Source organism: Leucopleurus acutus (assembly GCF_964270905.1).
Source record: "Leucopleurus acutus genome assembly, chromosome: 2".
NCBI lineage: Eukaryota > Metazoa > Chordata > Mammalia > Artiodactyla > Delphinidae > Leucopleurus > Leucopleurus acutus.
Window position 1 is genome coordinate 181,084,597 of NC_139143.1, and position 143,048 is coordinate 181,227,644.

Consider the following 143,048-nt stretch of genomic DNA (forward strand, 5'->3'; position numbering starts at 1 on the left):
TGGTGTAAGCCACCCACTGTTGGTGACTCCCAAAGTTGATTTACAGCCCTGAATTGACCTGGTGTTTCCGATTCATATAGCTAGGCTTCTTATTGGCACTTCACATGGCTATTCCACTAGCAGCTCAAATACTCTATTCTAAAATATCACTAATACCGTTAACGGCCTGACCAACTTCAAAGATGAAAGATTTTGTCTTGGGCTTCCCTGGTGGCGCAGTGGTTAAGAATTTGAGCCTGTGCTCTAGAGCCCGTGAACCATAACTACTGAGGCTGCATGCTACAACTACTGAAGCCCGCGTGCCTAGAGCCCATGCTCTGCAACAAGAGAAGCCACTGCAATGAGAAGACCGTTGCACTGACCACGCTCACCGCAACTAGAGAAAGCCCGCACGCAGCAACAAAGACCCAATGCAGCCAAAAATAAATAAATAAATTAATTTAAAAAAAAGATTTTGTCCTGTTCACTCTCTGGAACTATATTTACTTTGAATACATCCTCCTGTGAACTCATTCTTTTAAGTAAATTATCCTAACTGAGCCTTGGCAGCAGAAAGGTGGATGAGACCATCAATCAGTCATCACCTACGTCTAGTTTTCCTTAATTGCAAGTCATGAAGTCGTTTTAGGCTTTGTAGTTGCAGTATGTTACCAGCAGAGGGAGACAGTTTCTTACAATTGTGTTACATTTGGCAATGAGCCTTACTTAACAAAGGAATTTGCTGGGCATTTTTTTTTAATTGTTTCTGATATTCTCCAATTATCTTTTTAAAAATTAATTTATTTATTTATTTTTGGCTCCGTTGGGTCTTCGTTGCTGCTCGTGGGCTTTCTCTAGCTATGGCAAGCGGGGTCTACTCTTCATTGTGATGTGCAGGCTTCTCACTGTGGTGGCTTCTCTTGGTGCAGAGCACGGGTTCTAGGCACGTGGGCTTCAGTAGCTGTGGCACGCGGGCTCAGTAGTTGTGGCTCGTGGGCTCTAGAGCACAGGCTCAGTAGTCGTGGCACACGGGCTTAGGTGCTCCATGGCATGTGAGATCTTCCCAGACGAGGGATTGAACCTGTGTCCCCTGCATTGGCAGGTGGACTCTTAACCACTTCACCACCAGGGAAGTCCCATGTTGGGCATTCTTAAGACTGAATCTACTAAGAGACCAGAAAGATAGATATCTTGGAGCTCGTTTGAGCTCGTTTCCTTTGCAAAGGAAATAGCTTTTCTTCCACTAAATGGATAATCAAGAGGCCAGCCCTAGTTAATCACATAGGCCTCCTGGGCAAGTCCCTTCCTCATCTGTAAAATGAGGGGATGGAGCCAAGTAAGGTCTAAAATTGAGGAAGTGGTGGAAGTTTCTTCCTCCAGGGGGAGAGCCCCAAAAGTTGAGGCAGTGGCATAAACAGGCACTGGCAGAGACCCTAAAGCATGAGCTTCTCTTTCTTGTGAAATATGTTTGTTATACCCTTCATGTTTGGGGCTTAGTGATTTGCACTCAGACCTGCAGGTACCTTTGATCTATCACGTGAAACACTCTGGTATGTGATAGGAATATAAGAGCAAAGCCCATAGTGAGAAAACTTTCCATCTGATTTCCAAGGTGGGACTATGTAGACAGTTAAATAAATGGCAAAACCTACCAGTATTTAAAATGTACATGCCCGTTGAGCCAGCAATTGCATTTCTAGGAAATTTCCCTGTAGATACATTGGCTCATATGCAAATAAAATTATGAGGCTATTCATTGCTGCTTTGTTTATAATCACAAAAGACTGGAAACAAATGTCCATCCCTAGAGGATTCATTTTAAAACTATATGGTCCAGCCATGCAAAGGAATAGAATGAATTGTTAACTTAGATGGTTCTAAATAAACTGACATTAAATGATCTCAAAGAACTATAGTTAAGTTTAAACAAAAAGCAAGATCCAGAGCAGTGTGTATAGTCGGCTGCTGTTTGTAGGCTTATCTATTTATATGTGTATGTGTGTAATTGTATATGCATCTCTGGAAAGATACAAGGGACTTGTAACCGTGGTCACTTGGGTGGAGAGGCAAGGTTTACCAGGTAGCTGGGGGGACTGGTAGGATGGACTTAATATTTATTATATGTCCTTTTGACTTTTGTTTTATGTACATATATTATTTATTCTAAATAAGTAAGAGCATAAGAAATGAATTTCAGTAATGGATTGTGGGGATAAACTCTGCATGATACTTATGAGAGAGACCATAGCCACTCCTCTCATCCTAGCCTTATATCTTGTCCCCGTACCTCCAGCCATGTCCCAATCTGTCTTCACACTGCAGAGAGATTGTGCTAAAACACCATTTCATCACATATCCTCTTTGCCCCCCAATCTCCATGACCTAGGAGGTAATACCCAGTTTTCTTCCTGATATTCCAGGCCATATATAAACTGACCTCAATCTTATGTCCTCTTGTTTGTCAGAAGCAACATTGTGTAGAGTTCAATAGCAAAGGCTTTGAGGTGAGACCACCTGCGTTCAAACCCTACCCATGACCATGAGTTGAGTCACTTAATCCCTGGGTGCTTCAGGTTCATCATCTGTAAAATAAGCTCAACAATGGCACTTACTTAGCAGTATTTGGTACATAATGAGAGTATACAATATACATCGACTGTGATTATTATTAAAGACTTTGCTTTAATAATAATACTTTTGTGCTTATCACAATTGATAATTTTATATTGGCTTATTTATTTGTTTATTGTCTGTCTCTCCCAGTAAACTGTTGGGCTCTCCATGAGGGCAGGGACTTTGTTGTTTTATTTAAAAGTACATTGCTGTACATACCACATGGCTTGGCACATATTAGGTGCTCACTAAATATTTGACTGAATGCCCTCTTAGTTTTCAAATTCCCAGTTCATTCATTCTTTCATCCATTTAACAAATATTTAGCGAGTCCCTACAGGGTGCCAGTCTCTATAATTATGTGATAAAGCATTGAACAAAACAGACAAAAATCCCTGCCGTCCTTGAGCTAGGAGATTCAGGGTGGAGTGGTTTCCGTATTTGAACCTGTTCTAACATAATCTAGCAGTTCCAAACCTAACTGGACATCAGAATCCCTGGGGAGCTTTAGAAGAAGTCTGAGTCAGTGTCTAAAGTGAGCCCTGCAACCTGCATTTTTTTATACAAGTAAGATTTTATTTTTGTCACTGTTAAGAGTCTGAATTTTAAACAGATTCTTGGACTCATGACTCATATCAGTTGGCTCATTCAACTTTAGGACCTATCTCACCCCCAGTAGCTTTTCCAGAACTACTACCTTCATCATGAAACTCCATGAGTTTTCCCAATTCAAACTTGAACTTCTTCAGCATTTTTACTTTATTGTCTATTTATTTTTATTAAAATTTTTTTTATTGAAATATAGTTGATTTACAATGTTGTGTTAGTTTCAGGTGTACAGCAAAGTGATTCTACTATACATATATATATATATATATCTGCATTTTTACTTTTCTAACAAAGACATCATGGAGTGGATAATTAGACTGGTGAGCCTCATGTCTTTTCCAATGCTGTCTGGAATCAACTTATTGACAATTTCTATCTAGTCATTTGTCTGCATCATCTTCTGGATTTGTCAGACCCGTTGGTGCTGAGCGTAAGAGGTCTTCTGAATTTGATTGTTGCATTTTTTTAGTAAAGCCAAGAGAGAATAGACAAGCAAATAACCATTGGTAGTCTTGACATCAACGTGAGTTTCAATCACGATCTGCTGTTTTTTTGACCATGGAGCTCATTTTGTCACAGGTATGATCCATGCCATGGAAATTAAGCAGTTTTTCCCCTGAACATCTTCAGTAATCAGCTTGAATTTTTTTAATGCAACTTCATCATTCTGCAGATCAGGAAGGCTCACTTCAAAAACAACAACCCCTGAGGCCATCAGATGGGATTTTGGTTCCCAGAGGTTTTTTTTTTTTTTTAAGATTTTTTTGATGCGTACTATTTTTAAAGTCTTTATTGAATTTGTTACAATATTGCTTCTGTTTTATGTTTTGTTTTTTTGGCCATGAGGCATGTGGGATCTTAGCTCCCCAACCAGGGATCAAACCCCCACACCCTGCATTGGAAGGCAAAGTCTTAACCACTGGACCGCCAGGGAAGTCCCCCTGGAGTTCTTATGACTAGTGTTTTTCCAATATTTCTTATATTGAACATAGCTGGTGCTTTCACAACATACCAATCTTTCTTAGAAAACAGATCAACCACTTTCTTCTTGGTACCCTTTTTGCTGCTATTCATAAGGTGCTTGTTCTTGCTGACCTCCATGGTACTGTTCAGAGAGCCAAAAGGTGGAGCCTGCATTTTTAAAAGGAAGTGCTCAAAAGCTGGTCCAGTGTTTCTAACATTGAGTCTACAGGGTACTTGGGGGTCGGGGTGGTGGGGTTCACAAGTTCTATGACAATTTTTAAGCTTGGGATTTTTAATGATACAATTTTAATATTTATTTATGTTTATAATTGCCAAGTTTCTCTTTTGCAGTGATATTTCCTAACTGAAAGACTTGAGTTTCTTAAATCAGTGTTTCTCATACTGGGATTCCATGAGTGTTTACCCAGGGGTCTTTGCATTATTCAAGTTTGTGGAACACTGATCTAGTGCTTTCTAGTGTGAGATTGACCCAAGTTTGTTCAATAGCATCTTGCCTTCCCAACTTGAGAGCAGACCTGGGTTCTGGCCCAGCCCTATGTCCTAAGAGATGTCCCAGAAGGTCCACTTTACCCAGGGTGGTGGGCTGGCAGCTCAAGGTTGCTTCATTTTTAGGTGCGAGGGATGAAGACTGAAGCCCTTGGGCTCTGTATCTCTGGCATTTCCTTAGACCACATGCTGTGCAGGTAATTCACGGAGGTTCTCACCTACACACCAGGCTGCTCCCTTGGAAGGGGGATTTTGCTGGAACCAGTGATAGTGATACTGGAAAGTACAAGAGCTTGGGAACCAGAAGCGCCTGAGTTCAAATCCTACCTTCCCACCCCAACTCCCCAGATATGTGGCTTTGGGAAAATAACTGATATATCCCGTGCCTCAGTTTCCTCATCTGAAACATGGAGCTAGTAACAAGTCACACAATGGTTGGTACACAATTATGGGAGGCTTCGGTTGCATAACCAAGGCACTGAGTTTCTCTCCTTCAGTTGATATCAAGAGCGCTTGTGCTCATCGGGCCCTCGGGGTACACATGAATTAATTCCTGGTCTAACATCTATCATAGACTCAAGCCGTTGGGAAAACTGCTCAGTTGTCCCTAGCAGCGCAGAGGAGGGTGAGTGCAGTTCTAATGCCGTTTGTAGGCACCCGAAGAAAGCGGGCGCAGAAGCGCGAGGTTTCCTCACTCCAGCTTGGCTCCCCCAGGCGGCGTTCCAACCTCGGAGAATCTCCGGGGACCAGGGGGGTGGGGGGTGGGGGCGGCGGGCCGCGGCGTGTACCTTCCCAACATGGCGCCGCCCATAGGCCGCCTGCCGCGGTCCCGCCGCACTGACGTGTGTGCGCGCGCGTGTGTCCTGTGTGCCGGTCCCCGGCGCATGCGCGCTCCGTGTGGTCTTCTCCCGGCCAGAGCAGCAGGAGCGGCGGCGGCGGCGGTGACGGCGGCGGAGGCGGCTGCGGCGTTAGAGCGGAGGAAGATGGCGGCTCGGAGCGGCTGGGTGTCCCGCCAGCTGTGAGGAATCCCGAGTGCGGCAAGCGCGGCCTGGGGTGGAGCGCCTCTGCTCAGATCCTATCCCCGGCTCCCTCACCTTCTTCGCCAGCGGAGCGTACCCGAGAGCGTGGCGCTGGCTGGGCCAGGTGAGGCCTCTTCCTCTCCCGGGGCCGCGGCGGGGAGCTGGCGGCTTATGCCCTTTATGCCACGGGTCCGGCGCAGGCCCTGCACCCCGCGCGGGGGTCGGTGCCGGCTGGCCTGGGGGCCTTGCTGTAGTCATTCTCGGCCTCCCCGGGTGAGGCAGGGCGGAGGAGAACCCCTTTCCAGGCAGCCCTTGGGATGGGGGCGAACCCGGCCTCTCCCCTCTAGCACGGCGGTTTTCGTCCCCGCACCGGAGCCACGAAAGGGTGTGTGACCAGTGTAAGGATGGCTTTGGGGTGTCAAATTATCTTCCACCCCACCCCCAAATCTTTAACGCCTTTTGAGAGGAGCCGGAGTTCGGTGCCCTCCAAAATTGGGGCTGCGGCGAGGGGCCGGCATCTCTGAAGCTGCAAAAGGAAGATTTTGGAATTGGCTTAAAAAATGAAACACAAGCAGCCTTTCCTACCCCTTAGTTTTTTGAGTGTTCCCCCAGTGAGGTAGGAACTGCGGATCTCCTTGATTGAGACAGCAGCCCACGTTGTGACCGTGGAAGGCTTCTGGTGAGAATTGGTGCAAAGGGAACCGTGGAGGGTGGGAACCAATTTGTAAACGAAGAAAAAACCAGTCGTAAGATCTTGATAGTGTCTGGAAAGTAACTTCGGGGCTAATGAAGTCCTCTCGATCCTTTGAAACCTTTCGATTGTTGAGATTCGGAATACCCAATTACTTTTGTCTGTTAATCTCCCGAATTTTATTAGGAAAATAAAAGCTTCATTTCTCAATTGCCAAAGTCTTTGGACTTTTCTGTGGTGGGATTCCTACTGCTCAGCGTGAAGATTCAGACACATTACCAGTTCTCGCTTGCTGGCAGGGACATTGTACTATACTTACCCTTTTTGAGAACAACTTTTGTTGTTGTTGTTCAAATGCTAATTTGGAGACTTTGTTTCTTTCAAGTAGGGAAGTCGGTTTGAAGCCTTGTGGTCTCTTCCTTGAGGAATGAAGGCTTCAGTTGCAGTTGTGCTACGGGGAATTGTTGAGGAGATAGCATTGGCTTGGGCACACCAAATACCTTTTATAACTTAAATTTGTGTTTAAGAATGATGACGTCATGGATTTAAAGGGACAAGGAAAATTTGAGAGGAAATAGCATCAGTTAGAATTGAACATTTAAGATTCAGTCTATAGCTTTTACAGTGAATAGTGGTGCTCTGTTTCAGATCCCTAATTTTGAGCGTATTCATGTGTATAATCTGATTGGTTTCCTTTCTGTTGTATGTTGTCATTTTATATCCTGTAACTGTTTGCTTTTGACAAGCCCAGTATGAATATATTACTTTATCTACATTGACCCATGGGTGTTTTGTCTGTTTCAAAAAGCTTTTAATTGTTAAAATGACAACTGTTTAGTTTAATAGTAGCTAATTTTTTGACCATTTTTTTCTTTTCTTAAAGCCTTTTCCATAGAGATTTGTACATTTTCTTAGTGCCTTTGCTAAGGACATAAACCTAAACCAACAACTTCTCCATTTTAGACAATTGGAGAGCCACTCTCCATTTCAATTTGCTAATAAAGAGTCATGAAATTAATGCAGTGAAACATCCTGGTGGTTTGACATTATACTTCTTGGCATAATGTGTTGCATTGTTGTGCTAAATCATCATCAGATATTGATGCACCTTCATGACATCCATGACATCATTCACTCTCCAGCATTTTGCCTTTTGCAATTTCTTGCCTTCTCAGAGTCCCAAAGAAAGAGGATCAGGAAAAATAGCTTAGGATGCTTCTTAAATGTCTGATTTCTAGAAGAGCCTTCTCTAACACCGCTTTATATAGTTAAAACCCTTCTGTAGGACTCAGAGCTGTGTAATTGCTACCCATTGTGAAAATGCTAGCAAAACCTCTAGGTTTTACAAAAATATTGAGGTCCCAAGGAGAAGTTACCTCAAAGATGAACAAATACGTGATTATCTTTGTGATTTCAGGGTTGTTTTAGTCTATATAAAACTGGAAGCCATTTGTTTAAATATTGCCCTTCCCACTTCACAAGATTGTTAATGTGAAGCAAAAGAGTAATGTTTGTGAAAGTGCTTTGTAAAATAGAAGGTGAATGTAAGATTGATTATTCAATAACCAGTTTGATGAAAATACCTATTGAGAGCCCTCTGTGTGTTGGACATTTTGGGAAGTAGGTACTGATGATTCTAACCGCTTTTGGTCTCAAGTTGCCTGCAGTCTGGTCAGGGAGCCAGACTGAGAAACTAGTTAAATACATTGTAGTGTAAGAAATGCACTGAATGCAACCAAGGGAGTCAAGGAAGGCTTCTCAGAGCCAGGATGTCTTTCCCCAACCTTTCCTGTTATTCTGCAGAAAAATATGCCTTTTGTGAGCAACCTGCTTTTTATAAAAACTTAAAAATTTTCTGTCACAAGTTCTTTTCCTCTTTTATTCATTCATTGTCATGACACTTCCCACACAGTATGCCCCAGTTATGGTTTCTGCATTCTCAAAAATCCACCAGAGTCTTGGGAGAACCTTTTTGAGAGTGAGTCATATGCACAGGCAATAAACACAAACATTGCAGCTGCAGTTTCAAATATCTCCGATTACTAAGTGGTGACAGCTCTAGAGTGGTGATGCTTTTATTTTTGTTTTGTAAACTGGCACAAGAAGTACTGTATGATTTGAATTTGATCACATTCAGTTAATAAGTGTTTAGTTGTCAGTCCCTTAGAATGTTGACTGTAAGTGATTATTAGTACTGTCTCCGGTCTCCCAATAATAAATAAAACAAGAAGGTCCTTCTCCTTTTGAGGTGAAGCTGACAGTTTAAGCCAGAAGTATACTAAACTATTTTATAGAATCTATTTATGTAGATCGAGGCTGCTTAGCATCTCTGATATTAAACTTCTGTTCAATGCAAGTTCCTCATCTTAGTGCTGTGGTATTTTATGATTCATTTAGCATGTTGTCACCTACCTTGCAGAAATTTTATGGATTTTTGGATTGAGTGGAATCTGTAAGTGGTGCAGTATTGAACTCATACCATCTGTATCTTAACTGAACATGAGTGCTTTAAGGTGGTGGTTGACAAGGAAGTGAAGGTGATGTGTTTGTTCATTCTTCTATATTGTGGCAGTTTGTCACATGTAGAAAGATATGACCTACAGACAAGTCATTTTAAAATTGCCCAGTATGAAGCTCATAACACTACAGCTTATTTTTAAAATTGTTTCTTATGACATTCTTCTAAATATCTTGTAAAATTAGTGGTACTCCTGTATAGCTTAATTTTGTGCTTACTTACTCATGCATGTATTGGAAAGCAAATTTGCTTTGAATTCTGATTCTTCCTTTATTAAGTTTCTACTTTTTAATTTCTAAAGTTTTCTCCTAGGCTTTTTATTTAATTTTTTCTAGTGTTGCTTTTCTGTTTTGCTTCAAAGGTGGCTGTTTTGCTTCAAAGGTGGAAGTATCTTGTGGTACTTTGATGCTTGTTTATATATATAAATCTGATAAATGTACAGATATTCTATAAAGCAATAGTTACTTGTAAAATTTTAACTACTCTGGACAGTAACTTAGCTTAAATAGTAACATATTTTCTCTTGTCTCCTAGTAATACATAGATTTCAGGTAGTTCATTTAATTTCTTTCTTTTTTTTTTCCTGGCTGTGTTGGGTCTTCGTTGCTGCGCCCCGGCTTTCTCTAGTTGCGGCGAGCAGGGGCTACTCTTCGTTGTGGTGTGCGGGCTTCTCATTGCAGTGGCTTCTCTTTGTTGCGGAGCACGGGCTCTAGGTGCGTGGGCTTCAGTAGTTGTGGCACGGGTGCTCAGTAGTTGTGGCTCGTGGGCTCTAGAGGGCAGGCTCAGTAGTTGTGGCACATGGGCTTAGTTGCTCCACGGCATGTGGGATCTTCCCGGACCAGGGCTCGAACCCGTGTGCCCTGCATTGTCAGACGGATTCTTAACCCCTGCACCACCAGGGAAGTCCCAGTTCATTTAATTTCTATAAAGGCAAGCAAGTTCCAGTTTTAGCTACTAATATTCCCTTAGAATATTTAACATTTAGGTTACTTTTATTTCAGCTATTTTAAGGAATTCACTGGTATGGCATACTCTTCCAAATTTGTGTTTCCTTTATTATTCTCATTTTAAATGTTTGATTCATGTTACTATCTAGAGAACAAGAAATTTTTTTTCCAGAATGAACCTCTTGGTGCATTGTTTGGAGAAAGATTGATGTTAATTATAAATTGATCAATACAGTTTTACTAAATGTTGCCTCTCCCATCTGCTGGTTTTTCAGATGCAAATCAAGGGAAAATGGAATTTATCCTTCTGTTTCAGTATTTATTTTTAAAGCTTTTTTGCTTACTAGTCTTGCTGTGTTTTGCCAAAAAGCGACAGTGTCTTGTCTTTTCTTGGTTGATCCAGCAGTGTTATGTTTGCAGTCTGTTCTGCAGGACTGCTTTCTTAGCTTTTGCTTTGAGATACTTAGATAGATCCTTCCGTCTAGTCAAAAGCGAGCAAGCTGCTGTCTTCCTTATTACTGAATCTGAAGTTTTACTTTCCTGTGGGTCCTTCAAATTTTGATTTGTCTGTCTTCCTTACGTCCCCCCACCTTTTTTTTTTTCCAGTAAATGCAGTTCTCTCTTCCAAGTGTGTTTCATAAATCATAATGGAATTTTGGAATATAATTCCCCATAGAGCTGCATAATGATGTGTGCGTTAGAATTTCACATTTTATTTAACTTATAAGTAACTTAATGGTAATGAATCTTGAAGACATTATGGTAGGTGAAATAAGCCACAAAAGAACAAATATTGTATGATTACACTTGAATGAGAATAGTCTAATTCATAGAGAAAGTAGAATGGTAGTTGCCAGGGGCTGAGGAGAGGAGGGAAAGGGGAGTTACCTTTAATGGATATGGAGTTTTCGTTTGGGATCAAAGTTCTGAAGATGGATGGTGGTGATGGTTGCACAACAATGTGCATGTACTTGATGCCACTGAACTGCATATTTGAAAATGGTTAAAATGGCAGTTTTTATGTCAAGGTATATATTACACACACACACAGGAAGCTTAATGGTTTACGTGTGCTCTGTGGGCTGGCTTGATAATTATTTATTTCAGTATAGTAATTAAGATCATAGGCTTTGGCCCCAGGTAGACCCAGGCCTCTACCCTAGTTCTGCTGCTTTGCTTGGGTATGCACCTTAGGTTCTCTAAGCCTCAGTTTTTTCATCTATAAAATGAGGATGATGCCCCCACGTTTTGGGACAATTAAATGCGGGAATACGTGTGAACTTTCTCAGCACATTGCCTAGCATATAGTAAACACTTAAATCTTACACATTATTATTACAATGTTTTATGGAACATTAAAACTGGGACAAGGGGAACTTGTCTCCTAGCTTCCTCATAGCATAGTCCAATGGCATACTTGTCCTGTATGCAGACATACCTGTAGCAGGAATACATGTTTTCTGGTTTCTCCTGTGCTTCCCTTTCTGTATTTGATTGGAGAACTGGGCTTATTCATGTCTTCATTTGATATCACTGCCCTTATGTCTCTTAAATCCATCTAGATGTGATCTTTCTTTTATGCCTCTTGGTTTTCCAGGGACTTTATAGAGCATATCCTCTAACTCAGCTGTCCATGTGTTCACAACTGAGTCCATTGTTTCACCTCTTACCTCCCTTAACATAAAAACCTTTACTAACCAAGTTCCCTTCTTAATATTCCCATCTCTGTAGATAGAATACGTTTATTCTGGTCTGATAGACCATGAAACTGGGAGTCATTTGTTAATACCCTTTTTTTAAAAAAAATCTTTTGTATCCTGCCATGTAGATCTGTATTATCTTCCTCAGTATCCCTTAGGTTTCCCTGCTCCTCGTTATACTTGCTGACATGACTCTAGACCAGGCTTTTATGAGCTGAGGGCAGACTGAAGTACTGCAGTAGTTCTTAACTAGTCTTGTTGCCAGGACTCTGCTACTTACTAGTTGTATGATCTCAGCCTCCCTCATCTTCAGAATGGGAGTTACAATTCCTACTGCATGACATACGTGTGCAATATTTAACTAAGTGTCTAACACATGGTGAACACTGCATAAGAAGTATTTGCTGTTACTTGAGTTTTTCTTCTTGGTAATTTTTGGAAATGGTTAAGATTGAAGTGACAGTACTGCAACAGACCAATCTTAAGGACTGCGATCTGAATGTTTCCCCTCTGATCGGGAACCTATGGTAACTCATTATTGCCTACTCCCTTACTGATCTTTGAAGCTCTCCATTTGGCCCTCATTGTACCTTTCCAGCCTTATTTTACATGATACCCATCATGCGGTCTGTTCAAGCCAGACTAGTCTCACTGCCTCTCATGTATATCATGTTCACTTTTATAACTGGAATATTCATTTTCCTAGGTAGGAGGCATATTTTTCATTAACTACTCTATCCAGCTCTGTAGAGTATCTCCTGTATGCTCCACCACTTAACCACTGTTGCCCTGTGCTAATGAATTCCTGCCAAATAATTAAAAGGGATATATCATGCAGTATAATTCACCTGTAATATTTTTAGTGTCTTCTGTGCACATTTAGTACTTACATATTAGGCACTCAAATATTCATTCAGTGTATGCGTTTGATTCTTATGGGCTGATGTTCTTCGTGAGCTTTCTGAGGCATTGCATGATCCTAAGTGTCTGTTGAGTCTTTTTTGCCTTTTTGTTCATTGGTCCATTCATTCAGAAAACATTTATTAAATGCTGTGTGCTAGGCATGGTTCAAGATATTAGGGTTACAGTGGACAAAATAGGCAAGGGCTCTGATTTCTAGGATCTTACATTCGAGAATGAAGAAAGCAGTTAATGAATGAACAAAACTTCAGACAGTAATAAATACTTCAAAGAAAATAAAAGAGAGTTAGCTAAAAGGGAAGACTGAGATTGGTTTAGAGAAAGCCTCAGTGAGAAGGTGATATTCAGGCTGAAAGACACAAGGCAGAATGTTTAATGCTAAGTTGTGGGGACATAAGGAACAGCTAGCGCAAAGGCCTAAAGTACAAACCAGGATCTAGTTGGGACTCTCAAGTTGCATTTGGCTGTTGTTTAGTTTTTGCTTCATAATCTAAAATAGCCTCCTCCCCTTCCCATTTTTTTTTCTTTTGCTCAGTGACACTGCCTTTTTTTTTTTTTTTGCTGTACGCGGGCCTCTCACTGTTGTGGTCTCTCCCGTTGCGGAGCACAGGCTCCGGACGCGCAGACCCAGCGGCCATGGCTCACGGGCCCAGCCTCTCCGCGGCATGTGGGATCTTCCCAGACCGGGGCACGAACCCGCGTCCCCCGCATCGGCAGGCGGACTCTCAACCACTGCGCCACCAGGGAAGCCCGACACTGCCTTTTTTGAAGAGACCAGTCTGGGTCTCTGGTAGACTCTTCCACATTCATGATTTGTCTTACTATTTCCTTGTGTCAATTAATTCCTTCCTTTATCACCTTTTAAGACAATTGACAATTTGCAATCCTTTGTGATACTGTGTATTCAAGTTGTATCACACTTGATGTCAGCTTTTGCCATTATAATGATGCTGAATTTGATCACTTGGTTAATGTGCAAGTCCTAGATCTTTCCATTAAAGGTTTCCCTTTACATGGATCAAGTAATCTGTAGGTAGCAATTTAATACAACACAATTACTCTATTTCATCTTTCACCTGTTGGTTTTAACGTCCGTCAGAGATCCTTGCCTGAATCAGTTGTTTCATTGGAGGTTGCAAAAGGATGATTGTTATTGTTGTATTCCTTCCACATTTATTAGCTGGCTAATAAATGAGAATCAACTGAGAATTAACTACTAAAAGTCTCTCCTAATAAGGCAGGGTGTTTTGTTTAATTCTTTGCTTTTCATTGTAAATTTTCTTGGTGAAGAACTGGTCACCTCAGTGGTAGCAAATGAGTTTCTTTTCTATTTTCTGTATCATTGTAGGCACGTGAATTTTTATTTATTCATTATTTTACAGTTAGTTACAGCCATTAGTCTCTCTTTTTTTTTTTTTTTTTGGCGGTACACGGGCCTCTCACTGTTGTGGCCTCTCCCGTTGCAGAGCACAGGCTCCGGACGCGCAGGCTCAGCGGCCATGGCTCACGGGCCCAGCCGCTCGCTGCATGTGGGATCTTCCCGGACCGGGGCATGAACCCGCGTCCCCTGCATCGGCAGGCAGAGTCTCAACCACTGCGCCACCAGTGAAGCCCCGTTAGTCTCTTTAACGCAGAACTTTCACCAGTATGAGTGTCTTCAAGCTAGTGTTGTGTCCTTTTGATGTGCCCCGTGTGCCCTTTGGTGTTTGGGTGGTTTTCTCTTGCAAGATCTTCCAGGTGCACCTTGTACTCTCTCTGTTCTTGACCCGAAATCAGTCATTTTTCTAGGAAGACCTAGTTACTTTTACAGAGAATGCCATTAGAAACCAAGATCTGAGTGCTACGAATGCCCATTGCTTACTGGGTCTTCATTATTTCTAGGTCCTTTCAGTGGGCAGAGATAGAAAATATGTTTTTTAGAAATCAGAACTTCATATTGATATTTCCAATTTAATTTGAATCTTTACAGGGTTCTTTTCTTTAGATTTTATATTTGTCTCTCTTTCCTTAAACTGAAAATCTTATTTTTTTAGTACTGTTCACGTTTATTTGTTCTATACTACAGTATACATAACTCTTATTTTTACTAAAAAAAATTTATTTATTTGGCTGTGTTGGGTCTTTGTTGCAGCACGCGGGATTTTCGTTGCTGCGCATGGGATCTCAGTTGCAACATGCGGGATCTAGTTCCCTGACCAGGCATTGAACCTCGGCCCCCGTGCATTGGGAGCGTGGAGTCTTAATCACTGGACTACCAGGGAAGTCCCATACGTAACTTTTAAAAATATAGTCTTCAGGGCTTCCCTGGTGGCACAGTGGTTGGGAGTACGCCTGCCGATGCAGGGGACGTGGGTTTGTGCCCCGGTCCGGGAGGATCCCACGTGCTGTGGAGCGGCTGGGGCCATGGGCCGTGGCCACTGGGCCTGTGCGTCCGGGGCCTGTGCGTCCGGAGCCTGTGCTCCGTAACAGGAGAGGCCACAACAGTGAGAGGCCCACGTACCGCAAAAAAAAAAAAAAAAAAAAAATATATATATATATATATACACACACACGTATATATATATACATATATATACATATACATATATATATATAGTCTTCATGTTGTTACTAACAAAATTACTGAGGTAAATTTAAATTTTATTTGTCATTCTTTTTTTACCCTTAGAACATTCTGTCAACATCCAGTAAGGAAAATGGAAAACATACTAGATAGTTCAAATATAGGAGATTTAATGTAGGTTGCAAGACTGAGAGAGCAAAAAAGAGTAGGGCAGGGTGACTTAGAGATTAATAACTAGGGTGAAATTGAAACTTCCCTGGTGGTCCAGTGGCTAAGATTCCGTGCTCCCAATGCAGGGGGCCCAGGTTCAATCCCTGGTCAGGGAACTAGATCCCACAAGCATGGCACAACTAAGAGTTTGCATGCTGCAACTAAAGATTCTGCCCACTGCAACAAAGATCCTGCATGCCACAACTAAGACCCAACACAACCAAGTAAATAAATAAATATTAAAAAATAAATAAAGTAACTGGGGCGAAACTATTACCTCAAGAGTTGGGAACAAATGGGATAGGTGGTATTATCAAACCTTTTAAAGAAAATGGAGAGGGGGTCACCCACGACCTCAAGCACTGCTGCCACTTTCAGATCTGGGACCAAGAGGGGGAATTGCCAAGATACGCCACATGGCTGGTGCTTGGATCATCCTCTTCCTAATTTTTATTAGTTTCTGGTTTATCCTTACAGTGTTTCTTTTTGCAAAAATAAACAAATATCTACATATATTCTTTTTTATCCGTTCTTACACAAAAGATTGCCATATTATGTACACTGTTCAGCATTTCTTTTCACTTAATATATCCTAGAGATTATGCCTTATTGGAACAGAGGTAATCCCTAATCATATTCACAGCTTCATTGTGTGGATGTGCCAGATTTGTTCAACTAGTCACTTTTTGATGGTAATCAGTAAGTAATGCTTTACTGCTGATCTTTAAAAAATAGATTTTGGTGGGAATTCCCTTGCGGTCCAGTAGTTAGGACTCGGCACTTTCACTGCCGAGGGCCTGGGTTCAGTCCCTGGTTGGGGAACTAAGATCCCACAAGCCATGTGGCGTGGCCGAAAAAAAAAAAACCACCCTACTTTAAAATAGATTTTGGTATGTGTGTTAGAAAGAGCATTGAGCTGATAACAGGTTCTGTTTTGCCACTAAATACATGACCTTAAGGAAGTCACCTAAGTTTTCGGACTTCAGTTTCCTCGTTTGTAGAATAAGGGTTAAATTGCTCCATAATCTCTAAGATCTCCTGCTATAATATTTTATATTTTTCTGAGAGTTGTATTAGCCATATTTTAAACCTATTGCTCAGTAAAGTATGTAAAGCATAGGAAAATTATAAACAAGAACGTAAGGTTAAGTTTTAGAAGTACTACTGAGGGTTATAAACGAGAATGTAGGTTAAGTTTTAGAAGTACTACTGAGGGTTTTCTAAACTTGAATCTGTTCAGGTGCTTGTTAAAAAAATTAAGATTCCTGGGCCCATCCCTGTTTTCTGAAACAGTCTCTAGGAAGTGTACCTACTAGGTGATTTTTTTTTTTTTTTTAAATGATCAAGCTTGTGAAACAAGATTTACTTCATGTGCATATGCCATTGTCCTTTAGGTTTCCTGAGGATAGGGAGTAGTCAGGACATTATTTACCCTTCATGAATTCCTTTTCTCTGACCACCACCAGAAGAAATATAAGTAGAAATGAAAATTTCCATTCTCTTACAGCATCTTGTCAAAATGTACTTGTTCTTTGCAGAATATTTTTGTGTCAGTGAGGTTGCTGGTTCTATATGCAAATTGAGAGATTTGATGGGAATACCGTACAATTGTAGAGTGCTTTGAATTCTGCTTCCTGAAACACTGTTTTCACCATGCTTCTCATTTGCTCACATTTAGTGAATTCCTTCCGAGAGACTTCAGAACATATTGGGTTCCAGTTCTGGTTCCTTTTCTTTTTACAGAGCTGGCTAATTGTGGGCAAATGAATTTATCTGGGTCTCATAATCTTCATCTGTAAAACATAACTGATAATATGTCCCTTATAGAATTGAGGTAGGGTTAAATGAGATAAGGCGCTTGGCACAAACTCTTAATACCTGTTGATTCCCTTTCCTCTCAGCTAGTCTTCACACCAGCTGCCTTTTAATGATTTCTTAAGAAGTTGGTACTCAGAGTCCATGGACTGGCAACGTTGGCATCACCAGGGTTAGAGTGCAGAATGTCAGGTCCCACTCCAGGCCTGCTGAATCTGAATCTGTAGTTTGAGTTGCTCATTAAAATTAGAGAAGCATTGGAACCTTAAGAGATTTTCTTTTTGTCTGAGTTCCTAATGATTTCGTTGTTCTTTTTACCTTTGGCAGGTTGGTTTTGCTGTGCGCTATTAGCTAAAGCTATTTTAGATCAAATATGTGAGCACGTGTTCAGAATAAAAGTTCACCTGCAGAAGTGTTTACGTATTATTATTAAATACTATTAAAAGTTAGGTTTAGGTAGATTTTTTTATAGTGAGAAATTCAGAAGAGTGCATAAAATATGTGCAGTGTAAAGAATAATTATAAGCAAACATCTGTGTAACCGCCATCCAGGTCAAGTGATAGAATATTGCCAGTGCCTCAGAGGTACTTCCAGTGTAGCCCTTTTTGATTACAACCATTTCCTGTCTTAGAAATAACTACTGCTTTGTCTCATGATACTTTCCTTGCTTTTCTTGATAGTTTTATCACCTGTGTATCTAAACAGTAGTTTAGTTTTGCCTGTTTGTCAACTTTACATAAATGGAATCATACTTCGTGTATTTTTTTGTTGTCTTCTTCTGGTCAGTATTAGAGATGTATCCATTTACTGTATAGATTTTCTTTTTAAAGTAGTAGAGCGCAAAAAAATTCCGGCAAGTTTTGAATAATTTTAGCTGTAGTATTAAACCTTGATTTTTTTTAAAGAAAACAGAAACATTAATTCAAAAAGATATATGCACCTCACTGTTCATAGCAGCATTATTTATGACAGCCAGGATATGAAAGCAACCTAAGTGTTCATCAGTGGATGAGTGGATAAAGAAGATGTGGTACACACACACACTGTAATACTACTCAGCCGTAAAAACGAATGAAATTTTGCCATTCGTGACAACGTGGATGGACTTGGAGGGTATTATGCTTAGTGAAATAAGTCAGACAGAGAAAGACAAATACTGTATTATATCACTTATATGTGGAATCTAAAAAATACAGCAAACTAGTGAATATAACAAAAAAGAAACAGACTCATAGATATAGAGAACAAACTAGTGGTTACCAGTGGGAGAGGGGAGGGGCAAGGGTCAAGATAGGGGTAGAGGATTAAGAAGTACATTCTACTGTGTATAAAATATATAAGCTACAAGGGTATATTGTATAACGGAATATAGCTAATATTTTATAATAACCTTTAAAAATTGTGAATCACTGTGTTGTATACCTGAAACTTATATGATATTGTACATCAACTATACCTCAATTAAAAACAAAAACCTTAATGCTTAGTTTTCTTTGGAAAACACCCATTTATACAGTTGGTTTTTTCTCCTCTGCTTAAAGATACATAGCTGTAATATCTAAACCACTGTGCACTTTGTTTCTAAATATTACAAAATTGCTAGTTTTGTTATATTTATTTTTGGCAGGAATATTATACACTCTCCTGGGTGTCTTTTGTTTTAAAATTAGACTGTAGAGGGGACTTCCCTGGTGGTCCAGTGGCTAAGACTCTGGCCTGCCAATGCAGAGAGCCCAGGTTTGATCCCTGGTCAGGGAACTAGATCCTGCATGATCTGGCATGTGGCGGTGAAGATCCCGCATGCTGCAGCTAAGACCTGGTACAGCCAGATAGATAGATAAATATTTTAATAAAATAAAATTACACTGTAGAATAGCCTACTTTTATTTATATTTATTTATTTATTTATTTTTGGCTGCTTTGGGTCTTAGTTGCAGCATGTGGGCTGTTTGTTGCAGCGCACAGGCTTCTCTCTAGTTGTGGTGCGTGGGCTCAGTAGTTTTGGCACGCAGGCTTAGTTGCCCTGCAGCATGTGGGATCTTAGTTCCCTGACCAGGGATCGAACTCATGTCCCCTGCATTGGAAGGCGGATTCTTAACCACCGGACCACCAGGGAAGTCCCTATTCTACTTTTTTTTCTTTCATTTTTATTTTTTATTTTTGGCTGCGTTGGGTCCTTGTTGCTGCGCGTGGACTTTCTTTTTAGTTGCGGTGAGCAGGGGCTACTCTTCATTGCCATGCACGGGCCTCTCATTGTGGTGGCGTCTCTCGTCTTGGAGCACCGGCTCTAGGTGCGCGGGCTCTAGAGCTCAGGCTCAGCAGTTGTGGTGCATGGACCTAGCTGCTCCGCAGCATGTGGGATCCTCCCAAACCAGGGCTCATACCCGTGTCCCCTGCATTGGCAGGTGGATTCCCAACCACTGCGCCACCAGGGAAGCCCCCCTATTCTACTTTTAGATATGTATTTTTACATTTAAAAATCAGAACCAAGTTGAATTTACTGAAAATTTGGGAGATATTTTTACAAATTACAGAATAGATGTTTGTTGTAATCAATTCACATAAGTGAATCCTTTTTTACAAACTACCACAGATAACTACTTTTGACAGTTTGAAATGAAATTTTCTCTGTGGATTAAAAAAAAATTCACTTCTGCATTTTTAGGCAGAAATGGCTTCTTACATTTTGTAATATGTTGTAGAGTATTGTCCACCTCCTTTTAACAGCTACTTAAGATTATGGTTGTGTCATAATATGTTTGTCTACTCCCCTGTGAATGGACACTTGGCTTGTTTCTATTTATTTTTTAAATTTGCTGTTAAAACAGTGCTGCATGGAACACCTTTTTTGCAGTTGTGCCAAGGTTTACTTCAGACATATTTCTAGAACTAGAATGTCTGAGTCATCTGGCCTGTGCATTTAAAATGTTGATAGGTAACACTTTAAAAAAGATTTTAACTGGTATGGTTTAGTTTTCCTTGACAGTCCTCAACTTGATCGGAAATTTTGAATTATTTTTATCTTAAAATTTATCTTTATTCCTTTGTCATTGATCCATTCTATTCATTTACCCATTGTCTACTACTTGCTAGTTGCTGAAGGCAGTATATATATATGAATTAGACATACTTGCTGAGAAAGATGTGTACCTGATTATTATATATGGTAGAAAGTGAGAGGGAAATATAAAGGGAATTCATAAAAAGAGATTCCTTCTAGTTGGAGAAATCAGGGAATGTTTTCCACAGTAGGTGGTGCTTGAGCTAGCCTCGAAGGATGGGTAGATTTGCACTTAGGAAACTGTTTCCCAAACAGAGAGCAGCAAGGAAAAAGGATTTTGGAGGTAGGAAGGAAGAGGCTCTGCTGAGATTCAGTTTGGCTGAATGATAGAGGACTAGACTGCAGTAGGGAGAGATACACAGAAAGAGAGCTTAGACCCAGATTGTGTTGACTTTAAAATGATATACCAGCTGTGGAAGACAGTTCTTCAAAATATTAAACAAGGGACTTCCCTGGTGGCGCAGCGGTTAACGATCCACCTGCTAATGCAGGGGACACGGGTTTGAACATTGGTCTGGGAAGATCCCACATGCCTCGGAGCAGCTGGGCCCGTGCACCACAACTACTGAGCCTGCGTTCTAGAGCCCGCGAGCCACAACTACTGAAGCCTGCGCGCCTAGAGCCCATGCTCTGCAACAAGAGAAGCCACTGCAATGAGAAGCCCACGCACTGCAATGAAGAGTAGCCCCCGCTTGCCACAACTAGAGAAAGCCTGCGCGCAGCCACAAAAACCCAGCGCAGCCAAAAATTAAAAAAAATTAAAGAGTTACCGTATGATCTAGCAGTTCCATTTCTAGGTGTCTATCCAAAAGAATTGAGAGCAAGAACTGAAACAGATATTTGTATATCAGTGTTCATAGTAACATATTCACAGTAGCCAAAAGGTGAAAACAGCAAATGTCCATCAATTGATGAAGGGATGGAATGGAATAACATGTGGTATATACATACAATGAAATATTATTCAGCCTTCAAAAGGAATGAAATTCTGACACATGCTACAACATGGATGAAGCTAGAAGATGTTATGTTAATAAGTAAAATAAACCAGACACAGAAGGACAAATGTTTTATGATTCCACTTACATGAGATACCTAGAGAGTAGTCCAATTCATAGAGACAGAATAGAATAGTAGTTACCGGGAGCTGAGGGGAATTAGTTTTTGTTTTTGTTTTTGTTTTTTGCGGTACGCGGGCCTCTCACTGTTGTGGTCTCTCCCGTTGTGGAGCACAGGCTCCAGACGCGCAGGCTCAGCGGCCACGGCTCACGGGCCCAGCCACTCCATGGCATGTGGGATCCTCCCGGACCGGGGCACAAACCCATGTCCCCTGCATTGGCAGGCGGACTCTCAACCACTGCGCCACCAGGGAAGCCCAGTATTTTTTTTTTAATGTGACTTTATTTGGAAATAGGGTCTTTTAAAAAAATTTTTATTTATTTTTGGCTGTATTGGGTCCTCGTTGCTGCGCGTGGGCTTTCTCCAGTTGCCTCAAGTGGGAGCTACTCTTCCTTGTGGTTCGCGGGCTTCTCATTGTGGTGGCTTCTCTTGTTGTGGAGCACAGGCTCTAGGCGCATGGGCTTCAGTAGTTGTGGCACGCGGGCTCAGTAGTTGTGGCTCATGGGCTTAGTTGCTCCGCAGCATGTGGGATCTTCCTGGACCAGGGCTCGAACCCGTGTCCCCTGCATTAGCAGGTGGATTCTTAACCACTGTGCCACCAGGGAAGCCCGGGAGGTAGTATTTAATGGGTATGGAGTTTCCATTTGGGATGATGAAAAAGTTCTGGAGATGGATAATGCCATTGAAATGTATACTTTAAAATGATTAGAATGTTAAGTTCTATGTGTATTTTACTACAATAAAAATAAACACAAAATAATGCAACGTTAAAGACCTTGAATATTAAAGAATTGGCACTGAGGACTCAATGATCTAGATTTGCACCATGAAGATCAATCCTGAATCGAAATAAAGGATAGATTGGGGAAGGAAGGAGTAAGCAGTGGGAAAACCAGCTAATTCTCTTCATTGCAGTAGTTTAGTTAAGAGATGATTTTGGCCTTTAGAGTAACAGTGAGGTAATTGGAAGGAAGGGATAGTATGAGAGAAATCTGTCAACTATTAGATGTGAGAGGAAAGAGAAAAGGAAAAATAAAAGGGACTTCTAGGTTTTGAGTCAGGTAAATGGAAGGAAGGAAGATAAGCGGGTAGCTGGGAAAATGTTCAATAGGAATTTGGTGGCAGCTGTCTAGAAGGCAATTGAAAATAAGAAGACGCAGAGAGGTAGTTCAGGAATACCAGGCCTAGAATTTTGGAGTGATTAATTTGTCCATCCGTCTGTCCATCCATCCATTTTTTTGAACAAATGTTTCATTGAATTTGCCTTATACCAGGCATAGAACATGGACACATCAGTCTGTATCCTCAAGGATCTCACAGTCTAGCAAGTCGCTCTCTTAGTAGTCATATTTGAAACCATGTGATCCTCTAAGGAGAAAAGGTAGCAAGGGCAAAGAAGGCAAAAATGGAATTTTGGGGTCCACCTCAACATTTGGGGTATCAAAGGAGAAAGGAACCTCAAAATGAGGGGACAGAGAGATAGTAGACACCAAGGGGAACATATATAGTTATCAAGAAGTAAACTGAATTTGAGGAATCAAAATAGTGCTGAGATGAAGTTGGAAAATTTCAGAAATTTCTTTAAAATGAATTTGAAGTTTTGCTATTTTTATTTTGTCCATGGGAGTGATGACAATGTAATCTTGTTTCCTTTTTTCTCTTTGCCATTTTTTATATTTTTTGATCCATAACTGATTGAGATAGAATTACATTAGTGTGCCAGTCAGCTGTGCTTTCAGCTTTGGATTTCTGCTGTCATCAGCAGAAATTCCTACTTGGAACTTTTGTCCTTAGTTTTTACCTATAAATAAAGTATTGTCGGGACTTCCTTGGTGGCGCAGTGGTTAAGAATCCGCCTGCCATTGTAGGGGACACGGGTTCGATCCCTGGTTGGGAAAGATCCCACAAGCCACGGAGCAACAAAGCCTGTGCGCCACAGCTACTGAGCCTGTGTTCTAGAGCCCACGAGCCACAACTACTGAGGTGTGCACACCTAGAGCCCATGCTCTGCAACAAGAGAAGCCACCACAATGAGAAGACCACATGCCGCCACTAAGAGTAGCCTCTGCTCACCACAACTAGAGAAAGCCTGCGTGCAGCAACGAAGACCCAGTGCAGCCAAAAATAAATAATTAATTTTAAAAAAATAATAAAATAAAATAAAATATGGTCTTCCTTCAATCTAAATTGGCCTAGCTCATAATATACTTCTTTTTTATTGTGGTAAAATATACATAACATAAAATTAACCATTTTAGCTGTTTTTAAGTGTATAGCGGCATTAAGTGTATTCACATTTTTAAAAATTTTTTAAAAAATTTATTTATTTATTTTTGGCTGCGTTGGGTCTTTGTTGCTGTGCGCAGGCTTTCTCTAGTTGCGCCTAGTGGGGGCTACTCTTCGTTGCGGTGCGTGGGCTTCTCATTGCTGTGGCTTCTCTTGTTGCAGAGCATGGGCTTTAGGCACGTGGGCTTCAGTAGTTGCAGCATATGGACTCAGTAGTTGCGTCACGTGGGCCCTAGAGCATGTGGGCTTCAGTAGTTGCGGCACATGGGCTCAGTAGTTGTGGTGCATGGGCTCTAGGGCGCACACGCTTCGGTAGTTGTGGCTCACGGGCTCTAGAGTGCAGGCTCAGTATCTGTGGCACATGGGCTTAGTTGCTCTGCAGCATGTGGGATCTTATCAGACCAGGGATCGAACCTGTGTCCCCTGAATTAACAGGCGGATTCTTAACCACTGCGCCACCAGGGAAGGCCCACATTTTTTACGTAATAATAATACTTTTCTTTATTCTTACTGCTTTTTAAATCAAACCTCTTTCCTAACAAGTTTTCATCTTTCCCACATAGAAAGTTGATTCTGTTTATTTAAGTTCACTATAATATTTAACTTATTTAATTTGAAGTGCCTAGTAGGTTGATTCAAGAATGATACTTCATATGTGGTATATATACACAATGGAATACTACTCAGCCATAAAAAGGAATGAAATGTTGCCATTTGTAACAACATGGATGTACTTGGAGGGTATTCTGCTTAGTGAAATAAGTCAGAGAGAGAAAGACAAATACTGTATATGACTTATATGTGGAATCTAAAAAAATAAATCAAACTAGTAAATATAACAAAAAACCAGACTCAGATATTGAGAACAACCTAGTGGTTACCAGGGGGGAGAGAAGGGAGAAGGGGAAAGGGACAAGATAGAGGTAAGGGATTAAGCAGCACAAACTACTATGTATAAAATAAATAATCTACAAGGATATATTGTACAGCAAATTGTACAGGAAATATAGGCAGTATTTTATAATAACTATAAATGGAGTATAACCTTTAAAAAGTGTGAATCACTATGTCGTACATCTGAAACTTATATATTATACATCAACCATACCTCAATAAAATTTTTAAAAATACTTCATTTTCCTTGTTTCTTTGAAAAAAGAAATATAATGTTTTATATTTTATACCATATTATACAGAAAAATAGTTTTGGAGCAATAAATTTTTTTAACCTTTCAACTAGCTTTATCAAGTTTCCTTTTCCCGTATTTGCTTCAGAATTTTATTTTATTTATTTATTTTTGACTACGTTGGGTCTTCATTGCTGCGCATAGACTTTCTCTAGTTGCCGCGAGCAGGGGCTACTCTTTGTTGCGGTGCTCGGGCTTATTGTGGTGGCTTCTCTTGTTGCAGAGCATGGGCGCTAGGCGTGCGGGCTTCAGTAGGTATGGTGCGCAGACTCAGGGGTTGTGGCTCACGGGCTTAGTTCCCCCAAGGCATGTGGTATCTTCCCGGACCAGGGCTCCCGAACCCGTGTCCCCTGCATTGGCAAGCGGATTCTTAACCACTGGGCCACCAGGGAAGCCCCAGAATTTTTTTTTTTTTTTAAGGAAAATGTAAGACACAGGTAGTAGTTGAAACCCTATGTATTCCCCTTCCAATCCCAATTGTCTTTATCTCTCTCTAAAATAACCATAATGAATTAGGTATTTATCATTCCCATGCATGTTTGTATATTTTACTATATATTCATGTATTCACACTATAGTATATAGTGAATGTATTGTTATGCAAGTATAAATATAAATGACAGTCAGTTTTAAGTTTAAAATGAGCAATATTGCACAAATTACATTCTGTTTTTTTTTGCGGGCCTCTCACAGCTGTGGCCTCTCCCGTTGTGGAGCACAGGCTCCGGACGTGCAGGCTCAGCGGCCATGGCTCACGGGCCCAGCCACTCCGCGGCATGTGGGATCTTCCTGGACCGGGGCACAAACCCGTGTCCCCCCGTCGGCAGGCAGACTCTCAACCACTGCGCCACCAGGGAAGCCCTACATTCTGTTTTGTAATTTTTGTGAATGTGAAAAGTGAGTTGGTGGAGCATGTCGTTTGTACTAACATATGTAACTTTTTTTTTTTTTTTACTAACGACTTCCCTTACATTTGAGGTCTAAAGGTAATGTAACTTGCTTTAAACTGAAAGTATGTGTTTTTTTTAGATTAATTTATTTTATTTTTGGCTGCGTTGGGTCTTTGTTGCTGCGTGCAGGCTTTCTCTAGTTGTGGCGAGCGGGGGCTACTCTTCGTTCCGGTATGCGGGCTTCTCATTGTGGTGGTTTCTCTTGTTGCGGAGCACGGGCTCTATGCGCGCGGGCTTCAGTAGTGGCTCGCGGGCTCCAGAGCGCAGGCTCAGTAGTTGTGGTGCACGGGCTTAGTTGCTTCGCAGCCTGTGGGATCTTCCCAGACCAGGGCTCAAACCAGTGTCCCCTGCATTGGCAGACGGATTCTTAACCACTGCGCCACCAGGGAAGTCCTGAAAGTATGTATTTTATGAAATGTATATTTAATGAATGTATTTATTTCAATATATTAACTTTTTAAGTTAATTTAATGAAAAAGTGTATCCATTATTACTTCAAGTAGTTTTTGGACAACCACTGTTGCCAAACCAGCAGAGGGGGCTCAGCAGTGTACAAAACTGCCAGTGTCTATTCTGACTGGGAAAGTTTTGCAAATTTAGTTCAGAATATAGAAGTAGAATAAATAGAAGAGTCTTGATGATTCCATGTCTGCATATAAATGACTACATCTCAGTTATTACAAATTTGATATCAGTATCACTGCAAGTGAATGTTATTAATAGTAAAATTCTTGTGTAACATCTAAATCTTCAATGCTCTTTCTCCTCCCTCCTTACCCCCTGCACCTATATATGTGTGTGTGATTTCACCCCCTGCACCTATATATATGTGTGAGATTTTGCATTTCTTTCTATATTAGATTCTGGTAGGCAGCAAACATTTGTAGAATTTGGTGCAATTGTTTTGTTCGAATTCTGAAAATTAATTTTTTCCTTCAGTTCTTTTAAGTTTACAGATAGCTTCTTGTTCTGGCCATAACACTATGTAAATAGGAAGTAATAACGAAGGTAATTAATTATGCTAATCTGCTGTTTTAGTTAAGAAGGCTTTTCTCTATAAAATTAAAATAAATACTTAGAAATATAACCATAGGCTTCCCTTAAGTACTTTTGCATTTTACAAAAATTGGTATAAACAACTTGTGGGTAAGCTGATTTTAAAGGAAAGTTTTCTTTAAAGTTGTTAGGCTTTCTAAATTGGAATACTTTAGTCTAGAAGTCAACTATGGAGGGAAATAAGAGAGAAGAATATTTTTTTCTCTACTAGTGTAATATAAGCAGATGAGCATTAGTATAAGTAAATTGCATAGGTTTAGTTACTTTATCAGTAAATATAGTTTCTATACTAATTCTCTGTAGAGGATCATAATTAGAAAATTATTTGAAATGTGAAAGAAAATATTTATTTATATACAGTGTTCTGTTCCACTCAGAAGGCAGGAATATTATTTGTACAAAGTAACAGTAACAAACTCTTCTATCAGAATGAAACTAGAGATTATAAAATCATTTGGAAGTCAAGACATAGATACTTTTTACATGATGAAAAATAGTTTCAGGAAATTTTAAGGATAACAGCGTGAGATTTGTAATTGTGGGATGATTACTTGTCATTAAAAAGGTATAAAATATATACATATATAGTATTATTTCTCTGTGTATGCCTTGTGTGTATAAAGACATCTCCAATGTTCTCTGACTAAAGGATTATGCTCATTGGAAACCCAAATCAAGTGAAACTGATCATGAAAGACTATTTTATCTCCCTTTGGACCTGTAGTACGTGGTACTGCTTTCCAGTGGAAATTTCTTTGCTAGGCTTAGAACTGCTGGTATAAGTGATTGTAAATTGCATACTTTTCTTTGAATAATTTTTGCCTCATTGTGTAACAATATAGGGCACACTATTTTGCTTACCAGCTTGAAATAAAGCTAAATATGTTTACATCTTTGTGCTTATTAAAAACATTGATTCGTTCAATTTATTGTTTCAGAATATACAACTGCTTTTCTCAAAGGAAACTTTAATAAGCATGTCTTCTGGTATAAAATTGGTATATATGGTCAAACAAATGTATTTTCACTACTGGCTTGTTTAAAATGTTCTATTAATATTGATACTTTAACCATTAACTTCTGCAAATAGAATGTAAAACAAAATGCAAGGAATATTTACTATATGCCTTACACTTTTCCGAGAGTTTACGTGTGTTAAAGCATTTAATTTTCACAAAGCCTCTATGAGATAGGTATTATTATTACCCACATTTTATAGATAAGGAAACTAAGGCTTTTTAAAGAAACTCTAAAATATTGCTTTTTTTTTTTTTTTTTTTTTTCTGGCCATACCGAGTGGCGTATGGAACTTCCCCGACTAGGGATGGAACCCGTGCCCCCTGAAGTGGAAGCTCAGAGCCCTAACCACTGGACCACCAGGGAATTCCCAGTAGTATCCTTTTAATTAGTGTAGCAGTTTAATTAGTTCAGTAAACTCTTTTTCTTTCTTCCTTTTTTAACTTTATATAATGGAAAATGTCAAATACATGCATAAATACAGAGGATAATATGGTGAATCTCTGTGTACTCATCACTCAGCTTCAAAAATTACCAACATTTTTAACTGTCTTATTTCATTTATCTCCCCACTTTTGGGCAGGGTGGTGGTGGAGTATTTTAAAGCAAGTCAAGATATCCTATTACGTCACTAATAAATACCTAGATATTCATCTTTAACTGATTTTGGGGTCTTGGAGGTGATTTGTTCATGAATTTTGCAGTTCTTATTGAGAGAGTACACATTTAGGATTGCTTTTTCTTCTGCATGAATTGACGCCTTTATCATTGTGAAATGTCTCTCTTTTTTTTCCTAGTAATATTCCTTGTTTTGAAGTCTACAGTGTCAAGTGTTAATATAGACATTGTAGCTTTCTAACGCTTGAAATTTCCCTTATATCTTTCCCATCCTTTGACATTTAGACTCTCTCCACCTTTATATTTAAGGTGCATTTCAGGGAATTCCCTGGCCATCCAGTGGTTAGGACTTGGCGCTTTCACTGCTGAGGGCCCGGGTTCAATCCCCCTGGTCAGGGAACTGAGATCCTGCAAGCCTCTCGGCGTGTCCAAAAAACAAAAAAGTACATTTCTTGTGGACAGCTTGTATTAGGCTTTACTTTTTTAGCCAGTCTGATAGTCTCTGTCTTTTTTTTTTTTTTTTTTTTTTGGTACGCGGCCCTCTCACTGTTGTGGCCTCTCCCGTTGCGGAGCACAGGCTCTGGACGCTCGGGCTCAGCGGCCATGGCTCACAGGCCCAGCCACTCCGCGGCATGTGGGATCTTCCCGGACTGGGGCACGAACCCGTGTCCCCTGCATCAGCAGGCGGATTCCCAACCACTGCGCCACCGGGGAAGCCCAGTCTCTATCTTTTGATTGGAGTGTTTAGACCATATGCTTAGTTTATTTCAATATAGTTAGAGTTTTTATCTATTGATACCATCTTGCTATTTGTTTTCTCTTTGTACCATCTGTGCTTTGTTCCTTTTTGTCTTTTCCTACCTTGTATTAAGTAATTGAGTATTTTTTAGTGTTCCATTTTATCTCCACTATTGGCTTATTAGCTGTACTTCTTCTGGGTGCGTGTGTGGTTCTGGGGTTTACAATATAGATATTAAACTTATCACAGTCTACAATATGCATTTTACTTTTATCTACAGTCTGTTATACAGGGGTATGATGTTATACCTCTTCACATATAAGACCTTGTACTTTCTTTTTTCCCCATTCTTTGTGCTATTGTTGTCATACATTTTATTTCTATGTGTTGTAAACCTCGCAATACAGTATTTTTGCTTTAAACAGTTAGGTACCTTTTAGGGAAATTTTTTAAGTGAGAAAAGAAGTCTCTTATATTTACCCATATATCTATCATTTCCTGTGTTCTTCATTTCTTAGTATATGTATATCCAAATTTCTAACTGATATCATCCTTCCATCTGAAGGACTTCCTTTAACATTTCTTGTCATGCAGGGGTACTAGTGTTATATTTTTTCTACCTTGCTTGTCTGAAAATATTTTTATTTTACTTTTAGGATATTATCATGTATATAGAATTCCAAGTTGGTTTCTTTTTCTTTCAGCACTTTGAAAATGTCATTCCATTGACTTATGGCTTTTGTAGTTTCTGACAGGCATTCCCTATCAGTGGTTTTCAGCAATTTGATTATGATGTGTTTTGGTGTGGTTTTGTCATTATGTATGTGTTTTTATTCTACCTGGTTTGTTTAGATTCTTGGAACTCTGGGTTTATAGTTTACTCTGGGTTTATAGTTTTCATCAAAGTTGGAAAATTTTTCACCTTTTTAAAAAAAATCTTTACCTGGCTCCTTTTTTTCTACCAGGACTCTAATTACATGTGTGTTAGACTGTCTGCTACTGCCACAAAAGTTGCTGAAGCTGTGTTAAATTTTTTCAGTCTTTTTTTTCTCTGTGTGTTTCATTTTGGAAAGTTTGTGTTGCTGTGTCTTAAGTTTCAACGGATTCTTTCCTTCTTCATGCTCTGATCTGTTAATTACCTACAGTGACACTTTCTTGTTGTATATTGTATTTTTCATCTCTGAAAGTTTTTTTTCCTTTTAAATGTCTTCTCTCTCTCTCTATTGTAGTTGTTTCTTTTTAATTCCTTGAGCATAATAGTGGTGTACTTTTTATAGCTCTTTTAATGTCCTTGTCTTCTAGTTCCATCTGCCATTTCAGGGTCTTGGTTTGGGTATCTGGCTTTTGTTGTCTTTCTTTTTTTTATATATAAATTTATTTTATTTATTTATTTTTGGCTGCGTTGGGTCTTCGTTGCTGCATGCGGGCTTTCTCTAGTTGCGGCGAGCGGGGGCTGCTCTTTGTTGTGGTGTGGGGGCTTCTCATTGTGGTGGCTTCTCTTGTTGCAGAGCACAGGCTTTAGGCATGCAGGCTTCAGTAGTTGTAGCGGGTGGGCTCAGTAGTTGCGACATGCAGGCTCAGTGGTTGTGCATGGGCTTAGTTGCTCCACGGCATGTGGAATCTTCCCGGACCGGGGCACGAACCAGTGTCCCCTGCATTGGCAGGTGGACTCTCAACCACTGCGCCACCAGGGAAGCCTTTGTTGTCTTTCTTTTTTTCTTTTTCTTTTTTTTTTTTTTGCGGTACGCGGGCCTCTCACTGTTGTGGCCTCTCCCGTTGCGGAGCACAGGCTCTGGATGCGCAGGCCCCGGACGCGCAGGCCCAGCGGCCATGGCTTACAGGCCCAGCCTCTCCGCGGCACCTGAGATCCTCTCAGACCGGGGCACGAACCCGTGTCCCCTGCATCGGCAGGAAGACATTCAACCACTGCGCCACCAGGGAAGCCCTGTTGTCTTTCTTTAAAGAGTGTTTTGGCAGACAGGTAAGTTGCCTGCTGATCAGTTTCACCTTTTTGAGGTCTGTTTTTAAGTCTTGCTAAGGTGGATCTACAGTAGTCCTCAATTTAGGGACAGTTTAGCTCTATATTAAGGTGAACTCTCTGGGGTCTGCACTGAATATCCTAGGTGATCACCGAAAACTCTCCAGTCTGACTTGATGGAACTTGAATGTCTTCCTGCTTGTGAGCTGTGGGAATTGATCATCTTACAACTTTCTTGTAATTCTTTGCCTGACTTTGTGGAGTTTCACTATGTATGTGTTGCCCAATACTAAGCAAAGATTCAAGAGGTCACTGACCATTTCTGGAGTTCTTTTTCTGTATGGCTTCCTTCCTTTCTGGAATTCTGCCCTCACAAGTTCCAGCCTCCTCAGCCTCCCTGAACTCTGTTATCTGTCTCCTCAACTCAGAGAAGTTGATGGGCTCTTTTGGTTCCCCCTCACTTCATTTAGGTCCAAAAATTGCCTTCAGGCAGAAGGCCTGGGCAATCACTCTTTTTTTTAGCTTGATCTAAAGGCATGATTAAGTTAAAATTTTAGAGCAAGAAAGCTTCACAGGCAGTTCTGCATACTTCCCATTGTATTCCTCATGAGGTGTAATTTCTGTTGGTCTCACAGATTGAGCTCTAGGTTCAGATATCAGCCTGATCTATCTATTTTCCATCAATCTTTTATATAATGCTTTTAGCACCCTTTGTTGATTATAAATTATTAGAGTTTGCAAAATGATAATGTTCTTATTCAGTCATTCCTTCTTCGTCTAAATAGAATTCCTCACAAGGTTCTTTCCCATTTTAGCTATTTGGTTACTCTGTTGGTTAGTATAGGAAAGGCAGGAAGAGGACTGGATTCTTTCCCTTTATTAATGAAGTTTTAGTAATCATGAATTAGTCCCTTAGCAGCCTCTCCTAGTGACCGGTAAATTTTCTTTGGTATCATTTTGAACTTACAAGTTTTTATATATTGGATACATTTGACTCCATAATAGTTTTCTTAGGTTTTTGTGTTTTTTATGCTCAGATTGTTTCCTCTTAGGCCCATGGGAGTGCCTTCAAGTTGGGTCCTATGACCTTTTGACATCACTGCTTTAGTCTTTAATAGCCTCTTTGCTTTTGGGCACAGGAAGATATTCCAGGCTCATCTTGTACCTTTCCTGCCCCAGTTGTAGAAACGGCCATTTCTTTTTTTTTAAGTGATTTTTAAATTATTAATTAATTAATTAATTTTTATTTTTGGCTGCATTGGGTCTTCATTGCTGGGCACAGGCTTTTCTCTAGTTGTGGCGAGTGGGGGCTACTCTTTGTTGTGGTGCGCGGGCTTCTCATCGCGGTGGCATCTCTTGTTGCAGAGCATGGGCTCTAGGCGTGCGGGCTTAGTAGCTGTGGCTCGCGGGCTCTAGAGCGCAGGCTCAGTAGTTGTGGTGCATGGGCTCAGTTGGTCTGCGGCATGTGGGCTCTTCCCAGACCAGGGCTCGAACCCGTGTTCCCTGCATTGGCAGGCGGATTCTTAACCACTGCGCCACCAGGAAAGCCCCTATTTATCTCCTTAATTTTATACTTGTATCTCTTTTATGTTGGGTTTTTGTTTTGTTTTTAATGGAGTAAACGTAATTATTTATTTGCTTTACACTGCACCTGTAGTAGTTTAAAAAAAATAATGACAATATTGTTACAAGTAAGACAACTGAATACAGCTTTATTTTTTTCGTGAATTTTTTTGGTACTTAAAATATAACGCACAGAAGATATGCAGTAAGAAACACTGCTTTTTAAAGCTACTTGAACTAATTTCTCTCTCAGTGGTATTATGCCACCAACTTGTTATACAATTAAGTAATTTTATTTTTTCAAATATCTTCTTCTTGTTAATTTCTCAAGATCACTGCTTTCCTTTCTAAAACTCCATTTAATGGGTGTTTACTTTTGTCCAGAGAATTTCATTGTACAAGAATAAAAGAAGTTGAATGTTTCTGCATACCTGTTTGTCTGTTTGGTTCATCTTCATGTACTCTCCATTTAACATTTCTCTTGTCTGGAGTTTTGACTGTGGTTTGCAGCTTAAAAGAAGTAACAGGGAAGTACATAACTCCTCACAAACCAGGTGTTATCTTTCTTTTGTATGGTAATGTTATTGTGTGGGTGGGAATTATACAAATGTATGTCAGTTTGATTTTAGAATTTGTAAACTGATCTGGAATAGTAAATGTGAAAAAGTGAAATTAGGGGCATTTCGTTTTATAGTGTGTTATTATTTATGGGCTTTTTTTTTTTGCGGTATGCGGGCCTCTCACTGTTGCGGCCTCTCCCGTTGCGGAGCACAGGCTCCGGACGCACAGGCTGAGCGGCCATGGCTCAAGGGCCCAGCCGCTCCGCGGCATGTGGGATCTTCCCGGACCAGGGCACGAACCCGTGTTGCCTGCATCGGCAGGCGGACTCCCAACCACTGCGCCACCAGGGAAGCCCTGTAGGCTTCTTTTAAAGCATATTTAGAAACTAACAAAACATTGTAAATCAACTATATTTCTATGAAATTTTTTAAAAAAGAATATTTAAAGGCAGCTGTTTAGGATAGACCATTCAGTTGACCTTTGGCTCCAAGGACAAAATCTCACCATCACATATTTCTTTCTACCTGGAATTTAATATTATAAACTTTCTTTGAATACATTTGTATTTTGCACAGTCTTCACTTATTTTTATAAAAATGGTACAAAATACTGCATTTTGACATTTCTTGTTTTTTTTTTAAACCAGACAATTGATACAGTATGCAGAATCAGCTTCCCTGAGATTATAGCAAATTTAAAGAAAGTCAAAGATAGAGATTAGTTTCCCTGACTCCACCCTTTTATATGTGGACTCTTAAATTTGAATTAGAGTATTAAAGATTTTCAGCCATCACAGTATCCATCTGAATACAATATGATACAACACATATAAAAGGGCAGGTGGCATTGGCAATTTTCACTTGTTCCTGGACGCTGTATCTTACGGCATATTGTCTGCCTAAAATCAAAGTTCTGGCTGTGCATGTTGCATCTTGATTGCCTTTTGTGCTCTTGCCTTTTTCTGGACTTTATCGGAAACTGCAACAACAATACGTGAAATATGGGTTTTAATTAGACAAGTTATTAATGAGCAGAGTCGTAACTTGTGAAGTGGTGAAAAGTAGAAACCATCTGTATTATTTATCTAATGTTGCTTAGGTCTTATAGGCCACCTAACTCAACAAATATTTATACAACTCTAAGATAATGAAGATACTGTACAAGATGAATAGAAGGCCAGAAGCATACTTAATTGGCTGGAGGGGATGGGAGAATCCCCTCCAAAAGAAAGAACTCAAATAATGAATAGAATTTGCCATACTGGCAAGTAGGAGAAGGGATTTGAGGAAGAGAGAGAGGTGGCCAGCAGGAGCAAAGACCAGAGATGGGAAAAGAGTTTAGGTTATTTCAGGAACAAGTAACTCAAAATGACTGGTATATTTATTTTGTATTACCTGGTAATTTCATTCATTTTATTAAAATGTTCATATTTCTGATGGGAAGAATTAAACCAAATAAGATATATTTTCCAGGGTTCAGGAGGATAACTATTTACTTTCTGTCCAGTTGACATTCTATCAGAATTTCTTCCATTAAATCTTTTCATGTATTCCATAAGTGTTCTCTTTTTGGAGAGAAATACATGTATTTGATCTTCCTTCATTCAATAGTAATAATAGCAATCTGCTTTCCTGCTATGTTGGAGAAATTTTAAAGTTTTAACCTATAAATGCAGTATCATTTTTAAGTATAAGCAGAGCTCTCCGTATGTGAGGTTAAATTTACTGAAGATGGCAGTGACATTTTGATATCATTTGTTTCCTTCCCCCTCCCTATATCTGCTTATTATCCCAGAATCAATCAATTTATCATAACTTTTGGGGGGAAGCAAAGGCATTCCGAAATCAGTGGATCTTTTCTAAGGAAAAAATATGCTGCGTCAGAAGTGACTAAATATTAAAAATGAGGAGATATAACCAGTGAGTGATACTATGTATTTCCTCTAAGTCCTTTATTTATTTATTTTTTAATGGGTTTGCCTGATTTCTTTTCTTTTCTTTTTTTTGGCTGTGGGGAGGCGTGTGGGATCTTAGTTGCCCCACCAGGGATCGAACCAACGCCCCCTGCAGTGGAAGTACATAGTCTTAATCACTGGACTGCCAGGGCAGTCCCCCCTCGAAGTCCTTGAAAATTTAGTTTATTTATTACTTCCTACGTACTTCTGTTGACATTTTCGTTATGGGGTGTTTTAGAGGGAAGGTGTCTTAGCTCAGGCTGCCATAACAAAATACCATACGATAGTTGGCTTAAACAACAGAAATTTATTTCTCACAGTTCTGAAGACTCGTAAGTTGAAGATCAAGGTGCTGGCAAAGCAGTTGTCATTCTGAGGCTTCTTCTTTTCGTTTGTAGGTAGCTGCCATCTTCTTGTAGGCTCACACGACTGCTTCGGGGAAAGAGACTGAGCAAGCTCTTCCGTGTCTCTTCTTATAAGGGCACTAATCCCATTATAATGGCCCTACCCTCATGACTTCACCTAACCCTAATTATCTCCCAAATGCTCCATTTCCAAGTAACCATTACATTGAGGGTTAGGACTTTAGCATATGAATTTGAGGGGGGGACACAAACATTCAGTCCAGAACAGATGGTAATAAGAGTTCCTCATCGGTATTTTATGTTTTTATCATTTCAGGACTATTCCCAAAGGAAATGAATAGAAGATCTTAAGAGTTTGCTTAATAATGTGATCAAAATTGAGCTTCGGAAAATCCTCTCAAAGGGATCAATTGAGGCCTTGCCTCCTTAATATTGATATGCTTTTGTCATACAGCTCTTTTACTATCTATATTTTGAGTTATTTGCACAGAAGCTGAATATATATTAATAAATGTTGATAGCTCGCTTCAGCGAAGGGAAGAATAGTTTGTAAGCAAGGGTTTTGTGATTTACTTAATTCTTAAGTCAGCTACTTAAACGAGCAGTCTAGTTCTGGGTGTGCAAATGTAAAGGAACGCTTATGGGGGTAAACAAATCGGCAGTCATACGACAGTTAGAAGTGAGGTCTTGAGTGCCATCTTGATGCCTTGTAATGGAAAGTACTGGTTGTTTTTCATTTCTTTATTTTTAACCTTCATTTCCCCATTGTGAATTTCCTGGCATAGATATACATGAAAGTTTTATTTGCCCAAGGTATAAAGAATGAAGTTATGCAGCAGTCTTCTGGTTGAAATTATTTTCTAGCTCTCTCGGCCTTAGTGCCATCTTCTTAGAAATTTTGGCGCTCTGAGAGTCAAGTGGAGGAAGAAGCGAATAGGCACAAAAGAAGAAAGATGAGTCAGAGGTCCAGATAAACCGCTAGCGAGTGCAGCATGGAAGCCACAGGAGCAGAAACAAGGAAAACCAGAGGCCAGGGACACTGGTGCAAATTGTTGGGTTGCACGCCTAACATCTAGAACTTGTCTCAGTGATCTAGAGCATCCATTGCCATCTGATGGCCTCCACCACATTTGAGAGGCCCTTCTTGCTCATACCAAATCAGTCCCCTTTGGTCCTTTATCCTGGACCTGTGACCTTCTGGACTAGTTCTGTTCTCAGTGTGGTTGAATATAACACAGGTACAATAAATCATCTCTTTTGTTGTCTTAGCTGAAGAAAAAAAAAGAAAAATTATTTCCTATCCACTGTAAAACTAGCTTAGTATCAAGCTACATTGTATGCGCATAAGAATTTTACCTAGGTGGAGACAAATTAGGAAGATGAGGGAAATTAAGCCACACCTACTGGAAGGGGGAGAATCTACATGAATCATTTGGAAATTTGCAAGGGAGATTTCTCTCCCCTCTTTTTTTTTCCGCCCCTTTTTCAGTCATTTATATTAGTATGAACTCATGGATATTTATTTTGTGCTCAAATTGTTTCATCTTTGGCCATCAGGAGTTCTTTCATTTGTCTCTTATGTTCTTTTGATATAATGCCATACATGTTTTATTTTTGAATCACATCCTTGCTTTCTGGCACTACAAAATTATTCAGGCTCATCGTGTGTAGTTCCTGTCCTAGTCCTAGTTCTGCCATTTCACCAAGCTCCCGTTGTTCCTTTTATTGGAAAATGGTATTAGAAATCAAGATCAGGGGACTTCCCTGGTGGTGCAGTAGTTAAGAACCCGCCTGACAATGCAGGGGACCCGGGTTCAAGCCCTGGTCCAGGAAGATCCCACATGTCTTGGAGCAACTAAGCGCATGTGCCACAACTACTGAGCTTGCGCTCTAGAGCCCGTGAGCCACAACTCCTGAGCCCATGTGCCACAACTACTGAAGCCCACACGCCTAGAGTCCCTGCTCTGCAACAAGATAAGCAACCACAATAAGAAGGCTGCACACCGCAATAAAGAGTAGCCCCCGCTCGCCACAACTAGAGAAAGCCCGTGTGCAGCAACAAAGACACAATGCAGCCCCCCCCCAAAAAAAATCAGGATCTGGGAGCTAGATATACTAATTGCTACTGGGGGTGTTGTTGCTTCTAGGCCCTCTCAGCTGACAGTGCAAGGATATATATGTATGTATACTAACCCCTGTATATATATATAAATCTATAACTTTCTATATGTAACCATCTATATTACATTGTATCTCTACTCTGATCTATTATCACATGATCATTCTACACTCCTTCCCTCACTTGTCTGTAAATTCCCACTCCAGCACAGTGAGAAGCTTGGCTCCTGCCATCCACCATTCATCTACTAATTGTTCAGCTTCATTATACATATATAGCTATATTAGAATTAACTGTGTTTCTGTGGGAAACGAGTTCAAGTAGAGTCTAGTGCTTACATGCAGTTCCTTTTGCATTTAGTGTTACAGATGCCACTCATGTGGTCAGCAGCTTTTCATCCACTCATGACTGTTTTATATATTTGTAATACAGTTAGATTCTTTAGTCATAGTCTCACTCCTTCCTAATAAGCTTTTTAAGAATTTGCATATATTAAGACTGTGCTGTAAAGTTCTGTGGGTTTTGACAAATGTGGATTGGGATAGTAAGTTTTACTTGAATTTTAAAATGCTTTTAAAAATGGTTTGGGGGGCTTCCCTGGTGGCACAGTGGATGAGAGTCTGCCTGCCGATGCAGGGGACACGGGTTTGTGCCCCGGTCCGGGAAGATCCCACATGCCGCGGAGCGGCTGGGCCCGCGAGCCATGGCCACTGAGCCTGCGCATCCAGAGCCTGTGCTCCGCAACGGGAGAGGCCACAACAGTGAGAGGCCCGCGTACCGAAAAAAAAAAAAAAATGGTTTGGCCAGAACTTTAAGTCCCACTTCTAAAGTGCTATGATTCTTTTTGTTTTTGGCTCCACTGTGCGGCACGCGGGATCTTAGTTCCCTGACCAGGGATCGAACCTGCGTCCCCTGCAATAGAAGCGAGGACTCTCAACTTTTGGACCACCAGGGAAGTCCCAGTGCTATGATTCTAATGCTTATCATTCTTTGTGGCCTCCCTTTAATGTTTTTCTTTTGGGACGTAGCACTATTAAAAGTTGGCAGTTTGTGGCAAGGGAGTGGGGGCTTGCTTATTTGTTTGTTTTTGGCAACATGCAGATTCCCATAGAGGATTAGTATGTCTTCAAAAATTCCAGGCGTCTTAGAATCTGTGATTGAATCATGGCAGTTATTTGTAATCTGTCACAGAATAATATCCTGGCGTTTTCCCCTGATCATTTTGAAGTGTCATCCCTATTGTTCATTTTACAGTTTTATACTTAGTTGACTCATTTGGTTAGCAGGGAGTTCAGGTGCAGCAAGTAGCTCAAGATTTACTTTTATTTCAGTAGCTTCATCAGGGAAGAAAAACATCTTTTTTTTTTTTTTTTTTTTTGCGGTACGCGGGCCTCTCACCGCTGTGGCCCCACCCGCCGCGGAGCACAGGCCCCGGACGCGCAGGCCCAGCAGCCATGGCCCATGGGCCCAGCCACTCCGCGGCACGCGGGACCCTCGCAGACTGGGGCATGAACCCACGTCCCCTGCATCGGCAGGTGGATCCTCAACCACTGCGCCACCAGGGAAGCCCCCCAAAAAACCTATTTTATATTGTACTACCAGCTAAGGCAAACTGTCTTAGTAGATGTGCTTTTGGTCACAAGGAGGGCCATGTGAAAGAATGGTCTGATAAGAGTTCTTCAACACTAAACGCTTCAGGAGTACACTTGGCAACCCAGAAGTGAGTCACTAACATTAAGCTCTTCAGTAAGGGACCTTGTGATCTTCATTCATTAAAAAAAGTATTTATATTGGTGGGCTTCCCTGGTGGCGCAGTGGTTGAGAGTCCGCCTGCCGATGCAGGGGACATGGGTTCGTGCCCCGGTCCAGGAAGATCCCACGTGCTGCAGAGCAGCTAGGCCTGTGAGCCATGGCCGCTGAGCCTGCACGTCCGGAGCCTGTGCTCCGCAACGGGAGAGGCCACAACAGTGAGAGGCCCGCGTACCACAAAAAAAAAAAAAAAAAAGGTATTTATATTGGTAAGGTAACTACTAATGTGCTAGGTGTACAAAGATGAATATGACTTAATCTCTGCTCTCAAGGAGTGTACAATGTAGTGGGGAAGAAAGGAATCTAGTGGAGAAGAAGCAGGTTATAGACATGGGGGCTGTGTAAGTGAACAGACTTTTTGGTGACGTCTGTTGGAGATTAGAAGAGGTTAGTTGGCTCAACATAAATTGAAAGTTTTCAGAACAGATAAAACTTGTTCAAGGGCATTTACTCATTGCTTACATGACATCAGTGTAGCTCACCTCTGTGTTTTGTCACTAGTCTAAGTTTAAATTGTATGGTAATAAAAGCTATAGTTGATTCTGGCTAGTGAGACTAACTCAAGTAGTCCTATTACAAAAGAAATGGAATCAGTGGACAGAAAGGTCTCACAAAGAAAACTCCAGGGACTTCCTTGGTGGCGCAGTGGTTAAGAATCCGCCTGCCGATATAGGGGACACGGGTTCGAGCCCTGGTCCGGGAAGATCCCACATGCAGCGGAGCAACTAAGCCCGTGGGCTACAACTACTGAGCCTGCGCTCTAGAGCCCATGAGCCACAACCACAACAAGAGAAGCCACCGCAATGAGAAGCCCGTGCACCACAACGAAGAGTAGCCCCCGCTCGCCACAACTAGAGAAAGCCCACGCACAGCAACAAGGACCCAATGCAGCCAAAAATAAAACTAAAGAATCCGCCTGCCAACGCGGGGGACACAGGTTCGAGCCCTGGTCCGGGAAGATCCCACATGCTGCGGAGCAGCTAAGCCCGTGTACCACGACTACTGAGCCTGCACTCTAGAGCCCACGAGTCACAACTACTGAGCCCGTGAGCCACAACTACTGAAGCCCACACACCTAGAGCCAGTGCTCCGCAACAAGAGAAGCCACCGCAATGAGAAGCCTGCACACCGCAACGAAGAGAAAGCCCCGCTTGCTGCAACTAGAGAAAACCCACATGCAGCAACAAAGACTCAACGCAGCCAAAAAATAATTAATAAATAAATAAACTTCCTTTAAAAAAAAGAAAACTGCAGGCCTATATAGATTTGCAAGCAATTTCTGCCAAATATTCAAGGAACAGGTAATTCCAGTTTTATGTAAAGTCTTCCAGAGAATGGGGAGGAAAGGAACAGTCCCCAAATCAGTTTATGAAACTAGCATGATTTTGATTCCAAAACCAGGAACGGACAGTACAAGAAAGAAATTATATGTTGTGTTTCTCATGAACATAGATGCAAAAATCCTAAACTAAACATTAGCAGAATGAATCTAGCATTGTAAAACATATAATAAACTGTGGCCTAATTCAGTTTATCTGAGGAATGCAAGCTTGTTTTAACATTAGAAAATCAATTAGTAGGTGGTCCAGTGATGGTCCTATGGTTAATCAAGACTCTGCGCTCCCAATGCAGGGGGCCCGGGTTCCAATCCCTGATCAGGGAACTAGATCCTGCATGCCGCAACTAATCCCACATGTTACAACTAAGGCCCGGCGTGCCGCAACTAAGATCCAACACAGCCAAATAAATATTTTTTAAAAATCAGTTAATATAACTTATTTCACCAATAGACTAACAGGAAACATGATATTTTAATAATTGAGCAAAAGCATTTGATAGACTTTTTGTTTTGTTTTGTTTTTGTTTTTTTGCGGTACACGGGCCTCTCACTGTTGTGGCCTCTCCTGTTGCGGAGCAACAGGCTCCGGACGCGCAGGCTCAGCGGCCATGGCTCACGGGCACAGCCGCTCCGCGGCATGTGGGATCTTCCCGGACTGGGGCACGAACCCGCATACCCTGCATCGGCAGGCAGACTCTCAACCACTGCGCCACCAGGGAAGACCTTGATAGACTTTTAAAGCCCCTTTATGATTTTAAAATCAAGTCAAATTAAAATCACTTCTTGCATACACTGCAGGTGGGAGTGTTAATTGGAACAGTCACTTTGAAAGACAGTTTGACATTATCTAGTAAAGATGTATAACCTACACCCAGCAATTTCACTCCTAAACATGTACTCTAGAGCGTTGTTTTTCAGCCTGTGGCTTGCAGCCCATTAGAATGAAGACAATTTAGTCGCATTTGACCAACCATTTTCTTAACTGGTAAATACAATAGAAAATATCAGTGTACTTTACTGTAAGGGTATTATTTTGTGAAACTTATTCCTAGCTATGTATCTGTGTATGTGTGGGTAGACTGATTTATGAGGTAAAGTGTATTTTCTTATTGTGGTTGCTGTCAAAATTTGAAAGCCAGTATTCTAGAGAAGTTAAAAAATGCTCGTTATTTCATAAGAGCAAAACATTGGAAACAATTGATTTCATTCAACAGGGGTAAATTATGACTGATTCATACAGCAAGGTTTTACACTGCAGTGAAAATGAACTGCAGCTACGTTTAACAACTAAGCAGTGTATTGCTTAGGAATATATATGTATTTTTTGTTAAAAATTCTTTTTTTACAATTTAAAAAAAATTATTTATTTTTGGCTACATTGGGTCTTGGTTGCTGCGTGCGGGCTTTCTCTAGCTGTGGCGAGCGGGGGCTACTCATTGCGGTGGCTTCTCTTGTTGCAGAGCGTGGGCTCTAGGTGCGCGAGCTTCAGTAGTTGTGGCGTGTGGACTCAGTAGTTGTGGCGCACAGGCTTAGTTGCTCCACCGCATGTGGGATCTTCCCAGACTAGGGTTTGATCCCGTGTCCCCTGCATTGGCAGGAGGATTCTTAACCACTGCACCACCAGGGAAGTCCTATGCAGTTTTAAAAAATTGTGGTAAATTTACATAACATGAAGTTTACCATTTTAATCATTTTTAACTGTACAGTTAAGTGGCATTGAGTACATTCACATTATTGTGCAACCATCACCATTATTCATCCCAGAATGTTTTTATCTTCCCTGACTGAAACTCCATACACATTGAACAATAATTCCCTGTTCTCCCCACCCTCTAGCTCCCCTGGCAACCACCATTCTACTTTGCTGTATAACTTGAGTACTCTAGGTACCTTACATAATCGGAATCATGTGGTACTTATCCTTTCATGTCTGGTTTGTTTCACTTAGCATAATGTCTTCAGGCTTCTCCTTGTAGCATGTGTCAGAATTTCCTTCCTGTTTAAGGCTAAATAATATTCTGTTACGTGTGCATACTACATTTTGTTTATCCGTTATCCACTGATAGACATTTGAGTTGTTTCTACCTTTTTGCTGTTGTGAACAGTGCTGCTATGAACATGGGTATACAGATACCTGTTTGAGTTCCTGCTTTCAGTTCTTTTGGGTATATACCCAGGAGTGAAGTTGCTGGATCATATGGTAATTCTGACTGATTTTTTGAGAAATTGTCATACTGTTTCCCACTGTGGCTGTACCTCTCTATGGTTTTGTCTGTATGATATATCAATATTTGGCTGTTAAAAATTAATTTTAAAAAGGCAAAGCCTCCTTCTTTCCCTCCTCAGAGGTGCTGCTCCTAACTTTGATGTGTGTCTTTCTAGATCATTTTTCTATGCATATAGATATAGATATAGATACCTATGTGGATATACAATTTTGATTTGTTCCTTTGTTGTTGTTGTCGTTGAACTGGCTGTGAAAGAGCTGTTCAGTTGCTCTCTTAAAAATAAAAATGCCTGGGATCCAACCCCCCAGAGATTTTGATTAGGTTGGCTTGCATGGGCTTAGGAATCTGAATTTTAATAGTTCTCAGACGATTCTGATGGGCAGCCATCGATTTATTATTTAACATAAGTGGTATTATATTAATCATATTATTTTTCAGTTTTTGGAGATCTTTTCATGCCAATATATGCTGGCATACCCACATTTTAAAAAACTAGTGCTTTAAATTCTGTAGCTTAGATATAGCATAATTTACATAGCCATTCTTCCATTAACGGACTTTTATTTTCCTCTTTGGCTGCACTGGACAGCATGCAGAACTTCCCCAGAGATTAAACCCGTGCCGCCTGCAGTGGAGGAGCTACATCTTAACCACTGGACCACCAGGGAAGTCCTATTAATGGACTTCTAGGTAGTTGCAAGTTTTTGTCATTACAGAGAAGATGCAGCAAACCTCCACTAGTGCACATGTATAGATGTTTGTGTTGGAAAGATGCCTGAAAATTAACTTGCTGAGTCAAACGGCAAGTCATTGCCACCAAATCCAATACATTACTGCAATTTTCCTTCTTCTGAAGAAGGAAATGCTTATATAGTTGACCCTTGAGCAACAGGTGTGAACTGCAAGGGACCACTTATACAGGGATTTTCTTTTTCCAGTAGTAAATACTGCAGTAGTACACCATCTGGGGGCGGATATGGAGGAAACGCATATAAGGAGGGCTGTTATTGGGTTGGCCAGAAACTGCGTTGGGCGTTTCCGTAAGATGGCTCTAGTAGCACTTAGTTGTCTTTAACTTGATTAAAAACAATTTTGTTAGATTGTATTGTGGCAGCTGTCATACCAGCGTGCACTTAAAAAAAAAACCCATCAAAATTGGTGAATTTTTGTGTAGCCATTTTAATATTGAAGATGGAAGAAAAAAAGCAACATTTTCTGCATATTATGCTTTGTTATCTTAAGAAAGGTAAAAACGCAACTGAAACTCACAAAAAGATTTGTGCAGTGTATGGAGAAGGTGCTGTGACTGATCGAATGCGTCAAAAGTGGTTTGTGAAGTTTCATGCTGGAGATTTCTCGCTGGGTGATGCTCCACTGTTGGGTAGACCTGTTGAAGTTGATAGCGATCAAATCGAGACATTAATGAGAACAATCAACGTTATAGCACGCAGGAGATAGCCGACAGGCTCAAAATATCCAAATCAAGTGTTGAAAATCATTTGCACTAGCTTGGTTATGTTGATCGCTTTGATGTTTGGGTTCCGTATAAGTTAGGTGAAGAAAACCTTCTTGAACATATATCCGCATGCGATTCTCTACTTAAACGTGACGAAAACGTTCTGTTTTTAAAACAAATTGTGACAGGCGATGAAAAGTGGATACTGTACAATAATGTGGAACAGAAGAGATCATGGGGCAAGTGAAATGAACTTCCACCAAGCACACCAAAGGCTGGTCTTCATCCAAAGAAGGTGATGTTGGGACTTCCTTGGTGGCACAATGGTTAAGAATCCACCTGCCAATGCGGGGAACACAGGTTCAAGCCCTGGTCTGGGAAGGTCCGTGCACCACAACTACTGAGCCTGCGCTCTAGAGCCCACAAGCCACAACTACTGAAGCCCACGCACCTAGAGCCCATGCTCCGCAACAAAGGGAGGCCCCCGCTTGCTGCAACTAGAGAAAGCCCGCACGCAGCAACGAAGACCCAATGCAGCCAAAAATAAATAAATTTATTTTTAAAAACCCAAAAAACAAAGAAGGTGATGCTGTGTATATGGTGGGATTGGAAGGAAGTCCTCTATTATGAGCTGTTTCCTGAAAACAAATGATTAATTCCAACAAGTACTGCTCCCAGTTAGACCAACCAAAAGCAGCAGTTGTCGAAAAGCGTCTGGAATTAGTCAACAGAAAATGCATTATCTTCCATCAGGATAATGCAAGACTGCATGTTTCTTTGATGACCAGGCAAAAACTGTTACAGCTTGGCTGGGAAGTTCTGATTCATCCACCGTATTCACCAGACATTGCACCTTTAGATTCCCATTTATTTCAATCTTTACAAAATTCTCTTAATGGGAAAAATTTCAATTCCCTGGAAGACTGTAAAAGACACCTGGAACAGTTCTTTGCTCAAAAAGATAAAAAGTTTTGGGAAGATGGAATTATGAAGTTGCCTGAAAAATGGCAGAAGGTAGTGGAACAAAATGGTGAATACATTGTTCAGTAAAGTTCTTGGTGAAAATGAAAAATGTGTCTTTTATTTTTACTTAAAAGAAGGAACTTTTTGGCCAACCCAATAGTTATATGCAGATTTCAACTGAGTGGAGGAGGGTAGACGCCCCTAATTCCCGCCTTGTTCAAGGATCAGCTATACAAGAAGTTCTGTGCAATAGTAGAAATACTTGTATATGTTGATATATTTAAAAGAAACTTAAAATCAATTGCTGTTTTTTAATTATGGGGAAAATATTCATTTAATGCTACAGAGCTGATTATGCAAAGTAAAATGAATTTGATTTTTTAAAAATTTTTCCTTCTGGGAATTCCCTGGCGGTCCAGTGGTTAGGACGCTGCACTTCCACTGCAGGGGCCACGGGTTGGATCCCTGGTCAGGGAACTAAGATCCTTCAAGTTGCACGGTGTGGCCAAAAATAATGATAATAATAAAATAAAACTTAAAAAAAATTTCTTCCTTCCATTGAAATAGATCTGCAGTGGATGACTGAACTAGAAAGATGTTAGCCCTTCTTAAAACTGAAACCATGAAGTGATGATTGCTTTAACTATCCTTAACTCAGGGGAGACTTTTGTTTTCCTCTGGAAAAAGACTTTCCTCTGGATTTTGAAGCGTTTTCTAACTTAGATCATTTTGGAATGAGGTTTGGACTTGTTCCTTTTTTTCCTTTCTCTTTTTTCTTTTAATGTGTCATAAAATAGCATCTTATGTTTAATCTTTAGCTTCTATGGGAAGTTTTGAAACTCTATGGTTTGACTGTAGTATCCCTAATAACAGTAATAAAATTTGATATATTCCATTGCAGTTTAAAAGAAAAAAAGGTGCTACAGTTGTCTTGTTAAAAATACAGACCTTAAGAATTTAGTGGGGGAAACACTTGAGTAAAAAAACGTTATGAATTCACCAGCCAATGAAACAAAAGAGCAGCTAAGCTATTTTTAAAAGAGATCAGGTTACATTCATCTTTCATGCATTCTTGCCAGTAGCCATCATTGTCTCTCTTTTTCTAGCATTTGGAAATGGTTTCCCAGCATGCTGGGAGTTTTAATTTAAATTAGCCTTTAAAAAATTTCAGACTGTATAACTTGTTTAAATTGTGGGATTTTTTTTCACAAAGTAAATAAGTAGTAAAATGAAATAGCCTGACATAGTAGTGAAATAGTAGTCCCCCAAAAATTGGTTCAGGTTCATATTGTCTTGAGGGTTTGTGCATGCGTGTGTTTATAAGGTTTCCTTTCTTGGAAGGAAAAGCCTTTATCAGAGATTATGATCTTCCAATCCACCTTGTTCAGGTTTTTAAACGTCCTTTTATGAAACTATGACGATATTAGATGGTAGGATTTGTGGGTGTGGGTAGGTAGGTTTTTTTTTTTTTTTCCCCTGCCTTATTTGGGGAAATAAAAAGTTGTCGACCCTATGTCAGTTCAAAAAAACTTGCTGGTCTGTGAAATTCAGAGGTCTGGGAACCATTGTGATAGAACCTTTCCCCAAAAAGCTAAGAGAATCCTGATATGCAGTGGTTTTGCATACTCCTCCCTTGTTTTCAGAATGAGGGTACATAATGGCAGAAAAATCAGAGCATCTTAAAAATAGTAATGACTTGGGACTTCCCTGGTGGCGCAGTGGTTAATACTCCGCGCTCCCCATGCAGGGGGCCCGGGTTCCATTCCTGGTCAGGGAACTAGATCCCACATGCATGCTACAACTAAGAGTTCACATGCCGCAACTGGGGAGCCCATGTGCCGCAAAGAAGGAGCCAGCGAGCTGCAACTGAGAAGCCCATGTGCCGCAACTAAGACCCGGTGCAACCAAATAAATATATATATATATATATATATATATATTTTTTTTTTTTTTTTGGTATGCGGGCCTCTCACTGTTGTGGCCTCTCCCGTTGCGGAGCACAGGCTCTGGACGCGCAGGCTCAGCGGCTATGGCTCACAGGCCCAGCTGCTCCGCGGCACGTGAGATCTTCCCGGACCGGGGCACGAACCCGTGTCCCCTGCATCGGCAGGCGGACTCTCAACCACTGCGCCACCAGGGAAGCCCATAAATAAATATTTTTTAAAAATAGTAATGATTTGCTTAAGTACTATACATTTTATTTATTTTTAATTTAAAAAAATTTAAAAAAATTTTGGTTGCACCATGCAGCTTACAGGATCTTAGTTCCCTGACTAGGGATCAAACCCGTGCCCCCTGCAGTGGAAGCATGGAGTCTTAACCACTGGGCTGCCAGGGAAGTCCCTTATGCCCCATTTTTACCCTCTAGTTTTATTTGTCTTTAACCATCTGAAATCTGTGATTTATTATTTTTCATTTAAATTTTTGATATGAAGTTTGTTTTTTTCAATCAGAATATCTAGAAATGAACATTTAGCTTTTGTTGACTCTAAAATGAATTCATAAAGCTTTGTTTGCTTATTCATTCAGCAGCCTTTTGCTGAGTGTGTATATGAATGCAAGAAATAGAATTATTTTCTTTTGTGCCCTAAGGGGAGAGGAGGAGGCAGACAGACAACAGTATAGTAATTGCTAGTATGAAGGCAGGTACTTAGTATTGTGGAAGCACAGAGGGAGAGGTAGGTGTGCTTTGAGCGTTTCTGCAGCCTGGTGCAGTCAATTTTGAGTTAACCCAGTTTACTACTGTTACAGTATGGTTATTGGCCTCTTTTGCATTTTCTTACTTTCCTAAATAATTATTTTCAAGAGGAAAATAATTTCCAAGCCTAGAAAATTGTACCTTTTAATGCACCTTTTCTCTAACTCTCCTCTGATTTGTACTACACTTCAAATGAAAGCCTTTTGTTTAAAATCACTGTTACAGTTAAATTATTATTATTTTTTATAAATTTATTTGTTTATTTTTGGCTGCATTGGGTCTTCGTTGCTGTGCGCAGGCTTTCTCTAGTTGCGGCGAGCGGGGGCTACTCTTCATTGTGGTGCGCGGGCTTCTCATTGAGGTGGCTTCCCTTGTTGCGGAGCACGGGCTCTAGGTGTGCGGGCTTCAGTGGTTGTGGCACGCGGGCTCAGTAGTTGTGGCTCTCAGACTCTAGAGCATAGGCTCAGTAGTTGTGGCACGTGGGCTTAGTTGCTCCGCAGCATGTGGGATCTTCCCAGACCAGGGCTCGAACCCGTGTCCCCTGCATTGGCAGGCGGATTCTTAACCACTGCGCCACCAGGGAAGTCCTACAGTTAAATTACTACAATTAGAATTATGCTATACTTTGTATATTATTACTGTCTTCTCTTAAAATCTAAAAATTCAAGCTCTCACAAAATATAAATTTGAGTGTTAAAGTTTTGTTATACTTTTTTCATTTTGTACCACATGAAACATTTTGCTGAACCTAGAGTATATGGTTCTCCATATGGAATTTTCAGAACCTAGAACATCTTCATTGATGATTGAAACCAGTGTATTTTTCTCAGCCATTTATACTTAGTAAAATCCTTTGGCTGCTACATATGAATAAGGGGAATGGCCCTGAGAACTGTACGTTTCTGCTACTATTCTGTAACAGTCATAAAATGCTTTCATTTAACATCAGCCATTGCAAAGAATGATAAGAAAGTATACTGTTGGGTAGTTTGGGAAAATACTTTATTTTTCTGTTTTATTAAAGGGACTCTTACTTGGATAACACAGAGATGAGTTAACCATTTAAAAAGAACAAACCTCACTGCAGCTGATATCTGTTATTAAATTTGGAATGCTTTCTAGAAACAGCTCTCTGAATTTACTTGTCAAAATAGCTCACAGTTTGCTAATAGCAACAGTAGTTATGCCAAATTATTCTATTTCTAGGCTTTTTTTATATCAAAACATTGACTGTCAGGAACTAAGGAGTCTCCAGATTATGAGCTTCTGTTAATGTAGATAAAATATTAAGTAGTTTGTACATGTGGTAAAATGCCCATCGAGTAAAAAAGTTTTTGCTCTTTTTAAAAAAATTTTTTCTTATCATTCTTTTTAAATTTATTTTATTTTTGGCTGCGTTGGGTCTTCGTCGCTGCGCGGGCTTTCTCTAGTTGCAGCGAGCAGGGGCTACTCTTTGTTGCAGTGCACGGGCTTCTCATTGCGGTGGCTTCTCTTGTTGTGGAGCATGGGCTCTAGGCACATGGGCTTCAGTAGTTGTGACACGTGGGCTCAGTAGTTATGTTGCATGGGCTTAGTTGCTCCGTGGCATGTGGGATCTTCCCAGATCAGGACTCGAACCCGTGACCCTGCGTTGGCAGGTGGATTCTTAACCACTGTGCCACCAGGGAAGCCCAGTTTTTGCCCTTTTGTCCTAAAAGTAATTCTGTAAGTGGCAAAGAATATCGTACAGGAGACAGTAACTTGAAAATCTTTCCTCTCCACCTTCCCCCATTTCATTCTCTGGGATGCTACCTATTCTTCAAAGCCGAAATGCTTGCTTCTGTGTTACTTCCTTCTCATACTCGTTGGAAGCCATCTCTTCCTTTCCTGAACTGCTAGAGCTTCTTGATTGGTGCCACAGTCTGTCCTGTGCTGGTATTCTTTATGTGTCTTTGGCTCTTACTGGGTGAATCTCTTTGAGAGGAAACAGTGGCATATCTTCTTTTTATAACTCCCATGAGATCTAAGCGCAGTATTTTCACATATAGCAAATGTTCCATTGGTATTTATTGAGTGCATGAAGTAAGGTAGAAATTTATATTTTACCATTTTTTCACTTCTTGTAACTTTTTCATTTGACCTAGTACAATGATGATAATAATGGTGGTATATTAATATGAAGGAGACTTATTATCATCTTAGATTGGATCATATTGTGGTCTGTAAATCTTCATTCAACAGTATTTTCTGTTTTCAAGGATAGTATTTAATACTTAGCTCACGGGACTTCCCTGGTGGTGCAGTGGATAAGACTCCACGCTTCTAATGCAGGAGGCCCGGGTTCGATCCATGGTCAGGGAACTAGATCCCATAACTAAGAGTTTGCATGCCACAACTAAGGAGCTCATGTGCTCGCGGGCCACAACTAAGGAGCCTGCGATCCGCAGCTAAGGAGCCCACGTGCTGCAACTAAGGAGCCCACCTGCCACAACTAAGACCCAGCACAACCAAATAAATAAATAAATATTAAAAAAAAAACTTAGCTCCCATTAGTGTGGCTGGGGTGGGTAACTTCATGAGTTCATAATGAGGTCTGTGCAGGGTTGCTACTTTGCCCCTGAAGCTTGAGAGGCCCTCATGCTGACGATGACTGTGGGTGCTTTCCATTCAATCCAGCTACGCATTCTTTAGTTAAGTCTCAGTGCTTTTTTTTACCATCATCATTAAGGTTCTTCCTTAATTGCATTTTTTAACCTTTTGAAATTGTGAAGAATAAGCTTGATTGTATTTTAAATGTTCAATTTCCTTTCAGGTAAGTGAAGTGTATTCTGATTTTCTTAAGAAAAGAAAATGTGTTTACTCCAAGAGGATTGTCAGATGTCTAGTTGTGTAGAAATCAAAGGTACAATTGGTCAAATATTGTACTAGGCAGTGATTGTTACATGGATAACAAAGTAGTTTCATTCCCATCTTGAATTTCTTTGAATCGATTTTAACCCTTCACAAGTTAATCTGTTTCCTCCAATAAGTTCAGAGGAGTTTGTTGCCATCTGCTGGCTTTACAGAATCTTTATGAAGTAGGTGGGGAACTTTGATTACTTAGGGATAGAGAGATTTTCCTGTTTTAACTGTGTGACTTAGCCTGGGTAACAGATCATTATTGCTAGAAGCAGTAGCCAGATCTCCCAGTCTCAAAGTCTTAACCTTAATTTAAACTCCAGAAGGGCAAAATATTTGGGTTTTAAATATTGGTTTGTATTTAGTTGGATATAGTGTAGTAGTTTTTCAAAAGAAAAGATACAGCTGGGCCAAATAAATGGTTTCTCTTCAGTACCATCCCTCTTGAGCCAGCAAAGGGTCATTGGGTACGGCTCAGGAGTCTGGCAGCAGACTCTCAGGCCAGTGTACACCTTTTGGCATGAAAAAATGAAAAACTGTTTCAAAGTGTCTCTATATCCTCTGGGAGTATGAGTGATGATTTCATTACCTAATCATGGACATGAAAATGAAGGGTTGTGCAAATTGATGCAGGGCACGTAATTACAGAGGATTTGCATCTGAGCCCATACCTGTGTGTTCTCATTGGCATCTGTGCTCAAAGCCAAGTCAGCAAACGTGCCCTCGTGGGCATGAGGTTTGCTGCTTTTATGGACAGTGAAATGGTTGAACGATGAGAATTGCTTAAAACTTGGAATTACAAAAGTGTGAGTCCCTTTATTTAAGCTTGCTAATTGTACTTTGAGAAGGTTTGGAAAGAGAGTAAGAAGTTGTTTTATTGAGCCAAACAGATTTATTTTGCTTGGGAAAAAATAGTAGTATAAATAACCTTTTGCAGCCTTCATTGATTCAGTTTGTTCAGAAGCAGACCCTCAGCTCACAATCTGTCAAGATGTGTAAGGGAGCAGTTGTATTTCACATGCTATATTTAATTCAAATGTGAAAGATGCAGCCGAACTCAAGGAATCTGTTTCTTTGGACTCTTTTCCTTGGTGAATTTCAGAGCTGAATGAGGGTTAAATATATGAGAAAGTCAATAAATAAAGGAATATGGTCAATGGGAGATGAAAAATGATAACTTGCAGGAGAAAGAGTAAGAAGGATTGTGGGAAGTGATATTTTTTCCAGTAGAAAAAGGCACTTTTGTGGGAGAGGGGCCAGAAAAATTCTAATTATTTTTATTGTTTTCTGTACTCTTTTTTAAAAGATTTTTAGAAATTTTATATTGGAGTATATTTGATTAACAATGTTGTGTTAGTTTCAGGTGTACAGCATAGTGATTCAGTAATATATATAAATGTGTCTATTCTTTTTCAAATTTTTTCCCGTTTAGGTTATTACAGAATATTGAGCAGAGTTCCCTGACAGTAGGTCCTTGTTGGTTATCTGTTTTAAATATAGCCGTGTGTACATGTCAGTCCCAAACTCCCAATCTATCCCTCCTCCCCCCTCCCGTAACCATAAATTCATTCTCTTAAGTCTGTGAGTCTGTTTCTGTTTTGTAAATAAGTTCATTTGTATCATTATTTTTAAGATGCCACATGCAAGGGATATCATATGATATTTGTCTTTCTCTGTCTGACCTACTTCACTTAGTATGATAATCTCCAGGTCCATCCATGTTGCTGCAAATGGCATAATTTCATTCTTTTTAATGGCTGAGTAATATCCCATTGTATATGTGTACCACATCTTCTTTATCCATTCATCTGTCGATGGACATTTAGGTTGTTTCCATGTCTTGGCTATTGTAAACAGTGCTGCAGTGAACACTGGGGTGCACGTATCCTTTTGAACCATGTTTTTCTCTGGGTATATGCCCAGGAGTGGGATTGCTGGATCATACGGTAGCTCTATTTTTAGTTTTTTAAGGAACCTCCATACTGTTCTCCATAGGCTATACCAATTTACATTCCCACCAGCAGTGTAGGAGGGTTCACTTTTCTCCACACCCTCTTCAGCATTTATTATTTGTAGATATGTTTGTTTGGCTGTGCCGTGCAGCTTGCAGGAACTTAGTTCCCTGACCAGGGATTGAACCCGGGCCCTGGACAGTGAAAGCACAGAGTTCTAACCACTGGACCACCAGGGAATTCCCTATAGATTTTTTTCTTAATAATGGCCATTCTGACTGGTGTGAAGTGTTATCTCACTGTAGTTTTGATTTGCATTTCTCTGATAATTAGAGATGTTGAGCATCTTTTCATGTGCCTCTTGGCCATCTGTATGTCTTCTTTGAAGAAATGTCTATTTAGGTCTTTTGCCCTTATTTTGATTGGGTTGTTTGTTTTTTTGCTATTGAGCCTCATGAGCTGTTTGTAAATTTTGGAGAGAGACTAATCTCTTGTCCGTTGCATAGTTTGCAAATATTTTCTCCCATTCTGTGGGTTGTCTTTTCGTTTTGTTTATGGTTTCCTTTGCTGTGCAAAAGCTTTTGAGTTTAATTAGGTCCCATTTGTTTATTTTTGTTTTTATTTCCATTATTCTAGGAGATGGCTCAAAAAAGATATTGCTGCAATTTATGTCAAAGAGTGTTCTGCCTGTGTTTTCCTCTAAGAGTTTTATAGTATCCCGTCTTATATTTAGGTCTTTAATCCATTTTGAGTTTATTTTTGTGTATGGTGTTAAAGAATGTTCTAATTTCATTTTTTTACATATAGCTGTCCAGTTTTCCCAGCACCATTTATTGAAGAGACTGTCTTTCCTCCATTGTATAGTCTTGCCTCTTTTGTTGTTGATTAATTGACCATAGGTGTGTGGGTTTATTTCTTGGCTTTCTATCCTGTTCCATTGATCTATATTTCTGTTTTTGTGCCAGCACCATACTGTTTTGATGACTGTAGCTTTGTGGTATAGTCTGAAGTCAGGGAGCCTGATTTCTCCAGCTCCATTTTTATTTCTCAGGATTGCTTTGGTTATTCAGGGTCTTTTGTTTCTCCATACAAAATTTAAGATTTTTTGTTCTAGTTCTGTGAAAAATGCCATTGGTAATTTGATAGGGATTGCATTGAATCTGTAGATTGCCTTGGGTAGTATAGTCATTTTGATATGTAACTGTTCTCTTTAGGGTAGGAGTTAGGGCTAGAAATGGAAAGGCCTTCCTCTAGCAAGTTAAGCATGTGGAAAAAGAGTTCACTGAAAATAGGGCAGATGTGGTTAAGGATTTTTAATTTAACACAGTTTATAGTGAACCTCTCACAATACTTCTCTACTTTTGAGGAATGGAGGGAATTGCTGCTGCCCTCCCTCTGCCGCCACCACTCTCCCCCAGCTAGGGGGATTTAGGCTACTCCCCTACCTTTTTTTTTGGCTGCATTGGGTCTTCGTTGCTGCACGTGGGCTTTCTTCAGTTGCGGCGAGCAGAGGCTACTCTTTGTTGCGGTGCATGGGCTTCTCATTGTGATGGGTTCTCTTATTGCAGAGCACGGGCTCTAGGCACACAGGCTTCAGTAGTTGCAGCACGCAGGCTCAGTAGTTGTGGCACGCAGGCCCTAGAGCGTGTGGGCTTCAGTAGTTATGGCATGTGGGCTCAGTAGTTGTGGCTCACAGGCTCTAGAGCGCAGACTTAGTAGTTGTGGTGCACGGGCTTAGTTGTTCCGTGGCATGTGGGATCTTCCCGGACCAGGGCTCAAACCTGTGTCCCCTGCATTGGCAGGCAGGTTCTTAACCACTGTGCCACCAGGGACGTCCCTCCCCTACTTCTAATTAGCCACCCGTTGTTCATCATCATCAAGATTCTAGCAGCCACTTTGCTAGGATACATTGCAGTATCATGAGCTAATTTTGTGGATAAATTATGTTGGGAGCAATTTCATGAGTTTTGACTCATGTTTTTCTTAATGGGATCATTCTTCTAGTTTTTAAGATGCTGTACATAATTAGTATGTGAATTACAAGAGCGGTAGAGATGAGGTTGGAGGTTTCCTTTCTTTGCTCTCCTCGCACTCGCACCCCTCACCTTTTGGAACATTTCAGATCTTTCTCTAGGCCCCAAAGTATATTTCAGGGTCACTCTTCTCTTCCTGTTATTTCTTATCCTTCTCGTTAGTGCTGGAGGGAATGCTGGAAATTTGTAAGGTGGATGGCATAGTGAATGATCAGGGTAGGTGTGTATGGTCAAGGGACTAGATGTATTAACAAATTATAAAATGAACTCAGATGCCCCTTCAAGAAATGACTTGCCCATTTGTAAGGAATGTAGCAAAAGAAAGCTGTTAGTCCTTTTAGGGTCTGCCACAGCATTGGAAACAAGGTCATGCTCTTCTCAGGGCAGGCAGTGGTGGTGAGCAGAGCAGTGATCTAAGAGCCTCACCTTCTTGCCCAGCACTGGAGTCCTCTGCTGGCCGTCCTTGCTCCCGAGCTCTCTGTTGGACAGGCTTTGTCAGATCTGCCTCATGGTCTGATGGCTCCTCCTGCTAAATCCTATTCTTTTCTTCTCATAAGAGTTCTCCCCATTAAACATTTTTCATTCCTAATTTTATTTTAGCATCTGCTTCCTCTAGAATCTAACCGGTGACACACTTCTTACATAAATCACCCTATTTCCTGAACATTGTACTGTTTTTACCTCAGGATTTGCATGAAACATCACTGGTGTGGTATAAATGAATTACCTGCCTCTGTGTATGTTTTATTTATTTATTTATTTATTTATTTAATTTATTTTTGGCTGTGCTGGGTCTTTGTTGCTGCATGCGGCTTTCTCTAGTTGCAGTGAGCAGGGGCTACTCTTCATTGTGGTGCACAGGCTTCTCATTGCAGTGGCTTCTCTTGTTGCAGAGCATGGGCTCTAGACGCGGGCTCAGTAGTTGTGGCTCATGGGCTCTAGAGCGCAGGCTCAGTAGCTGTGGTGCATGGGCTTAGTTGCTCTGTGGCATGTGGGATCTTCCCGGACCAGGGCTCGAGCCCATGTCCCCTGCATTGGCAGGCGGATTCCTAACCACTGCGCCACCAGGGAAGTCCATCTGTGTGTGTTTTAACTTGTGCTCTTCCTAGAAAATTCAGGGAATACAGGTAGCACAAAGACATTTAAAAATACCCATAATATTTTTTTAAAAATTAATTAACCTCCACTAGAGGTAACTGTTAATAGTGGCTTATTTTGGTAAACTTTAGAGAAGTGTGTTAAGTGTTCACCTGGGTGAATTTTTCACAAACTGAACACATCTGTGTAACCATCACCCAATCAGGAAGCTTTACCACTACCCCAGGAGCCTCCCAGTCGTTACCTTTGGTAACCGCTATCCTCACTTGCAACAACATAAATTAATTTTGCCTAGTTTTGAACTTGATATAAGCATGGTCATGTAGTATGTACTATTTTGTCTTCTTTGCTCAGTATTATGTTTAAGAGATTCACCCATGTGTGTATCTGTGGTTCCTTGCTGTATAGTATTCTGTTGTGTGAATGTACCACAATCTACCTGTTCTGTTGGTGGTGGGCATTTGTATTATTTCCAGTTTTTCACTCCTTTGATCTGTTATGATGTTTTCTAATATAAATATTGCCTTGTGTTTGGTATTATAGCTAGTTAAGCCTGTTATTGAAATATTTATTGTCCTCTTAAGTGAATTACCTTATATAAAATCTAAAAAAGCCTGTCATTTCTTATTCCCATATCCTCAGAATGTTCTTTTTACTCTTTTAGGACCCACAGTTAGTTTTTTCTTCTGAGTTTGAGGTCTTGAATCATATTACTGGCCAAGGGAAGCTAGTTGCTGTTCCCTTTGCTGTCTGCCAGTCAGATCCTTGAGTTAGAGGAGTTGTTGAGAACAAGTTTTTTGGTTTTATGGTTATACCAGAACTCGGCTGTCACTCTGGTTTTCAGTGGAGAGAAAAAAATACCATCAGAAGCCTTTAGGGATTTATTAGATATTTGGGATGGCGTTGGTATTTGAGCTGTACTTGATAAATTAAGGTGGCTCACAACTGGTGTGGGAAAGTGCTAAAGGACAGATTTCAGATTGAGCATCTAAAAGAAATCATGAACAGCTTGGATGCCTTGCCTGAGTTATTTCAGAACTTCAGACAGTGTATACTGATGTTTGTTTCTTTCCCGCTGTAGCTGTCAAGTGGAATGTCATGGCCAGCTCCTCGGACAGTGAAGATGATAGTTTCATGGCTGTGGACCAAGAAGAGACTGTGCTGGAAGGGACAATGGAGCAAGATGAGGAGCCCCGCCCAGTATTGGAGGTTGAGGAGACTAGACATAATAGGTCCATGTCTGAGCTGCCAGAAGAGGTTTTGGAGTATATCCTGTCCTTTCTCTCACCATACCAGGAACACAAAACTGCAGCCCTTGTCTGCAAACAGTGGTACCGACTTATTAAAGGTACTGTGGAAAGTGGAAAGTTTTATTTATTTACTTAAAATTTGTTTGAATGATTTATTTTTACCTCCCAATTTCATTTTCTCTTTTCTCCCTTAAATTTATTGTGGTTCTAAAATTCAGTGTTAGACGATTAGCATTGTACATTTTTCTTTTCTCTTTATCCTGCCTAATTTTATGAACAGCTTGAATACTATAGTATTTAATCCAATTTCCAGTTTTAAAATGAGGATTCTTTTTCTGCATATTCTTGGAGTTGATCTGGTATGTTGTGTTGTTCTTGAATAGGTAGGGTAGGGGTGGATATGGATTGACAGTAATAGTTAACCTTCATATAACTCTTATTATTGTCAGGACTATTATAACTGTTTTACAATCCTCATAGCAAACTATGAATAGCTTAAAGTAGCTAATTGTGGCAGATGTGGGATTATGAAAGCATTTACTGCTTGATTTTATCTCTAAACACAACAGGCCCTATGTATGTCTTTTACTTTTTAAATGAGTTTCTCTTTTTTTTTCCCTCTCCATTTTCTAATCAAGATTTCAACTTTGGCTAAATGTTGAGGTTACTAGTTGTACTGTAGTTTTAATTAATAGCAGTTATTTGGTTTCATTCCATTTTAGGTGGAAAGGGCCCATTTTTTGAATGAAGATGACCGAGCCAGTTGAATAATCTCTGATCAAAGCAAGGGTCGTATCAATTTTTTCTTTCCTGTTGGGAACAAGGCAGCCAGAGATATGAGAGAGAAAAACCTCTAGATCAGAATCAGTCTTAAAATCTCTTCCTCAAATCAGAGTGATTCTCTGAGGATTAGGGTCCCTGTCATTTGTCCAAAGTCCAACCTAGAGAGCTAATAAGGACCAGCTGTGTTGAAACTGCTTGCTGGGCCCTGTGCTCATCTGCTCCCAACTGGTAATACTGGTATGCACAGCCTGCTTCTGTTTGCAGAGTTAACGGACTCTTCAGGAGAGATTGGCTCCTTACACTGTGGAAATAGATGGTTTTACCTCTAACATAGAGGTGGAGAATCACAGACAAGGGGTGGGGATCTAATCAAATATATGAATTTATTCTTAGGTTTTATTTGGCATTCTTATCATTTTGATCTTTCTTTAAGAGAGAAGAGCCTTAACCTAGTACTCGCATTCTTAGATCTTCTGGGGGAAGTCACTGCCAAGACAGCTTTTTTTCCCCTCAATCATTATGTGTCTGTCTTTTATGCATTACTGCCTTACCTCATTTCAACATTTGCAAATCTGTATTACTTCACCAGTGCGTAGTTGGCAGTATGGTCACACATTAAAAATGGGCATGTCTTTTTTTTTTTCTTTTTTTAAACATCTTTATTGGGGTATAATTGCTTTATAATGGAGTGTTAGTTTCTGCTTTATAAGAAAGTGAATCAACTATACATATACATATATCCCCATATCTCCTCCATCTTGTGTCTCCCTCCCACCCTCCCTATCCCACCCCTCTAGTTGGTCACAAAGCACTGAGCTGATCTCCATTTGCTATGGAGAATATAATGTAAAATAGCTATCTATTTTACATTTGGTAGTGTCACTCTCTCACTTCATCCCAGCTTACCCTTCCCACTCCCCGTGTCCTCAAGTCCATTCTGTACATATGCGTCTTTATTCCTCTCCTGCCCCCAGCTTCTTCAAAACCAAAAAATGGCCATGTCTTTTTAATATTCCATTTCTTAACTGTGAGTTCAACCAAGGGATAATGATCATCATTAGAAAATATGTTCTGTGATCCTGCTTAAGGATCCACTAAGGTGGCATAAATTCAAGAATGATACACTCTTTCAAAATATAAATAATTGGGGCTTCCCTGGTGGCGCAGTGGTTAAGAATCTGCCTGCCAATGCAGGGGACATGGATTCGAACCCTGGTCTGGGAAGATCCCACACGGCGCGGAGCAACTAAGTCCGTGCACCACAACTACTGAGCCTGCGCTCTAGAGCCTGCGAGCCACAACTACTGAGCCCACGTGCCACAATTACTGAAGCCCACGCGCCTAGAGGCCTTGCACCGCAACGAAGAGTAGCACCTGCTCACCACAACTAGAGAAAGCCCACACGCAACAATGAAGACCTAACACAGCCAAAAATAAATAAATAAATTTATTTAAAAATTTATATATATATATATAATTGGTTGTACTCTTCATTCAAAATGTTTCTCTTTGAAATAAGAAAGTAATTTCATGTGTTGGGAAAGCAGATTGTTCCAGAAGTATAAAGCTCTCACTTTTTTAAAAATAGACTTTACTTTTTTAGAGTGGTTTTAAGTTCACAGCAAAACTGAGCAGGTTCGTAGGTTTCCCATATACCCCTGTCCCCAGACATGCACAGCCTCCCCTACTTTCAACATCCCTCACCAGAGGGGTACATTTCTTACAATTGACGATCATACATTGATACATCTTTGTCACCCAAAGTCTGTAGTTTACATAGGGTGTACATTCTGTGAGTTTGGACATATATATAATGACATGTATCCAGCATTATAGTAAAAACTCTTGATTTTTTTTTTAAAAAAAACAGCTTTCCTTTGTTATAAATTCATCATTTCATAATCCACTGTAAGCTTATTATTACTCCTTGTTTAAGATGGAGAATACTTGGTTGCCATGGTCTAACCATAGATATTTACTGAACAGCTGTTATATTCCGGAGACTGTTTTACCGCGCTTTTTCTCATAAAACTAAATTATCTCCCAGCCCCTTTGCTTTGGAGTAAATAGCACCAATTATTTTGATGTGTTGCCTCATGATATGATGTAAAGGGGAGCAGATTTTAAGTGTGAGCTGATTTTGTAGCCTTGAGGGAGTCACTTAACCTTGGTAAAATGAAAGGATTAGATCTTCCAGTTTTGAAATTCTGTGATTCTGTTTTCTGTCTTTGAATGAAATAATCAAAGAAATTTGGAGTTCCTCAAAGAAACTTATGTCTTATAAAAGGGATGACGATTAATAGATGCAGTTTTAATAATTTGATTTACAAGCGAAGAGTCCAGGCTGAAGCTTTTGTTATTTTTGTCTTTAGGTGTAGCCCACCAGTGTTATCATGGTTTCATAAAGGCTGTCCAGGAAGGAAACATTCAGTGGGAGAGTCGGACTTACCCTTATCCTGGAACCCCAATCACTCAGCGGTTCTCACACAGTAAGTATTTACTGTGAAAGCAGATCCCATCCTGCCTGTGGTCGTGTTTCCAAAAGCTACTTTGGAGGCTTGTATTTTGTCTGACTTCTTAATGAAGAAAATGTTAAATAAGGGTTTGTATTAATTTTACAATCAGAATTAGGGAAGAGCATGAGCCTAAATATATTGTAGGCACTGTGATATAATTTCGTATTCTGCTTTTTCATTGGATTTTTGTACTCTCTCTACTCCAAAGAGGTCAAGGTGTTATGCTTAGGTTTTTAAACATTTGACATCATGTAAGAGGCAAACAAAGGAAAGGCATACATGAGGGTTTTTCTGGGATCCTGCTTAGGGAGTAGCCAGAGCTTAGCACTAATTTTTGCAATAACTCTTTATCTTAACGTAGTGTATGTTCAGCAAACACTGAATTTGACTAGGGTCACACAAAAATTTTGAACATGAAGGATATTGTTTATAAAATACAAATTTAAGTAGTAAAATTATAAATAAAATGTTTTGGCAAATAGACAATTTAGAGTTTTTGACTTCTAGAATTTTTTTTTTTTTTAGGATTTTTAAAAAAAATTAATTTATTTTATTTATTTATTTTTGGCTGCGTTGGGTCTTCGTTGTGGCGCGCGGGCTTCTCTTGTTGCGGAGCACAGCCTCTAGGCACACAGGCTTCAGTAGTTGTGGTACGTCGGCTCAGCAGTTGTGGCTCAGGGGCTCTAGAGTGCAGGCTTAGTAGTCGTGGTGCACGGGCTTAGTTGCTCTGCGGCATGTGGGATCTTCCCGAGCCAGGGCTTGAACCCGTGTTCCCAGCATTGGCAAGCGGATTCTTAACCACTGCGCCACCAGGGAAGCCCCAGCTTTTTCTAGAATTAACTCTCCATTTTAATTGATTTTTGTAGATGCCATTTTATTCTTTTTTTTTTTTTTTCCCGGCTGCACCCCACGCCCTGCAGGATCTTAGCTCCCCCACCGGGGGTTCAACCCAGGCCCTGGCAGTGAGAGCACCGAGTCCTAACCACAGGGCCACCAGGGAATTCCCGATACCATTTTATTCTATTAGTGATTTATATCCCTCCATCAAAGTGAGACTGAGATGTGATCTATCTTAGGCCACAAAAGCTGCATTTATTAATGGTTTTACATAAAGAAAGTTCATTGACAGGAGGGGAAAGCCGCTTAGAAAGTTCTCAGAATTGCTGCTTTAGTTATATTACTTCTGTATTCAGAAACCTTCAGGACTTCCCTGGTGGCGCAGTGGTTAAGAATCCGCCTGCCAATGCAGGGGACATGGCTTTGATCCCTGGTCCGGGAAGATCCCACATGCCGCGGAGCAACTAAGCCTGTGCGCCACAGGTACTGAGACTGTGCTCTAGAGCCTGCGAGCCACAGCTGCTGAGCCTGTGTGCCACAATTACTGAAGCCCGCACGCCCACAGCCCAAGCTCTGCAACAGGAGGAGCCACTGCAATGAGAAGCCCACGCACTGTAATGAAGAGTAGACCCCGCTCGCCGCAACTAGAGAAAGGCCATGTGCAGCAACGAGGACCCAACGCAGCCAAAAATAAATTAATTTTAAAAAAAGAAAAACAGAAACCTTCAGTGTCTATCCAGTGCCTACAAGATAAAAACTTAGTCTTATATTTAAAACCCTCTTTAAGTTGACTTATTTCTAAATTACCACTTCATCTCCCAACTTTTCCCAAGAGCTCTCCTCTTTCAGGTTGTCACTTTGCTGTACTTGATTCTTCCTCTCTAGAGTATTCCCATCCACTTAGCTGAAGCCTGCTTCTCCTTGAAAACTCAGTTGAAGTTTTAGCTCCTTTGGGAAACCTTTTCTCAACTCTCTAGCGCACAGAAAAATCTTTCCTGTTCCGAGCTTATGTCTGGAATACTAATTTGGCACTTAACTCACATTGTCTTTCATTGTTAACTTGTATGTTTGTGTCTTTTTTTTTTTTAAGCCATATTTTGAACTCTTGAGGGGAAGGAGAGTTATTGGTTATCCATGTTGTGTAAAAATTACTTGCAGACTTAGCAGCTTAAAATAACATTATCTCACAGTGTTCCTGAGGGTCAAGAATTTGGGAGTGGCTTAGCTGGGAGGTTGTGGCTCAGGGTCTCTCATGAGGTTGCCGTCAATCTGTCAGCTGGGGCTACAGTCACCTGAGGGCCTGACTGGGGCCCGGTGAATCTGCTTCCAAGCTCACTCAGTAACTGTTGATAGGAGACTCAGTTCCTTACTACATGGACCTCTCCATAGAGCTGCTCACAACTTGCCAGCTGACTTTCCACAAAATGAGTGATCTGAGAAACAGAGACAGACACTAAGACAGCAGCCAAGGTATCTTTTACACCCTCATCTCTGAAGTGAATACCATCTTTTCTCTTCTATCCTATAAGTCACACAGGGATTGACCAAGGGCGTAATACCAGGAAGTGAGGATCCTTGGAGGCCTCTTGGTGGTTGACTGCCCCAGACCACATGCTGTACTCTCATATCCAGAGGAGAGTTCCCGTAAATAATGATAACTCGTCATTGTCTTTGAATTGTATCTAAATAGATCAAAGGAATGGGTCCAACTATTTGCTGTGTTTTCGGTTCTCTCAGGGAGCTATTTTTGTGCTGTTGTAAATCCCCTGGAGCAGTGGATCTCAAAGTGTGATTCCTGGACTTTGGGGGAGGAAGGCATCTATGAGACTCTTTGGGGGATCTTTGAAGTCAGAACTGGCTTCATTTGTTTTAATCTGTGAGTGTGTGGTAGTGAAGAGCACAATGACACTAGAGTAGTTGAGTTCCCTTACCTTGAGTCATGCACAGGCTGCAGCAGTTTTCCCCAGCATTGCCTTGGCACCGTTAGTGCACTTGTCAACACAGTGAAAAAAACAATAAATTACTACCTCTACAACTACTACTACTACTAGTACTTATTATTATTATTATAAAAGTAGTTTTGAAAGAGTCTCAAATGTTTTCAGGAGTCCACAGACCACACTTTGATCATGACTGCAATAAACTATACATGAGTCCTTGCTGAGAACATTTAATGAAATTACAGGAGGATCCATATTAGGTCCAGTATTTATTGTTGAGGGAGGGGTAACTTCAGTTACCTACAGATGATTGGAATGAGAAGCAAAGACGAGGTTTCTAAAGACAGGACTTTTATTAGAATGGTGTTTGGAAACAAATAGTTTTAGAACCCTAAGAGGGAAATCAAATGAATCAGGGTAAAATTGAAACTAGAATAGGAAATAGGGGTGAATAATTATCATAGCAACAGTTTGGCTTTCTGATAAGAGAGGGGAAAAAATATTTTTCAGTTAACTAGCTTTCGAAACAGAGTATTACCACAAAATAGAGGCAGTTCTTTGAAGGGGAAATAGAAAGGAATAGTACCATGAGTAAGCTCACAGAAGCTCAGGGGTTGGTGGGTTTTGATACTTGTTTTTGCTTAAATTTGTTTTTCATTTCCTTACTTGGTATTTTCATTTCCTTACTTGATATCCAAGAAAAGGTTTCTCATTGTCTTTCGTTGTCTCTTTCGGTCTGTCTATTGTTTTCTTCCATCAGTCTCTACATGCTATCTAACTGGCAAACTGAAGAGGATTATTACAGGGAATGGGCAGTTTTCAAAATAGGTTGAAAACAAGGCATTCCTTTAATTTTTTTCCTTAGCTCCTTCAACTTCCATCTCTGTATTTCTCCCTTTAGCTCTATTTTATTCCTTAGCCTAACTCATGTGGAGCTTGAGATCCACATTTCCAGTTCTTTGCTCGTACGGCCACAGAGATTCACAGATGTTTCATATTTAGTGAACCAAAAGTAGAATTCAGTAGTTTCCCCCCAGTTTTCTCCTCTCTTTAATTTAGTTAATGGCATTATCATTCTCTCAATTATACAAGCTTGAAATCTTGGATTAATCCTCAATTCTTCTCCCTCCCTCAACAACAAAAGTCAAATCTTGTTGATTCTGTTCTATCTCTGCAATCTCTCTCATATCTTTCCTTTTACCACACCCCCCATTACTCACACTTATGACTTAATCATTCCATCTTTCCTAAATCTTTTCTTTCTTTCTTTATTTTTTTTTGGCCATGGCATGCGGGATCTTAGTTCCCCAACCAGGGATCGAACCCGCGCCCCCTGCAGTGGAAGCGTGGAGTTTTAACCACTGGACCACCAGGGAAGTCCCCCTAAGTCTTTCCTATACAATCTTCTTGCCTTTCTTCTCTCTTCATCTGAACCTGGTGTAGACACTTGGCAGCCATCTCCAAAACTGGGGACAGTGCCACCTCCTAGGGCATCTGGAAATGTGTAAGGCCATTGTTTATTGTCTTGACTGGAAAGTACTACAAGCAGTTAGTAGGCAAGGACCTACTTGGGTTGCTAAATGTCGTGCAGTGAATGGGATGGTCCTGCACACAAAGAATTGACTTGCTCAAAATGACAGGAGCTCCTGTTGGGAAAAACTGCAAATCTGAACCATAAAACCAGCCTTGTCACTCCTCTGCCAAAAAGCCTGAGCCTTTTTGCACTGCATGTAGAAGTTTCCACCCCACCTGGCATTCACCAAGCCTACCTTTTCAGCCTGACTCACTGCTCCATCCTTACACAGCCAGGCTCTGCCCACACGAGATTCCTTGTTTGTCTTCAACTTCCCTACCTCATGGCTTTGTTTGGATGCCCTGATTGCACTTTCCCTTCCCCTCCCATTCCTCTTTTACCCCTAGACTTGGTCGCCCCATGTTAATTGATTGAAAATGTCCTGACCTCTAAAACCCATCTTGGAGACAAAGCCAAAAGCCACCGTCTTTCACACTACTCTCAAATTCCCCACCATGGAGATTAAGCTCTTCTCTTTTTCTGCTTATACTCGTTTAATACACTCTTCATACCTTCTTCTTAATGTTTTACCATCTGTCTTTTACCATAATTATCTGTGTAAGAGAGGCTGCATGCAAAGGAAGAACTTTAGACTTGGGAAGCAAATTCCTTGGCTCCTCTAACCCACAATTTCCTCATCTGTAAAATGCGTATGATAAATTCTGTTTGTGCCACAGGGTTGCTAGGAAATTTAATTAAGGAAACACTTGCAAAAATATATTTTAACCTGCAAAATTATAGGACGATGATGATGTCTCCTCCACAAGATTGTTGTCTACTTGAGGACAGTCAGGCTCCATGTCTTAGACATCTGTGCACCTTTCATAACACCAGGTTCATAGTTGACATCTATTAATTCTGTGGAATTGTGTAACAAAGATACGAGCGATAGAGCTTCTTTCTTATGTAGAAGTCTGGGACAAAAAAATGCTGGGAAAATAAAATGAAGCCAGTTCTCCTGGTTATTTGATGAGTATGTTCATGGCCAATCATGCAATCCTTGATTAAGGTAGAATGTCCCTTTCAGATTGACATAGGGGTCTGTTGAATCCCCAGCATTATGTTTTGAAAAACCTTTTAGTGTTTAGGCTCCAAATATGGTCAGGTCATTCCATACACTTGCTAATCTTGCTCCTGCAATAGCCAGCAGGCCCAGACTGGATAACCAACCTTTCTTATTCCATAGTTACATAATTACAGGCCTTATCAAGTATGTCCTGGCCTGTAGATGTGAGACACATGACAGCATAGTCTCTAAGCATGGGATAAATGCCTCAGGACCTTTCCCTGGAGACAAGTGAGGGAACAAGAGAATTTAACCTCTGAAAGTGCAAAAATTAGAGTTCAGTGAACACTAATCTGGTGACTACCAGGCACCATGGAAAATATGAAACAACTGGAAGACCTTGAACTTAAGAGGGTTATAATATAGTAGGAAAAGTATTCAGAACACTGAGGAACTCTTTGCTTGTCATGAGTGTAATTGTGCATATTTGACTTGTCTTCGAGTAGGGATTATTAGATTTTAATTTGAGGTATGTGACTTGCAATAGTTGTTTGTGGAGCAGTCAAGCACATTTCAGAAAGCTTGAAGAGATCTAGCAGTTGGAATAATCACGTTCTCAATGTTATTTCTTAGCAGAGCAGTCATACCGTACTACGAATGGTAACTTTTGTATAGCACATTCCAGTGGTCTAGATGTTCTGAAAGGAGAATGTTCTGTTTGGGTGGAGAACTTTGGTAAAAGGAAGTATTTACTTGAGCAGTGGTATTTGCTTAAATTCTTAATTTTTTCTGAAAGGCTCATTGAACTTGGGTCCCCAACCCCCACCCAGACCAACATGTATGCATCTTAAATAAAAATAGGCAAACAGAGTTCAGTAGGATGCTTAAAATATTTGAGTGTATTATTGATGGCTGTTTCTCATTCCCATTATATCTGAGTTCTAAACATAGCTGCCTAAATTGACTCCCTTCCTCTCCAAGCTTTGTTGATAATGACTGCTGGATATTGAAACTACAGTGTGTGAAACTTGTCGTTTCAGTCGCATTAGCTTTGCATAGGGTTTGGGCTGTACCTTCCTCTTCCAGAAACCTTTGTTTGCTCAAAGAGAAGCAGGAAAATGCCAATTGCCTTATTTTAGTATAGCATTAAAATACACGTGGTAAGGACCTCATGGGGCCCAGCTGCTGGCTAGGTTTTCAGTCCAAATAGAGAAGAAGAGTGTTTGCTACCTCTTTGAAAAATAAAGGCGCTGTGCTTTTTTGCTGCATGAAGGAAGCAGCTGCCCAGAGTTGATCTTTGAGGGATGGTGGGACATAAATGAGCTACTGACTCTTTCAGTTATGAAATCGTGGATTTGTCTTATTAAACATTGTTACAATGAAGATCAGTTAAGGTTTCAGAAGCCAGAGGATATTGCTAATTTCTGTTCTGGGGTTATGGATTATCAGGTGGAAGAGAATGTTCTTTTATGCCAGGCACCAGTCAGTTCAATTCAAAATTGCCCCAGTTTGTTGGAGTAGCTAGTTCAAAAGGGTATGTATGAGAAGACCAAGATACCTGAAGCTTGCCCCCTTTAGTGGAGATTAAAGTGTGGCTTCAGTAATTATCCTTTTTGTTTGTTTAATGTCATCTAACTTGATCCTTTGTTATTTGCGGTTCTCAACAAACCTGAAACATGAGCAGTGGACTTACATAGGGTTTTACTTATTTTTTCTTCTTCTTCTTTTTCCTTTGGGCCACGCTGCTTGCGTGATTGAACTTGGGCCCTGGCAGTGAAAGCACAGAGTCCTAACCACTGGACTGCCAGGGAATTCCCAGGATTTTACTTCTTAATAGACTTTCTTATTGGGATGTTAATTAAAAAACTGATTTAGATATGGATTAGAAGTTATTTTCAAAGGCAAAGAAAGTCAGTAGGAATAAAAAAGGGGATGGGGGAATTACCTGGAAGTCCAGTAGTTAGGGCTCGGTGCTTTCACTGTGGGGGCCCGAGTTCGATCCCTGGTCAGGGAACTAAGATCCCGCAAGCCTCAGGGCACAGCCAAAAAAAAAAAAAAAAAGGAAGAAAGTCAGTGGAAAGTGTAAGATCATTTAAACCTTCATATACCATTGTAGCATGTTTGAGTTCTGGGAGTAATTAAGTATTTTGCAGATGTGAGCCTGTTGATGATTAAATGGTATTTCATTTCTTCACATCTCTAGTTTCTTTATAATTTCTTTGTTAATTTGAAAAGTCTGTAGCTCTGTTATTGCACAGCATCAGAGGTCAGATTTTTTTTTAAATTTTATTTATTTATTTATTTTTGGCTGCTTTGGGTCTTTGTTGCTGTGCACCGGCTTTCTCTAGTTGTGGCGAGCAGTGACTACTCTTCATTGCGGTGTGCAGGCTTCTCATTACGGTGGCTTCTCTTGTTGCAGAGCACGGGCTCTAGGCACACAGTTTCAGTAGTTGTGGCTCAGGGGTTCTAGAACTCAGGCTCAGTAGTTGTGGCGCACGGGCTTAGTTGCTCTGCCACATGTGCGAACTTCCTGGACCAGGGATCAAACCGTGTCCCCTGCATTGGCAGGCAGATTCTTAACCACTGTGCCCCCAGTAAAGTCCCAGATGTTTTGGATTTACTCCTTCCACTGGCTGAGATTACTGGGTGTGACTGAACACATTGCTTTTATTATCTCTTAACTCATCCAATTTTTGGACTTGGCTTTCTTAGTGTAGAGTCCTTAAAGGCATATCAAGTGGGCTGAGTTAAGAAAAAATAAAAAAGGAGGGTTATTCCCAGAGCTAGTATATATCACAGAGGTAATTATAGCGGTGGTGTTTCCCTTTTTCTGAACTTGAATAAGTGGTGCCAGAGTTCAGAAGAGATCTTAGAAACGGTGGTGTGCTAAACTGAACAAGACCTACAGGTAAACTGGATGATCACTGAAGCCACGCACTAGTGGGTTGAATCTCTGAATTTCTTTTCCCTTTACCCTTTCTTTTATGTGACGCTTAACTGTTTTAGCCTAGTTTCACATTGAGAGGTCTGTTTTTCCCAGTGGTATGCATGAAATGAATGAAGTTTTGCTCAGCCCTTTTCCTGAAATACAAGATGGTAAATGCAGGACTGGAAGGAGCGCATGGTCATCTTTTCCAAAGGACAGGGGCTAAATGAACTTTCCAATGAGAAGCAAGGTGGCATCGCTTAGCTTTCATGTTTCTTGTCTAGACTCTGGCTCTGGTCTTTCTGGTTTTACGGGAACAGCCCCTCTCACAGTCATTGACTCTTTTCTTCAGAATGGTGTCCATTGGTGAGGTGTATATAGTCACCTAATTAAAAAGGCTTTTCTTGGAGACCTTGGTGCTTTTTAACTGTTACCTACTGCATTGGTTTTCTATTCAGCACCAACCAGTCGGCCTTGGTGGCTTTTGGATACACACCTAGGAGCTTAATGACTTTCATGTTTTTTCTCACAGTTGTTTGGGGACCATACTACCTCTGAGATCGCTGAGCTACATTGGTTCTGTATGTGTGGTTACTTTATGGCATTGATTAAAATTGTTTTCTTTTCTTTTGAAATTTTAAATTTTATTTATTTATTTATTTATACATACAGCAGGTTCTTAAAATTGTTTTCTGTCATTCTCTTCCATATAAAGTCTTGTTATTGTTTTGTGCCTCATGTTTCATTTGAAAGCAAAAGCAATAAGAGGAGGACAGGTGGAGAGGAATGGGAGGACAGAGTACTTCTGTTAGCGCTGACTATCTTCTCCTAGCCCTAGATGATAATAATGCAGATTTAGATTAATGATGCAGCTGTGCTGAAATTTCACTCATTGAACACCCTTAGTCTGAATTCTTGTGTTCTCTTGCTAGAATTATATTGTCTTATTTAATGATATCATTGTCAGTTTGCTTAGTGTGCTCAGAAATAACATAACATTTCCATAGCTTTTCTCTGGTCCTTATTTTAAAGGTTAATGTGATATTGATCAACCTGAAGACAGGAGGCTGGTTATAGAAAGGTTGATACCTGGGAACAACTGCGGAATGTGTGAAGTAATTGATCTTTGAAAGATATGGGCTATAGTTAAGGTTTAGAGTGGCTTCAGAATTAGACATCAGTTATTCATTTATTGTTTTCTTTCTAGGTGCGTGCTATTATGATGCTAATCAGTCTATGTATGTGTTTGGAGGCTGTACCCAAAGCAGCTGCAATGCTGCCTTCAATGACCTCTGGAGACTTGACCTAAATAGCAAAGAGTGGATCCGACCTTTGGCTTCAGGTAAGAGAGAAAATGCTGATCTTTGCTTCCTTATCAGGTAACCCCCTTTGTGTGGAAACTCTACCTGATCCTTTAGGTGTTGGTCTCAAGAACAGATTATTGGGGCCCCAGATCCTTTGTCAAATCTGCTTGTAAATGCTAAGAGTAATATGCTTGTGTAAGGTCTTTGAATTTTTTTTTAATTATACTTTATCATTAGTATTGGTACCCTGCCAAAATTGCTATACTACTGTGTGAATTCATTTGTGTGGTTTTCTGAAGTACTTGTACAGGTGTGATATGTTCTTTGGTATGAAGTTGAGGTAAGAGCAGAAGAAGCACAGTCGTGAGAACTGTAGTTGACTGACAGAAGCTATTGTCCCAGGGCTAAGATGTCTGAATATCTTGTTGTTGCCAGCTCAGGTATTTGGGGAGTGTATGGAACATGCCTCTGCTGGTTACTTTTAACAACTCAGGAGTGTGGGAAGATTCCACAGTAGGTACATTCCTGCACAGTCCCACTATGCCACAATTCTGGCAGAAAGAAACTAGATTATTTTCTCTTTTGACCTAATCTTTCTTGGGGAAGAAACACACACACACACACACACACACACACACACACACACACACACACACAAATTGTTTTTGCACTCACGAGGCGGGACAGTTTGAAAAGGCACAGTTATGAGATTGGAGGGGCTGGTGTGATGGAGAAATAGAGTCCACTGAGTATAAAGTATTCTGCTAGATTTGTTGGCAAGCTCTTCCCAAACATTCTTCATTGGCTTTTCAAGGTTGGAATTCACTCTAGGACTAAGGAGACTTGGGTATCCCTTGGGCAGATTCCATACTTATTTAGGTCTTGATTTACTTTGATTACTAAATGGAAGACAACATGGTGTATTAGAAAGGTCACTGGACTAAGAGTGAGGAGACATGAGTTTCATTTCCTGGCAAAATCACCAATTCTCCATGTAACTATGAACAAGTTACCATATCTTTCTGGGAGGAATATGGAGGAGGAGCAGAAGATTCTGTTTTTAAATGGGTCGGGAAAGCTGGTTTATGTTTCGTTTATTTCTGTAATGACTGCTGTGAATATCTAGGCCAGAGGCTTAAAATCATTTCATGAGAAGAAGCTACATTTTGCTTCCCCAAAGCTGTAAGTTCTGTTTCTTTCCTCTGCAGTAGGCAAATATAGGAGGGAGGAGCATACTGACAGTGGATAGTCACAAGTGGGGCTGGGTTTTGTACAGATGAAATTCTTTTAAATTATTGGAAAGATAAAGAGATGTTAATCATTAAAATTTTTTGAAGATTAGTATTATTTTAGAACCTTCAGAATTTTGTACTTTGGAGCATTTCCTTTTCTAGCACTTTGTCCTTTATTGTACTTAATGCAATATTGATTAAAATCTAGAATCACAGATTCTAAAATGCAGAGGGTCTTATTGGCTTAAACATCCTACTGCCATTGTACTTGTTGTCCAGGCCCCATTTCAGAGTAGCTTTGATGTTCCACTCGCAAAATACAAATACTGCCTTTCTCTGTTTCGTAACTAAGCTTTATGCCTTTGGCATGGGTGTTGCTCTTTCTTGTAGATGTGGAGCTCTGGACCTTCATAGCCTGTTGGCATCTACTGTGCTTATTTTTCCTTATTTCTCCCTATAAGATAGACATGGGATGTTTTGTTGTTGTTGTTGTTAAATACTAAGTTTAAAGGCAATGCTTTGAAATCCCCAAGGTAGAAGTATCAGAGAAATAACTGACTTTGTAATTCAGATTCTACAATGGATCTGAATTTTTTTTATTATTATTATTAATTTATTTTTTAGCTGGGTCGGGTCTTAGTTGCAGCACGTGGGATCTTTTCATTGCGGTGCAGTATCTTCGTTGTGGTGCACAGGCTTCTCTATAGTTGTGGCGCGCAGGCTTCTCTCTAGTTGTGGTTGCGCAGGCTCCAGAGTGAGTGCACAGTCTCTCTAGTTGCGGCACGGGCTTAGTAGGCCTGCGGCATGTGGGATCTTAGTTCCCCCACCAGGGATCGAAACAGCGTCTCCTGCACTGCAAGATGGCTTCTTAACCACTGCACCACCAGGGAAGTCCCAGGGATCTGAATTTTTTAAAAATACAGTGTTACCCAAGTCTTAAGTTTCTCAATAAAGAAAAAAATCGCCATTAAAAAAAAAAAAACAATGTTAGACTGTTCCCTTTTATAAAATATATTAGCTCCTGAATGTTTAGAAGTAATTTTCTAACAAAATGTCTCAAAGAATCTAGTTTCTGCTTCCCTTTAATCTACAATTAGACCCTAGTTTTAGAGGGGTGGAAACTGAGCTTCTTGAATGTCTACTTTAAAAAAAAAAAACCCACTAATTTAATAAAGAGTCCTATGAGATTCTCATTTAGGCAGAAATCCCATGGGAAGATTGCCTCGGGAAATGTTTCTATACGCTGTCATGAGTCGCAACCAAAATTACTTCCTAACTGAAACATCAGTGAGTCTTTCTGAATAAAACACAGTTGTTGGTATGTCTTGGTGTGCCTGACTCACCCGTTTTCAGTGCATGGTGGTGGCTAAGTTAGATGGTAGCTGAGAGAAGGGTGCTACCCCCACCCTTTGGTACCAGATGTGATGTCTTCTAGCATTTGAGTATTTGCAAGTGATGGGCATCTAGGGTGATAGTTTTTTTTTGTTTTTTGTTTTTTGTTTTGTGGTACACGGGCCTCTCACTGTTGTGGCCTCTCCTGTTGCGGAGCACAGGCTCCGGACGCGCAGGCTCAGCGGCCATGGCTCACAGGCCCAGCCGCTCCATGGCATGTGGGATCTTCCCAGACCGGGGCACGAACCCGTGTCCCCTGCATCGGCAGGAGGACTCTCAATCACTGCGCCACCAGGGAAGCCTAGGGTGATAGTTTTAACAGTGCTCAGTCTTCAAAAGTGTAGCTCTTTGGAAAAGAGCATCAAAAAACAGTGGAACAGTTTGGGTTAAGAGCAGAATCTTGATAAAGAATGCTATTGTATCAGGTATCTTTTTACATGTGTATTTGGTTTTATTACAGATGAGACTGGAGCATCTCATTTTGGTTGGTGTCTTAGCACAGGCTGCCATAACAAAATACCAAAGTCTGGGGGGATTTAACAACAGAAACTTATTTCTCACAATTCTGGAGGCTAGGAGTCTGAGATCAGGGTGCTGGTGAAGGCTCTATTCCTGGCTTTCAGAGAGCTAGTGAGCTTGCTGTGTCCTTACATGGCAAAGAGTGAGTTCTGGTATCTCTTCCTCTTTTTATAAGAGTATCTAAACCTAATTATCTCCCAAAGCTCCCGTTCTCCATATGCCATCACACTGAGATTAGGACTTCAACATATGAATTTTGGGAGGACAGAATTCAGTCCATAGCCGTTGGAATTAATGTGATTTGCCAATGAAACCTTGTCTTGCATTCCTTTTGAAATGATAGAAGGAGGGAGCATCTGGAGGGAGTATGGTGGTGATGAGTGCTGGAATGACAGCTCTTACAGTTGAGAGAGACCTACAGTACTTCTCCGACATTTTGGAGTTACGTGAGTTACCGCCTCCTCCCTTTTACATGAGGGTAGGTGATCCCTACCCTCATGGAGCTTATACTGTAATGGGGAAGAAAAAAAAAAACAGTTATGAAGGAAATGAGGAATGAGATACAGAATAAGAGGGGGAGATCTACTTTAAACAGAAGACGACCTTTTTTGCTGAGATATGAAAGATGCAGCAGGGAAGGAAGTGATAATGGCATATACAAAGAAGAGGACATATTGGAGGAACTGAAAACAGAGCTTTGTGGATGTAGCATAATGAGCAAGGGGTAGAGTGGCACAGATGGAGTTGAGGTATAGACGGAAGCCAAATCATTCACAGACCATAGTCTGTGAGATTTTGAGATTTTAAGCAAAGGAATATTATGATCCTGTTTACATTTTTAGGAACACTTTTGCTGCTATTTAGGAAATGGGTTAAAGAAGGCAAGAAAATAAAGCAGAGAGAACAGGTAGGAGGCTATCAGAATAGTACAGGTGAGAGACTGTGATGGCTTGGACTAGAGTCCTAACAGTGGAGATAAAGAGAAGTGAATGAATTTGAGATGAATTTTTGTGTTAAAAATGATGGGACTTCTTGATGGATTGGATATGGGGGGGTGAGAGGGTCAATCAAGGCTAACTTATGTTTCAGGTTTGTTCACTTAGGTAGGTAGTGGGGCCATTTGCTGAAATGGAGAAGAAACATTTGGAAGAGGTTTTTTTTTTTACCTCTTTAAACATTTAAGTGGTGGTATCAAGTAATTAGTTGTTATGAGGAGTTTGGCATTTAAAATAGAGGGCTTGACTTTCCTTAAATGGCAGTACAGTCCTTTTGCTTAGTTAATTCTTCTTTTATCCTTCATTTGTTCATTCAGCAAATATTTATGGATTGCCTACTCTGTGCCTGGTATTGTTTTAGATGCTGGGGATACATGACTGAATAAAACAGACAAAAAATCCTACTGGAGATTAAATTCAAGTGAGGGAAGACATATTTAAAATGACAGGTACAGGGCTTCCCTGGTGGCGCAGTGGTTAAGAATCTGCTTGCCAATGCAGGGGACACGGGTTTGTGCCCTGGTCCAGGAGGATCCCACATGTCGCAGAACAACTAAGCCCGTGCGCCACAACTACTGGAGCCCGTGTGCCCCAACTACTGAAGCCCGTGCGCCTAGAGCCTGTGCTCTGCAACAAGAGAAGCCACTGCAATGAGAAGCCCTCGCACCACAAAGAAGAGTAGCCCCTGCTTGCCGAAACTACAGAAAGCCCACGTGTAGCAACCAAGACCCAACGCAGCCAAAAATAAATAGATTTTAAAAATAAAATAAAATGACAAGTACCTAATATAATATATTAGAAGATGATTAATGCTATTGAAGCAAAACTATAGCATAGTAAAGGGGATGAGGAATAGGGGAGATTATAACTAGGGGGATCACGGTAGACCTCATGGAGAAGGTGACATTAGAACAAAGACTTGATGGGTACAAGAAGTGAACCATGTGGATATCTAAGGAAACAACATTCCAAAGAATAATCAGTGCAAGGGTTCAGAGGTGAGAGTGTGCTTGGGACAGTCAAGGGGTAATGTGAATCCTGTGTGGCTGGAGCAGAGTGAACAAAGGAGACTGTACTAGCAGAGGTTGGACAAATAATGGAGGAGAGGGTGTCCTACATATTAGGCTTTCTGGCTGTTATAAGGACTTCGTGGACTTTGTCATATTCTTTGAGTGAAATGGCTGATGATTTAGGTTGCTGAGAAGACTGTCAGATGGCAAGTGTAGAAACGAGGAGATCAGTTAAGAAATGGTAGCAATAGTCTAGGCAAGAAATGATGGTGAGTTGGACTAGGGTGTTAGCAGAAAGATAAAAATTGGATGCATTGGATAGAGCCCACAGTTTGGATATGGAATGTGAAAGAGAGGAGTCAAGGATGGCTGTAAGGATTTTTAGCCTAGGCACTTGAAGGAATAGAGTTGCCATTCACTGAGATGAGTAAGACTGTGGGTGGCCAGGGTTGGCAAAGTGCAGGAGAGATGAGAGATTCAGTTTGAAGCATGTTAAGTTTGAAAGGCACATTAGGACATCCAGGTAGAAAAAGGTATGTGCCTGGAGTTCAGGGGAGAAATGCAGGCTAGAGATTTTTGTGTAGATAGCCAAATGGGAGTCATGTAGATGGATTTAAAGCCGTGAGACTGGATGAGATTACCAAGGGAGTGAGTGAAGACAGAGAGGCTAAGTCTGGGAGACTCCACCATCTGGAAATCAGGGAGGAGAGGGAAACGGCAAAACATTAGAAAAAGAGCAAGGTTGGGTGGGGTGGGGGCGGTGGTATGAGAATACCAGGGGAATGTGGCATCTTGGAAGCTACCATACTTGCACGTGTTTCCAGAAGAGGAGGAAATAGTCAACCATGTCGTATGCAGCTAAGAGGTCAAGTCATATGACTGAGAACTGACTTTGAATTTAATAAAGAATATTTTCAATGAGAGGTAAGGATGAAGCCTACTTGGAATGGTTTTAAGAGAATGGGAAGAGAGGAGTTAAAGATAGTAAGTATGAACAATACATTAATTTTTTTAAAAGGGTGTTACTATAAAGGAGAGCAGGGAAGTGAGGTGCTAAGTAGAGATGAATGTAGAATTGAGAGTTGTTTTTTTTTAAGATGGCAGATATAACATGTTTATTTGCTGATGGGAATGATTTTCTAGAGGGAGGAATTGATTTGGATAAAGAGGAAGAATTAATTGCTAGGACAGTGTCTTCACATAGTGACAAAGGCAGAATCTACTATACAGGTGGAGGGCTTGACTGTGGATAGGAACACTGACCCTTTATCCAAAGGAACAAGGAGGAATATCAGATTACGGATGCTGGTGGATGGGTAGATGTGGGAACTGGTGGAAGTTCTCTACTGATTGCTTCATCACTCAGATAAAATAATTAAGAATGGAACAGAACAGAAGCCCTTGGAAATCTGGGCTGGTGATTATGAATGTACAATTATACTCATTGTAGTCTTTGCCAGGCGGTTCTAGGAAGTTGAATGTTTCGACTCCCTGTATTGCACTAAGGTAACACCTTCACTCTTAGTTTTGTTTGACTCGGCCTGTGTTCAACTCCCAAAGCAAATGAGCAGTTCTTAGGACAGGTACTTCAAAAGACTAATGTTTGAGCCACTCTTTCTAAAATACCCTTTATTCAAACCGAAGCTAATTTTGGCATCTGTTTAATACATAATGTCGTAAGTCACAGCCTTTTTTGGTTACTTTAAATCAAGGTAGAAATTTTCACGTTTTAATATTGGACTGTTGTTGTGATTTTTAAAACTTATTAAACATTAGCTCACACCCATTTACAAAAGGGAAACACATTTCATTTTTAAAACTCTCCATAGTTATGAGAGTCTATAAATTTTGGGAGGGCCTATAAATGTCAGGTAAAGATTTAAAGCTTAGCCTGTCAGCTCTGGTCCTGGAGCACAGGTGATTTTCCTACCACATTCTCCCCATAGAATCTTCTTTCCCAAGGATTTTTTTTTTTTCCCCTTTCTAGTTTCTTCCCTTTTAGTCACACGTGGAGTTCCAAATGATGGGTTGTGGTTCAGGCCCTTTGTTTTAGAAAAACATATCAAGGTCTGAGACACACGTACTAGATGCCTGTTCTAATCTTGGCCTTGCTACTTCTGAGCTACTTGCTTTTGAAGTTAATCACGTCTGCATTTTCTGGGCCTCGATTTCCTTCACTGTATAAAGAGGACAAGACAAGACCACTGTTCCTAAAACTACACAGCAAATCACCTGGGAAACTTACTAAAAATATAGATTCCTCAGCCTCATAACAGTCACTCGCCTGTTCTCAAGGGATTGGGGATAGAGTGGCAGATCTGCATTTTAAAAAAGAAAATGTCCCAGTTGATTCTAAACCTAGCTAAATTTGGAAACCCTGGATCGCTGCGAAATCTTCTTGCTTTCTTACTGTGCAAACTGTGACCTCACTTTGTTGTCACAGTCTATTAGGTGGGTGTGTGCCAAACTGGACTCCCTAACTGTTGTTAAGAATGACCACTCTGTGCTCTCTTAGCTGCTTCTTTGTAGAACTAGCTACCTGTTACCCTAGTTAGGAATAGCCTACTTTCTGAGGAAATGGTTATGGAGAAAGGTTTTGGGTGTTGGTTGCCCCAGACTCTTCATACATACTACCTAACTTTCAAACCAACCCAACTAGGTTGGCACTACTGTTATCCCCATTTTGCAGGTGAGGAAACTGAAGCTCAGAGAATCACCTAATAATTTACCTAAGATCACACAGCCAATAAGTGACGGAGCAGTGATTGAAACGCAAGATTTTGTCTCTAGAGTCTGTGTTTTTTCCTACTATGACATGCTGTGAGTAGTTTTATTTTATTCTATAGTTTGCTAGTTTCACATTATCAATTTTACTTTTTAAATGGACTTTTAAATTTTAGAATAGAACAGAGTTCCCACAACCAGTTTTCCGTGTTGTTAACATCTAGTCATAATAGTACATTTATGACAATTAATGAACCAATATTGATACATTATTATTAACTGAAGTCCATACTTTATTCACATTTCCTTATTTTTTTATTCTGATGTCCTTTTTCTGTTCCAAGATCTCATCCAGGACATATTACATTTAGTCTTCAAGTCTCCTTAGGTTCCTCTTGGCTATGACAGTTTCCCAGACTTCCTCGTTTGTTGATCTTGACAGTTTTAGGGGTATTTTGTGGACTGTCATTCAGTTGTGGTTTGTCTGATGTTTTTCTTATGGTTAGACTAGAGTTATGGATTTGGGGGAAGAAGACCATAGTGGTATAGTGCCCTTTTCATCCCATCCCTTCAAGGGTAAATGCTGTCACCATGATTTATCACTGTTGATGTCAGCCTTATCATCTGGTTGAGATAGTGTTTATTAGATTTCTCCACTATAATAATTATTCTTTTTTTTTCCCTCCTTTTAAAATTCTTTTTTAAAGTTTGTTTATTTTCCTGTGATTCTCTTTTCTTTATTTATCGTTGCCCTTGGTCCTTGATATTCAATTTGAGGGGGAATAACTGAGCTGTCTGGCCATTATGTCTATCATCAGAGTCAGGAAAGAATGATGAGCAGAGGGTATGCCAGCAAAGAAGCCTTTTCGCAGCTTAGAGAATTTTAAAATATCAACATGATTTGCCTTTTTAAATTTTTTGGTGGGAAGCAGGAGGATGCTGAAGACAGAATCTCTCTTTTATTATGACTTAACCCAATCAAGATCCTTCCAGCTATCCAGAGTCAGAAGCTCTGTTGGAAATAATTTTGTTTCCTTAGGACCATTCCCCAAGAGAAAAATCACATCTTACAAAATCACTGAGTAATCCTGCAGAAAGTCTACTTTTGGAGTCAGGGGCAGGAAAAAGAAAGAGTATTGGTCATATCAGATGTTTATAGGAAGGCCAGAGTATCCTCAGAAGCTGAGAAGTGCTGGAACTATCCAGAAATAACTGCCCAGAGTGTCACTGTTTCTCTTCTGTGTAAATGATACCTTAAAAATGATACTCATAGGGTTCTTGGATCCATTGATGAAGCTTTCTGTTCTGTGTCTAGTGGAAATGCTTACTCTTAGGTTTTCTACTGCCCTTTCCTGAGCCTGTGGTAATATCGCCTGGAAAGAAGGAAGTCTGGGACTGATACCTGGCACCAGATATAACCAAAACAGCTGACAGAAAAATGTGTTCAGGAGATCACCCAGTCCTTCCCTTGCCTTAGGTCCCAAATGTCAATGCTGACATTGAAATAGCTGGATGTGGAATTTTTTAGAATAAAATGTATTAGTGTACTTATAGGCATTAGATTCTGCTTTTTAACGTTGCTTTGCATCTAAACACTTTATACATTTTTTTAAAAAAATCACCATTATATGTAAGTGTGTTCTGAGAATACCTGTCTATGGAGAAGGGGGAGAAATGGTTGCTTATCAACTGGTAAATATTAGACTGTGTAGCAAGAGGACACTGTTGCATGCCTTTCAAATGCACTTCAAGCTTCTCTTCTGTCATAAAAACAAATCATTGATCCCATTGTTTTAATATTTTCTTCATGAAGGAGAAGTCCCAATTTGTTCTTACCTACAGATCTTTTCTTGATTACCAGATGTATTGATTACCAAAATGTATTAAAATCTGTCCTTAGTTTATCTCTTCCATGCTGGAAATTCTGTATCCTTTAACTTTATTCATTTGGTCCAACTCATGAGCCTTTCCTGTCCTTTCTTAAAACCTTCTAATCTTTTTTCTTATTTTAGATAGAAGTTCAGAGTGTCATTGAGAATATAAGCGGTGACTTTCTTTAGAATTCTGAGCTTTCATATCTACACGTGTGTTCATGTCTGCCTACTATCTTGACCAACAATTTTTGGTTGCTCTTGGATTCCTTGTGCAGTAAAACTCTCAGACCATCTAGTGTTTCTGTTTATTGTCAGGTATACACATAATTCCCTACCCCACACCCTACCCCGGGCAAGAGCACTTCATGTTTTATGACCACAGTAAACTTCATTTTGTATGATTTATTAATGTTGTGTCCTGAATGAAGTTTTAGAAAGCTAGTCCTGTATGGGGGAACACAAAGGTATTGTCCTTGTGTTATCTCTGACTTCTCCTTCCCCATGAATGACCCTGTTGGTTTCTAGTACACTCAGCACTACAGTGTACCACCTCGTGCCCAGTGCACATTGTTTGGCTGTTTACAATCCAGGATCAGGCCAGTTTCTCAAGTTTTCCAACTCTCTTAACCTTGAGGAGATTTTGTAAAGAATCTACAGGGTGCTCTTCCCAGGTGGGCGAGAGTTGTGTTTGGTCATTTATTAACTTAAAAATATCAGCCTGAATTCTGGGACACTGCTTTATCCTTTCAGAGCTCAGAAGCTACCTCTCATCTCTTCTTTGGGAGATGAACTCTTGAACTATACTTTAATTGACTACTTGTCAAACAAGTAGTACCCTGATTATTTTCTTTTTTCTGTAGTTCTCTTGAAAGTGGCTGTGGGCTGTGGATTTTATATGTGGTTTGTTGGCTTTTGCACTGTGTTCCTTTCTTGCTTTCTCTTCCCATTTTAGTAAGCTTTGTGAAATCCCATTGCCCAGTCTTAAAATGTTTGTTGCTATTTGATTTATATGTATATATGAGTTATAGAGTGGTTAGATATTAAATGAGGAATGTGTTCTTAAAGACCTCACATAATGAATTTTAATTCTGACAATGGATTGCCGTTATTTCTGTTTACTGGTGAAAGTAGTGGGTGATGCCATGTGACAACAGTGTAGCATGCTTTAACGTTAGCTTTGGCATTAGCCATTTTTTCTTTCTTAACAATAAATTTATTAAGACAGTTTACATATAGGGAAATGAACAAATCTTAAGTGTATAACTCAAAGACTTTTTTACATATGTATACAGCCATGTGATGATCACCTAGATCAAGATACAAAATACTGCTATAACTTCAGAAAGCTCCCTTTGCCCCTTTCCTGTCAGTACCACTCCCCACAGAGGTAACCACTATTCTGACTTCCAAGAGATTTTTTTGAGATTCATCTTGGTTTTTTTTTTAAGATTCATCCATGTGGTTGCATCTATCAGTGGTTTATTCCTTTTCATTGCTGTCAGTATTCCATAACATGAATATACCCCTTTTTTTTGAACCCATTCTCCTGTTGATGGATACTTGGGTTATTTCCACTTTGAATATAGCTGCAGACAACATTCTTACATAAATTTGTTTGTGGACATATGCACTCATTTCTTACTTAAGACCTACTTGTCAACTTTAAAGAATATTCTAGGGGGCTTCCCTGGTGGCGCAGTGGTTAAGAACCTGCTTGCCAATGCAGGGGACACGGGTTTGAGCCCTGATCCAGGAGGATCCCACATGCCACGGAGCAACTAAGCCTGAGCGCCACAACTACTGAGCCTGAGCTCTAGAGCTCACGAGCCACAACTGCTGAGCCCATGCACCACAGCTACTGAAGCCCACACGCCTAGAGCCCGTGCTGTGCAACAAGAGAAGCCACTGCAATGAGAAGCCTGTGCACCACAACGAAGAGTAGCCCCCGCCCGCCTCAACTAGAGAAAGCCCGCGTGCAGCAACGAAGACCCAACGCAGACAAAAATAAATAAATAAATAAAAGAATATTCTAGACACACTAAGTACCCAGAGAGTTCTCTCCTCACTTAGTCTTGCTCTAAGTAGGAGGATATGTTGATATAACTAAGTATTTTAGAGGTTTGAAGAAAAAAGACCACTCAGCTAGTAATTAAAGGTACACTCATTATTAGGGCCTCATAACCTAAAGTGATGGGAGGAAGAAGGCTAGTTGGTGGTAGTACCATTAAGAGCATGGTTTTTGTGCCGAGCAAACATAGGTTTGCATCTGATCTCTTCAGGCTAAGGTTGCTTAGTAACCGGATGACCTTAGACAGGTTGTTTAACATTTCATTTGCCTCACCTATAAGGTAGACATGGTAATACCTACATTTCATAGTTTTTGTTCAGATTATATACTATATATATATATATATACTGAAGTCCTAGCTGAGGAGTGTATATATATACTGAAGTGTATATATATATATACTGTATATATATACTGAATATATATATATATAGAATATATATATTCTATATATAGAATATATTTGAATATATATATTGAATATATATATATTGAATATATATATAAAATATACTGAATATATATATATATATATATACTGAAGTCCTAGCTGAGGAGTGTAGAGAGTGGTCATAAGTTATCCTCGAGTTCCCAAAGCTTGAAAAGTGCATTCATTCCTTTGTTTGTTCATTTTCATGCCTTTATTTATTGAGTATTTATACCCAGTGCTGTTCTAAGTACTGCAGATATAGATGTGAACAAGCAGCAAGATCTGTAAGACAATAAACAAATCAATACGAAGAAAATATAAAGAACTAAGAGGACAATAACTGGTGGTGCAAGAAAGTAGATGGAGGTGTTTAAATAAGTTATAAAATGTATATAGAGCCAGGACTTATATGGATGGATAGGTTTTTAAAACAAATATGACTTATGAGGCGAAAAGTAGTAAACTAATGAAATAGGATTCTGTTCACAATTTGTTACCTTTTTTTTTTTTTTGGCCCCGCCGTTTAGCTTGCGGGATCTTAGTTCCCCAACCAGGGATCGAACCCCGGCCCTGGCAGTGAAAGCGCCAAGTCCTAACCATTGGACTGCCACAGGATTCCCTGGTACAATTTATTTTTAAGACTAGTTGTTTTCTTTTGTTTTGAAATTTCTTTCTTTATTTTTGGCTGAGTTGGGTCTTCGTTGTGGTGCACGGGCTTCTCATCTCGGGGGCTTCTCTTGTTGTGGAGCACAGACTCTAGACATGTGGGCTTTGGTAGTTGAGGCTCACGGGCTCTAGAGCTCAGGCTCAGAAGTTGCGGCACGTGGGCTTAGTTGCTCCGTGGCATGTGGGATCTTCCTGGACCAGGAAACGAACCCGTGTCCCCTGCACTGGCAGGCGGATTCTTAACTGCTGCGCCACCAGGGAAGCCCAAGACTAGTTGTTTTTATTAAGATTATGTGATTTTTTAAAAAATAACTCTGACATATTTGAATCTCCATCTCCATTTTTTTGGTTTTCATAGTAGGAAGGCACCCAGGGCCCAGATACCATAGTGTTAATCGCTTTGAGGAAGGCATAGGATGTTAAGTGACTACTTTAAATTCTTTGTTGAGTGAGCTCCTTCCTGCTTCATGGACCCGTTCCTGGTTAATCTTCTTTATGAGTTGGTGATTTCTCCTTGTCTCCTCTAGCCCTATGCAATCCTGGAACAGCCTGGATCTGTGGTGGTCTCGGGAGATGTGAATGAGAGCAGAGCCAGTGGGTTCCCCTAGGAAAGGAAGGAATCCTTTCTGTTTATTTATAAAGTTCAGATCCTGGGATTTTTCCAGAATACATGCTTTTCTAAGGTGGGTACACATTCTCTCCTGGTGGAGAGAAGAGTGGGGAAATTTGCATAGCACAAATCTGGGTGAACTTTAGTCCTCTAAGGAAGAGAATAAATAAGGTTATACCATATTTCAGTTTAGCTCTCTCCTGCCTGACTAGGATTTTCCTGTTTTGTTACCAGGCCAGAAACTTTATGACTAGCAACATTGTTTTGACTTCTAAACAGAACCACTTAAAAGGGCACCCCACCCCTACCCCCCACCCTGAGAACTGCAATTAACAAATTACCAGATTAAACTCAGACTCTGGACCTCATCTCCTTCCCCAGAAATTGAATCAAAAGACTACTTAAAATGGTAACAAGGAACTGTTACTGGTTTTCATGTTGTTAGTTTTTAACTGATAAGTGCTGCCTTATTTATCAAGTGGTCTTTCATGTGGGTTTGTTTAGAAGTGAAAACAGTGCCAACCGGGAATTTCTTTTTGTTCATGCCTATGGCCTATATAGTTATACAGGATCTAAAAGTTTCTCATGCCTATTAAAAAAGTTCCTCTTGTTTTGGATGTTCTGTAAATGACCCAGGGAGTGATGTTTTTAAAGATATGGGTATAATTGTAATAATGAAAATGTGTGCCATGAAGCCTGAGATCCAGATAAGCTTTGTCTAATATTAGTGAGTTGTTTTGATATCAATCAGTAACTTTCTGACCATGTTGCAACTGAGGAAAAAAATAGGAAAAGGAAAAAAAAAAATTGGAGTGTGAGGGGAACACCTAAAGAAGTGTTTGGTCTTTCCCCTGATGAAAGGCACACTGATACCTCCAGGGTAGGTTGTGATTAACTGGAGCCAGGTCTTATCCCAGCCCACAAGGGATCCGTAACCATTTGGCTTCCTTGGAGGGGTTCAGTTCTGCAAACATTTTCATGAGAAATAGTTCCTGTTCTTTAGGATAATATAATAATCTTATTGGGAGATTCTAAATGGATAATTTCAGCACTGTCCTAAATGCTCAGATTGAGGTTAGATAAAGGTTGTCCCTCTCCATTCACCCCTCCCTCCCCTAGGAGGGTCTTTAGCCTGGGAAGGAATGTGCTGGTCCTGAAGAAAGCCATGTCTAGAAGAACTTAGTTCTTTTGCATCCAGTACCATGTCCTTGGTGACTAACTTAAGTCCCTATTTTAGAATTAAAGAGCACAGTTGGCTAGAATCAAGTCTTGGAAAGCAAGAGTTTAGGGGTTCTGTAGTGACTTTGCCAAAGAGTAACTTTATATTTATCTCCTACCTTTGTTCTTTAAAATAGGCATTATAGTTTTGTATCTTCCCTGGGCATGTAAATAATTGAGGAGACTCAACATAATTATTATTGGCCACATTGAAGTTCAATTGGAAACATTTTCATTAGCTGAAGAGAAACTGATATCTGTTCCAGATAGAACCTCTGTGGTCCTGGCTGCATACTTTGGAGACCATTCTGAATAGTTATTAGTCTTCAAGGTGTTTAGAGTGCCCAAGACAGACTTTATACTCATGAATTGTGTTCTTCTCAGTTTTCCTTTTGTCTCCCCCTTCCTCAAGTCATAAAACCATGAAACATGCTTTTCTTGTTCTGATTACAAAGTATTACCTATAAAATCAAACCAGTTTAGAGATGTAAGCAGTTAAATTATAACTCCAGTAGTTTTTCTTTAAAGGGTCTCTTCCCTCCTAAGTTATAAGTGCCAGCCTATCTTCTTGTGCCCTATAGGTTTTCTGATTTCAGATGCTAATGCGGTGTTCTGGGAAATACCTCTCCAAATTATCCTTCTCTTGACCTGTGACTCGTGCTACCAAGGTCAGTCACTTCACACACTACCATAATGACAGCTCTGTCATACCAAGGGCTTGGTCCACTTCCCAAGACCCAGCTTGGGTCCTATCAGCAAAATTCATCTCCCCCTACTCCCTCCCCCCCGCCACACACACACCAACTCAGGCTCCTCACTACCACAGACGAGTACCCACAGAAGAGAAACTGTGAGGTAGGGTTGTTGGTTAATCTGGTCTATCTGGTCTTATTTTCCCTCAAGGCCAGTTTTGTGTGGGATAGACGAGAGTATCGCATTTGGAGCTGCGAGTGAATGCCTTTCATTGGACCTACCCTGAGAAAGTGAGTGCGAGTGAGGAGTTGTTAATATGAGATGGAGAGTATGCCCTGAAACCTCAGTCCCATTATTCATTCTTTAATGTCCCCTTTGGCATCATTACTACAAAATAGTAATTATTTGAAAGCATCCAGGGAAAAGTTTTTGACTTCCAGTTAAGCAATTTAGACCCCCTTTTTAAAAAAGCAAATCACACACCAAAGCATTCTGTAATTCCATGAGCGAAGTGGAGATGTTTTTGTCCAGTGCTTTTCTTCTGGATTAATTGGCATGCTAGTGAGTCTCCCTTGGTAAAATTTTTCATGCTCATAGTTTTCTTGTTTTCAAACTTTACCTCTTATAAGTACCTAATTCCTAGTATTAGATCTTTCTATTTTCAGAGTCATGGAGAACTATTAGCAAGTCACTTATGTTGCTGTAAATAAGTCTTAAAGTGACTTGTCTGAAAGCAGTAGGTAGAACAATTTTTTTCCATTTATTTATTTTGAAGAGTGTAGGTTCAGTAACATGTAGATGAGGATGACCAAGGAAATATTTGTGTATTGAAAATGTTAAAGTAGTTCCTTTCAGCACCCCCTTTTTTTTGGGGGGGGTACGCGGGCCTTTCCCGTTGCGGAGCACAGGCTCCAGACGCGCAGGCTCAGTGGCCATGGCTCACGGGCCCAGCGGCTCCACGGCATGTGGGATCTTCCCGGACTGGGGCACGAACCCGCGTCCCCTGTATCGGCAGGCGGACTCTCAACCACTGCGCCACCAGGGAAGCCCCTCAGCACCCCTTTAATCAAAGCACCTGTCAGGGAAAACCCACTTTGGACCCATGTTCATATAGTCATAAACAGAGTGTATGTATAAAAGAAGTCTGGATAGATTCAGTGTTAAGGAAAATCATATAAACTGGGGAAAAAGTCAAAAGGCTGACCACATGCCCTTTTAATGTCATCTTCGAGCATTTTTTAACAGGTTCACCCAAGGATTATTTAACTCTCTGCAACATGGTTCTCAAAGTCTAGTCCCCAAACATCAGCATCACCTGGGAACTTGTTAGAAATGCAACTTCATGGACCCTACCCCATACCTACTAAATAGGAAACTCAGAAATGGGTCGCAGCAATCTGTGTTGTAACAAGTCCTTCAGCTACTTCTGATACAACTGAAGTTTGAGAACTACAGCTCGAGGGGAATGGTAACTATAACATCTGAATAGTAAACCAATAATATTAATAAATAATGCTCACAGTATGGAGAAGTAAAAGTAGCTTTTTAGTCATGCATAAAATACAGGCACCCCCAATTAGAATGGGTGCTTGTTTTATCTTGTATCAAACAGTCGCGCTTCTCTTCTAGTGCTAGGGTCTACGTGAGTAGACACCGCAGTTGTGGGAAAGTGGCGTAGAAACCAAACCAGAATTTGGCATCGCTTCACTGTTTTACCGTCGTCTTTGCAAAAGTAGACGAGAATGCCTTGTAATTCTACCACTGCCTTTCATATGTGAAAATTTCTTCTGATTTCATAGGAATCTTGGGAAACATGTGAGCCAATTAGTGATTTTAGGGAATGTTGGTTCTGTGTATAGGGTGCCTGTCAGATTATCCAGTTTCCCACAGATGCCTTTTTGGCCTGTGCCTTGTTTTGAAACTTGCTCCATTGATCATATCTCCTGTGTGATTAGAAGCCTTTAGTGTTTGGGGAAAGAAGCCGGTGAGGACAGCCATCAGCTCTGGGAGGAACGAGCTTATTAAGTAACATGTCTGTCCAAGTCTGACGTGGGCATATTTGGTCCTGTGGTGCTTGATGAGAACCGATCTGGGAGTGACACCCTTTCTAACTCCACTTCTGTGTTACGATGATATTCAGACTGTCTAGAGCCCCAGTGACCTCATATTTTGAAGGCAGGCCGAGAAAGGTCCTAATGAGTAGAAAACCTCCATTTATAAGTTTTCTTGAAGGAAGGGTATTTATTTTATCATATGTCACCGTGATGATGATGGGCCTTTTAACTGTGGAAGGTCTTCTGTTGTCAGACTGCCCTGTACTGTACAAGATTTCCAGTGACTCATCCCCTCTCTAATGTCATAGGTGGGTGTGTTAAACAACCATGTGATGTCATTCTGGCTACTGTGTGGAATGAATTGCTTGCACATAGGTGTAGTTCTTCAAAGTTTAGGACCTGATATTTTATCTAGGCATAGTCCATATAAAAGTTACTTTCCTTGCCCAATAACGTATGGTCATTTTGTTTGTTTGTTTGTTTTTTAATAAAGTTTGTAAATACTACTCTTTACATAGCTTGCTTTTCTTGGAACTTGAAAACAGCAAATAAAGGTATGTAATTTGAAAATGAGTTTTCTTGTTTTTCTGAGAATTCTGGTAAAGATATTGTTTGCTTTCCAGAACTCGGATAAATAGACTGTTTATTCTTTAAGATACAGAAATTGCCAAAATTCATTGACCTCTGCAGTCTCTGATCTCACCATAAATTTAATTTATTTGTGGACCTTGCATTAAGATAATTGGGAGGGGAATTGAAGACCCTTTGCTTTAAACAAATTCAAAATAGGAAATATGTAAATTTTAAAAATGATAAAATTAGGGGCTCTTGGCAAAGGCTTTACAATATTGATTTCTTCAAGTAACAGGAATTTTAAAGTATCCAATTTGCAACAAATAATGTAAGCATTACGTGCATGATTGGGTCACAGAAAATTTGACACACCAGTGTCTTTGACCTCTTGTTGCTGCACCAACTGTACAGAGGTTGTATGTTGAATTCTGTGCCCTCTCTCCCCCCTGCTTCATTTGTTCCTGTAGGGTAATTTTCCCCCCACTTTCCTTATAAATTGAGGTGGAGAAGCACAATTTAACTTTTTAGTATGACTTTATATAGCTGTCAAGATAGTATGATGCTGAAATTAAAGCTTCCATACGTGACAAAACAGACCTTGGAAATTTTGGATGAGAGGATTCTCCTACTTCTTTGGATAAGGAGTAGGGGGATATTTTTTGGCTTTCTTAAAGGTCAAGATATTTGAGAAGTCATTTCAGGAAGCCCTTATTTAAGATAATCCTTAAGGATTGATTTATCATTGTCACTGGTCCCAGTTTACTTTCTTTGGAGAGCCTGGAGAACAAATAAAGGGTCCTGTCTATATTAGAGGTAGAGTGTGACCCAGAGCCTTGTGGAAAAGAGATCCTAAGAATAGCCTTCTGTTCAATTTACTTATCTCTCTGTCTGTTCTAGGTCTGTGGCTTTAATTAATTAAGATTTAGGTTGTAGGGCTTCCCTGGTGGTGCAGTGGTTGAGAGTCCGCCTGCCGATGCAGGGGACACGGGTTCGTGCCCTGTTCCGGGAAGATCCCACATGCTGTGGAGCGGCTGGGCCCGTGAGCCATGGCCGCTGAGCCTGCACGTCCAGAGCCTGTGCTCCACAACAGTGAGAGGCCCGCAGAAAAAAAGAGAGAGAGAGAGAGAGAGAGAGAGAGAGAGAGAGAGAGAGAGAAAGGGAGAGAGGGAGAGAGAGAGGGAGGGAGGGAGGAAGGAAGGAAGGAAGGAAGGAAGAATGGAGGGAGGGAAGGAGGGAGGAAGAAGGAAGGAAGGAAGAAAGAAAGAAAAAGAAAGAAAGAAAGAAAGAAAATAAAGATTTAGGTTGTAAATCAACTATATTTCAATTAAAAAAATTTTTTTAATACAAAGGAACTTAAAAAAAAAAGATTTAGGAAAGAACTTTTTCAGCTTTGAAACACTCAGACCTTTTGAGGTGCCTGACTTGTCTGTGGTAACTACTCAGAAGGAATGTATCTGTGTGCATGAAGAACAATCTAGAGAATGAGTATAAGCTATGCCTCGGTATTCTCATCTGTAAAATGAAAATAAAGGAACTTCTTTGGTGGTCCAGTGGTTAAGACTCCACACCTCCACTGCAGTGGGCACGGGTTTGATCCCTGGTCTGGGAACTAAGATCCTACATGTTGTGTGGTATGGCCAAAAACAAAAAAAACATAAAATGGAGGTAAAACTAGAGTTTTGGAAGGATTAAATTACTTAATACATGCAGAGTACTTAGAAATGTGCTTAGCATATAATAAATGCTCAGTAAATATTAGTCATTATCATTAGTAGCAGTAGTAATAGGGTTTTTTTAAGTCTTTTAACTTTATTTTTTATTAATTAATTTTATTTTTGTCTGCGTTGGGTCTTCGTTGCTGCACGCAGGCTTTCTCTAGTTGCAGCGAGTGTGGGCTACTCTTCATTGTGGTGCACGGGTTTCTCATTGCAGTGGCTTCTCTTGTTGCAGAGCATGGGCTCTAGGCGCACGGGCTTCAGTAGTTGTGGCACACGGGCTTCAGTACTTGTGGCACATGGGCTCCGTAGTTGTGGCACACGGGCTTAGTTGCTCTGCGGCATGTGGCAGCTTCCCGGACCAGGGCTCAAACCCGTGTCCCTTGCATTGGCAGGCAAATTCTTAACCACTGCACCACCAGGGAAGTCCCAGTAATAGTTTTAAGTAGCAGTAATTGTAATTTCTCTTAAAAGTCAGTCAGGTCACCCATCCATCCCTACCACCTTCCCCATACCCTGTGAACATAGGCATAGAATTTATAAAGTTAAAATCGTTTGTCTAAAGTAGTACTGTCTCTGTAATGCTGGAAATGTTGTGTATCTGTACTTTCCAGTTCAGTAGTCACTAGCACATGTGGCTAAATGGTGACTGTGTTGGGCATGCAGGTCTAAAGTATAGTCTTTACTTGGGTTTGATTTTACATGTTGTTATGTTTTACAAACACTCTTTTTGATTCTATGACTAGTTTTTCCCCTTAAGAGGTATGTATTCTTATACTACATTTGTAATCTCTTTACACCCAGCAGTGGTAAACATTGGTTTGCCTTGCCTCATAAAGTATTGGTAATTTATTTCAAAAGATATTATAGGAAATACATAGTACACATGAAAGAGCAAACCCTAACTAGTCTTATCATGTTAACCATTGGTTTTTGTTTCCAAATCATAATTCGGTATATTTGAGTTACCCTTCTGGGACTTGGGAAGACCTCCTTTTCATATCATGTAGCATCAGTTACAATTTCATTTCTATTGTACTTTCTTGAGCTAAATAGTTACTCTGCCAGGAATACTGTAATCATATTGTAGTAGTTAAATATGTCCACCAGTTCAGTTCTGTTCTCATAAACTTTGTGCCATGTAGAAAGCAGTACTATCAGATGTCTGTGGCCAATTGACCTGGTATTAACGTCATATTAATTTGCTTTAGCAATGATAATAACAGTACCAGGGACTGTCCTAAATGCATTATGTGATTTAAGTCATTTAATTTTCCCAACCACTCTTTTATATGGATATTCCTTGATCTATTTAAACACTGCAAATAAGCATCCTTGTATCTTTTCTTTTTTCATTTACCCAGCTATCTTGTTAGATTAATCCCTAGAAATGGAATTTCTGATTCAAAGCATATGCACTTAAACTTTTTTGATACAAACTACTCATTTTAAGTTAAAAATCCTATTTTTGTTTGTTTCCATGTTTTGCTTATTGGGGGAACCTTGGTATGCTGCTTCACTTTTCTGTGGGGGGAGGGTGCGCCTTGCCACTTGCGGGATCTTAGTTCAACAACCAGGGATAGAACCTGGGCCCTCGGCAGTGAAAGCACAGAATCCTAACCACTGGACCACCAGGGAATTCTCTGCTTCTTCACTTTATACACTCAATTTAAAAGCTGGGATTTCCAGTATCTCAAATTCAAATCCAAATTTTAGTCTGGAAAGTTTTTAAGCTACTACTCTGCTGAAGTCTGTTACATATTTTATTAGCTTTTTCCAACTTTTTCACAGTACTTAGGAGTTCCAAAGTAGGGGCAAGAACTTGAAGCTTTGTTTGGTATTTCACAAATTAAATCATTTGGGGGTAACACTAGCATTTTAACTAGACTGTTGTATTAGTTAGGCTTTCTAGTTGGGCTAGGAGGCTTCCTCCTAGGAGGGCAAAAGTTTTTAACCAGAAATCATGAGATTGTATGAAAGACAACATATCATGAGTAGCCCCCTTAGTCGTGATTCCTGTGAGATATGAGGATAGCAAGAAGTGACTCATGGAATACTTCACCTAGTGTCTCAGCAAGAACCATTCCTAGAGAAGACTTGTTTCTGTGGTCAGATCCTGGTCTGGATTGATGTGTGTTCTATTAGAAAAGTATTCAAAATATCTGATGCTCGCTCCATATTCTGAGTGCCGGTACCTTCCTAGTAAATCATGTTGTTACTCCTTTTTTTTTTTTTTTTTTAACCACACCACGAGGCTTGTGGGATCTCTTAGTTCCCTGACCAGGAGTTAAACCCAGGCCCTCAGCAATGAGAGCACAGAGTCCTAACCGCTAAACTGCCAGGGACTTTCCTCATGTTGTTACTCTTAAGTTGCATCCCAGGGAAGACAGTCCTCTTCTTCACCTTCTCAACCTCAGGACTGTGTAATCGACACCATTAAAGCAGACTGAGTAGGGCTTTTCAAACTGTGTTCCCATACCCCTTGCTGAAGGGGGAGGCCAAGTTATCCACTTAACTTGGAGCACCTCAACAGCTATCATGTTAATATACTGCTGGGCTTCTTTCTGCTTAAGATTTCCTTTGAAAAATAGATCCTGTAGCTTTAACAACAACAAAAATTCTTTTTAATACTCCAGTATTAGTAAATACTGGATGAGACAAATTACTTGGGTCTTAAGCAAACTAAAGGTGGCAGGTAGAGTAAGAGATTGGGAGAAATAGTTATTGTTTCAAAGACAAGAAGCTCTGACAAATGATGCTCCTTGTGGGACATTTGTTAGCCGTACAGTTTTCCAGCATAAGCCAGATTTCTATTGTTTTGAAATGTGAAATCATGGCTCAGAGGTCCAGCCTGGAGGGCCTTAGTAGCCACTCTTGGCTGCAGTTTCATTGGAATGCTTTCATATCAAGCCTTGAAAGTCCGCTTCCATTGTGCTAGTGAGGCCCATAGCTAGGGGCCCAAAGGTCACTATGTTAACATTTGACTTATAGGACAAATGAGAACTGCATTCTGCCTTTTTTTTTTAAACCTGTGTTTGTTAGCAGCAGTTATTTTTAAGTTGTATCTAGCCTCTATATATACTCCTCCCCGGATCCTTTACATGCTTTCGTTTGTGATCTCTGTTAGGCTTATTGAAGGGACGGACAGGAGAGTCAACATTTATTGAGTACCTGCTATGTGCCCGGCACTGTGCTAGGTGCTTTGAATATACTGTTTAATACTCAGAACAACCTTATGAGATATATACACTCATCCCTAATTTCAGGTGAGCAAACTAAGCCTGAGAGAGACTAAGTAACTTTCCTCTCTTTCAGGTTTCCTTACTTCAGTTATAAAAGACGTATAAATTGGGGATGGTTTTCTCTCAGACCTGCAAACCCAGTTTTGTCTCCTCCTCTCCCTTATGCTTTGTAGTATTGGTTCCTGTTTTGCCACTCTTCCAGGAAAAGGTGATCTATAGACAGCCTACTTATGGTTTTTTGTGAGGCCCTGAATCCTAACCATGCTGTTATTGACTTCTCCCAGGGTCCTATCCTTCCCCCAAAGCTGGCGCGACTCTGGTTGTATACAAGGACCTGCTGGTGCTGTTTGGTGGTTGGACACGGCCAAGCCCTTACCCCCTACACCAACCAGAGAGGTTCTTTGATGAAATACATACTTACTCACCCTCTAAAAACTGGTAAGCCACAAAGATAAGATCCTTTCAATCTGGAGTAGAAGATTTAAAATGTTTGGATTCCTTACCTTTTTTTGTGTGTCCAGGAACCTCTTTGAGAATTTGATGAAAGCTTTGGACTCTTTTCCCAGAAAAACAAAATTTTTACATATGCACAGATTTTGCCTACAGTTTCAGAGGGTTTACAGGACCCCCTTAAAACTTGAAGTTAAGAACGCTTATTCCAAAGAGAAAATGTAGAAGACATTTATTCCTCTTCCAAGAAAAATGAATGAGACAGTTGAAGAATAGAGAGCTCTTCAGCTTTGGCTACTGATTCCCCAGGAGTGCTGTGGACCCAGATGATTCTTTACTCCCTGCTTTGTCCCCAAGACTGACTCCCAGTTGTTTTACAAACTTGTCTTTTTTAAATGACAGTAACCTCTGTTCCTTGTAATGGACTACTTAGTACAGGGCTCTTGGCAGCCGCCACTGATCAGATCAGGCCTCTAGGAAGAAATAGCAGGTGGTGTTCCTCAGCAAACTAGTCCGAAGCAGCTAAGGAACCATTATGGAATCCCTTGTCATTGTTTTCTCATCACTCTGCCTCCAAGCCATACACATTGAGAAGCTGAAAGTGTATATAACGCTAGCAGATTCGTAGAAAAGGCATAAATACCTTGTGGCATCCTCCATATATTATCCTAACAGTTTCTCTACTGAAGGTGATAGGATTGTCATTTTAAATGGAAGCCTGCTTACTCTTTTCCACCTTAAACACATAAGACCAGAAGCAGAGGGGCTGACTTCTTGGCTTCCTCCTGTCTTTCTGTATTAGGTGGAACTGCATTGTGACAACCCATGGCCCACCTCCCATGGCGGGGCATTCTTCTTGTGTGATAGACGATAAAATGATTGTCTTTGGTGGCTCCCTAGGATCCCGGCAGATGTAAGTATATTTGGTTTGCTCGCCATCAACCTGAGCGTAAATACTCCTGGAAGAGTAAACTAGGTCAGAAAAGTAAACTAGTCAGGGTCAGTATTCCTGAGCATGGTTCTAATTAATCCAATAATTATCTCACCCCCTACTATTCCGTTTTTTGATTCTAGTCATAGACCAATAAGTTGAAAAACTTGCTCCATAGAATCAGGGCTGTGTAGAATCTCTGTTTTGCTTGATACGTGGTTCAGTTCAGTGCGATCAAGTTCTGATGGGGCCTCCACCTTGTCTGTTTCTACCTGTGCCTACAGAAGGCCACCCTCCAGGAAGCAGAGTACTTTTCCTTCTTCTCCTTTATGGCCCAGCTTTAGAGAAGGAGAGAGGTAGATTGACAGGACAGGTGGAAATGGTTCACTCTCCAAATAGGATGGATTGAGGGAATGGGTAGGAGCAAGAAAACTGTGTCAGGCCTGACATCCCCTGTGAGGTGGTTCTCCCTGCCCACTGCCCTCCACCTCTGGCCACGACTGGCCAGCCTAGGCCAGACCCAGAGCAGAGTCTGTGAATCACTGTGTGTCTGCTTTGGCTGTGGTTTGAAATGGAAGTTGATGAGCTGTCAGCAATAAAACCATTCCAGATCCAACCCTGTTCCCCCTCAGGGTACTTTCCATCTTCTTATTTTAAAACGGTATGGAGGAGACAATGTGAGCTCTACCCTCCAGATGAGAGGGTTTAGGGCTTAAGGTATTGGAGCTCTTCCTCCTGTGTTTCTGTGTGTGAATAAATGACCATAGAGAGGGGACTGTAAAATAGAGACTGCCATTTAGGAGTCTGTCCTTGCCATACTGGTCCCTTGAGGGTTGGAGATGCCAATTTGTCCTTGATAAAACTGCAGCTTTCATTAGCCATGGTGAAATTACCTTTTGTAGCCAAAGTCAATAAATCTTTATCTCCTGGACAATGATAGAACTGCCTTTTGAATAATTTTTTTCTCTTCCTTGTGGGTTTTGCCTTTGAAAGACTATATCATGACTAGTATCTATTTCCTGCTATCACCAATTAATTAACTCTAACTTTAGGTATTATTGTTTGGCTACAGACATGACTCAAATGAGGCCTTATGGGTCAATGGAAAGAGCAAAGGTTTGAAGCTCTCCTTTCCAGGGAAAGGAGGGGAAGAAAAATATAGCTGAGTGCTAGCTATGAGCATGGCACTCTTGGGGGGCATCCTTATGAATGTAACTTCATTTATATCAGTTCTTGTGGTCCCTGAGAGCTCCCAACTGCTTCATTCTTTTGTCCTTGTCTTATAGGAGCAACGACGTCTGGGTCCTTGACCTCGAGCAGTGGGCGTGGTCCAAGCCGAACATCTCTGGCCCTAGTCCTCATCCTCGAGGTGGCCAATCTCAGGTGCTCAGAAATTAAAATAACTATTCAGCAAACACTGTAGCATCTTTCAGTTAGGACAGGAGAGGGAGGAGGGAGGCACGTAAGATGCCAACATACATAAGCCAGAGAGAATTTATCATTCTTTCTTGCTGATATTTATTTTTCAACTTCTAATGGGTTATCATTATTTTTGTTGGCTTTATATTATGCCTCTCCTGAAAGCATTTACTTTGCTTTTTTATTTTTCAAGAGAACCTGCATTTTATGTGGTTGGCACTCTCATGTTAATAATGTTTGATCAACAAAGAATCCATTCAGGTGAATCATCAGTAATTTGTTTACAAGGATCAGAATTGACATGGTTTGGGTAATGGGAATCTTATGGTAAATAGAATACTCTCATTTGGGAGCTGAGTAGACTATTTTCATTTACCACTGAAGTATAGGAGGTCAGATGCCTGTGTCTTTGTAGGTTTATTTTAAATTTCTTCATCTCCCCAGATTGTCATAGATGATGCAACTATTTTAATCCTTGGAGGGTGTGGTGGTCCCAATGCTGTGAGTATTGCTGGTATGGCGTTCCCATGCACATGCTGCTAAGTATTCAAAATTTGCTTCCCCTGTCTCATCTTGTAAAAGTGTACAAGGCCATTTCTGTAGCATTTTTATTTAGAAGATACCTTTTCCACTTTGGGTATGTAGCCTTTGTATTTTCTGGCCTTCTTCTCCACTCTCTTTTTGTGGAGGGAAGCTTTTCATCAGAGACATTCGTCTATTGAATATTCATATCTAAAGTCTTAATAACTCCCACTTAGTCTTTGGGCTATAAGGTTTGCTGCTGTCATTTTTTTCAAGGATGGGTGGGACAGAAAAGCAGGTGGATAATGGCCAGAGTTCACATGGAATGTATTTAAGAATGCAGATTCAGGGCTTCCCTGGTGGCACAGTGATTGAGAGTCCGCCTGCCGATGCAGGGGACATGGGTTCGTGCCCTGGTCCGGGAAGATCCCACATGCCGTGGAGCGGCTGGGCCCGTGGGCCATGGCCACTGAGCCTGCGCATCTGGAGCCTGTGCTCCACAACGGGAGAGGCCACAGCGGTGAGAGGCCCGCGTACCGCAAAAAAAAAAAAAAAAAAAAGAATGCAGATTCAGACGTGCTGGATATATATTATTTACCCTTTCATCAGTGTACACACACACAGATACACATACACACATAAAACCACAGGCAAAATTCAAAACCACTTAAAATTGATTCATGGGGTCACAAATACAGTTTCACGTGCCAGGCCAGTGGTAATATATGAATGAATGAATGGCTAGAGATTTTGCTATTCTTTCTGACGAATTCACACACTCTATGACAGGCAGCACAGCTTTGAGATTCCAGCTCTGTGTATGTGTTTTGTGACGTGTACCACACCTGAGTCCTGTTGTTGGTGCTTCTCTTACAGCTGTTCAAGGATGCTTGGTTGTTGCACATGCACTCAGGTCCCTGGGCCTGGCAACCACTCAAGGTGGAAAATGAAGACCATGGGGCCCCAGAACTGTGGTGCCATCCAGCTTGCCGAGTAAGTAGGGAGCTGACAGGCCAGCAGAAGGAGAGTCCTAAACTCTAAAGCCAAATTAACTCATCAGATTTCCAAGCAACTTTGTATGGAAATTGAAAACCCCTTGATGTCACAAAAGAGGTGGACATTGACCATAGCTTTTTGGGTATTTCTCACATACATGAGCCACTAGATGGAAAAACTTAACATGGGCCCCACTTATCCTTTAAGCCCCAGCTTTAAGCATCTCTTTGTCTCTAAAACTTTCCCCAGGGTCCCCCAAACAAATACTTGATTCCTTCCTCCACTCTACCCCTATTCTGTAGAGATAATTCAAATGGTAGCACATGTCTCCCTGTAGCAACAAATTGTTCCCATCTATCCCCACATCTAGCCTAGAGGGCAGACTGCAATCTTTTCACCTCTACATCTCAGGTACCTACAAAACACGTGGCACATCCCAGATGCTCGTGATAAAATGTTTGATGGTTAAGTGAGTGATCAGAACTGAGCACAGGTTTTTTGTCTTCCAGGTAGGGCAGTGCGTGGTGGTCTTCAGCCAGGCTCCTAGTGGGCGAGCCCCACTCAGCCCCAGTTTGAACTCTCGCCCATCACCTATCAGTGCCACTCCTCCAGCCCTAGTTCCCGAACCTCGAGAATACCGCTCTCAGTCTCCGGTAAGGAGTATGGATGAAGCTCCCTGTGTTAACGGCCGCTGGGGAACACTGAGGCCCAGAGCGCAAAGACAGACCCCCTCAAGTTCCCGAGAAGGAAGCCTTTCCCCAGCCAGAGGCGATGGCTCTCCCATCCTCAATGGTGGGAATTTATCTCCAGGATCAGCAGCTGTAGGTGGCTCTTCCTTGGACAGTCCTGTACAGGCTATATCTCCTAGCACTCCATCTACCACTGAAGGATATGACCTAAAAATGGGACTTTCTTTGGCCCCCCGACGAGGGTCACTACCAGATCAGAAAGATCTAAGATTGGGATCAATGGATCTGAACTGGGATCCGAAACCTGCTTCCAGTAGCAGTCACATGGATGGTGTGGACAACAGAACAGTTGGGGGAAGTTTGAGACACCCTCCTGAACAGACAAATGGTGTGCATACCCCACCGCACGTGGCCAGTGCCCTTGCAGGAGCAGTTTCCCCAGGTGCCCTGCGTCGGAGCCTAGAAGCCATCAAAGCAATGTCGTCCAAAGGCCCCCCAGCCTCCGCAGCACTAAGTCCTCCTCTGGGGTCTTCTCCAGGCTCCCCTGGGAGCCAGAACCTGAGCAGTGGAGAAACAGTGCCCGTTCCCCGCCCAGGGCCTGCCCAAGGAGATGGACATTCCTTACCTCCCATTGCCCGGCGCCTGGGCCACCACCCTCCACAGTCCCTAAATGTTGGCAAACCCTTGTACCAGAGTATGAACTGCAAGCCCATGCAGATGTACGTGCTGGACATTAAAGACACCAAGGAGAAGGGGCGAGTCAAATGGAAAGTATTTAATAGCAGTTCTGTGGTTGGACCTCCCGAAACCAGCCTGCATACAGTGGTACAAGGCAGGGGTGAACTCATCATATTTGGAGGACTTATGGACAAGAAGCAGAATGTGAAGTACTATCCAAAAACAAACGCCTTGTACTTTGTGCGAGCAAAGAGATAATATGTTCTAAAACCCTTTCCCTTCCTGTGGCTTTTAATTTGGAATTTTCCAGCGTGCAAGCATTTGGACTGAGAATTGAGAAAACAAGGGACAAAATTACTCTCATAAACCAAACCCCAATTCCCAACCTCACTCACTCCAGGCTGGGATCAAATCTCCATTAAGAAAAGAATTATATAAATATATATTATATAGCCAACTCTGTTTACAAAGAGGGAGAGATCTCCGTCCTGGTTCAGATAAAATTGTTGCTGTGTTTTAGCAGAGGCTGTGCTGCCTTTTTCTACTTTGCTGATAACTAGACCAAGAATTTAGGGAATAGATTAATACCAGAACCTTACTAAAGAAACTGAAGAGCCACCTGTAAATCTTTGGCCTTCTTAGAGTTAGAAAAAGAAAGGGCATGTGTAAGATGCACGACTAGAGGTTTCAGATTCCCATGCTTCAGGGGCTGGCAGGGTAAAAGTAACCTGTAGAAAACTGTTCTTCTCCCCGCCCTGCCCCGCCCGCAGAGGACCTGTGAAAACTTCTCTTTGCAGTAATGCCCTGTGCCTGGCCCTATTCTGCTCTTTGTGACTGAGGAAAGTTACCTAACAAGGGATTTTGTTCCACGTTTGTGTGCCGGGATCATCGTGAAACAAAGTTTATGCAGAAACACCTAGTGTCCATTGGTTTTTGCTCTCTCCATGTTTCAGAAAACATTCTGGTGTCTGATTGTGGAATTTTCTGACAATCATTTCGTTGCAGTTGCCAAAAACCACATTTGTTCTCTTTTTCTTTCCCTTAAAACCTGATCCTCAGAGGCTGCCTTTGCTATTTATAGGCTGCTTTTCTTCCCTCCTCCCTCCCTCCCTCCCTCTTTTTCTTTAATATGTGGATTTTTTAAGCCCTAAAACCTTTCGCACTTTCTTTTATTAAGCTTGGGTGCCCAGAGAAATCTCTTAGAAATATTTCTGGAATCCATTTTCTGGTGTCACTAGGGGACCAGTAGGGAATTCTGAGATGCCAGTATCATGAGAAATCCTTGAAGCATCAAAAGATACTGTTTTACCTTACAGGCTTCTTTTTATTTCCAAAGCACGTTGGACACACCCATCCATGTTTATGGAACGTGGAAATGGATCTTGGGAAAGAATCCCAATAACGGTTCCTTCTAGAAATGACTTTTGCCCTTGTTTGTGACATGCATTTTTCTGCCTGGCTGTTGACTGGTGATTGGGTTGAATATCATGTGCTTGGCCTCTCTGATGCGTGGCTGACCTTGGGAGCAGCTCCTTCTTTGTCATTGTCATGTTTACCTGTCACCCAAACAAGGCTTGGGTTTTTACTTTCATGTCATTTCTGAGATAAGGTGTAACCAACCAGAGCATTTTCTTTGGTTGACACAGGAAATGACAAGTTACCGGGTTCTAAACCACGGCCTGGACATTGGAGACATTGGCACCACTTAAATGTGGATTTTCTTGGTGATTTCTCATCAGTAGAAAGAGGATTTTTATTTTGCCTTTAGGGTTGAAATTTCAAAACACGGCATTTCTCATGCCCACACTCCCCTTTTTCTTGTTAGCATTTCCCAAGCGCAAGCCTGCTACAGCTGGCCCTGGGTCCTGGCTCTCAGCCAGCTCTTAGCAGTCTGTCTGATAAGTCTGTTTTCTCCTGTTAACGTCATGTTAAATCCTTTCCCCTAGCCATTAGCTCTACAATGTGGTCTTGGTGGGAAAGCGCGCCTGGTGCCAAGCCCAGGAAAGGGCCAGCTCATGGGGAGGGGTATGTGTTCCAGAAACTGCTCTATGTGCTCCCTTAGATGAGGAAACTACCATGTGCCTACTTACTGTGGTGTCCAACTGCTCAGAGCTCAGCACTTAGCTTTCCAGACTCTCTGCTCTGGGCCTGTTGCCAGTCCTTCTTTGGCAAAGACTGTTTGATCGTGTGGGGGTCCTTATTCACAAGAGAAAGCTAGCCTAGAAGATCAGCAATTTTGGCGTTACTGCTATTGCTGAACCTTGTTTATGACATTGCATTTGTGCATGGACAGTGCCTCCAAACTCAGTTCCTACTTAAATATAAAGTATTTGGAAGCCTGCAAGTTCAGAATCTCAACTTTGTAATCTTTCCTTTTGTCCTGTGGCCTTCCTAAGCCAGCTGTTAACTTGTTGATTCCTTCTACTTTCCCCAAGTAGGCAGGCAACAGAGACGATGATTCTCTTAGAAAGTAACCTGGCTCCTCGGAACTCCATGGCGTCCCAGTATTACCCATGCCACTTGGAACCAGACTGTCTGTTTACAGCTCTTGAAGAAGAATCCGCCTCTTCCGCACCTGGTGGTGTGGGTCCTGGTGGCTCCTGGGCGTTGTGGCCGTGTATCTTGGGAGAGTGACTCAACATAGTCAAGGTGACTGTCTCCTCCGGCCCTTGTGAAGCCGCCCCATGCAGTGGAACTTCAGGCGTCTCAGCTGAGGTGACCATTTCCACGGCGCCATGGATGCTTCAGTCAGATCAGATTTAACCACAACTCCGGTTTTGACATGATGCCGACTTTGTCTTAAAATTCACTGAGGAAAATGAGGCAAAATATTTTTTTAAACCCTCAGGAGCACCTAAAGTAAATATTTATCCATATTTAAGTATTTAAAATACATTTTGTTTCTACTTGAAGCTTTAACCCCCTTCCATTCCTGCAAGTGTGCCTTTGAGAGCCCCCATGTCACATTGACTCCACTGGCCACCTCATTGACGTTGTGAGAATTTTAGTCTCTTCCCATCCTCTTGAACAGAGCTTCCTGTTTTCTCATTTTGCAGGCTGTGCAGCAGAGAGGGTTCTGTATTTTTGCTCATGTTTCTGCCCTGCTGCTACACTTCGGTGGTGGGTTCCACAAACCACCACCCACCCACCCACCGCACCCACCATACATTTGGAAGCACACATTTGGTATCAAAACAAGCTTAAATTCTAGTTGTAAGGCAATACTGGGCTTACTCTCCTCCCAGCCCTCTGGAGATTGATTTCATTTTAATGTTTGAGTTTTCTATCAAGAGCTGAAACCACGAACTATCCTAGGAACTGTGTCCAAACTCTTTAAAATAGAAGAAGAGGAAGAAGAAAGAAAAGCAACTGAAGTCTTGACTTTGGAGGACAGAAAGCCACCAGCTGATGGAGAACAAAGGGATGCTTCCTTTTCCTTTCTCTTTATTTTTCTGGATTTCCTCCTGCTTTGCTTCTTCAGAGTGACATTCCTGGTTGGTTTGTCTGTCTGTCCTTGTCCTTGTAATGATCCTGGTATGGTGATGTGCTCTGCTTTGCATTATCTGTGGTCTCTTACCAGCGCACAAGTCAGTGGGGAGGAGCTGAACACACCCAGGGGCAAGGAAGCCGAACTTCAAAGCCTGTACCCCATGCAGCCTCCCCATGAACTGCAGAAGGCATGTTCTGCATGGTCACCAGTAAGTGGCTCCCTCCACCATGTTCACTGTCAAATGAAAGCAACCCTTAGGCATTGGCTCCACTGTACTCTCTCTCTCCTCGCTCTGCTCCCTTCCCACCAACCAGGGTTCATGTCAGTGCACACCTGTTGTGCCCTGACGAAGCTGGTGCTGTGAGTGATGTTTCCCATACAGCTCAGGGGTCCTGGGTGGCTTACCCTGAGATGATCATTTTAGGCACATAACAGTGTAGGAATGAAAAGTGGATTTGATTTCATTGATATTTAAATCTCTGTCGATTTTATTTTTTGTTTATGTTTTCCCCAATGACTTTTTAGCAGTTTAACAAATAAAACAAAATGGATAGAATTGTCTTAACTGTTTTATTAGTATGAAAGAAAGAAAGCTGTGACGAAAAGCAATTGGAGATTGAAGTTGGAAGCAAGGTAGTTGGAAAGATTCTCCTCCTCTAGGAGGTTGCCCGTCCATGACGACGTCATTTAATAAAGCAGCTCTCTCCATCATGCTTGAAGGACTCAGTGTTTCAGAGCCTCAGTACCACCCTGCATTGGAGACCCAAGAGAGGTGATGAGCTTGGAGCAGAGCCCAGGGACCAGGATGACATCTACGCCATCACTGGCCTCCTAAGCAAAGATGAAGACACGGGGCCTCCGGGTCTTGAAACAGCATAGCAAATGGGGGTTCAGAACACAGGCCTGAGCCCTATAGGCCTGTGGCTAATTCTGCCTTCCGCTATTTACTACTTAATCTTGGTTACAAGTTTCCTATCTATAAATATAGTTTCTATTTTATAGGATCATGAGGATTAATTAAAGTTGTATATGGAGAGCACCAGCACAGTGCCTGGCACATAATAAATGCTTAATAAATGGTGGCTGTTATTTATAATTAGCCCTTGAAGAAAATACGTGATCTTGAATGAAAGTGCTGGGCAATGTGTGTAAATTGTTAGGAGCATGGCCATACTAAAGATGATGCATGTCTACAGTTGTCTGAGTCGTCTTTTACATGTCACCATGAGAACCCCTGAGGCTTTTGCCTTGACAGCAGTGCGTAGCAGCTGCTGCCATCAGTCAGGTCAGAATGGTCTCAGTAGTTTCGTCTCCCTGTGGACTTTATTCTTTGGTTTGCCAGTTGAATTCAGCCTCTAGCTCGTGAAGGATTCTGCCTGGATTCAAAGGCACACTTAGGAGTCCCTCCCATCAAGCCTCTTAGATAGCCTCATCCACCAGAGGGCAGACAGCAGAAGCAAGAAGAACTACAGCCCTGCAGCCTGTGGAACAAAAACCACATTCATAGACAAGATGAAAAGGCAGAGGGCTATGTACCAGATGAAGGAACAAGATAAAACCCCAGAAAAACAACTCAATGAAGTGGAGATAGGCAACCTCCCAGAAAAAGAATTCAGAATAATGATAGTGAAGATGATCCAGGACCTCGGGAAAACAACGGAGGCAAAGTTCGAGAAGGTGCAAGAAATGTTTAACAAAGACCTAGAAGAATTAAAGAACAAACAAACAGAGATGAACAATACAATAACTGAAATGAAAACTACACTGGAAGGAATCCATAGCAGAATAACTGAGGCAGAAGAACGGATAAGTGACCTGGAAGACAGAATGGTGGAATTCACTGCTGCAGAACAGAATAAAGAAAAAAGGATGAAAAGAAATGAAGACAGCCTAAGAGACCTCTGGGACAACATTAAACGCAAAGACGTTCGCATTATAGGGGTCCCAGAAGGAGAAAGAGAGAAAGGACCAGAGAAAATATTTGAAGAGATTATATATAGTCGAAAACTTCCCTAACCATGGGAAAGGAAATAGCCACCCAAGTCCAGGAAGCACAGCGAGTCCCATACAGGATAAACCCAAGGAGAAACACGCTGAGACACATAGTAATCAAATTGACAAAAATTAAAGACAAAGAAAAATTATTGAAAGCAGCAAGGGAAAAATGACAAATAACATACAAGGGAACTCCCATAAGGTTAACAGCTGATTTCTCATCAGAAACTCTACAAGCCAGAAGGGAGTGGCATGATATACTTAAAGTGATGAAAGGGAAGAACCCACAACCAAGATTACTCTACCCGGCAAGGATCTCATTCAGATTCGATGGAGAAATCAAAAGCTTTACAGACAAGCAAAAGCTAAGAGAATTCAGCACCACCAAACCAGCTCTACAACAAATACTAAAGGAACTTCTCTAAGTGGGAAACACAAGAAAAGGATCTACAAAAACAAACCCAAAACAATTAAGAAAATGGTAATAGGAACATACATATTGATAATTACCTTAAATGTGAATGGATTAAATGCTCCAACCAAAAGACACAGTCTTGCTGAATGGATACAAAAACAAGACCCATATATATGCTGTCTACAAGAGACCCACTTCAGACTTATTTCTAAGTGGTAGAATTATAGCTAATTTTAGGGGTTTTTTTTGCTTATGTATATTCTGTAGTAACCACAGGTGTTTCTTGTGCAATAGATATATTAATATTTTTTAAAAAACATTTAGAAGAAGTCAGATTCAATCAGATTTAGGTCAATTTCCTGTGTCTCCTACATTTAAAGGATAAAGGAAGAGAAGGACACCAGTTTTCATGTAGGTAATAAAAAAAAAAAGGCACACTTAGTATTATTTGGGGGCTGATGACATGAGTCTGCCCACCCGTGTGGGAGCCTGGGGGGGGCGGTGGGCTACAGCCCTGAAGCCATTTGCTGAGTATGTGCCAGTTTCTCATAACCCTGCACCTTCTCATAACCTCAAGCACCGTTATGTTCTTTTCATTCAGTGCATACCGAATGTTAACCTTATCCCAGGCTCAGGTGCTGTAAGCCTGCAGGTCTCATGCTGTCTGCACAGTTGTGTTTCCCAAGCTGCAAGATGAAACATTTCCATTTCTAACAACGTGTGGTCTGATGCTCTCTGTTCTGTTTACTGTACTTTGAGGCATATAGCAAACTAGACCATGGTGTGAGGAAGGGTCTTGGGTACAGAGGGCCCATGTGCTGGCAGGTACTGATTTGGTGGTGGTAGGGATAGAAGGATTGTTTCGGATGCTTCCACAGTTGCCCTTGCAGAAGGGTTGGGCTTGATCCTTATGGCTCTATTGGGCTAAACAAGGTCCAGTAGGTAGAAGCTCTAGAGAAGGCTCATTGGGAAGAACTTTGTACTGTCAGAGCTCTACGTAAATGAGAGGAACCAGTGTGGCATCACTGGAGGAATTCAAGCATTGCCTGGATAGTTGGACTATGGGATGTTGTAGAGGAGGTGATGTTCGGTGGGTAGGGTGCTAGTGATGATTGGTGGTCCAGGAAGACCCCACATGCCCAGCCTTCAGAATAGGTCAGTCCCATAAGGCTCCCTGACAGCTTCCTAACTCAGTCCATCTGTGCCAGGGGCCGTGCTCCTAACTACTGATGAGCAGGCTCCTGCTCTGGAAGCGTCAGAGCATGAAGATAGCAGTGTGATTGACCCCACGTCAGAGGATGTGTGGAGCAGAGAGGAGGGAACTTGCCAATTTGAGGAGAAACCTTAACGTCAAGGAGAACGCAGCGCAGAGAAGAGCCATGACTCAATCCCAGGCCTTGCAGGCGTTGGCAGCCAGCAGTCCCGTGCAGTCCCAGCCCAGTACTCCCTGGCCACTTCACTGGGTACTAAAGGGCCAGAGGCCTGTGTACATTTGCGTCTGAATCACAGCACCCAGCCAGCGAAAGGGCAACGCCACACTGTCCCGTCTGCTTCCCGCATCTCTACAGCTCTTCTCCAGCCGGCCCTGTGGGGAAGCAGTGCAGGAATCAGTGACTCCGACAAGGAGACAAAGGCCTTACACGTGCTGTTACTACCCTGAGCCGGCTCTTCAGCCTAAGCCTTTGCCTCACATCACCCTCATCCGGGGAACCTGGGAAAGACCAGGCTGTGAGTATCCTCAGGTCCAGGTGGTACAGGAGGCATCACCTTGAAAGCCTGCAGGCTGGTCTGCTTGTAGTGTCACCACAGGTGACGAGGGTTTACCCTTCTTACCTCTTCCGGGAAGAGGGGAGCATCTCCAGCTAAAGTCTGCCTTCTGCTCTCAATGGCCGTAACTATCCCCTTCTCCCTACAATATGCCATTGACAAAAGCAGTCCAGCATTCTTGTGGATTCTTTATGAGGTAATGATTTCACTATTGATGGAAGTATTCAAGCAGAGACTGGTAAATTGTATGGGAGGTGATGACAGAGATGATTTATGCATCAGATCAATAATGAGACCAAGGGACCTCCATATGCCCTTTTAATTCTTGAGACGTGGTTCTGTGGACTTAGAACTTCCCAGAGAGGCTGCAGGACAGGGACATAGGCACAGACTTTGGACCAGGAAAGACCTTGGTTCAAAAGCTGCTCCTGTCTCATTGAGCTGAGGCAAGTCATCCCACTTCTCTGAGCCTCAGCTAAAACGGTTATGATGCCGCTGGCTTCACAGGTTAGCAGTTCAGCTGGAGCCAGCAATGATTGCTAGACTGTGGCCTGGGTGTGATTCCTCAAAAGACCACCTGGGGGCACCCTGTGAAAGGCTTCAAGTCCTCCTTGACACTATCAGAAGCAGTCTTGAGAAGGAAACTAAATGGGCTAGAGGAGAAAACTGCCCATTTCTCCTCCACCTCTGTTGGTAAAGCCTGGGGAGGACCCCTTCTCTGGCCTCTGCCACACCTCTGAGCACCATCCCGAAGCTGGCCGGCCTGCCCTCTCTGCTTCAGCCCCCGGCTGTGGGAAAGCCAGTGTTCTCCCCATGGGGTTGGGCTCTGGGCCCGGGCCCTGTCAGTATGCACAAAGCTGAGCTGAAGTTTTAAATGCCTGAGAGGCCTGGCGGAGTGTGCCATGCCCCTACCAGGGAGCCTGTCCGCCCACCCACTGCAGGGAAGAGAAGGAGGGCTGAGGGCCCTGGAAGAAGGAAGCCCCTGCTCTGGGGCCCTGGGACCTGGGCTGCTGCCCGCTCATCGGGAGGGCCCGGGGCTGCCCTGGGGATCACTCATTCTCAGCACATGTTCCCTGAACGTGGACTGACCCCTGAGGCACTGGGCACAGATAAAGCAAAAAGAGGCCTGCCCCTGGAGGAGTTCACAACCTCATCACACGCCAGGGAGTGTCGCCTTGGCTGAACAAAGACTACAAATCCTGAGCTTCTGAGGCCAAAAGACAGTGCAGTTATGTCATACCAAAAGATGAGGAGAAGGTGAAGTCAGTAGAACAAACAACACAGCCAGCAGGGGGCAGGACAGTTGAGAAGAAGCCAGAGAACTAGGAAAGGATGGCCTTACCCTGGTAAACTGAGGCAGAGAGCAGATGAGGACCGAGCCTTTCTGGGAGATCCCAGCTCGGGGGGGCCCAGGCCTGGCCTCTGGCAGGCAGTAATGCAGAATATGCAGACCTACAGGCCTCAGACTGGGAAGACAGACTCCCTGTGCTCCAGGAAGGGTGAGAGAAGCTGTGGGGAGTCTGGCATGTCCAGAGGAGCCGGTGTTCAGGGCTGAGGACAATGCAGAGTGACCAGAGGTCATCCCCTCAGATGTAGCAGGGACAGAAGCCCATGACCAGGATCCACAGTGGGAGGAGAGAACACCTCTAACAGAGGCCAGCATGGACGAGGCCATGGCAAAGGTACAGAGGAGAGTTCTCTCTGGAGCAGGAGGCCCACAAAGGCCCAGGAGGGATGACATCTGCGGGCTGTGTACCCCACCCGCACTCCACCATGCCTCCCCGCCACCCCACTGAACGCGAGCCCCAGGGCCAGAGGAGGGGGGGATGAAAAGTAACAACCTTGTGAAGACTGAGTGTTTAAGCTGTATGAGGAATGAGGAATCACTGAACTTAAGTTTGCCAGGAAATTGCTGGATTAAAATGTCTGCATAGCAGAGACAGATTAAATTGAGTCCGAGGAAACAAAGCTGTTTCTTAAATGTCTGAATCAGTGGAGGTAAAAACTTGTACTTGCTCCAAATAGAAGGAGAGGAGTCAGATGAAGTGCCTGGGACCCACAAGAACCGAGGATGAGAGGGATTCTGGCAAGTGCTGGAGGAAGGAAAGAAAAGGGTCTTCCAGTAGAGGGAGCAGCCTGTGCGAAGGCACAGAGACCCGGGTGTGACTGGCCTCTCCAGAGCCTCGACGTCAGTGTGACTGGAGTGGACAGAACTGGAGAATGAATTGGAGATGGGGGACGAGAGGCAGAGCCCAGGAATGGGTGCCCGAACCCAGACAGTGGCAACGACGAGAGATTAGAAACGTAAAGAGAAAAATCGGCCTCTGGTGGCCAGCTGGATCTGGAGGTGGAGAAGGAGGCGTCTGGCCAGCGTGGATTCCTGCATTAAGCAGATATATAGTACCCACTGTAAGGGGCACTTCCAGGCCCTGCCCCTGCCCTGTGGAACTTACATGTCAGTGGAGGGGCAGGAGAAGGGACAGACAAATGTGTAAACAACTAAGCAAGATTATTCCAGATGAATACTACGAAGAAAATAAAAATGGGATGTGACAGAATGTGATGGGGTTGGGCTCATCAGAGTGTCCTTTCTGAGGTGACAGTTCAGCTGAGACGTGAATGTAAGAAACAGCAGCCATGCGAAGATGGGGGGAAGAGCATTCCATGCAGAGAGAACAACAGGAAGAAAGGCCCTGAGGTTGGTGTGAACTTGACAAGTGCAAGGAGGAGAAGCAAGGCCAGTGTGGCTGGAGTGTCGAGTAGGGGCAGAGTGCACAGGTGGGCCTTGTAGGCCATGGTGAGGGAGGGGTGTGGACAGCAGGTGCAGTGGGAGGCTGTTAGAGAGTTTTAAGCAGGGGATTGACCCGAGGCTGTCCAGGTCAAGGACACCAGCCTTGCCACCAAGCACAAACCTCTCACATCCCAGCCTAAAAAGAACTCCCTGGGGATGATTTGGCAACTCCAGCCCCAAATCCTGTATCTAAAGGTAATCTGGGGCTTCCCTGGTGGCGCAGTGGTTGAGAGTCCGCCTGCCGATGCAGGGGACACGGGTTCGTGCCCCGGTGCGGGAAGATCCCACATGCCACAGAGCGACTGGGCCCGTGAGCCATGGCCGCTGAGCCTGCGCGTCCAGAGCCTGTGCTCCACAACGGGAGAGGCCACAACAGTGAGAGGCCCGCGTACCACAAAAAAAATATAAAATAAAAGTAATCTGGACATTTTCAATCTGCCGACTAGAATCCTCTCTACCCTACTGCCCTGCTTACCAGTCTGTGTCAGAATGTGGAACACACAAGGGCAGGGCTTGCATCTCTTTCACTGTTGTCTTCCCAGTGTCTGGCCTGGCACCCAGAGTGCTCATAAATATTTGACAAATACATGTCCTCATCCACCCGTGCCTGGCATGTTTGCCCTGCTTCCTAACTGGTCCTTCAAGCCATTCTTCATGTTGTAGCCATAGCCAGGCAATCAGTCAACACATTTTTATTAAGTTTTTACTATATTTCAGACATATTCTAAGCAATAGGGATTATTATGGTCTGAATTATGTCTCCCCCACCCTGGAAAAAGTTCATATGTTGAAGTTCTAAGCACCAGTGTCTCAGAATGTGATATTTAGAAATAAGTTCTTTTTTTTTTTTTTTTCTTTGGCCGCACGGCCTGCAGAATCTTAGTCCCCCAACCAGGGATCAAACCTACACCCCCTGCAGTAAAAGGGCAGAGTCTTAACCACTGGGCTGCCAGGGAAGCCCTGGAGATAAGGTCTTTACGGAGGTGATTAAAGTAAAATGAGATCATTCAGGGTGGGCCCTAAACCAGTAGGACTGGTGTCATTATAAGAAGAGGAAATTGGACAGGGACTTAACACAGAGGGAAGGCGACGTGAAGACCCTGGGAGAAGATGGTCACCGACAAGCCAAAGAGAGGGGCCTGGAATGGATCCTTCCCTCTTAGCCCTCCAACGCAGGGGTCCCCAACCCCAAGGCCACAGACTGGTACCGGTCCATGGCCCGTTAGGAACCGGGCCACACAGCAGGAGGTGAGTGGCGGGCGGGCGAGCGAAGCTTCATCTGTATTTACAGCCGCTCCCCATCGCTCGCATTTCCGCCTGAGCTCCACCTCCTGTCAGCATTATGGTGAGTCGTATAATTATTTCGTTATATATTACAACATAATAATAATAGAAATAAAGTGCACAATAAACGTAATGCGCTTGAATCATCCCAAAACCATCCCCTCCTCCCACCGTCCGTGGAAAAAATTGTCTTCCACGAAACTGGTCCCTGGTGCCAGAATGGTTGGGGACCACCGCGCCAAGGAACTGACCCTGCCAACACCTTGATCACAGATATTTAACCTCCAGAACTGAGAAAATACATTTCTGTTGTTTAAGCCACTCAGTCTGTGGTACTTTGTTACTGCAGCTCTAGGAAATTAATACAGGGATATAACAGAACAAAAAGACAAGGCCCCTATCCTAGCTTATGTCCTAGGTGAGGGAGACAGACAATACGTTTTAAAATTTCAGGATCAAGAAAGGACGATGTGAAAGTGAGCCAGGGGTGTGCGGGCATATCCTCGAGTGTAGAGGAGGAAGGCTTCTGTGCAGGAGACCTGAGCCAGGGAGCAGTCATCCATGCGAGGCACTGGGGTGGTGCAGGGGGCTCCCGGGGTGGGGTGCAACGCAGAGGCCCTAAGTGGGAACAGGAAAAGCCCAGAGTCGCTGGAGTGCAGTAGGCCAGGGGAAGAGGGTGGCAGTTGAAATGAAAGCGAGAGGTAGTCAGGGGCCAGTCATGGAAGGCCTGGAAGGCATGGAGTCTGGATTTTATTCTGAGCGCAGTGAAAACTACTGGAAGACTGTAATCATGGGTGTGATATTAGTGGATTTATGTTGCAAAAAGATCATTCTGGTGCCTGTGTGGCGTCCCCGAGGGCAAGCAGGGAAGCCCTGAAGGAAGCAGCTATAGCATCCCAGCAAGAGATGGAAACATGAAGCTGATGGTGTCCCTTCTCCACTTACACTCCCTGGGCGTCCCACCCACCCCCAGCCCTGCCCTCCAGGTCCTCAGGTTTCTGTGTGTGTCTGCCCTCCTGAGCCACCTGCGTCCCTGCCTTGAAGAGCTTCCTTTGGAGGCCTTGTGGAGCCTTGTCCAGGAGGTGCTGCATCTGGGGAGAAGACCAAACCATGAAAAAACGAGTGGATTAATCCGAAGGTTCTACACTAGAAGGGCCTTTAGATAGATGGCCCACCCGTTTCACTTGAGACCCAAAGAGGAGATCCTTATGGGGACACACAATTTAGTGGTCAAAGAGGCACAGGAGAGAGGAACTCACTAGGCCATGTTCACAGCATCCTTCTGAAACACAATTCCAACTACCCCACTCCCAGGCTGCAACCCCCGACTGGCTTCCTGTCCCGAGCAGTGGTGACCATGTTCAATGAGGCCTTTGGGCCTTGTTTCAGACTGAATTGCGTCACCCCCACCGCGTGTTAAAGCCTTAACCCCCAATGTGACTTATTTGGAGGTGGGGCCTTTAAGGAGGTAATTAAGGTTAAATGAGTTCATAAGTGTGGGGCCTTAACCCAATATTACTGTTGTCCTTATGAAAAGAGGAGGAGACACCAAGGGTGTGTGTGAACAGAGAAAAGGCCTTGTGAGGCTGCAGCTGCCTGCAAACCAGGAAGAAAGTCTTCACCAGGAACCAACCCTGCTGGCACCTTGGTTTTGGACCTCCAGCTGCCAGAACTGTGAGAAGACACTTTCTGTTGTTTACAGCACCCCGTCTGTGGCGCCCAAGCCGACTGACGCAGAGCCCAGCTTCTGAGCTGCCCAGTGCTCCTGTTAAATGTTCAGGCTCACAGACCCATCCGACCCCCTGAAGCAGAATCCCTGGGGGTCGGGGCCCGAGAATCCATGTTTTGAACAGGCTGCTGACGCTCACTGAAGTGTCTTCTCCATGAGCTCCTGAGGGCAGTGAAGACTGATCCCCCCCAACCCTCCGGCCACTAGCTCCTCTGACCACCAGCCTCCCTCTCTGTGCCCAAGAGGACTTCACATCTTATCTGGCCTCCAGGTTAACTAGTAAGCTCACTCTGTCGAGTTGCCCCCTTTCCTCACACTCTCCCTGAGCCCTCCACAAGCCAAGCCTGAGCAGGGCTGGGTGTGAAGTCTGGAAACCCAGAGATAAATCAGATCTGAGGCCTGTGACTGAGGCACTCGGGGTCCACAGTGTGAACTCCACACAGCTTTGATTAACCCCACCTCTGGCAGATGCGCTAGGAACTGCAGGAAGGGGAACTGAGTGACCTGGGAGTACAGGCAATGGTTTCAAGCTGCAGAATCCTGTAGGAATGGTTATTAATTTGTTGTATGTCTGCCTAGCTGCAGTGCAAGCAAGTTGCGGGCAAGTGCCCTGTCCCCTCTACCCCCTTGGGGCCTCATAATGGACCTCAATGATTTGTGGGTTCATGGCCCTCTGGCTGCTTTCAGCTTTACTAGGAATGGCCCTCCTAGTGGCTGGGGTCAAAGTTTTAAAAACACAAGACCCAATCTGGCAGAACAGAGACATCCTTCAGAGTCCAGGAACCCTAGGTTCTCAGCCTAGTTTTCCCACTGACCACCTGTATGGCGTGACTTCAGACAATCCCGTTGTCTCTGAGTTTCCTCATCTGTAAAAGAAAAGAAGGATAATAATATTTACTCCACAAGTTTGTTTATAGAAGTAAACAAGCTAACCTCTGTAAAGCCCCCACTGTCTGGCTCTTAGTTGGCCTTCAATAAAAGTTAACTTATAGAGGACTTCCCTGGTGGCAGAGTGCTTAAGAATCCGCCTGCCAATGCAGGGGACATGGGTTCGAGCCCTGGTCCGGGAAGATCCCACATGCCGCAGAGCAACTGAGACCATGCGCCACAACTACGGAGCCTGCGCTCTAGAGCCCACGAGCCACAACTACTGAGCGCGCGTGCCTAGAGCCTGTGCTCCGCAACAAGAGAAGCCACCGCAATGAGAAGCCTGCGCACTGCAACAAAGAGTAGCCCCTGCTCGCCGCAACTAAAGAAACCCTGCGTGCAGCAACGAAGACCCAACGCAGCCAAAAAAAAAAAAGTGTAATAGACAACCTGTCCGTAATGACCCACTTTGCGTCCTGTCCAACTAATGGGCATTTACTGAGTACCCATCTTCTGGGTAACAGGCCTGATGCCCAGTGTTGGAACAGTGGAGAAGGGCTCATGGCCTCAGTGCTGAAACATCAGCTCCAGGAGGGCAGGGACTTCTTGTTGCCATTGTATTCCCAGCAGCTGGAACAGGCCAGGCATACACTAGGCGCTCAGTTATTATTTGTTGAATGAGTGACATCAATCAATCAATCAATAAATGAGTGACTGGAGAGCCTCTGACTCATTTTTAAGACCCTGAGCAAGTCCGTTGACATCTCTCAGCAGCCTTTTCCCCATCTGTGAAGCCAGTGGTGTTTCATTCATATCGAGTTCCTGCCGAGCAGGAATAAGTAACAACAATAGTAAGTAAACTTATTGAGCACTGCTATGGACCAGGCAGTGTTGTAAAGAACCCTAGGAGGTAGTAGTATTTTACCTCCACTTTATGGAAGAGGAAACTGAGGAGCAAAGAGGCAGGGAAGGCTCCTGGAGAAGGGGGATTTGATCAAGTTTTGGAGGAAAGACTGGGGCTGGGACTGAGCAAAGTGAAGAGGATCCACGGCCCAGAGAGCAAGTCCCTGTCCAGGGTGTCTCTGAGCCGGGGTGGCTGCACACATAGGACTTACGTGGAACCCGGCAGCCTAACCCCGCCCCCGCGTCTCCATGACAACAGCCTCCGCACATGCGCCTCAAGCACCGGCGCCTGGGCTGGCGGCTTGAGCCGAAGCCGGACGCAAGCAGGGCGGAAGCTGGCTCTGCGGGCTGGGCGGCGGGAGCGCTGGGCGGGCTTTTAAAGGGGCGGTCTCCACCCGGGCTCGTTCGCCCGCGGGGACTGCTGATGGTGAAGGCTGGGTGGGCTTGGGAGTCAGGATCCAGGAGGCAGAGGAGAAGCAGGTCTGTGTGACTCCCCCACCCCCCGGAGGTGACAAGGGAGCTAGGGACTGTGTAAATGCCCTCTGGGGCAATAATGGGATGGCTGTCCCCCAGGGAGCAATACGGAGGAGAAAGGACTATGGCTTTGCACCTTCTGGGTGATAAGAGGGGGACGGGGGTGTGTAACACCTCAGGATGTTGAAAGGGAGCTTGGATTCCAAAAATGTTAGTGGTAATAATGAGAAGGGTGGGGCTCCACAGTTGCTCCATCCTCCAAGGAGGGAGCTGGGGCTCCAGGGGAGAGTCTGAGGGCGGGTTAAGAGGCCTCACAGGTACAGCTTAGAACAGTTACCCTCTCCCATCCCCTACTCTCAGCTTTCTACCATCTCCCCTCCCCGTCAGGTTGCCCAGCCATGGCCAGACCACCTGCCCCAGGCGCAGTGATTGTCCCAGACTGGCACGAGAGCGCCGAGGGCAAGGAGTACCTGGCCTGCATCCTGCGCAAGAACCGCCGGCGGGTGTTTGGTAAGTGCCCCCCTCCCCCAGCCTGTCACCTGCCACTGCCTGGGGAGAACAGTGTCCCCTGTGGTGGGGGGCGTGGAGCAGAGAAGCAGGGCAGTGAGGGCCTTCTCCACTGCACTTCTCAACCTTGGGGACCCCAGAAGCCCTATCCTGGGGTCCCCACCCCCAAACCTCCTTAGCGTTAATTCTGTCATCAGAGCCATGGAAACAGCCAAAACCCTGCCAGGAACCACTGTCACCAGAGAGGCTGTTGATTGAGGCCTCAGCTGGTGGCAGGCCCTCTGCTGGGCACTTTATACAATGGACTCCAATTTAACCTTCTCAACAGCACGTTGCAGACTTGTCCAAGATCCCCTAGTGAGTAGAGACAAGCCTCTTCCATATCCTGCTGTCTCCAGGGTAAGACACTCATGTTCCCCAGGATGAAGCTAACTCACGCAGGCAAGGTCAGCTGACAGGCCAGCAGAGGGGCCTGGCATCGGCTGCAGGAGTCCAGCTCTGGCCGGGAGAGACAAAACAGCAGAAGGCTTAAGACCAGAGAGTGACAGGCAGCCCACAATTTAGGACTTTCAGGTCCTACACCTATAGATGGATCACAGTTTAGACTTTATTTTTTGCAAGATTTAAATTAAAAACATTCAGGGCGGTCCAGTGGTTAGGACTCGGCGCTTTCACTTCTGTGGGCCTGGGTTCAGTCTCTGGTAAGGGAACTAAGATCCCACACGCTGCACGGTGGGATCAAAAAAAAAAGAATAAATAAATAAACATTCATAAATATCTCACTGTATTGGTTCTAAGGAGTTTATATTAATTAAGAATACTTTTACTGATATTTCTTCACTGAGGAGAGAATTAGGAAAAACCTTTCTTTTACCTGTGGGAAATCTAGGATATGTGATAGTATTAATAAAAAACATCTCAGGGAATTCCCTGGTTGTTCAGTGGTTAGGACTCAGTGCTTTCACTGCCGGGTCCTGGGTTTGATCCCTGGTTGGGGAACTAAGATCCCGCAAGCCATGTGGTGCGGCAAAAAATAAAATAAAATAATAAAAATCATCTCATGCATCAAACTTTTTTTTTGGAGTAGGCACTGGCCCAGTTCACAGAGCACAGGTGTTCCCAGCAGAGCTTCTCCTCCAGGGATGCTGCTTGTATCCCAGGCCTCTGTCATGAGTGCTGTATAGGGAATGGTTGGTTGGCACTGAAGAAGCCCTGAGAGATGAGGTTGTACACCCAAGGTATGACGAGGCAAGTGCACGTTGACTCCCTGACCCCACCTGCATCCCTCCTTGCCCCAGGGCTGCTCGAGCGACCAGTGCTTTCCCCGCCTGTGGCCATTGACACCGCCCGCTACAAGATCTTTGTGTCTGGGAAGAGTGGTGTGGGCAAGACAGCGCTGGTGGCCAAGCTGGCTGGCCTGGAGGTGCCCGTGGTGCACCACGAGACCACTGGTGAGTCCCTACTAGGAGGCCTTCCCTGGGGTGGAGAAAAGACTTGCCCTGGACCACATAAGCTGGGATTTGTAACCAGCCTTACCATTTACTCTGCAACCTTGGAAAGTCACCTCTCTGAGCCTACATTCGCTCCTGTGTCCAAGAGGGATAATAGTACCAACACCTTGGGGTTGTGGTGGGGTTGGTGCTAGCGATAGTGGTGGTAACATGCCTAGCACTGAGCTGGCACGGGGTAGGTGCTCAGAAAACACCAATCTTCCTTTCTTGTTTCCTTCCGCTGGATGCTGATTGACCATCATGTTGCAATATCTGAGAGTGTTCCGGGACCTTTGGCTTCCCCAGTGCACAAGAGGAAACTACTTTGTCATGGCTAGGGCTAGGGCTGCCTCTCCCTGGTAGACTGGAGGCTCCTCTGGGGCAGGGCAGTTTCCCCCATCGGACTGAGAATTCTCCCACGTCAGGGACTATGCCTTCCCCATCAGACTGAGGACCCATTAAGGTAGGGACATATCTCCTCTTCCTTTTCCTTCTGGGCCCCCTACTCCTCTCCACCTCTGCCTCCCCCATGCTGAGTGACTGACCCCGGCCTCCCCAGGCATCCAGACCACCGTGGTATTTTGGCCGGCCAAGCTGCAGGCCAGCGACCGTGTTGTCATGTTCCGCTTTGAGTTCTGGGACTGCGGGGAGTCTGCGCTCAAAAAGTTTGATCACATGCTGCCGGTGAGCAGGAAGGTGGGCCTGGGTGGGTCCAGGAGGGGCTGGTTGCCTGAGGTGGGCTTCTGAGTACAGGCGTCTGAGCCTGGCCTGCCTGGTCTGCAGGAGCCAGAAGCGGGCGTGAATGGACTGAGGATGCTGCCTGGGCGGGGAGACCTCTGCCCTGGGACCAGCCGCTCCCTGCTCTGGGCCGCAGTTTCCCAGTCTGTGAAGGGAGGGATGGTGCTGAGACTTCGCAGGGCCCTGCAGCCGATAGGCTCCTGTTACAAGCCTCGCGTGAGCCGCTAATCAGCCTCTCTATCCCCAGGCTTGCCAGGAGAAAACAGATGCTTTCCTCTTCCTCTTCTCCTTCACTGACCGTGCCTCCTTTGAAGACCTCCCTGGACAGCTGGCCCGAGTAGCAGGCGAGGCCCCTGGTGCGGTCAGGATGGTCATCGGCTCCAAGTATCCTTTGGGTGGCCCCTAGGACTGTCAGAGGCCACACTTGGCAAGCCACGGAGCAAGGGTGTCAGGCAGCCTGCCTCTGCCCAGCTATGGGGTCCAGCCCCATGGGCTTTATCTTAAAGGCTGCAACAGGGCCTCCCCCAGACCCTGGGTGTTGGGGGCAAGGGAGGAGGGAGAAGGCTGGGTTTGATGGAGTGGTAAGCAGAGGTGCCCAGCCAGGCTCCTTGACCCTCCTCCAGATTTGACCAGTATATGCACACGGACGTGCCTGAGCGTGACCTCACAGCCTTCCGGCAGGCCTGGGAGCTGCCCCTCCTGCGGGTGAAGAGTGTGCCAGGACGACGGCTGGCAGATGGACGCACGCTGGATGGGCGGGCTGGGCTGGCCGACATTGCCCATGTGCTCAACGGCCTGGCAGAGCAGTTGTGGCACCAGGACCAGGTGGCAGCTGGCCTGCTCCCCAACCCCCCAGAGGACCCCCCCAGCTGAGGGGTGGTGGCATGATGAGTGGGCACTCCCCACCCTCAGTTGACCCAGAGCAGGACCCAGGGCCCAAGGCTGGGACAGGAATATTGATCTCATCCCGAGGGCTGGCCAGAGGGTCCTAGTCAGGGAGAATGGTGGCCTGAGAAGGCTCCCAGCCCCAGAGCACTTTCCTTGTGGAATTCTTGGCAGTGAAGTGGGGCACAAGGCTCGGTAGGGCAGCCATCTGAGGGCATCTGGCTGTCCACTGGCCTCCTCCCTCTGCCCTAGGAGTCTGGGTTTCTGGAAACGGAGGAACTGTATGCGCAAGGCCTGAGGGCTCAAGCATCTCCCCAGCCTCCCCCTGCCCTTCCCCCTCCTGCAGCAACCATGGAGTGTGACTGGGGAGAGGGGGTGCCTCAGCTGGGCCCTGGACCTCAAGTGACTTCAGTCAGAGCCTGTACGCGTTAGTTGAGGTAACACCATCTGCTGTACCAGGTAAACCCTGAACTCTCGGTGGCTTAACTTAATAGAAGTTTTTTTCTCTCTATGTCTCACCTCAGGTGGAAGTGAAGGTGGGTGGGGAGGCTCTGCTCTATACATTGATTCAGAGACCCAGCCTCTGACATCTTCAATGAGTTTCTTCCCAGTTTGTCCTGGGGCATCAACATCCAGTCAGCAGACGGGATGAGTGCAGGTGGAAGGTCCCCCAGCAGGTTTCTATGGACTTGGCCTAGGACAGTGTGCCTCATTTCTGCCCACATTCCATTGGCCAGCACCTAGTCACATGGTCACACAGAGCAGCAGGGGAAGTTGGGAAATGTAGTCCACCTGTGTGTCCAGGAGGCAAGCACCTCACTCTGGAATTCCTTTTTTTGACCATGAAGCTGTCAAGCTATGCTTAGGACAGGGGCCCTGCCAGCCTGGGGGAACCAGAAAGTATCACTGGGCAGGGACTGGGCCAGGTGGGGGGTCAGGGCGTGAGCTGGCAGGAGGCCAGCAAGGACAGGAGCAGGAAGGTGAGTGACCTTGTGCCCTTGCCCCATCAGCCAGACACTAGTGAATGCGGGCTAGAGTTGTAGGCACCTGCGGGCAGGTGCCTACAAAATCGGCCTTTATACTTTCTTTCCCTCCCCTGTGACACCCTCTCCAGCCCCATAGATGGACCCCTGGGCAGAGAGCTGGCCTGAGTCTGACCCAGCTGGAAGGGCCCTGGATGCCCAGGTCAGCCAGCCGACCCTCAGAGCCCCCTCTCGAGAAAGCAGCTCTGAACACTCCACACTCACATGCATGGTCATGTGCCCACACACACCAGTACTTGCCCTAAAATGCTGCCCCGCTTCTCCCTCCTGGCACACACAGGAGGCTCCTGCATGCTCTCCCTGGCTTACGCTCCTGGCTTACTGATGGCCTGCATGGCACTGCTTGTCAGTCTGTCCACCCTGTGCACTGCCTGTAGGTTTGTCAACCTTTCCAGGGCCTAAAGCATTGATTTTAGCACCTTCTTACCCCCAACTCAGGTTAAGAGCTGAGACCTGAGCTTAGCCCATGTCCCAGAGGAGGAATGTTGCTGGGCAGGACCCAGGCCTCACAGCCTGCACAGCCCACCGGCCGACTCCTGCTCCCGTGCCGCAGAGTGTCCCACTGCCGCCTGCAGCTCTGCTTCGGCCCATTTCCCTCTGGTCTTAGCTCCAGGAGACCTCACCCACCAGGCAGAGCAAGGCAGGACCCAGCCAAGGTGGCCTCTGGGCTGGACTGTGGCCTTCCAGCTATGGGTACCCGTGTGTGTTGTGGGCACCAGCTACCCCACATCCCAGCCAGTTATCTCAGGCCTTAAAGCGTCAGCATCCTTCTTGGCCACCTGCTCAGCCAAGAGCCAGAGGCTGCTCTGGAGAAGTAACCTAGATCCTCCCCACAGCAGAGCAGGGCACTGGTTGGCACTGGTTAGCACTGCTCCAGTCAGAGAATCGACCCCTTACACACTTTCACCCCAAACCAAGAGGTAAACAATTCCCTTCTCCCTGAGTAAGAACAAAGTGGGGACCACAACGGTGCTAAGACTTGGAGCCGGCCACCTGCCGTCCCAGCGCTGCCTTCTCAGCCCCTCAGAGCCCAGGCCCAGTGCCACTTTAGTATTTCATAGGCTACCCCCTTAGAGGCCTCCACGGAAGTACAGAGAACTGGAAGCACGAGGGAGGAGGGAGCTGCAGAGCCATAATTCTCCTAATAGCTGGTGGCTGTCCCCGCAGAGTGGACTCTGGGCAGGGTCGTGGAGAGCGAATGAGAAGAGAATGTGTGTGCACACACACACACACGGACTCAGGCCGGCTTTGTGGGCCTGGCACCTGAGCAGTCCACAGGGCTCTGCACTGGGGGGCCCACACCTGGTTTAATGCTCTGCTGTTGCCATCTTGAAATCCTTAATAATTTTTCAGTAGTTTTCCACTGGACACCACCAATCACGTGGTAGGTCCTGCACAGGAGAGGGTCCAGACTCCAGATAAAGTTCCTCTCTCAGGGCCTTGGAGACAGAGGCCATTCTGTGGCCTGTCCGGAGGCCACCGGAAGTCGGGGAGTTGCCTTCTCCCCATTTTGGTGCCAGAAATTCCACTGTTAGGTTAAGCCTTACGACAGCTCAAAGGCAAATACCCTGCTGCTCCCTTTGTGGGCCCTGAGGCTACCTGGAGGGAAGGGGTGGTGACTGTGCCCCCAGGCTGGTTCAGGGGTGAGCCCTGACTTAGAGGGGATCCTTGGGAATAGGGTAGTCATGTTTGCTCCTCCGGGCCCTGGAGCCCACAGACTTCAGGGCTCTAGAGGGAAGCTGGAGGGAGCAGGGACTAGCTTCTCCAGGGGTGGGGGTGTGTATGTGCTGCAGCCCAGCCCTGGTGCTGTTTGTCAGGACATCCCAGACCCCTCTTCTTCCCTCCCCAAGCCCCTTTCCTACAGAGGGGGAGTGCTATGCACCAAATGGTTGTGTCCCCCCAAGATGCATACACTGAAATCCTAGTCCACAGTGTGATGGTCTTAGGGGCCTTTGGGAGCAGATTTGGTCATGAGGACGGAGCCCTCATGAATGGGATTAGTGCTCTAATAAGAGGGACCCCACAGAGCTGCCTAGCCCCTTCCACCATCTGAGGACACAGAGAAAAAGTGCTGGCTGCGAACAAGGAAGAGGGCCCTCTCCAGAACTGGGCTGTGATGATGACTTGATCTTGGACTCCCAGCCTCCAGAGCCATGAGAAATAAATTTCTGTTGTTCATAAGCTACCCGGTTTGTGGTTTTTTGTTATAGCCGTCCAATGGACTAAGATAGGGAGGCTGAGGCCAGAGAGGGTCAGGCGTTTCTCCAAGGTTGCAGAGCCATGGAGCAGCCCTGATGCCCTTAGCCTTCCGTACCCCTCTCCCCTGGACTGTACCTTCCCCTCATCCCCCAATGGTGTCTTCTGGGTGCAGCCCCTCACATGATCCCACCTGGTCTTGCTTTTCCAACCAGAAGCCTGGGGCTGCCTGTAGGAGGGGAAATACGGTACTGGTGCCTGGCTCCCTCCTCCCTCTCCTCTTTTTCTCCTTCCCCCATCCTTCCCAGGCCACAGTGAGCTGGTAAGTGAAGCTCCTGCCTGCTGCCAGCCACCAGCCAAGCCCGGCCTTGTGGACAACAAGGAGAACCCCAGGCAAGTTGCCTGCTCCCAGGATGAGGAAGGAGATGCAGGAGCCAGATCTGCAAAGGCTGCTGGGCAGGCCTCCAGAGCCTTGGGTGAGTCCGGAATGGGGGTGGGACTCCCTGGTGCTGCCCTGGATCTCCTTACTCCCAGGGCAGCCTGGTGCCAGCCATGACACCACCCCCGGCCTCCACCCCGTGCCATGAAACAGACTTGGGGGAGCAGTGCCCAGAGGGTGGCATGGGGCTCAGGGCCCAAGACAAGTCAGAGCTGTGTGGAGGCAAATCCCCAGAGGCCCAAGCTGGGAGTAGGGGGGTAGGGGGGCCCCTCCCTCCCTGTGACCTCAGACCTAGAGGCTGGGTCAGTGGGGGCGAGGTGAAGTGGGGAGAGTTGGTGTTCAATTCTATTCTAGAAAGAAGGGGTGTTTCCTGGGAGCAAAGGGGACCGACTGAGGCTTGGGGCCATGGTCCAGAAGGAAGGTGAAGAGCTGTGACCTTGGGTTGGTCACTGTAATTCCTTTGTGTCATCTATAAAATGGAGAGAACAAGAGCACCCGCTCACTTCTTCTGAGTTGTAACAAGTAAATGCGTGTAAAATATTTAGCACTGGGCCAGGCACTGAATTAAGGGCCCAGCAAATGTTGGCTACTGTCTTTGTCGCTGTTGTTACTTATGGTAGTGGTGGTGTTTCTGGGGCTGAGAGCGAGTGGAGAAGAGGGAGAAGGGTCGCAGATCGCGCCGACAGCGCCTCCACTTGCGCTTTATATTTAGCCAGCGGTGGGCGGGCGGGTGGGCGAAGGAGGGGCGGCCCAGCTGGGCTGGTGGAGAAGTTCCTGGCACCTGCACCTGCGCCGGGGTCCTCTCACCCGCACTCCGGTCCTGTTGCGCCCAGGACGGCGATGGTGCCGAGGACAAGAACCGGAGGACGACCGTCTCTGCGCGTCCCGCTGCAGCATTTGTGTCCCAGACTCCGGAGGCAACATTTTCCGCGACTGGAAAACCGAAATCGGTGAGACTGGGGCCAGACAGGACTCTTACCCCCACTTCACCGCTTCACTCTGGCAGCCAGAGTAGCCCACCCACAGTCCCTCTCTTACAGGGAGGAAAGAGAGGTCTTAGCTCCGCGAGGAATCCCGTGGCATCTCTGGTCCTTTTCTTGCAATGGGCAGTTCCTCCTTTGAGCTAAGCCCAGTCGCTCTTGCTGTGGCGCGAACTTTCCTTTTTTTAAAAAATTTATTTATTTGACTGTGCCGGGTCTTAGTTGTGACACGCGGACCTTCGTTGTCTCCTGCGGGATCTTTAGTTGCGACACGCGGTATCGAACCTGCGCCCCCTCATTGGGAGCGCGGAGTCTTAACCACTGACCGCTAGGGAAGTCCCACGAACTATTTCCTTTAATTTGGGCCTTAGTGGGACTGATAAACCCAGCCCCCAACTCCCCACCCAGGGTGGAAGTGGGGTAGGGTGGGGCAGACTGTTCCTAACTGCCCTTCTGCTCCCGTAATGGGACAGACTTCCTGCTCGTGAGGGAGGAGAAGCTGCGACCCCCGCGGCGGGCGTGGTGACAGCGACTCCTGCAGCGGAGCTGGCGCGATAAATTCCAGAGGAACCTGAGCGCGGCCGGGCTGCTCCTGGAGGAGGTGAGCGCGGCGCGGTCGGGCTGCGGGGGCTCAGTCCCCGAGGCCGAGCGCGGGCTTTCCTATCGAGCCTTGTGACCTGCGCAAGCGACTTCAGTACCTCATCTGTAAAATGGGCTTTACCGTAGCGTCAGCCCATAGAGGGGCTGTGATGATTAAACTGGCGAGCGTGCAAAGCGCTCAGCCCAGGGCCTGCTCATTGGAGGTGCTCAATAAATGGGAACCAGCAGCCACTACTCTATGACTCCGGCCTACTCAGCGTCTGCGTCTGTCTCCACGTTTGTAAAATGAGGGTGCTAGTTCCCCCCTCGTTTGAATTTCAAACGAGGAAAAGCAAATCAAAGCGCTTTTGAAGGTGGCCAAGGGCCCGCGCGCGCAGAACGGGAACTGTCACTCCCAGGCGGGATCATGAGAAGTGGGGCTCCGGGCTCTGGCCCATCCGGAGACCCCGGCCCCCCAAGGAGTAGTGTCTTGCCAAGCGCCGCGCCCTCGCCGTGTACTTCGCCAAGCTGTGCGCCCTAGGAGCTGCTGGCAGAGGAACTGAGCCAGCGTGTGCCGCTGTAGGTGGGAGGGACGAACCGGGGCGAGGTCAGTCCGGGGGCGGAGTCTTCCCAGGTACCGGTGACCCTGCCCTAGTCCTGCAGGCCCGACGTAACCCGGACTCCGACGGGGGGTGGGGGGAGCTACTGCGGCGCCTTCGCCTGCTGCAACCTCTGCAGCAACACGTGCCCAATAAGCCACTGGACTTTCCGCCGCTCCAAGCTGGACTTGTCTCGGGTGGGCGGGGCCTCCCGCAGAGGGGAGGGGCGCCAACCGCAGGCTTAGCCAAATCGAGGCTCCATTGCTCCTCCTTGCTTTGCCAGTGAGGCAACTCCTGCTTAACTCACTTTAGGTCTCAGGCTTGTCCTTTCCGCAGCCTGGGGTTCAGGCCGTGCCCGAGCGGCTCCCCGTCCCTGATTCCCACCCGTTCAATGTCCCTCAGATGCTCACCTGGCTGCAAAACACCCAGCCCAGGCTGAGCTTTGTGGGGAGAAGGGCTCTCTGGTTTTAGCAGCTGGCACATTTTTTTTTAAATAAATTTATTTTACTTATTTATTTTTGGCTGCGTTGGGTCTTCGTTGCTGCACGCGGGCTTTCTCTAGCAGCCGCCAGCGGGGGTTACTCTCCGTTGCGGTGCGCGGGCTTCTCGTTGCGGTGGCTTCTTTTGTTGCCGAGCACGGGCTCTAGGCGCGCGGGCTTCAGTAGTTGTGGCTCGCGGGCTCAGTAGATGTGACTCGCGGGCTCTAGAGCGCAGGCTGAGTAGTTGTGGCGCACGGGCTTTGTTGCTCCATGGCACGTGGGATCTTCCCCGGCCAGGGATCCAACCCGTGTCCCGTGCATTTGGCAGGTGGATTCTTCACCACTGTGCCACCAGGGAAGTCCAGCGGGCACGTTTTATCCCTGTGTCCCCAGCCTAGAGACTGCCCTCCCATCGTGTTAGGTCTCGCATTCGTCAGAGGGTTCAGCTTCTGACCCCTGCTCTGCTCACAGATTCCTGGGCAGGGCTTCCCATGACTCCTACTTCTTCAGCACCCAGAGGCACCAAGTGGTGAGACAACTGCCTGGGGAGAGTCCAGCTGGGACCTTACGGGGGCGGAGTTGATGCCAGAATTCTTTCTGGCAGGTGGCAGAGATCCTGGCCCGAACAATCTATGGGAAAGAGAAACGTGCAGAGATGGTCATGGCCCGTCTGCTGACCGAGGGAGTCTACACTGCAGCCTTCCCACTGCGTGAGGTAGAGATGACACAAACCCAGCTTTCTTCCACTGCAGGGGCATCAGGAGAAAATTCTGGGACTTCCCTGCAGCCCTCCTGCCTTTCCTCTCCCTAGGGCCCCTGTGATCTGCCCGGGTACCAGGTGCCTGGTGCAGACCTCAACCCTCGACAATTGCTCTATTCATACTGGGCCTGCTGGGGCTGCTGGCAAAAGTACCAGCCCCTGCACCACATACAGGAGGACTTTGGGGACAAGGCAGCTATCTGCTTTGGTTGGTGCATCTGGTGTTGGGGGTGAGGGCTGGGAGCTGGGGTTGAGTACAGAGATGGAGGCTCATGAGCATTCCGTCCCCCCACATTCTGTCACCTACACAGCCTGGGTGCTGCTCTGTGGGTACCCTGGTCTTTACCTCTGGCCTAGTTACCATGGGCACAAATGTACCAGCGTGATGACTGGGAGTGCTGGGGGGATGAGCTGCATGGGCTGGGTCAGCTGGCTGGTTGAGGATAGACCCTCCCGGGATGGGGTACCCTTTGCTCATAGGGAGGAGATCTGTGCGAGCAGGAGTTCCTTCCTCGTGTGCTCACTCTGTGATACTTGTGCCACATGGAATATTTCCGAGATCTGCCCCATGGCCAAGGTGAGCCAGGGAAGAGAGCAAGGGAATGGGTAGGTGTTTGGGACCCAGCACCTGGGCCTAGCTGCTGGGAAGGCAGTGTGCCCTCTGCAGTGCGCCCTCTCTCCCTCCTCTGCAGCTGGGCTATCTCTTTGACCATCTGGGAACTGTGTTCTTTAGCATCTTCATGTGCTTCTGGGCCACGGCCTTCCTGGAGCACTGGAAGCACAACACTACCACCTTGGCCCACCACTGGGACTGCAGTGACTTCCAGGAAGAGGAGGTGATGCCCAGCTCAGCCCTCCAGGCCCAGAACTCTGCTTCCTGCAGTTCTCAGAGGCCATAAGGCATGCTGGGAACAGCTCGGACTCTGGAGTCCAGCATCCCAGGATCCAGATCTGACTCTTCCCTACAATTTTCCTGGGTCACTTTCCCACCCTCCCCTGACATCAGGATGATATAAGGTTTGGTGAAGTTAAATACTAGAGGCATTTGGAGGCTCAAAGAGAAACTCTTCCTGAAACAGGGAAGAAGGAGAGAAGCGTTCCACTCACCTACCCATCTAGCCATCCACCTGTCCATCCAAACATCTAATCATGGATCCTGAATCTGTTTGCTTTTCTCCGTCTCCACTGCCACCCTCACTTTCCCCACCCGCTAGCCCCAGTCCAAACCACAATTCTCTCTTACCTGAACCCCTGCAGTAGCCTCCCAATATATCTCTCTGCTCTTATGTTTGCCGCCATTCAATCCATTCCCAGCTACCAGGGCAATCTTTTTTTTTTTTTTTTTTTTTCTGTACGCGGGCCTCTCACTGCTGTGGCCTCTCCCGTTGCGGAGCACAGGCTCCGGACACGCAGGCTCAGCGGCCATGGCTCACGGGCCCAGCCGCTCCGCGGCATGTGGGATCTTCCTGGACCGGGGCACGAATCCGTGTCCCCTGCATTGGCAGGCGGACTCTCAACCACTGCACCACCAGGGAAGGCCCTGGGGCAATCTTTTTTTTTTTTTTTTTTTGGGGGCAATCTTTTGAAGATACGAATCACATCCTGAATTATCCTACTCAAAGCGTTCTAGTGGGTTCTCATATGCACTTGGAAAACTATCTAAGCCCCTCACAGCAGCCCACAACCCTGTGTGATCTGGCTTCTGCCTAGTTCTCCTCCACTGCCTCCACTGGCTCCCTGCTGTTTCTTGAATAGGACAGGGTTATTTCCACCCCAGAGCCTTGGCACTGGCTGTTCTCTGCTAGAATCTTCTTCCAGACTTTATATGGCCTACTTTTTGTCATTCATATCTTGACTTAAATGCTACCCTTTTAAAGAGGACTTTCTGGGGAATTCCCTGATGGCCAGTGGTTAGGACTCTGCACTCTCACTGCCAAGGGCCTGGGTTCAATCCCTGGTTGGGGAACTAAAACCCCACAAGCTGCGAGGCGGTGGCCAAAATAAATAAATAAATAAAAATAAAGAGGCCTTCCTTGATCACCCAATCTGCAGAGGCTCCCTATCACTGTTTTAATCTCATCACAGCATTTATCACTACATTTTCTTGTTTATTGTTTTTTGTCTGTCCTCTGCCACTAGGATGTGAGCTCCAGAGACCTTGTGTGTGCTGTTGCTGTCTCCCTAGGGCCCAGAACAGTCCCTAGCATATAGAAAGTGCTCATTAAACATTTGATGGGTGAATCTGTGAATCACAAATCTCTCTCTCCACCTATCCATCTGTCCAGATATCCATAATGTAATCTACCCAACAGTTAGGGTTGACAAGAAGATAGAAACGAGACTAGTTATTTCAACAGAGAGGATTTAATATAAGGTATTGATTGGTTAAACAGGTTCTGGAGGACTGAAAAAGCAGGAAGGAAAAACTGAAGTAACGAAGTCATTGTGAACGGTACCTCTTTTTTTTTTTTTTTAAGAAGATGTTGGGAGTAGGAGTTTATTTATTTATTTTTGGCTGTGTTGTGTCTTTGTTTCTGTGCAAGGGCTTTCTCTAGCTGTGGCGAGCAGGGGCCACTCTTCATCGCGGTGCGCGGGCCTCTCACTATCGTGGCCTCTCTTGTTGCAGAGCACAGACTCCAGACACGCAGGCTCAGTAGTTGTGGCTCACGGGCCTAGTTGCTCCGCGACATGTGGGACCCTCCCAGACCAGGGCTCGAACCCGTGTCCCCTGCATTAGCAGGAAGATTCTCAACCACTGCGCCACCAGGGAAGCCCCCGGCACCTCTTAGAGCAGTGAATTATACAACTCACGTGACTCAAAGAGTGGCCCTGCCTCTGCACACAGTCTCCTCCCCAACCCCTGCCGTGCTTCTCCTGCATTTTCCCTTACTTAGCACCTGTTTGTCTTTTAGGTCCTAGCTAAAATGTCATTTCCTCTGAGTGACCATCCCTGAAGACCAGTTTTCCTTCATATGAGTTATTCACAAGTACATATTTGTGTTCATTTATCTAATGTCCGTCTCCCCATCTAGACTGTAAACTCTGTTAGGACTTAGATTTTGTCCAGTTTGTTCATCATGTCATATCCAGTGTCTACTGCAGAGTGTATGTGGTCGGTTAATAGTTATTGAATAACTAATACATTATCTATTCATCCACACATCCATCCATCTACCCATCCATCCTCGTGTCCATCATCCACCCAACCACACCCTCGTGTCCTCCTCCGCCTAGCCATCCATCCATACATGCACCCGTCTGCCCATCTACCCACACATCTGTGCATTCACTTATAGAGATTGGCCTGTCTAGTTTGCCCACCCACCTGTCCACCTACTGCCACCCATCCTTCAGACTATCCAGCCCTCTCCTACATGTGCATCCATTTGTTGTTTACTTCTCTGTCTACTCACCCACCCATCCACCCATCCATCCATCCATCCATCCATCCATCCACAGGCTCTTAGCCAGGCCTTAGGGAAAAAAGGCCCTGCAGAAACAAAAATGAATCAGACCTCATTCCTGCATTTCCAGAGCTCCCTGTGCAAACAGGAAAAGGCAGGAGGCTTCCCCCACCCCAGGGTCATGACACCCAGACCCTTGGGCCCTGGGATGTACATTTCTGTTGCTCCCTCTGATAGGAGTGCCCACATCCAGAGTTTGCTGCCCTGGCCCCACAGATGGCCCAGAACCCAGTGACAGGCCTGAAGGAGCCCTACTTCCCACCCCACACCCGTCTTCCCCACCTACTCACCAGCTCTGCAGCCATCCTCATCATGGTGAGGGGGCATTGGGCCCTTGCTCTGGAAGGACTGTGCCCTCCGGGATGCGCTGGTGCCCTGGTGGACCTGCCTTCCAGCTCTGACAGCTCTCCCTGCTGGCCCCCAGCTCTGTGTGGTGATGATTTTCCTGGTGTCTGTCATCATTTACTGTGGCATCATCAGCATTGCAATGTTCCACACGGCCAACTCTGTGCTCATGACCCAGGTGAGTGCCCCGTGGAGCAATGGAGGGTGGGACCACTGTTCCAGACTCTGGGCACAACGGGGGCATCCTCAAGTTCCTTCTGCCTCTCCACGTGGCTGGGCTCAAGGTGACAGACATCACGCTGCCTAGGCTGGTAATGTTGCCAACATCGGCAGCACTGTGCCCTACCTGGTACTGATACTCCTCCTGGGCCAGATCTACACCTCACTGGCTGAGCAACTCACCAGGTGGGATGAGTAAGGGCAGGAGATCGCAGGGGCGTCCTGGCATCACTTGGAAACTGTGAGCCCTGAGGCAGGGCTCCCTGCATCTCAGAGCCTGCAGCTCCCACCTTGGTGTCCCCAGCCTGCTCAGCCAACCTCAGATGAATGTGGCCAGGGGGGCATGGTTGGCCTTAGGGGAAGGTGGATTGGGGACAGAAGCATATGAGCTGACCCAATGGGCTGGGCCTGCCCCCTTACACTCAATAAAACTCTGACCAGCTCTGCCTTTTTCCCAGAGATGCACAGAGCCCAGACCCTCCATGAAGATGCCTTCACTTTTAAAGTCTTCATCTTCCAGTTTGTCAATTTCTACTCCTCTCCTTTCTTTTTTTGTTTTTCTTGGCCACGCCACACAGCATGCTGGATCTTCCCCAACCAAGGATAGAACCCATGTCCTCTGCACTGGGAGTGCAGAGCCTTAACCACTGGACCGCCAGGGGAGTCCATCTACTCCTCTCCCTTCTTTGTGGCATTCTTCAAAGGCAGGTGAGGACTCCCCCACCCACCCCCACCAAGGCTGTCGACTCTCAGATGATTTTCCAGCAGAGTGGCAGCATCCTTGAGCCTCTAGATTTGTCTCTACCAAGGTCTTGACCTTGAAGTTGGTCCTTGATTTCCCTGTACTTCAATTTTTTAAAAAACATATTTATTTATTTATTTATTTAGGTTGTGCTGGGTCTTAGTTGTGGCAGGCAGGCTCCTTAGTTGTGGCTCGCAGGCTCCTTAGTTGTAGCATGTGAACTCTTAGTTGTGGCATGCACGTGGCATCTAGTTCCCTGACCAGGGATCGAACCTGGGCCCTCTGCATTGGGAGCATGGAGTCTGAACCGCTGCCCCAAGGAAATCCCTGGGCTTCAATTTTCTCAACTGTAATATTCCAGTGCATCATTGGGTAAATGTGAAACTCGAACACCTGCATTCATTCATTCACTCAACCTCCCATTGCTGACATTTGGCTTCATCACCATCTTTGTGGTCGCCTTTCCACTGAGCAGTCTGGACTGGATGTTGGGGACACAGAAATGAACCAGAGCTGGGCCTTCCCTCTAGGAGCTTCCAGTTTTTAACAAGGATGGGTCAGGAGTCCTCAAGGGCTAGACTCCCAGGAGGTGGTGTTACTGTGTAATTGCCATTGTCATTTGGCAGGAATGGGAGGGAGAATCACCAAAAGAACCACCCCTCCCCCCACCAGCAGCATGACTCCCTCTTCCTGGGCCAGAAATACCCAATTGACTTCTTATGGGTTGAGCAGTAGATATGGGCCATGGTCCCAACCGGCCTTGGGAACATAGCCTAGTTGGGGGCGGTGGGACAAGGCCTCCCAGCAGCCCAGTCACCAGAGTTATCTCTCAGTGGGTGGGCAGGGAGAGAGGTCAGCCTCAGCGTGGAGTTTAGCCGTGGCCTGGCTCCAGAAGGGGTGGGCACATTGCCAACAGATGCGGTAGGTCTACAGGTTTGTGGGATACCCTGGTGAGCATGGCAGGCTGCTTGGCATGTGGAACGAGGACGTGAGCATCCTTAGAGAGCCAGCTCTTGAGGGATGGTGGGGGCATCACACCCTCAGGCCTGGCAGGGCAGGATCTGCCTCTGGGGCCTCCAAGGAGTAGGGGGCCAGCCCCTAAGCCCTGAGTAAGGTGCTGTGTGTCTGCCAATCACAGTGAGCCTGGAGGCTGACTTCTCGAGCTTGCTCAACAGCTCTTCATCATCACAGTGGGCAAACAGCTGGTCAGCAACGTGCAGGAGTTCGTTGTGCTGTGAGCGCAGGGGATGATCTGGGGGTTGGGCCTAGTCAGGCTGGGGCAGGGGGCCTTTATGAGAGCAAAGCAGAAACCACCCCCCACCATGGGGGTCAGGACCCTGGAACATAAGTCCTAGTTCTGCCTCCTGTAAGCTCTGGCTTTGCTGCTCTCTAAGCCTCAGTTTGCTCACCTGTACAATGGGGACAATAATACCTCTCCAAGAGAGTTGAGTGGATTAAATGATATGCTGAACAGGAAAGAGGAGGGCTTTCTATTAGCATTTTAGATTGGGGAAGGGCTTTCAGAGACCGAGAATGGCCATGTAGGAAGCACAGAGTTTAAGAGCCCTGGACTCTGGAGTCTAACAAACAGGACTTGAGCTCTGGTTGCACCATTTACAACTTGGGGAGCCTTGGGCCAGGTCTCTGAGTCTCCATTTCCTCCTCTGTAAAGTGTGAATAATCATGGTGCCTATCTTTAAGGGAGTGGGAGGATAGAAATGGCATTGTCTGGTCCCAGGAAGCTGAAGACCTGGCGGCAGAAGAGACACCTGGCCGGGCTGCAGGACACCCAGATCAGGCAGGAGCAGCGGCGCTGGGAGGAGGACTGTGAGCTCATTGAGTTCAAGGGCCAGTTTGATGAATACCTGGAGATGGGCGAGCAGTGGCCCAGCAGTACCAGGCCCAGCAGGGTTCCTGGGGGCCTGGCCCAGCAGGGGAGGTGACCCCAGGCCTGACGCTCCCCAACTCCAGTGCTGCAGTCTAGGTTCATCACCATCTTCGTGGCAGCCTTCCCACCGGCACCCCTGTTTGCTCTGCTCAACAACTGGGTGGAGATCCGACCGGACACCCAGAAGTTCTGTGTGAGTACTGGCGGCTGGCGGCTGAGCGGACCCGGCTGCTCCTGCTTGAAGCCATTATCTACCTTTCTGTCATCGTGAATGTGAGGAGAGGGGGGTAAGGAGGGAAATACAGGGTCAGAGGGGGAAACGAAGATCAGAGACTGGGAGGAGGCTCGGGAATAGGGAAATGGGGGCTGAGGGTGGAAATCAGGGTGAGAGATTGGGAAATAGGGGCAGAAGGCTAGGATCCTCGGGAACAGGCTCCTGTCTGCGGGAGTGGGGCTGGACCTGGGCGGGGATGAGTTAGGAGACTGGGCCCTGAAAGGCGGGACGGCCTTCCTGTGAAGCCCCCTTGCAGGCTTTCCTCATGGCCTTCACCTCGGACTTCCTGCCACATCAACTTCATGCTGGCGCCCGCACCCCCTGCTTACCTTGCCTAGGGCAACCACACGCAACTGCAGGTGGGAGACCCACCAGCCGGGGCTGAAGGAGGTGGGGCGGGGCCTGCTTGGGAGGGGCGGGGCCCTGAGTCTGCGGACCCGCTGGGCCTGGCTGGGGGCGGGGTGCTGAATCTGGAGGCGGGGCAGTGAGCTTGTGGGAGGGGTGGGGCGGGGCCTAACTGGGAGGGCAGGAAGCTGAGTCTAGGGGGCGGCTAGAGGGCAGAGCTGGCTGAGGGTACTGCTAACCTGGCAGGGCCAGGCTCTAGGGTGGGGAGGGGTGGGAGTGCCGGTCGCGGAGTCGAGAACCTCGCGGGACCCCGCGCCCTCCTCAACCCAGGTACAAGGGCTTTCGCGACGCTCAGAGGAATCTCACCCTCTTCTACTGGAAGCTGCTGGCTGTGCGTCTGGGCTTCATCATCGCCTTCGAGGTAGGCTCAGACATCTGTGCGTCGGACAGACCCGGGTCCAAGTTCAGGCTGTGCGGCTGACTGGCTGTAAACGGGGTGTATTACAGAATAGGATCTACTTCAGAGGATCGCTCTGAAGATTCAGTGGCAAGTACTTGCACAGCATAGTGGGTGCTCAGTGAATTAATGTCACGACTACTACTATTATTGTCTCTTGGCAACAGCCCTGGAGCTCCTTCCAGCTTTGCTCAAGATCCTTTCTCTAGCTCTGATTCTAACAGGGTCCCTAGTGTTAAGGGGTTCGAATTATACCTCTGTGTCTTTGGGCAAATGAGGACCTCTTTATGCTTCGGTTTCTTTACAGGTAAAACAGGGAAAGTAATTTACTCACCTCCTAGAGTTGTGAGGATTAACTGAATGAATACCCGGAAACCCTCAGAATAGTGCCTTGCATTTAGTAAACGCTCGGCAGATTAAGATTGCTAAAGCAGTCCTTCTCTTTGGCCCCTCCTTCTCCCCAGCACGTGGTGTTCTTCCTGGGCCTCATCGCCTGGCTCGTGCCCGACGTGCCAGCCGCCCTGGCTACCAAGATAAAGCGCGAGCGTTACCTGGCCAAGCAGGCGCCGAAGGACGACTGGGAGGCGCTACTTTCGGTTAGCACCGCCCACGGACCCTGGCCCCACCCCTCTGACCACGCCCCTATGCCTGCCCCCAGGCCTAGGCTCTGCTTTCTTGCCCCGCCCTCTTGTTTGGCCTCGCCCAGGGGGAGGATTGGCCGCTTGCCCTCAAATTTTCGCCTGGCCTCCCTCTTCATCCAGCTCCGCGCACGCCACGCCCCTTCTTTTACACTGTTTCCACCACTGTCGCTTCTGGTGGAGGGCCCTCCTGCTCAGCCTGACCTAGCCTTGCTTTCCGTCCACTGCAGCAAGGGCGCTGTTCCCAGAGACCAGGACGTAGGGTCGAGTGAGGAGAGACTGCCCTTCCAAGACCCTAGTTCCCCCAGGATCCTCCCTCCTTTGGGGTCCTCTGCTTCCAGCTAGGGGTCTGGGCAGTACCTTGGCCAGCGGCCCCAAGGTCGGCCCTGGAGTTGGGATGAGAGGGCTGGGGTTCTCTGAAGACCCCTAGTCCTGCATTGCCTCCCTCTTCATGTTTCCAGTGTCCTGCTCTATGTGCAACGCTGACAATAATCCTCTCTGCGCCCCAGCGTGCTACCTCTCCATGGACATCTGGTCCCCAACCACTCTGTGCAGTGTCTCCCCATTATGTGACTGTGCTCTGGGGGGCGAAGTGGATATGAAGGAGTGAAGGGACCTAACCTCTCTGAACTGAATGGTCAGCAGTTGGTAAGGGAGAGCTCATTAGGGTCTGGGCGTGGACCTCCTGCCCTGTATGCTCATCAAGACCTGTAGTGTGTCAATAGTAATGAAAGTGTCTATAGTTAGGTCAGCTGAGACACCTCCCAATGGACTTCCACACACTTTTCACCAGATCCTCCCCAAAGTCTGGTGAGGCAGTACTGGGCAGTAGTTAAGGGCACAGATTGGTGGTGGAGTCACAGACCTGGGTCTGAATATGAATTCTGACTTTTATTTGCTGTGTGACCTTGGGCAAGTTCAATTTCATCATTTGTAAGATAGGGATTTCATAGAACTGATGAGAGATTTAAATAGGATAATGTACTTAACATGTACAAGTCTCATGTCCTCATCTGGTAAGTAGGAGCAGTAACAGTATCTATCTGGGTTGTGGTGGATATTAAATGATTATTTATGTGAAGTGCTCAGAACAGTGCCTGGCACACAGTGAGTGTACAATAAGAGTTGTTAAGCAACGTGAGTATTAGTATTTGTATACATCTTCATATTAAGTGTCTGGCAATTACCAATTGCTCAAATAAATGGCATGCGAAGGGGATTCCCTGTGGTCCATTAGGACTCCGGCGCTTTCACTGCCAGGGCGGGGGTGTTCAATTGCTGGTCGGGGAACTAAGATTCCACAAGGCTCACTGCGTGGCCAAAAAAAAAAAAAAGAAGGCATGCGAAGATTGCATACCACTGGGCTATTTGAATTTTTTTTTAACATCTTTATTGGAGTATAATTGCATTACAATGGTGTATTAGTTTCTGCTGTATCACAAAGTGAATCATCTATATGTATACATATATTCCCCTATCCCCTCCCTCTTGCATCTCCCTCCCACCCTCCCTATCCCACCCCTCTAGGTGGTCACAAAGCACAGAGCTGATCTCCCTGTGCTATGTGGCTGCTTCCCACTAGCAATTTTACATTTGGTAGTGTATATATGTCCATGCCGCTCTCACTTCGTCCCAGTTTACCCTTCCTCCTTCCTGTGTCCTCAAGTCCATTCTCTACATCTGCGTCTTTATTCCTGACCTGCCCCTAGGTTTTTCAGAACCTCTTTTTTTTTTTTTTTTAGATTCCATATATATGTGTTAGCATACGGTATTTATTTTTCTCTTTCTGACTTACCTCACTCTGTATGACAGACTCTAAGTCCATCCACCTCACTACAAATAACTCAATTTCGTTTCTTTTCATGGCTGAGTAATATTCCATTGTATATATGTGCCACATCTTCTTTATCCATTCGGGACATTGAATTGGTTTTTTGAGGGCACATTCAGTGTGGACTAGAGTCTGGGAAGTCTGGTGGAGGAGGCTGTTGGAGATGGTGAGGGTGGGTCATTACAGGTAGCAGGGGAGGATAGATCATTCATGAGGAGCTGTGATGCTGGGAGGATGGCCAGGATGGTGCCAGGTGTGTCACATCACTGGCTTTCACGATTTCCGTCTCCCAGCCATAGAGATGAGTGATCCCTGTATAGATGCTGTAGCAGGCTCAGAGAGGATCAACACACTGCAGAGTTCTCAGGATCCCTGAGGAGACCAAGGCTTGGGAGTTTCTCTGCAAAACTCCCAGGATGCTCCCCAGCCCCAAGAAGCCCCCTGAGCACATCTCACATTTGGGAAGCTCCAGAAGAGGGGTGACCTGTCTGTCCCCTGGGAGGAAAAGCAGTGCCTCCCCCATCTTTAGGATGTCGGTCTGGGGTCCTTCAGAGCCTCTCCTGGGCATAGGACTCCCATTGTTCCAGCCCCCCTCTTGTACCTCAGACTGGCCAAACCGGTTCTGGGAAAGGGGGGCGGGGAGCAGGCACGTTGAGACAGCCGCCTGCCCGCCCGCGAGGTTCCCTCCGCCCTTGCCTCCCCTTCTCCCTGCCCCACACAATACCCGGGAGCTTGCATTGCCTGGCTCAGGGGCCATGCTGACATCGCCCCCTGAGGACCCGGCTGCATCCCCAGAGCTCTCAGGGTATCCTGGAGCCCTGGACCGTGCTGGAGGCTGGACGGAGCTCCCTGGCTGAGGTAGGGCCCCACCTGGCTGCCAGCAACCCCTTCCTCCTCCCGCCAGTCTTCCCAAGCGAGTCCTTTGTGCAGCCTGCCTGGCCTCTGATCCTGGCTCCCACACACTTAAGGCCTCTTGGGGCTCCACAGCCTGCTTGGCCTGGATTCCCTTTCCAGTCATGACCTCCCACTTGGCCTTGTCCCTTAAGGAGAAGAGGGGCCCTGGCAGGGCCCTACTCCTCAGGCAGCAGGGCAGGGGGCACCAGGGAGGGGGAAGGGAAAAGCTGGGCACAGGAGGTCAGAGATGCTTTCTCCGGACCATAGTAGTGTCCAGGGACCTTCCCTGCCAGCCTTACCAAGTGGGCCCATTGTCCATGTGATTAGCAGTGCCCACTGGATGGGACCCTTTCTGGCCCTGTCCATCCTTCTCAGCCTGCAGAGATACTCACGATGACCAAAGTTTCCTAGGTGGGGTGGCTGAGAGGGCCCCTAGGGGCTGCTCTACAGATGGGCACACTCAGGCCCAGGCCCAGGCTATGATTTGCCTAAGGCCAGTGTCAACGCAGGGCCTTGAACGTTGGCAGGGCTTTTCCCCTGTGGGTTCCAGACTGACCCTTGCCTAGTGGGCACTAGAGTATCCTGTGACAATGTCTTGGGCAGGTAATGTCCCTCTGTTACCTGGGGCCAGTCTCTTCCTGAGGTTTTTTTTTTTTTTTTCTTCTAGCAGAGATAAGCTATAAACACTATGAACACAGTTCTGCCCCTCCTTGGTCCCCAGCATTGAGGCTGAGTGGACAACATCCATGGAAGGCCACAGGGCTGGCGTCCTGGCTGGATGGGTCATTCTCATTGTCCCTTGGCCTGGACGGAGGTGGAGGCTGACCCACTCCTGACTTCCTCCCTAGGGACCTGCCTCCAGCCTTGTGGCCCCTGAGGAAGCCTTACACGCCCCCTCCATTTACCCAGCCTTCTCCTCTGAGGCTTTAATAGGGGGTGCTCCTTGGAATTCCCTGGTGGTCCAGTGGTTAGGACTCTGCGCTTCCATGGCAGGGGGCACAGGTTCGATCCCTGGTCAGGGAACTAAGATCTCGCATGCCGCGTGGCATGGCCAAAAAAAGAAATTTTTTTAAAAATTGGGGGTGCGGGCTTCCCTGGTGGCTCAGTGGTTGAGAGTCTGCCTGCCGATGCGGGGGACACAGGTTCATGCCCCGGTCCGGGAAGATCCCACATGCCGCGGAGCGGCTGGGCCCGTGAGCCATGGCCGCTGAGCCTGCGCGTCCGGAGCTGTGCTCCGCAACGGGACAGGCCACAACAGTGAGAGGCCCGCGTACCGAAAAAAAAAAATAAATTGGGGGTGCTCCTGCCCCAAGTGTTCCATGTTTTGCTCATTTATCCCTGCAACTGACAAGGGCAGGGGGATCCTCCCTGCCCTCTAGGGGCTTCCAGAACCCAAGTGGAGAGAATCACCCAGAATACAAGGGAGCAGAGTGTGTATTCTTGCACATGTGTACCCACAGAAGCAAGTGGGACTTCTGTGTTAAGGACTTCTGATTCCAGCAGAGAAAGAGACCTGTCTGGTGGGCAGTGGTCCCCTGTGTCTCCTGCCACATGCTCCTACAAAATAGGGTGTGTCTCACCCTCACTGCCTCAGTTTCCCTAATTCTGTGATGGCTGAAGCCATCCATCTGACTAGAGAAAGACTAATAACACTCAGAAGAATGACTGTCAACTGCAAAGCTCCCACTATGTGATAGGTGCTTCATATGCATTATTCTTTTTTTTTTTTTTTGCTGCGCCGTGAGGCATGCAGGATCTTAGTTCCCCGACCAGGGATTGAATCTGTGCCCCCCTGCATTGGGAGCGAGGAGTCTTAACCGTTGGACTGCCAGGGAAGTCCCCCTGCATTATTCTTTTTTTTTTTTTTTTTTTTGCGGTACGCGGGCCTCTCACTGTTGTGGCCTCTCCCCTCGCGGAGCACAGGCTCCGGACGCGCAGGCTCAGCGGCCATGGCTCACGGGCCCAGCCACTCTGTGGCACGTGGGATTCTCCCGGACCGGGGCACGAACCCGTGTCCCCCGCATCGGCAGGCGGACTCTCAACCACTGCGCCACCAGGGAAGCGCCCCCTGCATTATTCTTAATTCTCCTATTAGCGTTTTGAAGCATGACTGTCCCATTTACCAGATAAGAAGAGACTTGCTCCCTGTGGGGAGGGTCTGGAGGAGTAACTGTCCCTCAGGCGCAGCCACCCTACCTGTACTCCAGGCAGGGGATGAGAAAGCAGGGGAAGCAGGTTGAGGGACTGCAGAGAGTGGGACCCAGTCACAGATCCAGCTGTCCTCCACTGGGTCCTCCCCTCTTTCCCTCTCTCCCAGGGTCACTGACACTGTCACTGTTTCTCTCAGGCCGAGGCTTTCTCCGTATCTCTGTGGACCTGGGTCCTTGGGTATTTGAGCCAGAACAGTTCACTCTCACTTCCTCCAGGATGCCTTCCTGGAATGCCCGGGTTGAGCGGAGCCCAGCACCCTAATCTGACGGTTCCTCTGGGTTGGCTCTTGCCAACCTGGATTGTAACTGTTTTCATTTCTGTCTTCCCCACGAGACTGGCAATCCTGCGGGGCATGAAACATTTGCCCATGTGTCTCCCCAAGTTTTTCCGGGCTTCACATCTGTCTCTGAATATCTGGTCTGTCTGAAATTTTCAGTGTCTGTCTCTGTGTCTCCATCTCTGGGTCCCTGAATGTCTCAGTGTCTGTGGTTTTCTGGTTTTGAGTGCTTTGGGGTCTTGGTTTCTGGGTTGCTGTCTAAAGGGTCTCAGTTTTCCAGGTCTCAGTCCCTCGGTCTCTCAGTCTCTGTCTCCTGGCCCTGCGAGGCTGGGCACTGCCCCTTTGGCCTGAAGGGGCCTCTGGGGGGGTCCTCGCTGCCCAGCCTGCCCACAGCGAGGCCAGGCTAGGGTAGGCCCCCGCCCAGCCCGCTGCCTGTTCCCTCCCTCCCTACCCGCTTGCCTTACCACAGGGTTTGATGAATCAAACTCTTTGTCTGGGTGGGATCTCCCCCAGCCAGCTGGGCAGAGAGAGGGCTTCCCCTGCCGGAGCAGCCGAGCGACATCAGCTGTGGGCCTTGGCTGGAGAGGTGAGGGGCTGCAGGAGGGCAGCCGGCAAAGGGCCACGGGGCAAGGGCTGGGGGGCTCAGACCCCTTGATCAGTAGACCTGTCCTGAGGCTCCGGCAGCCTCCCTCGGGACGACGTCCTGCCCAGAGAGGACCCATTCAGCCTGGCCCGATCCTGGGGCGGGGAGCTGGGGTAGGGAAGAACCCCTCCCTCACCCCAAGCTGAGGGGCTGGGGCACTTCCCTGCCTATCTCTTGGGAGGGCCCAGTCTGATCTGCGTGGTGGCCCGCCTGCCATTGTGTGACCCTCCCAGCCAGCTTGGCATGGGTGTGGGCACCACTCAGCGCTAAAGGCTACAACTCTGGGCGCGGGAGGGGAGGCTGGGTAACACCAAAGCAAGGATTTCTGGGCCTGTGTGTTTGTATCTGCATCATGGTGTGTGAGTGTGAATGGAACAGGAGTGTGAGAAAACGAGTGGATATGGAAATATCTGATGGGTCATCGTGTGTTTGTGAAAGTCTGAGTGAATATATGTACTTGTATAAAAAAGTGTGTGTGAATGTGTGAGCCTGCGAATTAGAAATGTCTGAGTATATCTGTGAAAGTATGTATGTCAATGTGTATACTTGGAAGAAAATGTGTGTGGATGTGCATGGAACAGACATGGGTTTGTGTGACAATGTGTGTATCTGTATGTCTGATTGCATGTCAGTGAGAGTTAGGAAATGTGCAAGGTGCTTAAAAGCACAGACTCAGAAGCTAGACTGCCTGGGTTTGAATCCTGGCTCCATTATTTACCAAATAACAACTTCTGTGCCTCACTTTCGTCACCTATAAAAAGGGGCTAATAATAGTATCAACTCGGGGTTGTTGTGAGGATTAAATGAAATAAGATGTGTAAAGTACTTGGCCTGTCATTCAGTAAGTGCCAAGTAAGCATTAGCTATTACTATATAATAAGGTGTGTGTGTGCTTGTACAGATGTGTGTACACAAGGCTTTGTCCAGGTCTCCAGGACATGGTGCTTACTGGCCATCCCTGCTGTCCTGTGTCTCGCTCTGATGCCTTCTCCCCTGCAGGCCCAGGTGGGTGGCAGAGCAAAGGAGGAATGGACTGTGGGCCACCTCCCACCCTCCAGTCCCATCTGGCTGGGCCACCTGGCACTGCCCACCGCCCAGTAGCTGTGTGCCAGCAGGAGAGTCTGTCCTTTGTGGAGTTGCCCACCCTGCAGCCCCCGAGCCCTGTGTGTCTGGATCTCTTCCCCGTCGCTCCAGAGGAGCTGCAGGCACCTGGCAGCCGCTGGTCTCTGGGGACCCCTGCTCCTCTCCAAGGGCTGCTATGGCCACCATCCCCAGGAGGCCCAGACACCGAGATCTCTACCGGTGGGGGAATGCGGCCCAGCAGGGCTGGCAGCTGGCCACACTGTCCTAGTGCCCAGTCCCCAGCTCTGGAGGGACCCTGGAGTTCCCAGCACCTACAGCCACAGCGCCGGGCCAGCCACGGCTCGGAGAAGAAGTCAGCCTGTGAGTCACTCAGGGTGGGGGGGGGGGGGTGGCCTGGTGGGGAGGACGGGGAAGAGGTTGGACCCGTAAGCCCCCAAATTCCCCAAATAGGTGGGACAAGTGATAGATTTTAGTGATAAGGGAACTGGGGCTCAGGGGAGGCAAGTGACTTGTCCGAGGTTACACAGTGAGTGGCTGGCCTGGCCTCCCTGGTCCTTTGCCCACCCGTGCCGACTGCAGTCAGGCACTTTGCTTCCTCTCTGCCCCTCTTGTTGGTCCCATTACTCTGGGGAAAGTACCCGGCAAAAACGTTGGCCTTTCTCATAGGCACATCCCGCTGATGCTCAGGGCCACAGAGCGGCGGCAGGGAGGAGAGGAGAGACCCCAGCGGGTGCCAGCCTATGCTCTCTCACCCCACCTACCCCTGCAGGGCGCAAGATGCGGGTGTACCAGCAAGAAGAGGCCCTTGGCAGCCCTGAGGCCCATGCTGTCTTCCTAGAGCCAAGCCAGGCGACAGAACAGGCCCTGAGCACAGCAGAGCCTAGGCCGCTGGAGCTGCCTGGGCCCACCCGAGTGGGCCTCGAGGGGCCTGAGCGGAGGCGCTTCTCAGCCTCTGAGCTGATGACCCGGTTGCACTCTTCCCTGCGCCTGGGACGGAATTCGGCAGCCAGGGCACTGACCCCAGGGTCAGGCCCTGGAGCTGCTGCCCGGGAAGGTACAGCCTCCTCCCCTGGGCCCTAAGAACAGCCCAAGAGCCAGACGCGGGGTGGGGCACAGCTCACGCTCACTGGATACCTGAGACTGGGGCCTGGTCAACTGGAGTGTGGTGGTGCCCCGGTGCCCAGCGCCACTCTTGGGGCCACCCTCCCTCAGCTCTTGCCCCCTCCAGGGAAAGCGTCTGGAAGAGAGTCGCGCAGTGTAGAGATGCGGGTGGACGCTACAGCGATGCCGGCTCTTGTTGACCTGAGCGGGGGCCACGGCAGCTGGCCCGAGCCCAGGTACCACCTCCCACTGCAGCCTTGGGTCCGAGGCGGGGTACAGGTGAAGAAGGGCCCTGACACTCCCTTTCTTAGGCTAGATGCGCAGGAAGAGCCGGCTCCGGGTTCCAGAAGCGCCAGCGAGCGGCGCCAGTCACGGTTCCTCCTTAACTGTACGTGGGAGGGGGTCACCGAGGAAGGGTCTGGGGGCTTTGGTGTACTGGGAAACTGGGGTTTGGAGAGTTGAGAGGTAGGGCTCTTGTGAGAGGGAGAGAATTGAACTCTCAGTATCCAGCACAGGGGCTAGCACGCAATTGGTGCTCAAGTAGTGTTCGTGGAATGAGTGAGTGAATTAATGAATTCACTGAGTCCCGCTATCCGAACCATCGGAAAGGCTGGTTAAGCGAGGCGGGCCCTCGGGGAAGCCTGGGAAGAGCCGGGTAGGGCTGGCGGGCGCCCCACGGCCCTCCCCCGCCCCTCTCCCCGCCCAGCGGTCCTCTACCAGGAATATAGCGACGTGGCCAGCGCCCGCGAACTGCGGCGGCAGCAGCGCGAGGAGGAGGGTCCGGGGGACGAGGCCGAGGGCGCGGAGGAGGGGCCCGGGCCGCCGCGCGCCAACCTCTCCCCGAGCAGCTCCTTCCGGGCGCAGCGCTCGGCGCGAGGCTCCACCTTCTCGCTGTGGCAAGACATCCCCGACGTGCGCGGCAGCGGCGTCCTGGCTACGCTGAGCCTGCGCGACTGTAAACTGCAGGAGGTGGGCGCCGGGGCCGGCGGGCGGGGCCGGCGGGACTGCCAGCCGTGGGAGGTGGTCTTGGGGCCCAAAGAGGCCGGGGCAACATAAGGGGCGGGGTCAGGAGTAGGTGGTCCGCGGAGTAGGTGGTCCGCGGACTCTGCGGCGACGCGGGCCGCAGGGGTACCCGGCCAGCGGGACTACAAACTGCAGTAGGTGGGCATGGGATCCAGCGGGGAAAGAGGGGCCACAAAAGAGGGGCTGTCAATGGGGAAGATGGGTCTAGAACCCGACAAGGTGAGGCTGGATGCAAGCGAGGACGCAGGAGCCCTGGAGTCAAAGGCGAGTGGGGAAGCTCGATGGA

At 44.7% G+C, this 143,048-nt stretch overlaps 4 protein-coding genes and 1 pseudogene across 5 annotated transcripts in view; 4 read left to right on the top strand and 1 right to left on the bottom strand.

Moving 5' to 3' along the window:
* Positions 1-3,236: 3,236 nt before the first annotated feature.
* On the bottom strand, positions 3,237-4,302 carry LOC309979085 (small ribosomal subunit protein eS1-like; annotated as a pseudogene). Its single transcript has 3 exons — positions 4,122-4,302; positions 3,483-3,906; positions 3,237-3,350 (listed from the first exon to the last, which is right to left on the bottom strand). The product of its transcript is annotated as a small ribosomal subunit protein eS1-like (transcript).
* Positions 4,303-5,648: 1,346 nt separating this feature from the next.
* FBXO42 (F-box protein 42) lies at positions 5,649-100,039 on the top strand. Its single transcript, XM_082832754.1, has 10 exons — positions 5,649-5,814; positions 57,164-57,430; positions 60,488-60,604; positions 70,121-70,255; positions 93,517-93,670; positions 94,485-94,595; positions 95,900-95,996; positions 96,477-96,533; positions 97,431-97,547; positions 98,060-100,039. Exons 2-10 carry the CDS (start codon positions 57,181-57,183, stop codon positions 99,173-99,175), a joined length of 2,154 nt encoding a protein of 717 aa, XP_082688880.1. The 5' UTR covers positions 5,649-5,814; positions 57,164-57,180; the 3' UTR covers positions 99,176-100,039.
* A 14,979-nt stretch (positions 100,040-115,018) lies between these two features.
* Positions 115,019-118,240, top strand: CPLANE2 (ciliogenesis and planar polarity effector complex subunit 2; the record flags this gene model as incomplete). Its single annotated transcript, XM_082832914.1, has 5 exons — positions 115,019-115,142; positions 116,438-116,590; positions 117,189-117,313; positions 117,615-117,751; positions 117,991-118,240. The coding sequence occupies exons 1-5, from the start codon at positions 115,031-115,033 to the stop codon at positions 118,238-118,240; spliced, it is 777 nt and encodes a 258-aa protein (XP_082689040.1). The 5' UTR covers positions 115,019-115,030.
* A 3,664-nt stretch (positions 118,241-121,904) lies between these two features.
* LOC309975109 (anoctamin-7-like) lies at positions 121,905-134,900 on the top strand (the record flags this gene model as incomplete). Its single annotated transcript, XM_082860035.1, is given in 26 exon segments — positions 121,905-121,967; positions 122,764-122,880; positions 123,440-123,582; positions 124,153-124,285; positions 124,425-124,532; positions 125,172-125,282; positions 125,379-125,557; positions 125,639-125,649; positions 125,652-125,709; positions 125,808-125,904; positions 126,020-126,163; positions 128,969-129,106; positions 129,216-129,314; positions 129,444-129,546; positions 129,814-129,896; positions 131,273-131,331; positions 131,836-131,972; positions 132,069-132,173; positions 132,176-132,258; positions 132,516-132,550; positions 132,552-132,594; positions 132,598-132,612; positions 132,614-132,618; positions 132,935-133,025; positions 133,526-133,657; positions 134,161-134,900. Coding segments are annotated over 26 exon segments (2,433 nt in total). The 3' UTR covers positions 134,302-134,900.
* Positions 134,901-140,568: 5,668 nt separating this feature from the next.
* ARHGEF19 (Rho guanine nucleotide exchange factor 19) overlaps positions 140,569-143,048 on the top strand; it is a 9,474-nt gene continuing 6,994 nt past the window's right edge. The window contains exons 1-5 of the mRNA XM_082856746.1: positions 140,569-140,998; positions 141,408-141,692; positions 141,867-141,975; positions 142,051-142,127; positions 142,446-142,708. Of these exons, the coding sequence (XP_082712872.1) occupies positions 140,584-140,998; positions 141,408-141,692; positions 141,867-141,975; positions 142,051-142,127; positions 142,446-142,708 (1,149 nt within the window). The 5' untranslated portion in view covers positions 140,569-140,583. The remainder of the gene's footprint in view (positions 140,999-141,407; positions 141,693-141,866; positions 141,976-142,050; positions 142,128-142,445; positions 142,709-143,048) is intronic.

Bases quoted from the DNA above. Each gene is read 5' to 3' on its own strand.
- FBXO42 (XM_082832754.1), top strand. From the start codon at position 57,181: ATGGCCAGCTCCTCGGACAGTGAAGATGATAGTTTCATGGCTGTGGAC. The intron at 70,256-93,516 runs GTAAGAGAGAAA...GACTTCTCCCAG, and splicing joins GATCCGACCTTTGGCTTCAG to GGTCCTATCCTTCCCCCAAA. The intron at 95,997-96,476 runs GTGCTCAGAAAT...TCATCTCCCCAG, and splicing joins CTCGAGGTGGCCAATCTCAG to ATTGTCATAGATGATGCAAC.